Below are 131,145 nucleotides of genomic sequence, written 5' to 3' on the forward strand. Positions count from 1 at the left end.
CGCTGCATCCTCCCCCCCATTTCCCCGCACACTCCACACACACACACCCATGCTGCAGCACCTAGTGAGGCTGCCTCTGGGTCTGCTCCCCCCAGCTTGGGTATTTCTCTGTCCCTGGGGCTGGCGCCCTCCCGGAATATCCTAATTCCCCAAGCACATATGGCTCAGGGGCCCGTGAGAGGAAGGGGAGTCACCCCTGCACAGCCCTGGATCCAGAGATTGCGACAAGGGCGGGGGTGGCACCATTGGGATCCCACCTCTGGGATGCCAAAGTCCGTTGGGCTGACACCAGCTCAATTCCCCCTTTTCTGATTGTTTTCGCCTAGCCATGCTCTCCAATAGCTCCCCCTTGGCCCTCTCCACTGCCTTGGTCAATGGCATGACTCAGACGCAGAAAGTTAAGCCGGTGTTTACGTTTTTGCAGCATCTACCAGCATGCTGCACACTGTACAGTCCTGCGATCCTGAGCGCTGTTTTCAGGGCTCTGTGTATTCTGCAATGCTGGGGAATTGGCTGTGGCACGTACACTTTGCTGCAGACCTAGGCTCCAGAACCTGAGCTTGCTTTCTTTGTTTGACTTTCTCGCCTTTGGATTGCAGAGATTACCTTGAAAATGTGAACTGAGTTGTATAAACCAATGTGGCACCTGCCTGAGTCTGCAGAGAGCCTGAAACAACAGCCCTCAGGTGGGACCTGCTCCATTCATCTCCGTTGGAATCCCATGGACACCCAGTGGCGAATTAACACATGGGCCTATGGGGCCCCAACCAATTTGGGGGCCGCAGCAGGAGAGCTGAGACCTGTGTAGCAGCGTAGGCGGGGTGGGGTGGGGTAGGTGGAGGGTTGAGGCTTGGGCTCCCTGGGTGGCTCTTACCATGGCCTGGCTCCGGCTTCTGGCCTGGCCAGGGGGCGGAGCCTCAGGGGAAGATGAAGAGCAGGGGAAGGGGCCCCAAGGTGAGTGGTGGCTAAGGCCCACCTCATCCCCCCCACTGGGAAGAGGCTGGTGCCACCAGCAGGGGCTGTGCCTTAGGGCAGGGGAGCTGATCACCCCACCACAAAGTGCAGCCCCTGCTCTGTGCCTGCCCAAGGCTACCATGCTCATGTAAAAACGTGGGCAAGCATAGGCCTCTTGGCCTCCCAGGGCACGGCACCCCTGGGCCCCCGGGGTGGGAGGGCAAATGTTCTTTGTGCCCGAGGCCCCAGTAAACCTTAATCCGCTTCTGTGGACACCAGAATTTCTACAGCTGTAGAATCTGAGATTTTCCCAAGATTCTGCAGGAGTCAGCATTTCTGTTGTGGGATTTGAAGCACCCGTCATTTTGCTTTGTGCCTCCTTGCCTGCCTATTGCTCACCAGCTTCCCCGAGAACGGGAAACGGAGTGGATTTCAGAGCATGCCCAGTCCCATGGAGCCAGGCAGCAGGGATGAGGGAGCCAGAGCTGAGTCCAAGGTGCAGAGGGAGCCAGCAGGGTAGGCCGCCACGGAGAATAAAACAGTAACCAAGGTCCAGACCGCCAGGAAGGTGAACTGCTGAAGTTGGCTACCAGCTTCCCCCTTCCTGGAGAAGTCTTGAGCGTCCTCTTGGGAGCTGAGGCCTGGGGTGCAGGGCTCGGCTGCTCACAGCACAAAAACCCACCCTTCCACACAGTTGTTGTTGAAAATCTTCCACAAAGGGCTCATCTCCGAGTGGTTCCAGCTGGGCCACAGCTGTGTGTGTTTGTGCGGAGGAGGAAGGGAGGGATGGGAATTTCACGGTGCTGGAATAAATTAACTCTGCTGCAGAATAGAGAGGAGAGTGGAATTTAGGGGCTGCGGCCATGGAATTTGGTCTGCGTGTGCTGGAGAGTCCACAGGGCCGTAACTATGACACTGGTGTAGCTTACACAGCCTGCTGTGAATGCTTTCAAAAGGGCAATGTTGAACATGCACATTCCTTCTCCTCCACAGCACTCCTTTGCGAGGACTGATAGGTTGCAATGAAAAAAAGAAGTGCACCTGGATCATGAGAGATGCCCTGATCCTGAAACTGGATACATGCTGGTGGACCCTCCTCGACTCCCACACAAAGCCCCATTTAAGTCACTGGGGTTTGCTTGCCCAGATCCAGAGATTGTAAGGGCAGTTTAGAACGCCAACATTAAAGGCATTACATAGGCAAACCTGTTATTGGCCGCTGTCATTTTGGCAATGTTTCCAGTGCCGGGCCCCCTTCTCCCCCCTCCCCAACTCGACCATAAGAGGAAGGAATCTATAAACCTTGTTTATTTCTCTCCAAGCAGAGGAAAATAATAAATATTTTACTCCAGCTTAATATTGAGGGTGTGATCAGTGGAAAAACTTCCACTGGCTTGCATGGGACCAGGATCAACCCTCTGGTATTAAATGTTTTGCTGTTGCAGACTGCGGACCCCTGGGTCTGTGCAGGACTGCATTAATTGCGCTGGGTCTGTGAACAGCCCCATTTGCTACTGGTACTGTTCCAGCAGCATCAACTGGCCTTTAAGTCATTACTGTAGCTACCCTGTCACTGGAGGGACAAAGGCTGGTCAAACTTGGCACAAATGTTTTTAAAACAGCTTTTCAATCAACATCCAATAATTGACATTTAAAATTAAACTAACTTTTTAAGAAAAGTCCCGTGAAAAAAAGGATTTTTTTGTAACAAATAAACATTATCCGGGGGCTTCTGCAACCCCAATAATTCAGCACCACTGTGCCAATGGAGCAGAACCCGCAAGGGAAATTGACTAGAAACTCTAGTGCTCTAATAAATTTGTTAGTCTCTAAGGTGCCACAAGTACTCCTGTTCTTTTTGAGGATACAGACTAACACGGCTGCTACCCTGAAACCTGACTAGAAACTGCCTACCTTGCTTCTATCAGCTGAGAGAAAGGTGAAAAGCAAACAAAGACTAAACAGTAGAGAGCAAGTCACATTCTTAAAATTCTTTCCATTTTAATAATTTACTTTCAGGTGCTGTTTGTAATGGAAAACTGCTTTGCAGAATTATACCACAAAGGGATAAAGTCAGTGGTGACTTATGCCAGTGAATCAGTAACTGAGGTCTGTGGGTGGAAACTGCAACAGCGGGGTGAGGCAAACTGACCACTCCTCCGCCTACAGGAGTGGTGTAGAGGTGTCAGGGCAGCATTAAAAGTGAGTGTTGCCTGGTATCCCGCGAGTCCACTGAAACAGTCGTTCAATATACAAGTTCTCACTGCTGGAGTTTCTAATGGTGCAATGGATTGGAATTAAAGCCAGAGAAAACCTGAGGGAGAGCAGAGGCAGAAATACTATCTCCCTTCCAAAGAGTGACTCTTGCCTCTGGCCCAATTACCAGTGCAGCGAGAGATTGCACGTTTTGCAGTGCCAGCTTTGCTGAATTTGGCATGTTATTCTAAATCTGACACCCAAGCTTCCCACCCAAAAGGAATTTGTAATGATCTAACCTGCATTCATCTCAGCTTCTCAGTTAGTGAGGCTTCTTAGTGTTACAGGCCTCAAACACAGCATAAAAACAAAAAGCGCAGCCCTGAGAATGTGTCCTTTGTCTGGTTTTGTGTCAAGCCCAACTGTAATCTAGATCGATGTCTGCAGAATCCACCCTCCCCCAACAGTCAGTCATTTTTGCTTCAGCATAACCATTGTGCTTCCCCCAAGCATTGTTTCAAAACGTCCTCCCACTTGGGTACTGTTACATATGTTCATGTTGTGGCCCAAACTGGAATGCCAAAAAAATCAAAAATTAAGGCAGCTTCATCTTGCTGTTGGGAGAGAGAAGGACCACAAACATCCTGAGTTAAAGGTGAACATAGTAGCTCTAACTTTCCTTTTCCCTGCCTTGCTGGCTTGTACAATTGCAATGTCAAAATACAAAATCCTGCTTTTCAATATTTCCCCTTTCAAAAAATGATAGAGGTTGAACCTGCATGAAGAGGAGGATTCGGGAAGGGGATATGTCTAAGCACAAATGTCACCTGAATACACAGTAACGTGATTTGCTTTTAAAGAGTACTGGTTTCAACACCACGGCTAAATCGATGCAGTCTGTTATGCAAGCATATTACTCGGCTGCAAATTATAGACTGGGTTACAAAAAAAACCCAAACCTCCTGAAAATAGACGCATAGCGCAGGCGTGAGAGCCGGGCTTTGACATTTAATATCCTAGCTTTTTAAAACCCCTTTATTTCATAATATCAGACTGATTACACCATACTGCAAGCTCATTTCTGTGCGGCAGATGAATGATATTAGCTCTTCGCTGCGTTCAAGCAGCTTACCGTCATTCTATTTTATGTGCGTATAGTTCAGTGAGCGTCTACACGCTTTATTTTTTTTAATTCAGTGAAAAAACAAAATGCTCTTCAGACAGATCTTTTATTTTACTGTTCCTGGCAGCAGCTTTATAATGCTGGGTTATAACCCCCGGTGATTTATTGATGCAAGGAGGAAAAAGTAAAGGGGGGAAGATCCCCCACCAATAAATACATAAACCCGTGCCTCTAAATTCTCCCTGCCTGCTAACCCAGTGAATATAGTCTAATCTCCCTTGTATTGTTCGGTGGGCTGCTTTATCCCTGGCTAATCTATTAGGACACACAATGTAGCTAGGCTGGGCTCCAGACTGGAGTCCTTTGTGCATATGGCAATTTCACAGGGCCATCAGTGTCACTGCCCTTCAACATGACAGATGCCTCCTGCCCCAGCCATTTTAGAGCACACATCATTTATCTGTGCAGCCCCCAAAGGCAGAGGTGCTGGAACTGGGGGAGCTGCTGCACCCCCCGGCTTGAAGTGGTCTCCCTCATCTGCGGGGTTTACAGTTTGGTTCAAAGGCTCTCAGCCCCCACCCCATTGTCCCAGCCCCCCTGGACATTAACCAGGCAGGAGAAGCCAGGAATCTGCCCCTCCCCCACCTCTGTGTTTTCACAGGCGCGCCACAAGCGGGGAGGGGCGCCTGGAAAAGCAAGCGCAACAGCGCCCCCGCGCTCCCCTCTGTGGCAACTCCGCGGTACTGCAGCCCAACGGGAGGAGCCGCCGCTTCCCGGCTGCAGCTCTCCACAAAATGGCCGCTCGCCTCGCCCACATCGAGGCTTCCAGAGGCGACAAAATGGCGCCCGGCAGGGAGAGGGAAGAAAGGGAGAGACGGGGCAGGGGAAGGGACAGAGGACAAGAGGGCCCAGGGTGAGGTGTGGGGGGTATAAACCACACCAAATGCAGGGAGGGCAGTGCCACCAAGCTGTCTATCGCACTGACAAACGCACGTTGGCCTGGAATCAGGCTCAAATCTGCTGCCCCCCTCCTAAAATGCCCAGAAACCTCCATTCCTGTCTCAGGATTGTTGTGTGGGGCCCAGATATACTGTAGGTTCAATTGATCTAACCTTAGCTTCCCCCAGAGAGTGCTGCCTGGCCCCTCATTCCTTCAAAGCCACATTACCAGTGGGCTGATGCCAGACCCAGAATCAGTTGCTTTCCTGCCCCATCTGGAGAGCAGCTTTATTATTATTATTCTCTTTTCTGCAGAGGCTTCTTCTAATCTGCTCCCTTCTTCATTTCAAATCACATCCCGCAGATTGCCAATGGTGACTGACTTCAGTAACTGGAGAGGGTTTGGCCCACCAACGCGTCTGTTCCTACCTTTTGTTCATTTTCTGCAGAGGGCTTTTACTAGACTCCACTATCTGTCTCTTCAGTGGGAAAACACACCCTAGAAAATGCTATCATTAATATAAGAAACAGATTTGGGATCATATAATAAAGCCTGTATGGTTAGATAGTTATTTCTGCAGGGATTTCTACATACTATAGTCTGCCCTCTATTCATTAATTAAAACTATGTACCTAATATGATCAGATACAATTATCCTGTAAAAATACCCCATACACTAAAATACTTTATGGTTAAAGGCTGCAGCCCACTTACTGTATATGCTTATTTTTTAACATTACCTTGTTTTTGGCAAGATATTTTGCTACAGACTACAGTATAGCATAGCCCCTTCTTTGTTAAAAATACATACCTAAAATGCTTTTTATTCCTATAATTATAGTTTTAGGCCCATACAGATAGTATATTTCTCTATATTAATATTCTCTTTCTTCCTGGGACTGATTACACACTATAAGTAAAAAAGAACGCACCTAAAACACTAAGATTTAGTTATTCATATCAATATTGTAATTTTTGGCCCATATCTATGTTTGATTTTTGTATATGTATATATATATATATACGTTATTACCTTTGCATTCCTCCATTGGCTTTCTACTACAACATATCCTAAAAGCAGAAGAAAAAATGCCATCACCAAAAAAATAAAATAATACAAAAACCCATCTCATTTTAAGAATCCATGGTGGAAGTTTGTGCCTTATTTTTTAATGTGTTCCACAGAGCTGCAGATTTTCCTTGGGATATTTGGGGAGGACTTTTTAAATTACGAAACCAAAAAAAGCAACCAACAGAACAAAAAGAACAAAAATCATAACTGAAGCTGCAAATGCAGTCAAATATACTCCAACTCAGACAAAGCCCCCAACCATTCAGTGTAACGAAACCAGAGGACCAATGAGTTCAACAAACTTAAATGACAAGGATTTTCTGTAGGTCCAGCAGGAAGGATCAGTTCCTTTATTCCACCATTTAGAGCTCCAAACACCCCCATTTTTTGTGCTTTGTTTTTGTTTGGGAGTTTATTTTATAAGGAGGCTGAAAAACAACCCAGCCAGGCTGCAAAAGACACTGGTGAGACTTGTGCACATTATTCTGCATGGAGAGAGCTGCCTTAGGTCCTTGTGCATTTCTGTCCCTTTCACTATGTGCTCTAGTGCTTTGCTCCTCTGTGAGTGTAAAGGTTTCTCTCCTCTCCCCAGCTTGGCCGCTTATTCCAGAAGTTTCTAAAGCAGATGCAAAGCCCTACGACAGCTCCCTGGCTTGGAACAGGAGGGGGGAGGGTTAAAACACTGCAGCCCATAGCCCAGCCTTTGCCGCATAGTGGAGCAGGCGTGGTTGCTCCTGTAGCAATGAGAGGAGGAGGAGGTACATTTCTACGCATGCTCACAATGCCCCCCCCCGAAGCATTTGAACAGCTGATGACTATTCCTCCCCCCCTCCCCCAGGCTTTGCTAGTAGATCAAAGGCGCAGGCTATTTTCACGTTCTTTGCCCCACCCCCGCTCCAGCTTTCACCATAACTTGGGGGTGTTTGCAAATTGCAGGCTTTTTGACATTAAAAGCGGCGCTGGCTCCGGATGGAGATGGATGAGGCAGGCTTTGCAGCCGTGGGATCCCAGGCAGGCATACCGGCCCAGATGGTGCCCTGCTTTTCCTTGGGCTCAAGGGCCGAGAGCTGCTCGTTCTCAGTCACTGGGACGCGGGGGGGACTCCCCCAGTTGAGATTTGTGTTGAAGAGCTGTTTTTTTAAAGAGCATCTTGCTCTTGCAATGACAGCTTTTATTGTGTGTGGTTTACAAACCTCCCTTCTGCTGAGCTTTGGGTTTGCAGCACGTCTAAAATTGCCCCAGATTCAAACAAGCCCTTACAGTAGCTGTAACTGCTCCACTTTACTCATGCTTTACAGTTGTATGGTACCTTCCCTGGGAGGATCTCAAAGCACTTTACAAACAATCATGAATTAAGCTTCACAGTCCTCCCTGGGAAGTGGGTAAGTATTCTTATCTCTGCCCCCAATGGAACAGGGAAGTACTTTCCCGAATCAAATAGCAAGTCCATGGCACAGCTGTACTTCTGAGCTACAGCAAGATAGGGGCCATGGTATTTATTTGGCTAGAAGGGGAGTTTTCATGTTGGTGATGGGAGTTGGGGGATAGAACCTACATCGGTTTAATGGTGCTTGTGGGTACAAGGCATGTTACTGTATCTCTATATCCTGGAAAGTTATTTATCAGTTTGTTCCCTACAATGACCCTTCCTTCTCAAGCAAAGATGTTAAATTGTCTGCTTGTAGATGAAAATTCATGGATTTTTTTTTGTATTCCAATCATTACCCCTTTACTGTCTTGTTGGTGGCTTGCCACAATTTTGCATTCAACCATGCTGCAAGTACTAATGTGCCTCTATGCATCTACCAACTTCCCTTCCCTGCTAGACTGTACCCACCAAATGCATCCTTTCTAGTTTGGCTGCACAGCTCTGCACTTTGCTGTAAGTGATTTCCTCCCCTGCTCCCGTAGTATAACGAAGTGTCACAGTAGTGGCTGATAAAGTGAGATCCTTTGCCTTTTTTGCAGGCATATGGTGTTGTTTGTGTACCTTCCATTCCACAGCCTGTGATATTCCCTGCAAGTACTGTAAACACAAAGTGATCTAGAGGGTATTGAAGCTGGAATATGTCTTTGGTTAATGTGACTGTAATTAATTATCATCTAATTGTGTAAGTGTATATTTCACCAGGGCCACAGGAACCCACAGAAGGTTTCCTCTTCCTTACCAGTTACTGCTTAAGAAAACTACTGGCATGCAAGGTTGTTTGGGGTTTAGGAGGGAAGCACTCTCTTTTCATGGCCTTTTAAAGAGGAATAGGATGGAACTATCCAGTGAATTAGTAATTCCCATTTTCTTTTCCATAAAATTATTTTTCAGAGTGTATGGTTGTGTGTACACAGCAGAGTGTACAAGTGTGTAAATGTTTAGTTTTACTGTATATGCTATACCAAAAAAAGGTGTATTATCCTAGCACTTAGATGCCCTTTTCATGGACCAGGCCCTCATTGTGCCAGGTGCTGTATAAATACTGAACAAAAAGATGCTCCCTGCCTCCAAAGAATTTACAGTCTAAGTTGGCAGTAAGCCTTATTTATTTATCTATCTATCTATCTATCGTCTGCGCATCAAATGAATCTGATTCACATGGGAGGACCTATTTACCTGCTCAAAGCCATTGATGCCAATGGAGCTCCACCAGCACATCTCAGATGCAGGCCTGAGGTCTAACATTGTGCCAGTGGTGTTAATTTACTTAAGTTTAAGATGTTTCCTGCTCTAAAACCATGTTTTTAAAACAGTAATTTCCTAACATCAAAGATCTTGTGTTACCAAGGGTGGAAACTTACAAACTATAGCAACAGTATGCAGGCTCACTGTGCCTGCTGTAATTGGTTTACAATATTCGGCTAACAAATGACATTTTTTTTTGATAGCTTAAACAAGGGTCACATCCAACTTTAAAGGGGAAGCTGCTGAATTTTATTTTTCTAGATTGCAGTAGATTTGACCTAAAACCTGACTTCTTATAATTTACAAAAATAAAAAGAACTGTCTTCTGCATATTAAATATCTTATATATATTTTAAACTATCTGTATAAATATCCTTTGGTACTAGTCTGCATCCCCAGTAGCGGGGTGCACAAAAATAAATGTAATTTCCTTTTAAAATCTCCCACTGGTTTGTGCTCTTGTTTTGCCTTTGCAGCGGTTAATTTACAAATGCAGTTGTCAGCATTGTGCCACATGAAACAAATACGCAACCTTCAGGGATTACAAGTGTACGGTCCTCTAAACATAACAACATAGATGCCAGTTCAGCATCGTACTTGAGCACAAGGTTAACTTTAAATAGGTGAATAATCCTATTGACTTCAATGGGACTGCTCACAGACTTAAGTACCCTGTTGAATCAGGATTTTATATATATATATATAAAAAAAATCTAGCGATCGATCGATCGGTAAAAAGCACAGTATTGCTGCATCCAGAGTAAGAGAGTTTGCTTGTATAGTATACAAGTATACCTTCTACACAAGTATACCTAGACGAGCAAAGCCCTCCTAGTGTAGACATGGCCCATGACAGTACATAGAGCAGTACTTTGTAGCTTCCAGCTTCTGATCAAGTCTTGGCGCTGTATGTATTTTGTTAAAGGTAACTTGCAAAATATTTTAAAATTAGACTTACCGCCTCCTTCCCTTTTTGATGTCTAGAGAATGCCTAGCAGGATTTGTTTTTAAAGGTTTTATTTTCCTGCTTTTTTTTTAACCTTTTGAAATATTAGATGTCAACTTTTGCTTTCCATGATGGATGGATGGAGCTCTTGACGATTATTTGAAATAGGGAAAATATTAAATATTTGACAAAAGCTTCCTTTCTTAAAATAGTTAGTGTTTGTTTTTGTTTTGTAATAAAGCATTTAAGAGTTTTAAACAGTCATGCAAAGGCCTTGTCTTAATTGCTGGGGTGGGGAGGGTGAGTGGGTGTATTCTGTTTATAGGCTTTAATGGTCACACAACAATGTAGCCGCACTGGTACAAACCTCAGACAGGCAAAGCTACTCTTTGCACCGGTGAGGTTAACCCCTGTTTAAAACCAGAGTAAGATCTATAGCAGAGTTCTTCCACAGGGTAAATCAACTCACCTAGATACTTCCCTAGTTTTACAGCAGGCTACATATAAAGCACTAGCAAAGTCAGTACAAACTAAAATATCATACAATTATTTGTTTATACTGCTGTATATATTAGACACTGAAATGTAAATACAATATTTATATTCCAATTGATTTATAATTATGTGGTAAGAATGAGAAAGCAATTTTTCAGTAATAGTGTGCTGTGACTCTTTTTTTATTTGTATGTCTGATTTTATAAGTAAGTAGCTCTTAAGTGAGGTGGAATTTGGGCCTATGCCAGACAAATCAGACTCCCGAAAGGGGTACAGTAGTCTGGAAAGGTTGACAGAGACTGTTGTACAGGTACAAATAGAAGCTTGACCTGTCTATAGTAGGTGTTTGCACCAATGGCAGGCCATCAGTGATTGAAATGCCCAATGTAGGCACTTCCCACCCAGTTGCTGAACTTTTGCCATATTGACTCTGAATTCCAATGGGCGGAGGAGACTGCGGGAACTATGGGATAGCTATCCACAGTGCAACGTTCTGGAAATCGACACTAGCCCTGGTACATGGACACACACCGCCGAATTAATGTGCTTAGTGTGGCCGCATACATTCGACTTTATACAATTTGTTGCCAAAAAACGGTTTCTGTAAAATCGGAATAATCCCGTAGTGTAGACATATCCTTAGAGAGACAAGGTGGGTGAGGTAATGTCTTTCACCAACAGAAGTTGGTCCAGTAAAAGATAAGCTTTTGAGCTAAACAGAGCTCTTCGCATCTGGGAAAGATACTCTCGGTGTCATAGCTAAATATAAGGTGAAACAGATTGTTTAATATAGGTAGTTAACACACATTCTAAGGGACCATTCAAGGTGAAGTGGCCTGTTAACACCCCTGCAGTTATAGGACCAAAAAGGAGGGGGTGGGGGTTTAAACATTGTTGTAATAAACCATAAATCCAATGTCTTCATTAAGACCGTGATTTTTAGTGTCTAGCAAAGTTATGAATTTAAGTTCCCAGGCACATCTTTTGACGGTGTGGTGGTGGTTTTCGTTGAGGATAAGGCCTGAGAGGCCAGATATGGAGTGATTGTTTTGTGAAAAGTGTTTGCCCACGGATGCTAGGGTGTTTTTGTCTTTTATCATTTTTCTGTGTGAGTTTCTTTGAGACCATAGTGATTATCTGGTTTCACCCTCATAATGGTTGTTGAGGCATTTAGTGCATAGGATGAGGTACACATGTTGTGATAGGCCTGTGTAGGACTTGTGCATCTTGAAAGGTGTGTTGTGGGGGGTGTTGATCTGCAGGTTTTGCATCTGTTATGGCAGTGTCTGGTGCTGCTTTGAGTTGGTGGGTCTATGGGAAGCTTGCTTCTGATGATGAGCTTGGTAAGGCTGCAGGGGGAGTTGTTTGAAGGCCAGAAGAAGGAGTTAGTGGAAGATTTCTTTCAGGATGTGGTCCCGAATGAGTATGCTTGTAACTGTTTGTTTATAACCCCGATGGGTTCCAGTGTGGAATAGTAGGTGACAAGTAGGGATGTGAGGTCAGAGGGAATTTTTTTTTCCTGTATTAAAGCAGGTTCTCTTGGGGTATTTAAGTGGCCCATTCCACAATGTGATTTACTACTTTGGTGGGGTGTCCTTGTTTGATGAAGGAGGTTTTATGTATGTTGAGGTGTATATCTCGGACTTCATCCTTGGAGCATATTCTGTGCTCGGAGTGGCTGGCTGTAGATAATCGATTTCTTGGTGTGTTTGGGGTGATTTCCGTATCTGTGAAGGTAAGCACGGTGTTCTGTGGTTTTCTTATATATAATTGTCCATAGGGTTCCATTGTTGAAGCTGATTGTGGTATCCAGGAAGTTGATGCTGGTGTGGGAGTGATCTAGAGAGAATTTGATGGATGGAAGGTGGTTGTTGAAGTTGTGGTGGAAATCTGAGGGAGTTCAGGTTGTCTGTCCAGAGGATGCTGAAAATATGTATCTCAGGTATATTATTGGTTTTGTGGTGCATTTGTCCAGAAATTCTTCCGCAAGATAGCCCGGGAAGAGGATGGCCAACCAGGAGTCATCCTAGTGTTCATGGTTATTCCCATGGTTTGGACAAATGAAATGGATGAGTTCTGCGACATGTTTGGGGGTAGATATCGGAGTGTTGTCCGTTGTTTTGTAGCTATTTGAGGAAGGCAGTGCGATGCTGTCATTGTGAGGGATGTTGGTGTCCAGGGAGGTGACATCCATGGTGTTCAGGGGGAGATTAGTGCTGCAGAGTTTCTGAAGGAAGTTGATTGTATCCTGGAGGAAACTGGCCCTCTGTGTGGTGAGTGGTTTGAGGATGGTTTCTTGGAGTCCTGAGATTCTTTCACTGAGTGCCATGGCCAGATATGATGGGACTGTCTAGGTTCCCATGTTTGTGTATCTTGGGAAGCATAGAGAAGATTCCTGAGTTGGGTTTGTGGGGTATGAAGGTGTAGAGTTTCTCTTGGAGTTGTTTGGGGAAGGATTTGATGATGCTCTGAAATTCCTGTGAATTGTGGTGTGGGGTCTTTTGAGTAGGCAGTGTTAGAGAGTTGTCAGTTGTGACGACTGTGTCAACGAGGACGGTTGAGAACTATGATGGTACCCCCTTTGTCTGCTGGTTTGGATCACTATCTGGTAGTTGGATTTCAAGGACTGAGAGCTGTCCTCTCGGCAGTGTTTAAAAATCAGTCAAAAATGTAATCCGTGTGACCTTAAATGTGTTTACTAGATAGTAACTGTAACTACGCTAAAGTCTCTTGGTATTGATCATACTGTATCTGCCAGAGTAGAAGCAGCAGCATTCAAAGCATAAGCCCACGTGCCCAGATGCTTCCACCAACTGTGCTTCCAGATGCATGCATGGACTTCCATGAGCATGTTCTGTATCCTGAAGGCTGCAGAGTATTCACAATGTAAAAATAAAGCCCCATTGAGATCAGAAATTCACTCCTGTTGCCCTCTACTTTGAGGTTGTGTTCAAACACATTTAATTTTAATTTATCCATTTATCTAACGAGCAGTTACACCAATTTGTGTGTAATCTGTGTTTATTAAAATGTAGTACATTGAGTTTAATATAGAAATAGCATTAGAACAAAAGATCCGATTTCTGTAAAAGCAAAAGCAAGGATATTTGTAAAATAAAAAGGTTCCATTAAGGAAAGGAAAGCCGCATCAGAAGACTTAAAACTTTGATTCGGAGCTTTGGACAGTGTGTTTCATATCCTAGCCCATATCCTGCAAGTTGATCAGTGTGGGAAGGCAGCCAGCATCATTTTGCCCAATGGCACTCCACACTGGCGTTAAGGATGTGCGAGATTGGGCCCCACATGTGGCAGTTTTTCTGCTGTATTGGCTATGGGAAAATGGAATTAAAAATCCAGTGTAGAAATCTGCCTATCCTGTACAGTCCCCGTGGAATTATTTGTATCCTGTGGGATCTTGCTTTGATGATAATTATTTATTTTTGAGGTGCCTCTAGCATTTGTGAAAGGTCCTGTTTTTTGTTTGTTTGTTTGTTTTTTCAGCCTTGGAGATTGGCTAGGCTGATAGGGGACTTCAATGTGACTCACCTTTGCAACATGAGCAAGCACTGTGTAGTTCAATCTGCACAAACAGCTCTGTGGGTTATAGTGGGTCACAAATGGAATATGAGCCAACAGTGTGACACAGTTGTGTAAAAAAGGCTATCCTCCTTCTGGGGTGTATTAACGGGTTTGTCATATGTAAGACATGAGAGGTAATTGTGCTGTTCTACGTGTCAGTGGTGAGGCTTGTCCAGTTTTAGGAAACACACTTTAAGGAAATTATGGACAAATAGAAGAGAGTCCAGAGCAGAACAACAAACATTATTAAAGGTTTAGAAAATCTGACTGATGAGGAAAGGTTAAAGAAAGTAGATGTATTTAGTCTTGAGAAAAGACTTAGGGGGGACCTGATAAGCCTTCAAATATGTGAAGAGTTGTAAAGAGGATGGTGATCAATTGTTCTCCATGTCCAGTGAAGGTAGGACAAGAAGTGATCAGCTTAATTTGTAGCAAAGGAGATTTGGGTTAGACATTAGAAAGTTTTTCCTAATTATAAGGATAGTCGTGTACTGTAATAGATTGCTAAGGGATTTTGTAGAATCTTCATCACTGGCGGTTTTTAAGAGCAGGTTAGACAACCCCTGTCAGGGAGGGTCTAGGTATACTTGTTCCTGCCTCAGCACAGGGAGCTGGACTAGATGAGCTCTCAAAGTCCCATTCAGCCTTACATTTCTATGATTCTAATCTCTATGCTGCTCTGCTGACATCTCCAAAAGGGTGCCATTTGGGAAAGTCCAGTAGGAACTATGTTGAAATCTGATTTATTTCACATCTGCCATTAACATAGTTCAATGGTACTTTTTCCTGAAACACTTATTTCTTTGGCCGTGGTCTGAAAACTGTTAATTTTAATCATTCTTTTCAAAAGATGTTATCAAAATGATATTCAACAGCAGTTTTTTGCAGTCCTTTCATTGATACCGCATTCTTGGGTGTCAAATAATCACTTTACACTTTGCTGCTGGAGGCAAGCTGTATCTATTTTATTCAGTGTAGTGGTCTGAAAATCTGTTTAGAAGCACTTCTCTTGATAGGTTTGATGTAAACTGTGGAGTGCAATCAACAATAGTGTTTGCCAAAATTGACATATATTGACCCTCTTGTTGGTGGCCACCATTTTCATACCATCAGTGGTGATGATAAAGATAGGCCTTGGGGGCGGTGGAGTAACTTAGATGCAGCATCTCTAAACTTTGGTTCTGGAGTCAGATCCAAACTTGCAGGACAGAGCACTGACGGCTTTAAGATAGGATGAACCAACATAGTAGGTCCTAACCCCCCTCCTAAACTGGGATCTGGCTCTGAACTTCATGTTTATAGCACTATAAAAATATTAATGAATCTCCAATCTCAGCAGTATGAGATGCTAAATACTAAAAACTGTATTCATCCTCACTCATGAATTAAAAGAAAATCATCATTGCTTAAACACTAAATGTTTTATTTAAATGATAAAGTTCTTGCAATAATCCAGGCCATTATTAAAACCATATATATAATCTGGTTGCCAATCTGATATTCAACTCCCTTCTTGTCATTGTCACTAATGAATTTATATAGTCAACAGGCAGGAATACTATATGAAATAATGATTTATTAGCAAGATGGCAGACATAATCCGAAGACTCAAATTAAGAGAAGCTGTATTGAAGTTTTATAGCAAGTATTCCTGAGAATACTTCAGCCACCATAACAGATCATGACTGTGTAATAAGCACAGAAGCCTGTTACTTACAATCACTGGTAGAATATAATAATAATTACCTCACTGGATGTGACCAATGTTCCATCTAATCTGTTATACAGACTCTGACATTTGGCCAATGTCTGCTTCAGAGAAAGGCATAACATCTGCCCCCTGATGCGTCTAACTGTGCATTTACTTTATCCTGTGGAGGACTGAAATACAGAATGACTGATAATCCTGAAATGCCCTGAAATAACAGTACAAGAAGTGATCGTTTTAGTAAGCGTAACTGCAGTTGCTGTTCTTATTCACTGTCTAATCTGTTTTTGAAATGGACAAATTCCTTACCGCCATAACCTGTGTGGCTATAAATTCCACACGTTGGATAATATGTTGCATAAAAGTGTGAACTGCTTAACCATTGTCAGTATTACCTGTTAATTACATAGGGTGGCCTTTTATTTTTGAGTTGGGGAAAGCATAAATAATGGTGCCTAATCGACCTTCTCTCTTCTATTTGTTATTTCATATACTTCTAAGAATATTTTCTTACTCTCCTGATTTCCAAACTGTATAGTTCCAGACTTTTTAATAGGTCCTTGTATGGAAGCATCTCTTCCCCATGGCTCTAATTGTTTTCGTTCTTCTTTTTGACCTTTCTGCTTTCTGCATCTCTCTTCTTGAGATGAACTTGAACATAATGTTCAGGCTGAGAATGAAACATTGTCTTGTACGTCTCCCTTGTTAATATGCGGCCTGACATGTTATTCCCTTGTGACTGTTACAGTGCAATGAGCAGATGTTTTCACTGAGTTGTCCACAAGGCTCCTAGATCATTTTATTGAGAGGTTAAGTGTACTTCAGAACCCATTAGTGTGTACACGTCATTTAAATGGTTCCTTCCAATGTGCATTACCTTGCACTGAATTCCATGCATTTTGGAACAATGGAGACCAGGTCAATCTTGCTAGCATCAATTATGGTGCCAACTGTAATCCATTAAAGTTTGTGTGAGAGTTTGATTGCTGTCAGGCTATGCAGGCCAAATTAATCCCCGGAGCACTGTATTGAAGCCAGTAGTTACGCCAGCGGTGAATTTGTTGTCATGCTGGAACTTTTTCTGGAGTATGACTGACCTCTGCCTTAGATGCAGTCCTGAATCTCAGGACCAATCTGTTTTCCCCCTTCCCCTTTCTCCCCCCCCCCCTCCTCTCTCCAGCCTCCATTGAAGTCCTGCATACGTTACAACTGTTGTATAGCAGAGTTAGGGGATTCAGTTATAATGCCGTTGTCACAATATTATGTAGTCTTGGTGTAGGCAGGAACTGTTTCCCCACAATCAGGTTAAAGTGTTGGACAGTCCAAGACTTTACCCCAGGTACACATACATGGCTGCATACCATCCCTACTACTTGTAGTAATGATTAGGCCTTTAAATAACATGATTCATAGATTCTAGGACTGGAAGGGACCTTGAGAGGTCATCGAGTCCAGTCCCTTGCCCGCATGGCAGGACCAAATACTGTCTAGACCATCCCTGATAGACATTTATCTAACCTACCTACTCAATGACTTAAGCGATTTCCCTTTCCACCACTGACTGAATAGAGTTGGTTGACTTGCTTCTGTTTTTAGATGCTTCTAATCTGTAGACACCCCTCTTTGCCCATAACATGCGGGAATCCACACCGTTGAGAAATGTAGCTATGCTGATGTCAGTTTTCAGTGTAGACCAGCCGTTAGTGAAGCTCCTTTTACAGGCCACATCTACACTACAAAATTAAGTCAACCAGGGGTATGAAAAATCCACACCCCCATGTGATGTAGTTAAGCTGACCTAACCCCGGATGTAGACAGCGCTAGGTTGATGGAAGAATTCTTCCATCGACCTAGCTACCACCTGTCAGGGAGGTGGGTTAACTACAGTGATGAGAGAACCCTCCTGTTGCCATAGTGAGTGTTTACAGCGTTGCTGTAGTAGTTAAAGTGTAGGTGTAACCTTGGTCTTGCCCCTCAGAGCTCTTGTGTGAAGGTAAGGGAGAAGTAGGCAGCATCCTAGCTGAAAACTGAACTGGAAGTGTGAAAATCACAACTTGGGAAAACTGCATATGAATAATCAACTTTACTGTAAAACTTGGAATCTTTTACCATTTATCCTGGAATGGATGTTTATAGAGCTTTTTAAAGGTGTAAAATGCTATCTACAGTAAATGCTTATTTAGAACAATTACTCTCTGTATTTCTGCTTTACAAGTAGCTGGTCAAAATCTAAAACCCAATTCCATGGAAAAGAAACCGACGTGGTGAACATATCACTGAAGAGAGCTGGTAATAACTTTTGTTGCTTAGGTGCACATGGCTTGAGTGAATGTTTGTAAATGGGGGTACGAAGGGGGTCTGTCTTAACTCTCGGGTGTGGGGGGGAATCATTTCTCAGCTAGTAAAAGCCTTCAAGATATAAAGTTAAATGAAAAGATTGTGAGCACATTGGGGCAGGGACCCTCTTAATTTGTGCTCAGTACATCACTGAGTGCATAACTGGGTGCTCAATAGATATTAACAAGCATGGATTGAATATGAATACAGTGCAGTTGAGCTTTGCTCATCCCAGCAAATAAGAATATGGTTTCAATCAAGAGAAAAGCATTGTCAGCAAACAGGAGGCTTTGGCCAAAGGAAATACATTGAAATATTAGTCTTTTCTTTGTGGTATAAGCAGCTAACCAGGCTTATGTGGCTCCAAAAGAAATGCTGTCTCTAGATGTGTGTTCAGTTTACCCTGACCTCAAACTGGTTCACTTGGTGGGGTTTGAATGCAAGATAATAACTTGAGCATCTCTTCCAAACTCCTATGAAATAATTTGATTCTATGTGGAAAGGGGCAGTCGCGCTTGAACTAGCGGTGCTGCCGCCCCCCCCGGCTTGAAATAGAAATAACAAACACCAAATACATGGTTTCCATGGCTTCCAGCATCAGTACCCCCACTATAAAAATTGTTCCAGCACCCCTGGAAAGGGGAGATGGCTGGATCTTGCTGTTGATAAATCTGTATTGTTGCTCTTTGTTAAATGGATAACCTTCTCTGAGTGCGAAATTGCACCCAGTTTCCCTCACAGCTGTTAAAAAGCTGCCTTCCAAGGAGAGGCTGGGATGAGATGCTGGGGGGGGGGATAGTACAGTGGCCTTATAAGCATCGAGTGTTTAATATCTACTAGACTCCCTGGAACCATAGCTTCATATCCTGGCAGGGTTGATTCTGCTCTTCCTTCTTCTGTACCGGGACATTGAGTTACATGTTGCTAAATATGGCTCATTTAGATGAGACCTTTAAAAATAAGGTCCTGTCTAATCTGTGTAAACACTAAGGGCCTAATCCTGTAAACAGTTAGGCATGTGAGTAACCTTTACTCTTGCAAGTAGTTCCCAGGATTGGGTGCTTGCAGGATTCAGTACTAAAGATCCTGGGGCAGTTTGCGTAAGAGTCTGCTCTGGTATGTCCTTTGCTAACATTTCTTCTCCCTCCCACTTTTGTGAAAGGTGCTGATTGGTTGTCAACTTCCCCTCTAACCCCAGATGAGGTTGTATAGCGTGGTAGTGGCTGCATGTGATGGTGATAGAGACGACCAGAGCTATAGAATTGTAAAATAGTGTAACATGGAAATCACACTTATCTAATATAAAATGAACTTGTGCTTGCTTTCACATGGAATACTCAATGTAATTGAGGTAAATTTAAATTTGCTTATATGTATTGCATACATATTTTAGACAGAATGTAAGACACTTAGGGCTAGGAAGATTCTTATGGCCCTGATCCTGCAATAACATCTCCATGGGTGGATTCTGGCACCCATGCGGTTCCATTTGAAGTTGTTGTGGTGGGGTGCGCTGTGCAAGGGTCTACTATAAAGGTCCAATTGTGAATGGGATCTAAGACTATAAGAATTGTTCATTCCCTGGGGCATCTGGCATTGGCCACTGTTGGAAGACAGGATACTGGGCTAGGTGGACCTTTGGTCTGACCCAATATGGCCGTTGTAATTATCTACACCGCTAGTGAGGCACAATTTTAAAACGGCAATGTGATTGACAGTAATGTTGCACAGGATTACTAGTGTAAAGTGCATTTGGGGGTGGAAGTTGCTATGTAAATATTTTAAAATATGTGTAATTTGAAACCTCATGCTTTAGGGATTAAGCCGATCTCTGTTAGGTCTCATCCTGATCTAACACAAAGGACAGATTATCCCACATTTGCCTAGAGCGGGGATGTTTCATCTTCCTCTGAAGCATCTGGTACTGACCACTGTCAGACAGGACACTGGACTAGAGGAGTTTGGGTGTGATCCTGTCTAGTAATACCTGTGTTCCTAACTCTAATTTAAGATGTCATGTGGGATGAAAATCTGATTTATTTGTACTGTATTTATGGTATTCCTATGGTACATATCACGCTGGTATTGAAGCACTATATACTGCTATCACTTGTCTACTCTCTGGCCAGAGACTGGCTGCTGTGTTTTGTTGTGAATTTATTCCTAGCTGTATAAAAAAGGGCCCGACGCTGTGCTGTTACACCGGTGGAAATGCTGAATAACTCTATCCATTTCCGTGGAGTAACCCCGGCTTTACGCTGGCATTTCTGAGATTGGCATTTGCCCCAAGGGCTTTGTGGGTGCCAGCAAATTCAAGAGGCAAGGTGGGTGAGGTAACATCTTTTATTGCTCCGGCTTCTGCTGGGGAGAGGAGACGAGCTCTGGCCAGACACTGAGCTCTTCTCCAGGAACTTCAGACACTTATTTCCCTGACCCGAGCACGGTGGCAGGGAAGACCCAAGCAGAGTGGGATGTGATGCTGCAGGAGGGAAGGCACCAAGGGTTAAGCAGGCTCCCATCTGGGGCAAAGAGTGTCAGGGCCCCCAGCGCCACTCTCCTTGAACTCAATGGCACAAAGTGCTCCCCCATTGACTCCAATGGGGGCGGGGTGGGAAGGGACGCCTCACTCCCATCTCCCTCCCTCCATTTTTTTTTTTTTTTTTTTGCGCAGGCGCAGTGGCGTGAGGAAGCAAGCCGTGCGGAAAACGAGTCATTCTAGCGCAGCGCGTGCGCAGTGAGGCCGGGAGGCTGGCGGCCCAGGGCGTTGGGAGCGAGCGCTCCGCTCTCCCTTCCCTTCCCCCCCCTCCCCGGCCGGAGTGCGCCTGCGCCGGGCTTGGCGGCGGTGAGAGAGGGAGCGGGGAGAGCGGAGCCGCCACAGAGCGCGAGAGAGCGCGAGGGGGAGGGGGCGCCGCGCTGCCGCCGCCGCTGAGGGGAGCCAGGAGGGGAGCCGCCGCCCGGAGCAGGGGCCCCGAGGGATGGTGTCCGCCGCCGCCGCGAGGGGAGGCAGCTCCTGGCACTAGGGCACAGGCCGGGGCGCGGGGGGGCCGGCGCGGCGCAGCATGGTCCGGGAAACCAGGCACCTCTGGGTGGGCAACTTACCGGAGAACGTGCGCGAGGAGAAGATCATCGAGCACTTCAAGCGGTGAGTGACCGGGGGGGGGCTCATGGGGGGGCCCTAATTCAGGGGGGGGGGCAAGGGGGTTTCTCCGCCAGGCTCTGCGCGCGCTGCGCCCCCAGTGTATGAACTGGGGGGAATCTGCCTGTGGCTCCCCCCCTTCCTGGCCACGGGGCTGTTAAGGGAGGGGGCACGGTCTGTGCATGCCCCCCCCCAAAATAGCCCAAGCAGCTTGGAGAAAACAGGATCTTCTATGGCTTCCCCTCACCCAGCGTGGAGCCAGCGGTGAAGGGATGGGAAAATCTGTCTCAGGGTATCATAGCAACTCCTGCGGATACTCACCCCCATGGACTGTGTGTGGAAATCGCTCTGATCCCAGGCGGGAAGGCGGGGGTGGGGGTGGGGGGGTTTGTGGGTGTCCGAGGAGAACAAAAATATCTCTACGCGTCCCTGCACCGCGGTGAAGATCTTTGTGGTCTCCTGTAAGATAAAATCCTGGAGGTTTATAATGCGGAAGGAGCTTCCTGGAGAAATATTGGAGCCTCGCAGAGCAGGAGCAAAAACACCCCAAGGATGGAAAAGCCAGGTGAAAAGAGGGAATTCGCTATTTTCTACGTGGATTGGATATTTTGTGAGGTACAATGTATTGGAAACAGTTTTTAACCTCAGAGGCTGGTCATCTTCCTTCTTGGTGCCATGGTTTTAAAAATCCTTTCTCAGTGTTGAAATGAAGAGGGTTTTTGTTTTACATTTTTTTTTTCTTCATATCAACCCATTCCATTACTGAAGGTAGCTGGATGCCTTGCACTCAGGTGTGAGCAAGTGACTGTAACCACCGTGCATCTTTGGTTAGATGCTTTATAATGAAATTAACTAAGAGGTTTGTAAAGTGAATGGTGGGAACTTAAGTGCTTGGAAATACAAAGGTGAAACTGAAGATCACAGAAATGCTTGAAGAAGCCAACTCCCAGTGGATCCTTTCACTAAGAAACAGTGTTCTGGAATGTATAATACTGGAGCGTGGACTGGTTTTGTTTTAGAGAGACAAGGTGGGTGAGGTAATACCTTTTTACTGGACCAACTTCTGTTGGTGAAAGAGTCAAGCTTACACAGAGCTCTTCAGAGCTGGTATTGTTTTTTTACATTTATAAATTCTATATTCTCTCGCTATATATATTCTATAACCCCAATCACATAGGCCATAATGGAACAGTAGTTTGCATGCTTTTATATTTGTCCTCCCCTCTTCATATTTTTCTCTTAAAATATCAAAGTTTAAAAAAAAGGTTTGTGTTCATCTGTCTGGTCTTAGTGGTATTTAACCAAATATTTTGTTTTACCTGTTTTGAGGGATTACATTTAGTGGGTGGAAGATTAAACAGCGCTTTTCGGAAATGTGGTCATCATAAGGTTAACAAACTGCACTAGAACCTTGTTAAAAGAGTAATAAGGAAAAAAGAAATAAGTTCTAGATGTGCATTATAAATAGCCAGGATTGGGTCTAGTCTCACACTCCAAAAGGGTTCTTAAACTTCTTTTTAATCTTTCTTACTACTGCTTAGTGTAGGAATATTATAGAGTGTCCTTAATAGTGAGTCACCATGGGAAAAATAGACTTGGTTACTAACACATGAGGAGCTTGGACAGGGAAATGGAAGAAGGAGCAGGAGAGCTGCCCTATGGCTTTTTTAATGGAAGATGATTGATTATTTTCATTGTTGCTTGATCTAAGATATTAAATCTTCATCTTGGAAGCGTGCATGTCTGCATGTAAAGCAGGGTTTGTGAATAGTAAGCTCATTCATAACCACTTAAACTAGGCATAGTGTGTGTGTGCGCGTGCGCCTATTTGTAATCAGTCCCCCATTATTTTAAACTAGGAAGTGAATAAAGCAAGAGATTGTGATTTGAATCAGGAATTAGGCAGGGTTATTTAGTAAGAAGAGTTAGCTGGGCTTTCCGCACTTGCTACCCTTAAAATCCTTGTATATGAAATATTTCATTTATAGGAGAATGAGCAGATTTAATGCATATTGCTGGAGTGGATATATGTAAAATGATTTGTGTTTAGTATTTTGCTCTCAATCATCTTCCCTCTAAGGTGCCACAAGTACTCCTGTTCTTCTTTTTCCTGTAAGGGATGTCTGTCTTGTCATTGCACTGTTTTCAGTGGTTGGGAAATTCACATGCACAAATGTGCAAACACGTGCATTGCAGCATTTGCTGATCAGTGACATGCTGCTAGCCTTGTCCCTTGGCAGCTCTGTCTATCCGAGAGAGCATTTGCATGCTTTTTGGTGTGTCCCTTTTATAGTGCAGAGGCAGGGAAAGGGAAGGAGGAAACATTCAAAGAGATTTCTTTTCAAGTGGTGGATGGTGCAGCGGTCTGGCTTGTGTGAATGACTTTCTAAAATGGCGGCTAGGACTCAGTTTATGTGGGAAAGAGCAGAGCAGATCTCCTACTGCACAGAAGGAGGTGGGGAAACTGCAAAAGGAGGCAGCAGCAGGAGCTGCGTAGCAAGAGGTTTCGCTAGGCTCCCTGATCATAACTGCATTTAGTTGCAAGACTTACTTTTATTTTCCTTTGCACATCTTAGACTGTCAAGAAATGAGTAGAGTTCATGTTGTGTGTGTACGAAGATGTGATCTATAAAGGAATCCCTTCAGGTCTTTTTAGGCACCAACTAGATGGTTTGGTAGAGGTTCATTCCGGATATATTCATACTTGCATAGTGTTCAAATTTGGATTGTATGAAGAGTGTAAATTGTGTGATAGGCTGGGGCAGAAAATGAATCGGAAATGGTTTAAAACTAGATACGAGCATGTTAGTTACTCAGAGCAGGGAGGAAATTCAGCCATACAGATCTGTTAACATTGCATGAAACTAAAGGAAACAACCCTTCTCTGCCTCTGGAACCCTGATCATTAATTAGGTTGATAATATTAATCAGACGTTCATATTCCTATGATTAAGGCTTACACACAGAACATTTACTTTTCTCATCATGGTAGTGAGAGTCTGTATTAAGCATAATTTTAGTTATGTTGGTGATCAGGGAATATATAAACATTTGGGTTACTCTAGAGTATATACTCTAAAACTCTTAGATCCAAGCATGATTGAATTTAAATAGCAAAGATGAGGAGTACTCAAATGAAATTGAAAATTTGGCATTCTGGTATTTTTCCTTTTTTCACATGACATTTTTAAAGCAGGAAAAAGTTGCCATGGTACTGTTGCTTAGAGATGGATCAGGAAAATGGCAGGATCTGAATTGTTAATTGCTTTTTTTTGTTTTTACCTTTCTGAATTTTGATCAGTGGTTTTGGAAGGAAATGCACATCGCTTAGGCAAAACCTTTCATTTCTGCACAACTTGAGTTTTCTTTACAATTTAGATTTTTAGCTGGTTCTTAAAAACAAAAATCCCACTCCCAAACCGTGCATTTATATACGTGTACACACACTCCAAATCAGTAATAGGGGTGTGAAAATCTCAACATTTGGTCACTGATATAGGTATTAATATTTTTATTTAATACTTTACATTGTTTTGAGCTGTTCTTAGCTCTCTAAATTACTAAATATGTGTTGCTTAAAATGGTTAAGTACCTATCTGTTGAACGAAGTTTCGGTTAGCAGCGGGATCATCAAGGGTACTGTATGTGCACAATAGAGCAAGCCTTTCTTTGTATGTTGGTTAGTTGAGTGGGGGAAGGGACAAGTTACCCAATAATTGTATTGCAGTCTTGTTTTATTGTGGCAGGAGCTTAGCTCTGCTGGACATATACATATGAAAGGCAGCTGCCTGAGCTTGGATATGTAATGTATAAGGAAAGACTAGCTCTTTAGTTTGGAGCTCTTTTCAGATTTAGCTGATCTTGGCTAAATCAAGTTCCCACCCATCCCCCAGTCTGAGAACAGGAAAGAATATGCAAAGAAGCTGACCAAGCAGTATTACAAAGTTGTAGTTACAGAAGCAGAAAAGAGAATTTGTCAAAAATATATCATTACAATAAATGCTAGATACAGCCAAGGAATAGTCAATGTCAGTTATATATATAATTTCTGTGTACCAATATTTATACTAGTTTTTCCAGTTGTTACCTGTAAAATATATTGCTTTGTCCATATATAAGCATATGTGTAAATTAAATCTTTTGCAATTACACTCTCGTGCTAAATATTTATTTTCAATACTGTACTGTAACTGAAATGGCTGGTTTTAAGAAGAAAACTGTTACACCCTTTAAGACACAGTAAGTGTACTGAATGGGAGAGACTTTCATTTTTATTAATTGTAACTTCGGGAAATTTGCTCACTTTGGTTTGCAGTCTTTCTTCATATTTTGGGAGAGGTTTATCTAGGCATAAATAGAAGTGCTTTGTAGCAGCAGTTTCTTCCAATATTTTATCTATACTGCTCTTTTAAAATTCAGTTTTCTTTTGCATAAATTGAAGCGATATTCTTTGGTGGTAAATGCTTGCCTTAAATTGGAGGAGAATAGCGGAGTTGTCAAGAATTGTGACTGATGGTTGACTTCTGTGCACAGGGTGTCTTTAAAAATCATTTTTCAAAGCATATTTCTGTCTTGCTGTTTTGAAGAGGTTGCTGATAAATTACCATTTGCGAATTTAAAAATATTTGGGCCAGCTTATGTGTGCGCACACTGTATTTGTGTCGTTTTCATGTAGGCTTCAAAATATACAGTTACTGACTGATTACATTTTGTTTTCCATTGTATCTCAGATCTTTAAACTCTTGCAAGGCTTTAAACTAGCACAGGAAATCAGGGAAGCTTGTTCTTAAAATAGTATATTTCATGCTATGATCTCTGATGCTGGAATTCAGTCTTCATTAAAACAGAATATTTATGAGTGAAGGCGTTTCTTCATTGCAATAATTAAAATGAACCCAGATTATTATACTCTTGAATGGTAGAAAAAAATCATTCACCATTACTGAAACAGATGCCCAGCAGCTTGCAGAACAAGGAGACTAAATATAGTAACATTTGTCTATAGCACAAATGCCACTCTTCCATACTTTCCCCCTGTTTTTTCCCTTTGGATAACCAAAGACCTGTTGCTTTGCCTCAACTATTTGCATTTTAAATGGAAAAGACCAATGAGACTCTTTAAATCATTAGGAGTCGTGTAATTTTGATATGCAAACTTTTTTATTGTGTGGGAAATATTAGCCTGTGCAGTGGGAAGATGTTCTCCGAGCCAATATTGTGAGTTTAAAGAAACGCAAATACTATTTTAAATTTTAGTTCTTAAAGTTACAGCTTAAAAAAGGCCTAATGCAAATATTTTACATAACTGTTAATGTTGTTCTAAGCCCGTTTTAGAAACCTTGTGTTCTTTGGCTTCAGGTTGTCTTAACTTCACGTTGAGGGCAAGGTGGAAATAGAATCTATTATTTAACAATTTATATACTTTGAAATATGGTTACACTTTGAAGAGTCAGTCTGTAAAAGGGGCATTGTGGAGATTCCGTGTTTTTCATTTACTTCCATATCTCATTTTGCTCAGTTTACAAAAAAATAAATAAATTTTTTCTAACAGCAAATAGTGCAAACTCATTCTAGCGTTGTAACATAAAGTCAGGTTGTGTGCTTTATGGCTTATGAGTTGCCACTGATAAATAAAGATTATACAGCTGAAGTTGGTCAACACTTCTGTGAATGGTGTAAGGGGCGGAATAGAATCCAGTGTGGTCTCCCAATAGCTGTATTGGCTCTGTACTGCTAACCAGAGCAAACTTTGCTTTGTCAGAATGCCAAGCAGATACGATCTGGAATGTGTACAGGGATCAGAACTGTTGAGTAAGAAACTACCATTATTTTTAACACAGATGCTTTTCTGAATGTAGCATTGGCAGTCTTTGTCATTGATTTAAATGAGAACAGGATTGGGCCAATAATAATAGTAATAGTTTTCCTAGTAAAATTCTCCAACCATGAAACCAAAGTACTATGTTCCCAGGTCTGCAAAACAAGTTTTGTTACTTATAATTAGCAATGGTACTTTGGTACATCAGTTCAAATGTAAACATAAAGATGACCTCACTAAATCAACTATATAGTCAAAATAAAACTGAATATTCCTGTCCAGGCTTAATATTTGGGGAGAACTTTTTTTATAAAAAAGGGTCATAGTGAATTCTGATTATGTTCTCTTATTTTGAATGAAATAACATGGAATTTTGTGGCTTATTTTTAACTTCAAACAAGTAAAAGTGCTTTCGTATTTCATTAACAATCCCCACATCACTTGTGAGTGGTTTATGGCTATATTTCCTTGTTGAAAGCAGCCATTAAGCACAGTTTAAAATATGCTTCAGCACTTACTTTAAAGGTGGGCTTTCTTGGGGTGCAGGAAGGGAGGAATAAAGCTAAAGGTAGGATGTATTTTATTACGGTAGTGCCTAGAGTATCTGATCAATATCAGGGCCCACTTTTGCTGAGCACTGTACATAAGCATAGTAAGACAGTCCCAAATACAAAGAATTTAAAATATAGATAGAGAAGATGGAGAAAAAAGTGGGAGAGAGGAAATAGTATTCCCATTTTTCAAGTGAGGAGCTGAGAGATTAAATGACTTCCCAAGATCACTCAGGAAACCTCTGGCGTACAGGAATTGAACCCAGCTCTCATGAGTCTCAGTCCAGTGCCTTAAACCCCAAGACCTACTTTTTCTCAAATAGGTTTTTCCCATTGCTAAGGCTATGTCGCAGTATTTATGTGGCTCACAGGTATGAATAAAGAACCCCCCAAGCGACATAAGTCACACTGATGTAAGTGGTGGTGTGGATAGCGCTATGTCAGCAGGAGAGCTTCTCCCGCCAATATAGCTTCTGCCGCTCACATAGGTGATTTTATTATGCCGAGGAGAGAGTTGTCTCCCATCAGCATAACGCATCTTTGCCAGATGTGCTGCCGCGGTGTATGTGCCGTAAGTGTTGAATGAAGCCTCATTTGAATATATCCATGAGGCAGTGTTACTGGTGCCAGTGGAGTTTCTCCTGTTTCTTTATCATTTTGACTTAATCTCCTAAACTTCTCTTGCTGTGCATCTGTTCCTAACTAAGCTTGATCCCCTGAAGGCCATGAGCACTAATTTCTAAATATCCTTTTAGGTTTCTGTGATGGAGTTGCTAGGCATATTGTCAAGCGGTTCTGTCTGGAACCACCCACTTCTTCCCCAAGACTTAGTCATTTCAGGGATGTTCTTCAATAGCTTATGATCTGTGAATCTTTCAGCTGCTTCAGACTTTATTCCTCATATATAGGTGAGGGGTTGCAGCTTGTTGAGACCAAACTTTGGTTTGGGAAACTCCTGTATATTTCTGTTAGCAAGAAACTCATGAAAAACTGCAAAAAGAACACACATCTTGACTGAGCTTCCATTAAGCATTTTTATATCGTTAGCTGTATAAGAAAGATGAAGTGGTGTCACTGTACTACAATTTTCTGTAATCTGGTGAGCCTTTTTAATATCTTCAGTGAAGTATTTTCACAGATCCTTGTTACATTTGATTTGATTTAGAATAGCTTCTGTTATCACTGCAAGGGCTACTTCTAAGTAATGTCATATTTTAGTATTTCTGTGATTCCTTCCAGCTCCCTTTGATGTTGTTATAAAGTAATCCCATGTTTCCATAATGTTTCCCGTAACAGCTTTTCAGACAGATTGTGCTATTATTGATGCTTTATTGTGTAAGTTCTTGGTTTATTCAAAAACTAAGCACCATACACACCTCTTTTGGTGACATTTTTGAAGTAACTGTTTAGACCAGTGTTCTTCACTGCAAGACCATGAGCCAGTGGCAGCTCCCATGGACCATAAGTGTGGCTCCCTGTCGATCGCAATCTCCATCTCCGGTGACACAGTGGGGCTGCAGCTAAGGCAGGCTCCCTGGCCCCACGCCGCTCCCGGAAGTGGCCAGCAAGGCCCCGTGGCCGTGGGGGGTAAAGGGGCGAGCAGAGGTCTCCATTCACTGCTCCTGCCTGCAAACACCGCCCCTACAGCTTCCATCGGCTGGGAACGGGGAACTGTGGCCAATGGGAGTTGCGGGGGCGGCGACTGCAGAGAGAGGCAGCGCGCAGAGCCCTTGGCCTCTTCCAGGAGTGGCGTGGGGCTGGGGCTGCCCGAAGTAAGTGCTGCCCCCTTCAATAGGCAGGTTCTGAATAGCTCTTCCACCACCCAACCTTTAGCCTCCTGGAGCCAGGCCTCCATATCCCCTCCTGCACCCCAAACCCCTGCCCCAGCCCTGAGCCCCTTCCCACAGCCCATAACCCCTCCTACACCCCATACTCCCTCCTGGAGCCAAACACTCTGCCGTAGCCTGAAGTCCCCTCCTGCACCAAACTCCCTCCCAGAACTTGCATCCCTTACCCTCTCTGGCACCCCAAGCCTCCGCCCTGAGCCCCCTCCCAGAGCCAGCTCTCCATGTCCCCTCCTGCACTCCAAGCAGTATTACCAATAATGGTAATATTACCATATCAACCAACAAAGAACTCTGACTGCTCAACCGTCTGTGTCAGGTTGATGTGATTCTCACACTGAAGGTTTTTTTGCCAAAGTAGCCCCTGCTTCAAAAATAGTGAAGAGCACTGGTTTAGATCATATTAACTGCTAAATTTTGGTTCCGTTGGGATAATTGTTGGAATCTGATTCCATTTGGATCCTTTCTTAAATATTTATTATCATGCTGATTTGTGTTTATGGAGATGATTTCATAATAATTTTGAGTGTCTTGGGAGATGCACAGATATTAAATCCATTCCTCAGCTTAAGATAGTGGAATATTATTTACTTGAAAGTTTTAATGTTGCAGTGTAAACAGAATCCTGATGCCATGTCATTTTACATGCAATGTAAACTCATGTAAAGCTCTTTCACACTTACACCGACCTCCTTTTCAGGTCTGGGAAACTTACTCAGTGACACAGATACACGTGTCACAGTGTCCTACAAACTGGAACAGACTGTTTAGCATAAGTGGCATCCATCAAGGGTTGAGATGAGTAGATATCCATATAGCTGTAGCACCTTCATGTTTTGCCAGCAACCCAGGACTGGCTTAATTAAATCCACTTCCAAAGTAGAAATAATCAGTTTAAAAAGATTATTCCCTGGTGAATCCTTGAGGAAGTGGGGAAATGTCAGAACAAAGTTGTACAGATATTTGTCCCTTCTCCACTATCTTTCAGCACTGTAGTGAAGAGCAGATTGCTTGGTTCAAGGAGGAGGAGTTTGGAACTGAGACGTTCAGAAACTGCCTTGTGACGCTAGTGCTGTGTTGGTTGAGTTTTGTTTTGCTACCAAGTGCCCACTAGCAAAAGCTGTCTTATTGGTTATTTAGTGCATTCTTCATTGGAGGGAGATTAATTGTGAGCTTTCATGGTGTTCTCAGATGACAATAATTGAAGAAAAAGGAAAATATTTAAACAGTGAACTAAGGAATAAATTAGAAAATATAATTATTTAATCACTGTAATCTGATTTGTTTAGCCACCTCTTCAGCATGCCAATTTAAAACTCTTGGGAAACACGATGCTGAAGCTGGGAAATCAAATATTGTGCAACTGGTTAATGGCTTACATTCCCAAGATCTTTGTAGTGTACTGTTGGGCATTGTAAATGGGTAGCTTTAGACAAAGGTTACTATTTTGTAAACTGGACTAACAAATAGCTTGCCTGTCATCTTTAAAACCTAATGTTCATACTGCGATAATACTGGGACTACAAAAGTGTTTCACCTCCCTGTTTGTTTGAAGTATTCTCAATCTTCTGTGGGTGGTTATCAATAATATTGGGCTCCCCCAGTCTGACTAAAACTTCATTAATGCTGTTTTACAGTGATGTTTTAGGGTGGAGTGAGTGCTTTACTTAATGTGCTAATTGTGTCACAGCTTCAATATTTTGATGGTTTTTATTCAATCTACTGTACTCTCTAATTGCAGCACATGCTATATAAAAGAATGTAATGAAGGAATAAAGATGTAAACTTTTAAAGAGACCTGTCCATGTAACAAATCAAAACAATAGTGGTCCTTAAAAACACAACACAACATTAAAGCCTTACTCATAGACTTCAAGGTCAGAAAGGACCATCATGATCATCTAGCTAGTCTGACCTGCACATTGCAGGCCATAGAACCTCACCCACCCACTCCTGTAATAGACCATAATCTCTGTCTGAGTTACTGAAGTCCTCAAATCATGGTTTAAAGACCTCAAATAACAGAGAATCCACCATTTACTAATTTAAATCTGCAGGTGACCTCCAGGATTTCTGCCAATCTGACCTGGAGGAAAATTCCTTCCCGACCCCAAATATGGCAATCAGTTAGACCCTGAGCATGTGGGCAAGACCCAACAGCCAGACATCTGGGAAAGAATTCTGTAGTGTCCCATCACCGACTATTGTAGATATTTGCTTCTTTTTAAAGAATAAACTCCCATGTACCCAAGTATAAAGGACAACTGGAAACTAACCTGGTAACAGAATAAAATCATTAATATGAAGACAGTGTATATGAACTAATCTGAAACCTATTTCATAAAACAGAACTCTTGGAAATGCACTTTGTTGTGTAAAATTATATTGTAGGCTTCTGCTATCCTTTTCTCAGACTCCTACATTACCAAGGACCCAACTCTTCAATGTCAACCTAAAGGTATGTTGTGACCTGGCCCAAGCCGGGGAAGCTAATAATTCAACCAGTGGACCAAGGTTGGGGATGAATCCTGGTCATGTGCCACCTGAGGCACGGTGTGCATACACTGAGAAGAGTGGGGAATCATGAAATATTTAGTGTGCTTGAATTGGAAAAGTGTTTCTTTATTCTCTTAAAAACTAGCTACAAAAGCTCACCATATAAGCAATATAGACTTTCGTATGATCTAAGTGCCTTCATCAATTATATTAGCTTCTATTTAAAGATCTAAACTTTTGTGTTAAAGGCAAAGAAAACTATGCTTTTGTTCGCATTTTTTTTTTTTTAAAGGGAACAGTATAACGAAGAGAACTTTAAATCATTTCAAAGCCAGAAGATTAAATAGTGGCAGAGCTGTTTTGGCAGAATAATAATTGATCTCCAGCATCATCATCTACTACACCAAGTGGGTTTACTTCCCTATACCCATAGCTGGAGACAGTACCAAATTGGTTGTAGGGACCTCTTGTCCATGAGTTTGGGAGGATGATGGTAGGCATATAAAGAACATAATTGGAAGTCAGATCTGGATGCCAACCGGGTTTTTGTCATTTAGTATTATGGGTATCTAATAAGTTCTCCTTTCTGAAATGGATCCTCCTTTAGCTACTTCAAAAAGCACCGGTGATTTCAAATTTCATTTAGTATATGTTGGCTTTGGAGTGGTGTGAATTTGAGTGAGAGATCCATTCCCTCTAGATAGGTAAAAGTATATAGCTTCCAATCAAACATGAGATTGAGCTAATATTAATGTCTCCACCGCAGGGTGGATAAAAAGAATTTAGGAAAAATGACTGTATTTGAATCAACATAATATTTTAATTCAGATTTTTTTTATTTATGTGTTACTGTTTCTTTCTGTTCTATAGTTATAAATGACAAACATGGATGTTTTGTACTAGATTATAGTTTGTAGAATTTCAGATTTTACATAATATTTTCCTAAGACGTTTCAGATTTAAACTGCTCATCCATGCTACAAAGGACATGTAAAAGTCCTCATTAACTTCCTTACTGTGAGACCAGCACCAACTCAAACAAAATTGCCAATATAATACAGGCTAGTTGCCTATCAATCTACCTTCTGATTGAATATTCGTAAGTCAATATAGCCTGGTTAAAGTATTTCAGCTTTCCTCCTCCTCCACCTGGGTTTGCAGTTTGTAGTCAATGGGACTTGTGCTTTTAAGTCACAGGTTGTTTTGAAAATCCTACTTAAATAGGCTCATAATCACATATATAGATGGGATTTCCAAAACCACCTAGCACACAGTGGCTGTGAACTGAGAAAGAATTTAAGTTTCAGGGTGATAGGGGAAGTTTTCCTCTTTGAACTGAAAATAGTGAAATTTCAGGAATAGATGAACTTCCAGAATTCATGACTATGCCTGCAAGTCCTGTGATTCGTTGTAGCTCTTCCTACTTAAGAAATGGCACAGAGGCTACCAAACTATCTTGGTTACAAGGCAGTTGGTTGATAACTTTTCCTATAAAGACCACTTTACAAAGATAACAGGAATGGATAGTCTCTCAACACCAATGAGCAGTTGCTGGGAAGAAACTATTTTAATAGGTCCATGTGAAATCTTCCCTATAGCTAGGGCCCTACCAAATCCAGGGTCCATTTTGGTCAATTTCATGGCCATAGGATTTTAAAAATAGTCAATTTCATGTAAGAATTTCAGTTACTGCAAGCAGATGCACTAGATAACCCTTGAAATCCAACCTGGGTTCTGATTTTCTTCTCATAGGCAAATTACTGCTGAATGTTCGATCTGAGTTTGGTTGGGGCGTGCCAAAGGCTGCCATTTTGATAATCTATCTCTGAGAATTACAATGAAGATTCACTTGTTTGGGTTGGTATAAATGATGACTGAGAAGTTAACTTCCTACCTATTTGGGTTTCTCCAAGTTCTCTGATATCCGCGCAGACACCTCATCTGTTTTGAAATTTTATGCTGTAGTTTAGTTTAGTCTCCGAGTTCAGCAAAATTTTTAGCAAACATTACTAAAGTGGTGAACCACCAAGCACCAAGGTTAATAAAGCCTTAGCACAAAGCATACTTGAAATACTGTGCTGCGTGGGTGGGGAAAATGTTATTACAACTGTGTTCTTTCCTCGGTCTACTACTGAATGGATGTAAACCCACTTGGCTGGAGGTCTTGGAGAATCAAACTTACCAGATAGGGAATGCAGCAATGAAAACTTAATTATGATGCACTGCATCTTTAAATGTAATTCAGACAAATCCTAGCATACACTGCCAAAAGGAAAAATTAAGTTATGGAAGATTGTTTTTATTTAGAAGATGTTTTATGCACATTACTGATTTCAACTTCTGTAGAGTCCATCCCGAATTTACACAGAAATGAAACCATCACTGAATGTGATGGCTCTTTTTCTGGTACGCAGAATTGCAGTGCTACTCAGCTGCTTGACTTAGAAAGTAAGGAGTAATGTATCTCTTTGAGATTACAGGGCCAATTCAAGTTGATAATCTAATGGTAAAAATTAGAATAAAGCCAATAGACCTCTAATCCTAAGGGCTTGTCTACAATGGCAATTAACAGCGCTGCAGCTTTCTTGCCCAGGGGTGTGACCCCCCCCCCCCGCCCCCCCAGCGCAGCAAGTTGTAGTGCTGTAAAGCGCCAGTGTAAGCAGTGCCCCAGCGTTGGGAGCTACGCCCCTCGCTGAGGTGTGGTTTTTTGTTTGTTCGTTTTTGGTTTTTGTTTTAAGAGCACTGGGAGAGTGCGCCGCGATCACACAAGGCATGGTAAAGCGCTTTAGCATTGCCAGTGTAGACTGAAGCCCTAAGAGAAATTCCTTGGAATTGTCAGGCCTTGTCTGCATGCAGTTATACTGGTGTAACTTAGGATGTGAGTTATTTATTTATTTATTTTTCTTCTCTGACGTGTATATACTGCTAAAACCTCTTGTTTGGGTGCAGTTATACCGGTATTGTTTATTCCCTTTACTGTACGGGAATAGCTGTATGGTATATAGCACCTTTTATACAGATACGAGTGTCTTTAGTAGGGGATTGTACTGCTTTAACTATACTTGTGTAGTTAAAACAGTACAACTTTTGTGTGTAGACAAGCTCTTAGTTACCACACAGTCAAAACTTTGGTTTTACCCCCGCAGCATTAGTGTTCTGAATCTATTGTGAATTCAGTAAAAATTCTGAAACAATAGAATTGCAATTTTACAAGTAATGATCTATCACATTATCAAACTAGATATAACAAAGTGTAAGGGTACGTGCAAATGTGGGTGCTAAAAGAACTCCTTGTTTGTGTTACTTGTTAGCTTTAAAAGTTTTGATACAAACTTAAATTAATCCTGCCTTTTTTAAAAAAGGCACACATTAATGGAGTTTGCTTCAAAGCCTCTTCACTTCAAGTCATATTGCAGTATTTCCAAGAATGCTTTGTGTTCAGTCTTGATCAGCCTTTCCTCACATGTGAATCACTACTGCACTGGAAATGTTTAGTGGCTCAGAGTGGGGTTGTGTGCATGTGTATGCCTGAAGAGCCATGCTATATTTTCTGTGTGTGCTAAGAACAGTACACTGAAGCAATGGGGGCCAGAGCTGGGAGCGGGGCGGGGCAGGGTGGTGCTCCCTCCCTGCCTCCTTATGGGGGCTGGCCCGGGCTGTGTCCCCCTACTGGGTTGTGTCCCAAAGTTTGGGGACCACTGGACTAGATGATCACAGTGGTCCCTTCTGGCCTAAAAGTCTGAGTCTATGGAAAGTAGTTACTTTGCATCTGCAGTAACAACTCCATTTGCTCCTACTGTTTGTTCTAACACTCCTCTTTCTCCTCTTCCCTCTCCTGAGAGCCCTAGCTTAACAACTAACTTCCAAACTTTAATTTATTAATAGTGGCGAATGGCCTAATAGTAAAACTCTGCACGGAAAGATTAGAATAGCTTTTTAAAATTGGTAGGACAGCACCCCTTCAGTTCTTGGGGGATGGACATAAGTGAATGTCTGTTCACTCAATCATGTGGCTTGTCTTCACGTACAGCGCTACAGCAGTGCCATTGTAGCACTTTAGTGAAGATTTTATTCCACCTCTCTGTAAAGCAGTAGCTATGTTGATGGGAAAAGCTCTCTTGTCGAAATAGTTCTGTCTACACGGGGGGGGAGGGGAGAGGTTAGGTTGGTATAACTACGTCGCTCGGGTGTGGATTTTTCATGCCCCTGAGCGACATAGTTATACCGATATAGGTCTGTGGTGTAGACCAGGCTTCTGCTTTTTCTGATGTTACAGGTTTTTCAGGGACTCCCGCCTCTCTGTCTTAGTGGTTTTAGGGGTGGTAGCCTGAGGCTAATCATCATGGCTGTCTAGGGCAGGGGTCTCAAAACACGTGGCCTGCGAGCCGAGTTATTTCCTGCGGCCCGCCATAGGTGCTGACTCCACCAGCAGCCAAGCTCCCCTCCCCTGCCCAGCGCGCCGTGTGCCTGCTCCTCCGCCTACCTCCCAGCGCTTCCTGCTGCCAAACAGATGTTTGGCGGTGCTTAGGACTTTCCAGGAGGAAGGGGGGAGGAACAGGGACACGGCGCGCTCAGGGGTTGGGGCCGGGGTGGGGATTTGGGGAAGGGGTTGGAATAAGGGCAGGGAGGGGGCGGGGACTTTGGGGAAGTGTATGTGCTGGTTCTTCTGGGTTTGGAAGGGTGGTTTTCTTTCTCCTCTCTGGGGATGTGGCTAAGGCCATGAACCACAGGTAACTTATTTGGTAAAAATCCTACTTTCAACTTTTATAATGCTTTTTATCTGAAAGTCGCAAAGCACTTTACAAAGCTAAATAAGTAGTAGTATCTCCATTTTACAGATGGAGAAGTTGCAGTACATAGACATTACATGACTTTCCCAAGGTCATGTAGTGGAAGATTGAAATTAAACCACCTACTTGCTGCTCTTAACCACTCATTTAGAGTGCCTGTTCTAAAAATATACTAATTACTGATTAACACATTTATATCGTGGCTTTTTGGGGGAAGAGGAATCCTGAAACTTCACTATCACAAGATTATTACTTAAATATATTGAGCCAAGTTTTGCTTTTGGATGCATGTACAACTTTGATTAGCGTTTCACATGTGTATAATGGAGGGCAGTGAGTACAGAGGCCCATCCCTGTTTGCTCAATTGCATATTCTCGCTGCCTTGGATTCTTCCATCAAAGCAAATTGCCTTTATGTATGGCATAGCAAGATGTCCTGGCTCTTAAAGAACTATGTTCCTTTTCCCCACACCACCATGTAAATTAATAGATCAAACAGTGTCAAAACATTCTGTTCTACCCATACACTTGATCATTTTACTTCCCTTATGTATAATCATATTTCTAAAAGCTTTCCACCCCATCAAGAAGATGACTTTGTAACAGAAGTAAAACTAAAATTCTGTACTCACTGCCCTCCATTATACACATGTGAAACGCTAATCAAAGTTGTACATGCATCCAAAAGCAAAACTTGGCTCAATATATTTAAGTAAAACTAAAATCTTTCATGTGCTGACTTTGCAGTGTTCCTAATACATGTCCTGAAATGATACGTTAAATGAGAATTGCAAAGCAAAAATGAAAACAAAGTTCAGCAAAGATTTACTGTGTAGGGGGTCAGAAGTATTTAGCACGTCATTCTTGGATAACCCAGGTACAAAAAGTATCATTGACTGTCTGTGCTGTTTTGTTTTTTAAATCTTCCATCAGTGCACCTCTGCTGATGGTGTGCTAGTGTGGACAGGGCACAGGGTTTCCACTGACATGATGGTAAAAACACGTGTGCCCCGGCTCCTTAGCATGCCTACTGTTGATAGTCAAAATTGAAATTTCCCATAGAAAACAACCCCCAAACAACCAGCCATTGATAGCCATGGTGTCAATAAGGTTTCAGAATGTGTCATTCTGAGACAGTTCAAGCTGAAAATGAAAACAGAAGAAATGGATGACTTGCCCATCTGGCCTGATACAGGATTTTGCTAAATTCCTCCTCTGGCTCTACGCAACCATTATATGCCCCATGAGCACTTTGGGAAGAGTGCATGTGGCTAATTAGCTAGGCTAAGATAAAAGTGGGGAAGCTATATTAAAAATTGAATTGGTCACATAAATCACCTTAATGGTTTTCATAAACTGATTCCTTAACTGTTGCTACTGTTGAAGTTGAGGGCTCCCTGAAGCATCGTGCTTGCTGGGAGAAGAACAACTAGTGAGAACACCCTCAAGAACAGCTGTTTTTTGCTAAGGGCTGACAGTGTGGATTGATTTAAATCAGGGAAATTTAAATAATTTAAATCGCCACATTGAAAGCCTTGATTTAAATAATTGATTTTAATTAACTTTTCCATTTGTACTTAATTCCTAAAGAAAGATGCATTCTCATTGGGCGAGATAGCATTACAACTAAGAACCTTCACATTATATTTGGTACATCTTTTTACTACCTAGGAGAGTACACTATAAGTATATATTTAAGCAATTATATAGTTTAATGTTTTCAGCTTCTATCAGTTTTTCATTTTTAGTATGTTAGAAAATGGTGGTGAATATATTGCTTATTTACTAGATTAACTTTTTGCTCCTGATTTGTTTTAAGCTGCATTAGGATGGTAACTGGAATTTATATACTTTGTATGTTTAAAATAAATTTTATTTTTATTGAACAAAATAAGCCCTCAATATAGTACATGAGCTATTGTGCCAATTGATAGTTTGACCTCAAAAGTTGGATGTTTTCCCCCTGATTCTTTCTTTATATAGAAAAGTAGCCTTTAACTCAAAGCTTTTTTGATAGAGGCTCATGGACTTACGGATTTATTTTTTTGTTTAAATGTTTTAAGAGTTTATAAGTAGTTTAGGCCTTATATTTTGTATTAAATTCAGATTTCATTTTAAGCAAGTTTATTTGCAAAACAAGTTTATTATAACTTAACAAAATAAAAATCAATTTAAATAAAACAGTTTTTCTTTATTTAAATAATCATTAATATTTATCCACCCTGGCGGCTGGAAGCTCAATAAAAGCCTCTGTAAATAAATTTTGGAGAAGCAGAGCTGGAAGAATATTGCTATCCAGAAGCGGTGCTACTGGAAAACAGTAGGAGTGGGATAATTAAAGCACTTTTCTGAATCATTGCCTTCAGACTGTCTGTTCCCATAGTAAAATCAGGATGCTAGTGTTCCCATGATGTCAGTAGCTTTCATTCTTGCATGGTGTGCTGATGAAACTAATATAGAATTTCTCAAACTTTTTGCGTAGTGTGAACTGGATCTAAAGAGAACTCTCCCATTCATAATCATGCAGACCACCTCCCCTCTCACTCACAATTGCTTTAACATCCCTATGGCACCTACAGCTGCTTCCAGGGAAAAGTAATATTAGAAAAGCATTTGATGTATATATTTAGCTGTCTTTAATGTGATGTACCATCTTGGAAACATGGAAAGCCAGCACCATGAGACAAGTCTGCTCTACAGAACCAGTCAGCAAGTACTCCATAAATTATTGGTGGCCTCTGTTACCTTTACGTTAAACCTAGTGCTTTAATTTTACACCCCCAAGTTTCTCTTTACAAGGTGTTGGTCCAGAAATCAGCTCCACTTTGGACTTGGTGTTGAGAAAGATACAGTATTTGGATCAGTGGTATAAACTGGCCTTGCTGGTTGCTTGCCTCTTAACATCTATATTTATTTTACAGGAATGTCTTAACATCATTTCAATCCTGCAGTATTTTGTTAAATTTCAAAAGAAAATAAAAGCTTGTACGGTAGATCAAATCAAGGATATCAAAGGGTATCATTTGATAATTGTAGTAAGCAGAAATGGTTACATTAAAGATATTTTCAACATTTCCAAAGTAGTCAGATTAATCTTGAAGGGACAGCAGCATGAATGAGGTTAGCAGTCTGCTACAAGTAGTCATTAGATCAAGCTATTGTTGTTGTTTCTGCAGTGCCAAGAACCAATATAGAACCATATCCAAAGGTCATTGAATTCAATGGAAAGTCACCTATTGACTTCAGTGGACTTTGGATCAGGCCTGTAGTAATTAAAATTTGGATAGAGATGTTTATAGTAGATACTGCTCTTGGCTTCTTTTAAGTTCAGCTACTTGGCGGGTTCAGCAGCCCTATGTAAGTTTCTGTATTTGTAAATCAGCATTTGAGTTATAATTTAATAAATTAGAACAGTTTCGGAGGTTGTTTTGAGTGGCAGTGCAGTAATGATTAGCAGCTGAGTTCATCAGGTTACCTTTCTTTGAATGTTTATTTGAACTTGGCTTGAAATGTACTTTTTAGTGGATGTAGTGAATTCAGTTTTGTATCTCTGATAATGTAGACAGAATTGAATTGTTAAAATTGATATATTTGCAAGCTTGGGAACATAGTTCTGATTAACTTGTTGGTTTTTTCCCCCTTGTGAATGAAAATGCCATGGTAATATTTTTCACCACATGGCTCAATTTGAAGTAAAGCAGAAAACAAATTTTAGGCCTGATATTTAAAATGGAAAATTTTGGATTTCCATTTGTTCAAAACCAGATAAGCATATTTCATTACATTTCCAAAATATCTGATAGAGTGTACTGTAGCTATTCACCAGCTATTAAGATTGAAGGAGTTGCACAGCTAAAACCAACCACCTTAATTTGGGGTTCTCTGAAAATTGAAAGAAGTTGGCGTTTGTGTGGTGCAAAGAAATGTAAAATATCCTGTTGGTCTAATGAAAGTGCCAACTAAAGTTTTATGCAGGCTTTAACTGTAAAACTCAGCAGTCAGTCCTTTTGTATTTAATAACCCGCACTTTTTATTGATAACATCAGACCGTTTTCAGGTTGCTTAGGGGAAGATTAACAATTATGAATATGCCCTGAAGCATTAATTTGGAGACCAAGGGAAAGCTGATTCTAGCAGGAAAAGAACTCTTAACCTCTTCCTTCTCCTTTTACATAATTTCAGATGTCCCAATGTAAAAATGTAGAGGTATTTTGTTGGACTGTTTTTTCTACCAGGCTAATGGAAACTGCATAATGGTACTTATCTTTATATAGTGTTGTCTTTAGAGTTCTGCGCAGTACTTCGCGTATAGAGGCTTAATAGGGAAGGAGCTCTCTAGGAAGGGGTTCGACTCTTAAACCTAGAAGAACCAGTGGGACAGACTTATGGCTTATGTGGGCCAACACCTTGGGCAACCTCCAGTGGTCAGAGAAGCTTCAAGCAAAGTAACAAAGAGATAACGACTTATATTTTCCCATTTTTCTTTTGGTTTAACCTGGTTAAGTGTTGTAGTCCAGTGAATTCCCTCTGATCATTTAGACTCTTTGTACAATGAATTCTGGCGTACACAGTAGAATATCTCTGACAAAGACATCCTTTGCGAACAGACAAGGACACAAGTAAAAAAAGAATAACGGTATGTATCTTGTTCGTTTGACATGTATAGTACTTGATGTACTTCAATGCAAAACTCAACCTTAATTATTGGATCACAACTGGAAACTTCATAGCATAGTATGGTGGGTAATTTGGTAGAGTAATGAAGCCTTAATAATAGGAGATCTTACTACAGCATGTGTTAAATCCTTACTAAGAAGGAGAGAGCGTCTGCCATTTTTCAAGTGAACTATGGAGTTTGTAAATTAAGGCATCTATAGTTGAAGCTTTTGTTTTTCTGCCTGTTGTGAATTTTACACCAATAACCTGATTAGCCTGCAAAGGATGGGGGACCAAGGTTATATTTTTGTTTACTATTTGCCACCCAGGCTACTCTGTCTTAAAGGCAAACTTTTTAGTTTTGGCCCTGGGCAACACAAAACTAAACTTGATACATTTATTTTCATGCCATCTTTCCTCTCAAAGTATCCCTAAGTGTTACCCAGCCTATATGTATCTTATTACTACAGACGCTCCCCGACTTACGCAAGCGTTCCGTTCCAGAACTCAAATTTTGCATAAGTTGGAAATATATACCTGACCATTACGTGGGGTGGGGGTGGGGGATAACTATTTCCGTAAGTGTGGATTTGCGTAAATCGGGTTTGCGTAACCCGGAGGGCGTCTGTATATAAATTGCTTCCACACCATTGAAATGCAGCCACTTCTGGGGTGGAAAGGAAGTACACTCAATTTTTTAAATATTTTTATATTATCTTGCTTCTCCCTACCCTGAAAATCTTGTAAGGCCATTTTAAAAATTTATTTTTCCTTCCTTTTTTACCATTTTCAACTTTTCCACCTTTTTTTTTTTTAGTCACCTTGATTATTTTAGCGTTCTTGTTTTCTTCTGTTTGCTGCTTTTTGTATCTGTATTTTTAAAGTTTTCTTTCAGATTCAATATTTTCCGATATTGCTATCAGTGCCTCTTTCAAGCGTCTTTGTTTCAGATTTGCTTCAGTTCTTTTTCTGTATCTATTTATAAGCTCTCTTGTCTCTTTTCTTTCCTACCAATGCATTACCAAACATTTTGTCAGATTTCAAGGGGAGCACTGGACTTAGCAGAGTGGAATTCACAAGATTTGTATTTTTGATGCTGCTCTGGTCTCAGGGTGATAATAAATGGGTGCAGGGTATTGTAAGTTTCGTGCCACTTTTGGCATAATGTAACTGTTGATGCAGAAAATAATAAAATTACAAATGGAAAAATACTTGTACAGACACAAATCACATGTCACATCTACACCGACATTCTCTTTTCTCCACCTCGCCCCCTCCCCAATCTCAGAGCCCATATTGATTGGGCTAGCACTATGAGGCTAAAAATAGCAGTGTAGACCAGTGGCCCCCAACCTTTTCCATGGGGCGGGTGCTGGACGATTAGCCGCCGAGGACCGTGGCCGCCGGACAAGCAGCCACCGAAATGCCGCCATGAAGCGGCAACGTCAAGAGGCGTCGCTGCTGAAATGCCGCTGTGAAGCGACAACGTCGAGAGGCATTGCCGCTTTTCGGCGGCTGCTTTTCCGGTGGCCAGTAAGCAGGCACATATGGATGCCCCGGCGGGCGCCATGGTGCCCGCGGGGACCACACTGGGGACCCCTGGTGTAGATGTTCCCGCTGGGGTTGGAGCCCAGGCTTGGAAATTTGGTGAGTGGGAAGGTTCTCCAAATCCGGGCTCCAAGCCCAGCGGGAACATCTACACTGCTGTTTTTAGACCCTTAATGAGTCCAAATCAGTTGACCCCATGCTCTGAGACTTGCTACAGTATTATTATTTTTTACATTGTTACACGTACCCTAAATCCCTTCATGTTGTAGTCTCATGGCCTCTGTCTTCAGCAATGGGTGTTGAAAACTTACTGATTGTGTCGACAAGACAGTTTTTTATACCATTCATGTAATGGTGAGGAAGATGGTTTTGTCCCATCTACATTGTTAGACTTTTAAACCATAAACCATAGTTAAATCTTTTAAGCACTGCTTCCTTGGGATTTGTTCGTGACAGCTGTTGTCAGAAGTGATTCCTGAATCTGTACTACATTATAGACTAGGCTAGGGTGTGCAGTGATTCAACTGGAAATTCTGTTATTCCTCTGGCATATAAGAAGCATTACATTGACCAGCAGTAGTTCCTTATTGTCCTGTTCTGCTAGGCAAAAAAAGTCACAAAGGATTTAGGAGTAAACATAAAACTGATGTGTCCTGAATAGTGGAATACTCTAGAACTCAAGTGAATAGACGCTCTGGATTAAAAGAAGCTCTGCTAGGCTAGTTAAAAAAAAAACCCCATAGGGATGATTATATAAGCCTGTGTTACAATTTAGTATGTGTATATTTTACATTGCAGTGCCTTTAACCAGTAAAGTTTAGCTTAATATGAAAGAGAGAGCACAGATTTAGAATAGTCCCTGGCATCTAATTTTTGGACTAATTTAAAGTTATAAAATGAGTCAGGCAGATCTAGCCATCTGGATAATGATTATATCAGTTCACGTTATTTTATTATAAAAAATATCAGTGGGAAAAGAAGAATATGAATTGGCCAACAAAGCTTCAGACTGTGTGAGCACTCTAACAAGTCAGGATCTATGTCTTTCAATTATTTATATATATATATATATATATATATATATATATGAATATGAGGGAGAGTTTGGGCATTGCACGGTAGAACAGCTGCACTTCTCAGGAGGCTGAAGGTATTTGGCTTTTCGCTTTGTACCTTACCAACGAATTTCAGATGTGCAGGTGTCCTGCTGTAATAGCACCTTGTGATGTGTCACTGTCAATATCTAGTGTTGCAGAAAATGATGATTTATTTTTGTTTGCTGTTCTGTCTTACTACTGTCAATAGGGTTTGATTACGCTAACTGATAATGAGATTGAAGTAAAAATGTAAAGAGGCTTTTCTGCACCTGGGATTGAAATGACACAGTTTTACAGTGTTGAAAATATCGGTTTATGGGGCAGGTGGACTTGCTGGGAGCTCCTCTTGAGATGACACGAATTAAGAGGAGAAGGGGAGGCAATACATTTTATTTCTATAATATGTATAATTCAAGAAAAAATTTGAAACGTCAATAAAAAACGATTCTTTGCCTCCTGTTTCTTAAAGCCGAATTTGCCTGCAATAAAGGTAATAAAAAGATTTGAGATCCTAACTAATTTATATGAGCAAAACCAAATTAAAATACTTGTTTAAAAAGTCTTTTGCCCTCCAGTTCCTTTACAATAGCCCGCTGTTTAAAAAAATATTTACTTAAGGAATAGCTGAAACTGTTCAAAAGAGTGAATAGTTGTGATAAATATCTAATTTGTGGTGAAACGAAGTGGCTAATTGTTCCAGTCAAAAACGTCAGCCATGCAAAGGCACCCTTATGACCCAGCAATGGCTATAGCCTTTAGCTTGTTAATTTCCTCCGTACTGATTTGCTTAAAGAAAGTTGTTTAGGGAGAGATGACTTTGGCAAACTGCTGCCTTGTCTCTTCCATCTCCTCCCCCAGTCAGCAGGGCTTTGTCTCAGGGACACGTTGGTCCTAGGGAGGAGGAGAGAAGCTGGCTTTGGATTGGTGGAGGGAAGTGTTTCCCAGACTGTCCATTGTTTGCCTGTAAGTGAGGGAGAGATGCGGGGGGAGGGGAGAATGGGGTTGAGGGACTGAGAAACGTGCGCCGCACAACATCCATACCGAGAGCCCAGAGAGATTTCAGTTGCTTGCCTGCTCTACAATGAAAAAACAGTTTAAATCATTAATTCCTCTTCGGTGCCTGAAAAGCTGCATTAGTGTAAGTGTAGCTTAGTTGGACTGAACAATAATGATCTAGCAATTAAAAAAAATAAAAATAAAAAGACACCCCACTTTTGTTTACAGCCCGTTGTTGCAATCCTGCACTGACAGCGAGGGGGACTCAGTGACCGAATAGGTCTCTTCTATCTCTGTATTTTATAACTCTAGTTTGCTTCTCCAGACAGAGAAAGAGATGACCTCTGCATCCTTCTTTACAGAATAACCAGTAAACAATAATAGTGAAATGCTGCATTGTATAGCGAGATTCATAACTGCCTGACGACACATTGGTAGTTAATGATTAATCACCCTGAGGTAGACCTAGGAAGAGGCATTAGAAAGCCTTGCTTTCTTTAGGGTTGGTAGAGTTAGAGCACAGCAAACGGTCGTCTTTGTTTTCTGTTCTGACTGCCAGTGATTGTGAAACACGCTTCTGGGACAGGGCTGACGCATGGATATAAATACACGACCTGAAGGTTTCAGAGGAGCCCCTCTGCCAACGTTACCGAAGGTCGGGATGGCTTTTGTTGTCCTCTTGTCCCCTCTTCCCAGCCCTTCCGATTGTGGACAAAGGTTGCACCACTCAAAGTCCTTGTTTCCTCTGCTGCTGCTGCTCCTTGCAGTGTATCTCCCGCCATCTTGCATTAACTTGCGATCACAGAATTGAAATGTATCCTTAGTACCTCTTCTCCTCCCCCAACGCTCTAGAAAGGATCATTTTCTTGTAATGTATGGTTTTGCTGCAGTAACCTGTCTTGTGATGCAGCATTGCAGATCTCCCCTCCTCTCCCTTTAGGATCAAATAACATGGAGCAATGCAGTCCCCCTTCTATCAGCAACTGCAAAGACAGGAGCAGCTCGGAGAGCAGCCAATGGGTGGGGCTGGTTCGGATCACTAGACAGATTAATCCTCACGATGGGGCACTATAGGATGTGTGTAATCAAAGGGCACAGACCGCGTTGGGGCAAGGAAAATGCAAATCTTCCTGTGTCAACAGCTGGCTCTGGGCGCTTAGCACTCTCTCGTGCTCCCCTCCCCCCTTTCTTGCTTGTCCCCCGCCACCCTCAAGAAAGGCGATTATTATAGATCATCCCCATTGCACGTCAAGGCTATAGTGCAGCAAACTAAAGCCGCACATACATTTTAGCATCTAGATAGAGGAGAGATTAAAGTGAATCATCTCAATTAAAGTTGGATTATTTAGGACTATTGCTGCCGTAGGATACCAGAGTAATTTAAATTGCTCATGCATTTGCCTGCCTAAACAGCCCACGGGGAAAATCCATGGGTTTTTGTACAGTGAGGATATCTGTTCCTTTAACACGTAAGGAAAATGATTTCAGGCATTCAGCGAAGATTGGTTGTATTATCAGCCAGACTATTTAAAAGTATTGCACTAAATCTCCTGTACATTTGTAATCCAAAATACAAAAGATTGAACAAAGTATTTTTTGTTTGAAATAAATAAAATTATGATTCTGCATTTCACAGCACTCAAGGTAGTTTTTTACACAAGAATTAAAACCGTTTGTCAAGCAAATTGTCGCGTGAGCATGTCATTTTTAATATAAAACTTGCTAATAGATAAATTGGGGTTTAGGTATAAAAGACATAGTATTGCTCTTTGCTTGCTTTGGTGCATGGGGATCAAATTCTGTTGATGTACGGCATGTTCTGCACTTCTTGTTCTCCCATAACTTAAATAGAGGCATAGGTGAACATTTGGTAGATTACTGGATCTCAGTTTATGCTATGGTGATTACAAACAGCTCCTGGATATTTTTTAATCAGTTTTTATAAACTTGGAAGTGCCATAACTAGCAAAATGGGAAAATAAAAAGTTTGTCAGGCTAGTAAGTGGAAACCAGTATTTTAAGAGCACTTGTGTGAAATGTAACTGACAGATGGCGCAACTACATTGTTAGCTAGGCTATATATAATTGCACCCTCAAAGGTCATTAGGATATTTTTTTGTGAGGAGTTCATGATTCAGTTGTTGCTAAAAACAAAGTATGGAAAAACGCTGTCAAATTGGATTTGTAAATGTTGAGAAAATAAAAATGCAAATTGATACATTAGGTGCTACACACTGAATTCATAGAGACTCAAAGGAAAACAAAATTGAAACACTCAGTGCTCTCTCATCTTTTCCTTTTTTAGTCTTGTAGGGGACCAGTTTTTCTTTCTTTTTTTTTTTTTTTTTTTTTTTAATGTTCTGGTGGGAATCAGATGTATTTCAGTCACACTAGTAAATACCTAGATTACCATAAATGACCATGAGGACAGTTAATCTCACTTTACCCAAAGGGCCTCTGCTCACTTTTTTCCTTCCATCCTCTCCTCTTGACTTTTACACATCTTGTTTCTTTGTACGTTCTTATTATCCCCCTCACTATTTCTCTACCGTATTCCTTTTTCTTCTGGTCTCTGCAAATATTGTTTTAAATGCAAGTCCTAATACAACTATCCAGCCTACCACAGCCTCATCTGAGCTGATGGGGAAACTTTCAGAAGCCCCTCCTTCTGAAAGTAGCCTTTGAATATTCTGTAAATGCAGAAAAACTCAGAGTGAAAATTGTGGATTTTGAGAATTTATTCGAGTGCAATTTTTCTAGTGATCTTGGTATAACCTTCTGAGGGTTTTTGTAAAGTGCTTTTAAATTATTATAATCATATCGGTGATGCCCCCAGGGTGCAATCTGGACTGTGGAACAGCTGTCCCCTCAGTTCTCCAACCGAGGGTGCCTTTTACGCTGTGAGAGCAACCATTCCTGATCTGCTCAGACAATATCTAGCATGTAAATTACTCCCAGCTATGCTGTATGAGTGCTGTGGCCAGCCGCTCTTGAATTACACTGCAGAGCAACACCAGCAATTCCCAGTCCCAGACTTTTCCTCAGAAATGTGTGTCTTGTCCAGGAGAGGGCTGGGCAGTACAAGTGCATATAAAGTCTGTCATTTTATTAATAGAAAATGATATGCACAAATCCTGTTATCTCAAATGGAGTTTCCCAAGCACTTCAATCCAAGCACACTGGTTTAAAGAACACAAGTTTATTAACTACAGATAGATTTTAAGTGATTACAAGTAATGAGGCATAAGTCAGAATTTGTATAAAAAAATGACAAGCAAAACGCAGCTAATATCTAACTTAACAAGCTAAGTGAATTCAAAGCAAAGGTCTCTCACCACATGTTCTAGCAGTCTTACTGGCTGAAATCCTTTCAGTCAGGATCTCTCCCCCCCCCAATTCAATGCTGCCTCCTTTGTTCTTCAGATCTTGTTGATGTCATGTGGGTAGATAGAGAAGCAGAGACATAATTTGAGGTCTGACCCTCATTCTTATACTTTGATAATTTATTCTTATTCTTTTGAGAATCCTCTTCAGTGGGGGTTCCGGAGACAAAGATTGTGGGAATAGGCACTTCCAGCTGTTTGTTTGCCAAGGTGTAAATTTCTCGCTCTCACCTTTTTTTTCCTGCGAAGAATGGCCACTAAACCAGGTGGTGGTCCCTTTGATTTTGTTGACACCTAGCTGAGGCATCAGTTTGCCTTTTGTCTCTGAGGAACTGGTTTGTGGGTGCTTTTCTAAACTTGGACTATGTCTCAGTAATGTCATAAAGAAGAATTTTATAAGTTTGCATACAATGTTGCCACACACATTTTACCAGAACAATAATGATCAGCAAATTGAGTTTTCAAATGATACCTCACAAGGCATACTTTGTATAAAACTTATCATAGTCTTATAAAAGGGGTGAACATCAAGGTACAGGCTGTTCTACTTTCCCTTTAATTTAAGGCAAATGGCAGTACCTGTTGTTGTTTTAAAGTGCTAGACACTGTAACCTCTATTTTCACACACAGGCTGCGTCTACACTGCCACTTTCAGCACTAAAACTTTAGTCATTCAGGGGTGTGAAAAAACATCTGCCAAGCGACAAAAGTTTTAGCGCTGAAAAGCGCTAGTGTAGATGGCACTTTATCATAAATCTACCACTGCTCATTCGAGGCTGGCTTTTTTTTTTTTTTTTTTTTTTTTAAATCGCCGGGAGAGCTCTATCCCAGCGATAAAGTGTGACTACACTGCCCATGTCACAGCGTTGGCACAGCCGCGCTGTAATGGGGGCAGTGTAGACATACCCTAAGTTCTGTCTCCTCCATGCTGCTTTTCATTTACAGTGCTGCCCAAGGCTTTTATATTCAACAAGCAACCTGTTCACTTAATTTTAAAGATGCTTTTGTTAGCTACATGTATTATTTACTGGAGAGTGAACAGTATGTTTGGTACTGTATGAAACCGAGGAAGATAGAATCTACATCTAGATTTATTTCAGGTTTCAGAGTAGCAGCCGTGTTAGTCTGTATCCGTAAAAAGAACATCCGAAGAAGTGGGCTGTAGTCCACGAAAGCTTATGCTCTAATAAATTTGTTAGTCTCTAAGGTGCCACAAGTACTCCTGTTCTTTTCATCTAGATTTAGATAGCATTTGATTGGAAAGTCCACTCGTGGAGTAGCTTTTGCAATTTTATTTAAACTATTAATGAAAGTCGTGTATGTAACACAGTCAAACATAGCTCCTGAAATAATCTTCACCCATGATATGCTTGCTATTGATTGTGACCTCTTTTTCCTCCTGGAGCAAGTAGCTGAGAACAGCTTTGATAATTGCTTAAGGTTTAAGTGTGTCTAATTTTACCTTTTTATCACAAATTTTATAGCAACTTACTGTATCCTCATGAATCAGTAATACTAATTTTTGTAATAACCTTGTCTTTACAGTTTATAAATGTCTTACACTTTCTCCTGCATGTTCCAACCCAGTTTGTCAAGAGCTTCCAAATTCTGCATTTTACATTTTGGAAGTGTTTTATTTTTTGTAACTAATGAACGTGTGCAATAAAATGCCATTATCTGCTTTTTAGAAACTTCTTGACTGAGTGAATTGGCTGTTCAAAATTTTAATGTGGAATTTGGCATACATAGTGCCTCTAAACTGTTTCAAAAACATACTTAACAGAAGATACTCTTCATCTTCCTGTTTTTTAAAATTTTTGTTTGTATCAGTTTATACAAGTCCTTGTATGTTGCTTGTAGCTTTTTGCAAGGAGTTGAATTCATATCCATAATTCATTAAAGCCTTGCTCTTATTAATAAGCCATGGTTACAACTTATACTGTGTTGTAGTTACTTAACATCAGAACATATACTAAGCAGGGTTGTGTCACAGTTCTTAAAGCTTTCATGAATGTAACTAGTGTGTTACTGTTTCATAATAGGGAGTTTAAAGTTGAATTCTAGTAGCATAGTCCAGAGGTGCATTTGTAGGTCACACTTTAAAAGTGAACTAAGAAGCTATTGTAAATAAATACGTTTGAGATCAGAAATCCATATTGGAATTAACAACCTTGTTTTAACACTGAATTAATTAAATTTAGATCAGAGTAGTAAAATAGCTGTGTCAAGTTTTTTTTAGTGTTGCAGCTTTATTTGTAATTATTTTGACTGTTTTTAATTATGTCGAGATTGTCAAATCAGATTAAAAATTAGGAGTACCACTGTAACGTTAAATGCCTTTTTATTTCTTAGGATGTTGTTTGGGAATATAGTCTATTAAGATGGATCTCTTGGTAGCCTAACCAGAAATGCTTCTCAGATCAAAAAGGAAAGAAGCCTGAAAATAGTTACTGAAAGTACAAATGTTAATTTTCCTCTTAGACAGCTGCATAGAAAAAAACAAATTCTTATTTTGAAATTAGTTTACTATTTAGAAGACTCAGTTGTTTAAATATTGTTTTTTTTTACACTTCAGTATTTTTGAATATGATCTTTTGTATTAGCATTAATATATTTGCTTTGCTTTGTTTTTTTTTGCAGATATGGACGTGTTGAAAGTGTCAAAATTCTCCCCAAAAGGGGGTCAGAAGGTGGAGTGGCGGCCTTTGTGGATTTTGTGGACATCAAAAGTGCACAGAAGGCACATAACTCTGTCAACAAAATGGGAGATAGAGACCTACGGACGGATTATAATGAACCAGGAACCATTCCGAGTGCTGCTCGGGGATTGGATGATACAGTTTCCATAGCATCTCGTAGTAGAGAGGTTTCTGGGTTCAGAGGAGGTGGGGGGGGCCCCACTTATGGCCCCCCACCATCACTTCATGCACGGGAAGGACGTTATGAGCGGAGACTTGATGGGTAAGTTCCAAGGTTTCTCTAGGCAGGTATTTTGTATTTGATATGGTGAGAAACGCAAACTCCTATATAGGGCCCCCAGATGGATTTAAAATTTTGGGAATGATCTATGTTTCCTATTTTGGGTTGGAAACGGAAGTGATTCCTATCCCAGTGGCTGGTATCTTGTGGATCCATAGAGGATGTTTTCTGCAGCTGGTTGGATATCTACTCTTGAAATAAGGTGGTCTTAAGATCGAAGATTTCCTGTGGCCAGCATCGATATTGGAGTTATTCTTCTAGAAGTAATGATTCCATTTTTGGGATAAAATTAAGGCCTTATTCGGATGTATCACTGCTACCAGATGGAGCTATATTGCTGCAGCACAAGTTCGATGTGGAGTGTCTTGGGAATACTAGAAAATAAGATGATTTGAAAGCTTGATGCATAGTCCTCAGGTTTTACTATATACAGTTTATATATTAATTGGATTGTCAACAAAAATTTCTAGTAGACTTCAGTGATGCAGCATCTTGGATTCTACAAACAACGTTTAGGCATGGAAATACATATTGGATGAAGAAGATGGAAGGCCGCTTTTGATGTTTCCATTTTGGATCTACATCAGTTCCAGGTTATTGGGATTATTCTTCCTGATGGTATTGTCAAAAAAGACGGACATTTCTAAAATTTGGAAATTATAGTCATTCTAAAAGTACTGGAATAAGAACCACTGCCTTGAATTTATGGGATGGTATAAAGCCAAGATGTATATGATGGTGTACAGCCAAGGGGAGTGGATTACGATCTAGTATCTTAAAAAGCCATTTGCTACTGCACAGTTAAAGGTACTTTAGTTTTAAGGACATGGTGCTAATAATCAGTTTGTGGATACATCAATCAAAATTGACTAGGCTGGATGGTTACAAAGGTGGATAGAGGATACCGGCTGGCCAGCCATGATGCATTCCCTCATACATTGGGTGTACTTCTACCAGCTGCTTGATTCAGACTTAGGGCCGGAAATTAAAATAATGGATGCATTTCTAAGTGTCAACTGTCTCAAGAAAGAAGTCTGGGGGTTTCAGAGTTATGGTTTCAGTTTGGGACTACTTGCTTCCTGTGGATTTTTTTTATCTTGTCACTCAGATTTTTTTTTTCTTGTTGGTTCATCTAAAATATCATTTGACACCCTTACCCATTAAGAAGGTGGATTACCCCTATAAGAGGGGCCAAAATTGGGGAAGTTATGTTCACAATTCTCTCCCTAGATTTAATTGGGAATATAGGTCGTGTTTCCACACTTGGAAAAGGTTGGTATGCCCTGCCCTGTGTATATTAGCCCCTCTCCTAACCCAAGTCAACCCCTCTCTTTCCACTAACTCCAGTAGTTCTTTGTACTAATAGATAAATCAGAAAAGCACTGTAGCCATTAGATGTTCAGCTCTGCTAGCTCTTGTGTCTGTCTTCTGTGTCCTTTTAATGGATAAGGACTTTGTTCTTTTATGTCAGCTATAACAGTAACCTTCTAGCAGTATTGCTTTTTCTGTTACATCATTAAATTATCTTTCACTGGCTAACATTTGACAGGATGCTAAATGCAATCATTGATAAAATTGTTGATCTTTTTCCTTCAAAAGGGGGAAAGAAAGAGAAACTCTTACTTGTTAGGCCTTGAAATAGTTTTCTAATGCCATAGTTACAAGCAACAGATAAGGAAGTAGAAGAATATGTAATGAATTTTAAATAAGACAGAAGTTATTGGAATTTTATTTTACGTTTTGTTAGTGTGGTTAGCTTTTTTTAAAGAGAGTTGGGAAGAAAAAATGCAGTCTAGGCAAGCACTTACACTCTGCCTCACCTTAAGGTTGCATACTAGTAAGAAACAATGGATGGGTATACTGTAGAGAGTCTGGATCCAGGGCTTCTGTGGGGCATATTTGTAAATTACTGAGGTAACTTCTCAAGATATTCATCAAAGAAGATTCTAATCCAGCTACCAGTTTGAAAAAACTGAAATATTTCCATGATTTTTGATAGAAGACAAATCCTATGATGCGGCAGAAGAAGAGGAACTATGGAGTGAGTTTGGGTTATTAAGATCCAGGGAATTGATAATTAATTGGTTCTCCAGGAAGAATCTGAGAAGGTAGAGGGGAGAGGTTAAAATGTTCCTCATAAAATGGATAATTAGATTTTGAAGTTAACCTAGACACTGTGGCATATTTATAATTGTGAAAATATGTTCTCTATCATTCTTAATCTGTCATATTGTAGACCTGTCTTGAAGACATACCATCCTGGTACCTGACTAGATTAGAATACTAAGCTATTTGAAATATTTTGTTAACTTCATCTTTCAATTTTTGCTATATCCTTATTTCAGATAGCACGCTAAAATTCTTAGAACATAGAACTGTCCTCCAATGTTGTATAAAATGTTTTTTAATATTGAAACACAGAATGGGCCTTAGCTACTTTAAACCAATGTGTTTCAGTGACATGGGGAGGATATATAAATCCTTTGACTGCAATAACAAATTGAAAATCTTAACAATTAAACATACCCAGCAAAGCTAATTTATATCTCTTCATGTGGGGTTTTAATCCTTTTTGGGACCTCCATCCTCTTTGATAGTTATCCTTGAGATTTAGCAATTTATTTTTCTGATATTAGCAATCAAAATATTTGTTTAGGAGGAGCAACGTACCCAGGACTCTAGGTGTAGAATTCTGATAATATCAAAACTCCTTGTAATGAGGATGGAAATGTTTTAAAGAAGATAACCTAATTTGTTGGGTTTCTCTGTGGGAGATAACTAAGATCCTATCTGAATCATGGAATGATCTTCAAATAATTGTGGCTGATTTGTGGACAAAACATGGACAGTTGTGGAAAAGTAATAATGGGCCTTTATTAACAGCAATAATTTGGAAAAGCCACATTAGAGCTATTTGTTTAAGAAAAATTTGTTGAAACGATATAAACTCTCAACTATTATGTTATACCTGTGAATTTTTTGATAACCAGACAATTTGCTACAACTACAGGGCCGTAATGAGGACGGGGCAAGCCGCTGGGGGTTGGGGGAAAGGGGCAGAGAGCGGAAAAATGAGGCAAGAAACTGGTAAGGGCAGAGCCCTGCAGCGGGCATGGTAATGCCCCCCCTTACTTCTGTGCTGCTCTAGCCCCTGCTGTTTTTTCCCCCCATCATTTTTCTGCCCAGTCTCTTCCCTCCCCACCCCCCCCTTTTTTTTTTTTTTTTTGGCACCCTGGGTGGCTGCCCTGCTCACCCCACCCTGGTTAAAAGCCCTGCCCAAAACGCTCCAAGATCATTTAATGTACTAAGGGGGGGGGGGGAAGTGTGTGGTGCAAACCTTAACATGTATGCAAAATTAGGGACTGCAGAGTATGCAAATTTAAAATAAAATGGCGGTGGAAGCCTAATATTGCTGAATCTGCCACGTCAACAATATCACACATGAAGTAGGACCTTAGATATAACCCCTTTTGAAAGCAGCTTCTTACTTCTGGGTCATGCTTTGCATTGAGGCTTTCATGGCTATAGCCTAATTTGTAATGATATTTCTGCAGAAACATCATAATAAGATGGAAAATAAAAGTTAAAATTCATTAACACATTTTTAAAAACTAGATGATAGATGCAGGAAAACAATGTTTTTTCTTAAAAGTATAAAGACTTACTTAAAAATAAAATTCAAATTCCCCATGAAAATGTGAAAAAAATTGATATATTCTGCTTTAAAGGATACTGGTCATGAAAGCCCAATTTATGATTAAAGCAAAATGATTGCTCAGCTCTACTGTGTATAAATACAACTTTGGAGTCAAGTAAAATGCTTAAGTGTGTCAGTGTTTGCTTAATAGGTTATTGCTGTTTAGTGGAGAACCAGCTGCAAAAATAAAGTCAGTGCTGAAGTAAATGTTTGCATGACTTGCTTTTTGTTTTGCTTACCCTTGTCTGATTGATTAAATATTTTTCCCCCTTATAAATGCAGGGCTTCAGATAACAGGGAGCGTGCTTATGAACATAGTGCCTATGGACACCATGAACGGGGGACGGGAGGATTTGATCGGACAAGACATTACGATCAGGATTACTATAGAGACCCTCGAGAGCGGACATTACAACATGGGCTCTATTATACTTCACGGAGTCGAAGTCCAAACCGTTTTGATGCTCATGACCCCCGTTATGAACCTAGGGCCCGGGAGCAGTTTACATTGCCCAGTGTGGTACACAGGGATATCTACAGGGATGATATTACACGGGAGGTACGAGGCAGAAGGCCAGAACGGAATTACCAGCACAGCAGGAGTCGGTCACCACATTCGTCCCAGTCTAGGACCCAGTCTCCCCAGAGGCTGGCTAGCCAAGCATCTAGACCCACAAGGTCCCCTAGTGGCAGCGGCTCTAGGAGTAGATCGTCAAGTAGTGATTCAATCAGCAGCAGCAGTAGTACCAGCAGCGACAGGTAGGTTAACAGCTTTTGGTTATCATGGATGCATTGTTAAATGAAACCAAACAGTGATCAGCTCGGTGTGAAGAAAATTGCTACAGTATAGTAATCCTTTTCTCTGGACAGCATCTGTAGTAAGCAAACATGAGGAATAGAAATCTCAGCTATCAAAATGTGGCACTAATCCCCAGTAATATCTGGGGAGACCCACTACAAATTATTCTGAATTTTGTGCATGCATGTAGAAATGAACCGGCATGAAATATAAGGACAATGCATCGCAAAACAGACTTCTTATTAGACGAGAGTGTAGTAGTTACTGATTCTTCAAATACTAGTGAATTTTCTGTAGTATACTGTGTACAAATAATTAAGTCCTACTAATGAGATGTCACTACAACCCTTTGCTACTACTGCTTTGAAAAGTTTTAGCAATTTCTTTACAAGAAAACCTTACACTTCTAGAAGAGTGTGCTTGTCAAAAAAATCTTTAATATTCAATTCCTAGGGACTTCATGTAGTCAGCTGCATGATGATTGCTTCAATATTTCTGCTATTTCAGAATTGCAGTATAAAGTGTATGTGGTCAAAATTATAGTAATAACAAACCTATCAAGGAGCTGAATTTATTTGGACAAACTGAAATATCCTGTTGACCTCACTCTCATTCACCTTCTTGAATTGTGATTAACACTGTAAATGGATTTAGAGACTTAACAGCCTAATAGAAAAGTAGGGCTGGAAAGGACCCTGAGAGGTCATCTAGTCAGTCTATCCTTCTGTGCTGAAGCAGGACCAAATGTACCTAGACAATCCCTGACTGATGTTTGTCTAGCCCGTTCTTAAAATCCCTCAGCGACAGGGATTCCACAACGATGGTAATGCAAAATGTAACTGAACTGTTCGGTAAAGAGCTCAGTTGCTGAGTAAGTAGGGCAGGTTTTTAGGGCTGGAAATATTTCTCTTGCTGACCAATTACTTTCCAAAAGAAAAATACTGAAAACTTATTTTTAAGAAATTCGTTATGACCATAATATTAATTTGGATAGTCTGATGATCTCTTAGTGAACAAAATTTTACAACTGGTAACTCACTAATCAAAATAATTACTCTCATCAAACAACTGTTTGAACTCATTCCAGAAGATAGAATGATTTTGAAGGGAACCTGCAAAGGGAAAGAAAACAGAGTTTCTGCTCCTTTTGGCTTCTTTACGATGTATGAAAAGGCCCCAAGAGGTTTCTTTCCTTCTGTTCTTCTAATTATTTATTTTTAAGGAGTTTTTTTTCCCCTGTTTTTTGATTTAGAAATTCAGATCTTATCTAGGCTGGCGGACTGTGATGAGTGGAGAATTAGTGAAATGGTGATATCACAAGAGCAATTAAGAGAAAGACAAGCCAACCATAAAACAGCCTCACTTAATATCTTGTCTCCTATTTTTCAGTGACAAATTAGCATTTTAAATAAAGGAAACATTTTGCTAAAGATTTAACACCTTCAGACATGTTAGAATTTGAAATAAACATCACTGAGACCTCAGAGAAGATCAAATGTGACATGCCTGATATCTCTTAGTCTTAAAATATAAGCAAGAAAAATACCTGTACTTTTGGGTGGGCTTTATCCATCATAAAAAAAAAAAAAAAAAAAAAAAAAAAAAGAAACAGCAGAAGCCCAGCTCACCTACATATTTACTGGATACAAGTGTTGTGAGACATTAAAATCTCCAACCTGGGGTGAAGAACTCAGAAATTGACAACACTAAGTATTGCCCCAATGGAACAAAGTGACATTTTTAATAAGAAACTATCAATATCAGTTATGTTTTGGTAGTTAATTTTCCCTGTAACTTTTATCTTAATGTTGCAAGATTAGATGTGTCTCTGGAAAAGAGAAATTTTGATGGATTTGATTTTATTAACCAGAGAAGTGAATTCAGACTCAATGAAGTAAGTACTAGTAAGTTTTACGGATAGTGCCTTTCATCCTGAAGGAACACACAATGCTTTTACACATTTTACAAACTATGGAATATAAAATAATAAACATTATATCATTTACATCATAAAACATGTACATTACATCATAACATTAATTTCAAGAATAACTACTTTTTAAAAAGAAAAAGCACCTTTTTATTCAATAAGACCTTGTTACTTTTTTATTCCTGTTAACAATGCAGAGCTATGGAGAATGAAATGCATCCTGTTACGGTTTGTATAATCTATAGAATGGTTTACCAAGTTCCAAATGCATTTCCCATTGTTTTCAATGGGATGTAGGCAGGGGTGAAAGTAACTTACAGGACTTAATGGTACTGCCGGAGTCCTGAGGGGGCATGACCTCATCTGGAAGAGGCGTGGCCTCAACTGGAAGAGACGGGGCCTCTCAAGATTTAAAGGCCCTGGGGCACCGGCTGTGGCTGGGAGCCCCAGGGCCTTTAAATCAACCCCGGGCAAATTAAAGCGCCCGGGGCTTCGGCCGCCGCGGAGCTCCGGACCCTTTAAATCCCCGCCGCGGAAGCCGGTGCGGTCCGGCACGGCGTACTGGCTCTTGCCGGTATGCCGTACGGTATCGTACCGGCTTACTTTCACCTCTGGATGTAGAAATGTAAATAAAGGTAGAATTTCTCCTGCAATAAACATAGATGCCATTGGTTGACTCAGAAATTAAATGAGCTCTGAAACTGTAGTAGGGTGTCTCAGTGCTTTTGGAATACTTGAGATCCTTTTATGGCTCGGTCATTAGTGAAAGATTTTAAAAATATTTTGGAATTTACGGAAACACTATGAATTCTGTGGTTGATTGGCCATAAGTAGTGAAAATCACCAATGGTGCCCAAGATAATTCTCTCCCTCAAGCCTCTTTTTCATGTCTGTCTCACTTTCTCCATTGTCAGTTGTGAAGTAAACTGTATTTTTGTACAGCAGTAGGTCACTTCTAGACCCAAATGTAAGTATTTAGGGTCAAATTTTGGGAACTACTGAATGCTTAGCACTTTAAAAAATCTGGGTGATAGGCAGTTTTCTGTAAGCTACCATGGAAAAATGAGCAGAAAAATAACAATCAAAATAATTATGATGTCTTTTAGTTTCATTCTTTGAAAGACATAAACCATAGCAAGGGTCATATATAAGATTAGAAGATTTTCCCTAATTGGACAATGTTGTGAGGAAAGATGCTCTGCATATTCTAGAAATGTAAACAAACCTTTGTCTTACATAGATTTGGAGTGTGTTGAATTCCACTTCAGTTAAGCTTCGTTTTATGTATATATTTTAAGAGGTCTTTTGTTATCGTTGGATGCTTTCTTTGGGGTTTCGTGATGAGAACCTGCAAATGAGTAAATTAGAACATAAGACCAAAAAGGACATTATTCTCTCTCAGAATATCAGAAAGGAAAGCTGACTCGTGTGAAGATCTCTGAATGATTCAGAGGTTTTTGTTTTTTTGAAAAAAAAAAGTAGTAATTTTGTAAAATCAATTGAGTTAGCACATTTCTTGTAGTTGCATGTGTTTTGTCATTAATTTTAAAATCTTCATTCAGCAACATATTGAAGCACATGGCATTGAGGACAGAAGTGTTTTAGATCTCCTATGATCCTTCAATTCAGTAAGGGAGCTTTCAAGGCAGACACTAAAAAAGTAAGAAATCATTCTGAATTTTGTGTGCGCACACACAAAGTAACTAGAGTTCCTTCCCATTCTTTTTTACAAGAATGTTTGTTCGGTGTTTAAGTTCAAGGTAGGTTTTTTTGTTTGTTTGTTTTGTTTTACTAGCTAGTTACATAATTAGCTGTGATTCACACCATAAGGTGCAAGCTCCTGTCCAAATATTATAGCACCAGACTCAGCATATATGCAAAGTAGTTTATGTTCATTCTCAAAAAGCATTTGTAGAATTCTTATTTGTAGCACTGAATGAAATGTACAGCAAGAAATTCTACTTAGTGTCTGAAAGTGAATTTGAGTATTATGCCATTTATAAGGTGTTCCCAAAGTTGTAATAACAGGTAATTTATAGATTAATTAGAGGTCATTTAATACTGATCAATTGAAGTAAATTTTTTTAAAGTTCCTTTTCCTACAGCAACAGAAACTGTAGAAAATAAAAGCATTAGTGTTACTTATGATTCTTGAACACAAATATACAAAAAAAATCACAAGAACTAGTGCATTTTAATCACAGGAAGAATAAGTGCAACAAAAAGTTAAACCTTTCCTGGGAGCATGGAGTCTAGAATACATTGTTTTGTTCGTTTGGTGAAAGTAGAAATTAGCAAATTTAGTTTCATTACATAATACCAACTTTTCCCTATCATTGTCCCCTCCTCCTTCTCTTCTGCTTAGTTTGTCTGCCAGCTAGTGATGAATTATTGTTTTTAAAATGGGATTTAGGATTTTTGACCGGGTTAGGAGATGTCTCTGCATGGGACAGTTGAAAAATTATTTGGGATTTAGGCGAACTGCAAATGTAGATACTTGGATACTTTGGGGCTGGTCATGGTGATCAATGGGGGGAGGGATAGCTCAGTGGTTTGAGCATTGGCCTGATAAACCCAGGGTTGTAAGTTCAATCTTTTGAGGGGGCCATTTGGGGATTTAATGAGGGATTGGTCCTGCTTTGAGCAGGGGGTTGGACTAGATGACCTTCTGAGGTCCCTTCCAACCCTGAGATTCTATGATTCTATGAGTAAAAGAATTCCGTACAGATAAGTCATATGGAATGAAGAACTTTACTGGAATGAAGAGTTCACCTGAATGGTACTTTGTATCTCTTTTTATAAATACGTGAAAAGTAGGTTATGACTCTTTACATTAATTTAGTGAATATTCCTATAGTGGTGGAGAGAGACTAGGGCAGAGAATTTTTTTTTTTAAATTGCTTCCATTTTGAGTATTTATAGCAAAGGCAATAATTATCCGCAGGTTGAAAACTTCTGATCTTCACCTTTTTGTTCAGATAAAGCCATATGCTACTTTGATGTTATCTTAGACTTAGGAAATGTGAGTTATGAAAAAAAAAATTAAGTATAAGAAATCCAACTCTCTAGTGTCCTCAGTTTTGTAGCAGTCAACAGTCTCATTTTGTTCTTTCTTGTGCTTTTTGTTCATGTTTCTGTCTGTGCTACATCTAATCTAACTATAACCAGATCATCCTCTTAAAAAATGTCACCCTTGGGACTATATCAAGTTTCTCAAAATTGACTACAGGCAGATATTTTTCTGATGGCTTTAAAGAGGAAAAAGGTGTCTTGCTCTTGAGAGACAGAAATACAGAGAGCAAGACATCTCTTCCTTCTTTTAAAGACATATGAAAATTTCCTGCCTGTAGTCTGTGTAAGTCTATATGTGTATCTATGTATTTTCTGTGTGTATGTGTACACATAATAGTTTGATATATATGATTTACACAAAAACAACGAGGAGTACTTGTGGCACCTTAGAGACTAACAAATTTATTTATTTACACAGATGGTCAGTAATGCTGATGATGACATATGCAAAATACATTACGTGACCATTATATGATCTCCTCCTAGCTGGTAAACTAATTCTGAGGCTACACTATCACTTATGTCCTCAAAATTTACGTCGCTCAAGGGTGTGAAAAAACCATCCCCCTGAGTGACATAAATTTCATCCGCATAAGTGATAGTGTGCAAAGCTCTTCCTCCGGCATAGCTGCCGCCACTCGTTGGGGATGGTTTAATTATGCCGATGGGAGAGAGTTCTCCCGTCGGCATAGAGTGGCTATATGAAACATCTTACAGTGGGGCAACTGCATTGGTACAGCTGTGCCTCTGTAAGCTCTCTAGTGTAGACATAGACTAAATGTTGAGGTTTTAGGCTTATTCTCTGGGATAGAAACCAGGATAAGCCTATTAGCCATCATCGTGTGAGAGTGATAACTGTTTCTCTCTCTCCGTCAGAAATGCATTAATTTGAACACTAAAACTATTGGCTGTTTATAGAGAAGAGGAGAGAAAACATGCATATTGTATTAGTTCATCTGGATCCCTTTAGAGTAATCAATTAAAAATAACATTGCATAATAAGTTTTACTGTTTTCTGAAAGTCTGCTTCTTTTAGTTGCCTAATACTTTCCAGAGGTGGCATAATGTATTGTGTTTATACCCTACTGTGAACTAGTCAGCAAAATGGTGTAGCTACTTCGGGGCTTTTTGGTCAAAAATACAGCAGTATTAATCACTTGCATTACAAAGAGTGTATTATAGATGTTCAAGTGCTGAGTAAACAGCATTTTGGATTTGTTATCCTGGGGATTGCTGGCGTTTATTCTTATATAGTGCAGCCTTTATTTAGCTCTGTTAGGTGATATGTTCTACACCAATTACCCATATTTGTGACACATCTTCATGTGTGATTTAAAAAAAAACCCATTTTAATTGTTTCTCTGGGTTTAAACCTCCCAAAGGTATATTTGCAATCAAAACGGGGGCCGAATGACTCTTCGGACTCTTTGATAGAGTTCATATGAAGCTTTGCTAGAATTGCTTGAACTGGTTACTTCAGTGCATGTGGGAGGAAGAGGGGTTTAAAAAAAGGTATGTGTGTTGGGAATGACCCACTCTCTTAATATGCACTTTAGGGAGCTGTTCAGATTTAATGTGATTTTTCTGGGAATAAAATGAGAAGTCAGAGAGCAGTTTTCAGAGTACATAAGCAAAGAGGATTGTACGCTGAGAGAGTTTGCTCCATCTGAATAGTGGGGATTGGGGAAGCAAGGAACTGCTTGTTTGTGTCTCCAGAACCAGTCTGGACTGGAATCATCCAGTTTGATTTGGCTGAATGCCACCTCCCAGAGGCTGTATGTGAGCTGTGCTTTCTACAGAGCAGGAGGGGGAAGTGCCGGGAGAGAACCAGCAGGGTTCCAGCCATGTGACAGGCAGGAGTCTTGTGGTTTGCATTGTGGGGGAAGGGATGTGCTTACAAATGCTAAGTGAAATGGTAGCCAATTAACCCGGATATGTTACTGGGAAGGTGGCATTTTAGATACAGCAGTGGTGAACGTGGGATACAAAAATAAGCAGAAGTTTACTTCAGAAGCCTCCCACTCGACCTTCTTTTTGAATGAAAAAGTTAAACTTGTAAACCCCCTTCACACTGAAATCTTCCTTCTGCCATATGTTGTATGCGCATTGCAGTGTGTTGAATGTGTAATTAGAACATCAGAAATTAATTATAGCTGCCCCAGTAGGGCCTTTGTAGTTGTGTCTGAGTAATTTTTTTTTAAATCAATTCCCTTATTTTTGTTAGGGTTTAAATGTTGCTGTTAAATTGTGCTTTGGACTAAAATTTTTCTATACACATATTTGGCTTGGAAGCAATTCATTTAAAAATTACTTTTTTAAAAATAAACTGAATATCGTTCAGTTTTTTACAAAACCCTATTTAAAAATCTTGAGGGTCTGATGTAACGCAAAAGCAAGGAACCTCAGAACTAAAGATGAAATTTTGCATTAAACATATCCTTGTTATGCCTAGGTATTTTAGCATCCTATGAGGATTGTAATGACTATACAATTCAAATAAAGAATCATCATTGTACTGTGAAATGTTAATATTTGCAGGTAAAGCTGTGTAATAAATTTAACTATGATAACAATACTGAAATATTTACATTTGCATCAGACTTTTAACTATAATGGATTATTTTATTTTTGTTTGAAATGTCTCTTGGTTATCTAGCATTCTCTGTGTTAAATAAACAAAGTATTTCTTTCACATCTGACCAAAAGCAGACTCTTGACAAGAGAAGAACTTCCCGAATTTATAGACATGCAAGTTTATAAACATAGCACAATATGAAACCACAAAAAAGGGACAACTTCAAAGCACTTTGCCCTATTGCTTTATGGTAACCCCCAGTAGTAGTGGAAAGCTGCCAACACACAGTTGCAAAGGAGTACAAGTGATCTTATATAATCTAGCACTGGCTTCTCTCTTTTTTGAAAAACATGTTAGGACTTTTCTGTATTGATAAAAGCCTAGATCACTTTAAGTTATTCATATCGTCAGGTTAAGTCATCCTTACTACGGTCTTTTTTTGTATTTAAATTTACGTTAGCGTACATAATCTCTTAATATTCTCTGCTTGGATTAGTTATGATTTCAGAAGGTGGTGGACATTTTCTATAGTTTAAAAACTAGGTTGTTACAAACTCTGTTTGGGTGTGTTACGCTAAGTGTTAGCTCTGTTTTTATTATCTTTATCTGTCACTTTCTAAATCTGTAACTGTAGAAGTTTATCTTGTTCAGGCCATCAGTCTTTACACTGGATTTCCCTTCTGTTCCTGTACTTGGGAACGGAGACCAGAACTTTACAGCTCCTGTTGGGACTTAAGGCTCCTTTTCAAAAAACATTCCCAGAATTCTTTGCCTCCAAAGGGTTGCATACAGGCAAAGCTAGACCTCTCTTTGTGCAGAGCCTTTTCTTACTAAATTTTAAGTTTGGAGTTTAACAAGTGCATTGTTTAGGGGGTCCTAAGTTTATATGTGTACCTTATTAAAATTATATAGATATTTGAATGGGCTTTGGCCTAATCTGTACTCACTGAGGGCATCCTTGTGTTGGGGATAGACCTATTTATTCGGCTCTGAGGACTGTCAGGAATTTAGACTTCTTTGGGACATGGTTCTTGCTCAGCAAATTTGAGGCTTGGACCAGTGTTCCTGATAGTTAAGCCCCCAGCTATATCATCTAGGCCCTTCACATGAGATTCCTTCATCTTCATTGGTCTCCCTCCTTTCTCTAAGAGGAAGCACCACAGAGGTTAGTGCCTCAGGAAGACACTTAGTTCATCAGTAAGACACCACTTCTTGCTCACCTGCAGGCAGCAGCTGTTCTAAAGAAGTGGGAATTGGTATCTGACATGGAGTTCAGCAGTCTGCAAATTCTGGCTGTCTTATAGGGAGTAGGCAATTCCTCTTTCTGTAGTTTTATCCTTTATAGCTGCCACCTTTACAATAATTCTGCTACAACGGCAAAAGCAATTGAGCTCTGTCTGTGCTACAGCTTCCACCACTGCCTTCTTTGGAGCTGCACATGTAGTGAGTTACAGGTCCCATGTTTATCGGTTCAAGCCATGGAATGGAAATTTCCTCCTATGAATCATGAAGCTCCTGGAATTGAATTTTCTACATATGGTATGTTGAGCGCATGGGAGTACAGGGGGGTTTGTTGTTTTTTTTACTGCAGTCTTCTGGCTTCAAGTTTCTGTCCAAGAAGCCTTGCACAAAGGATCTAGACAAGGCCAAGAAAAAGGAGATCATTAACTGTGGTCTAACTTGCATGATGAAGAGCTTCTGCTATGCTCTAGAAGTGAGGTCATCACTCTCTGGGACCAGTACTCAAAGGCAGGAGGAGATCTGGTTCTTCTAATTCTTTTTCTAAAGAACAAGAGAGAAGAAATCCAAATCTAGGTGGGGGTCGGGGGCAAAATTAAGTAAAAGAAAAGCTTCTGTTTCCTTCTCTTTCAGGAGGGATAATCTCATCAGGAGAAGGAAGTAGTGCAGGGTAGGCTGTGAAATTTTTGAAAGAGTTGGCAGCATAGTAGTTCACACTTGATATTCACATGGAAGAATTAAAAAGAAAAGAGGAAAGGCCTACTTTAAAAACTTCCTGGAAAATACTAGCCATTACAATTAAAGGGAAAATTCTAATTCCATGTCCATCTTGCCTTAAATGATGTAACTAAAACAGAGATGGAACATCCCTGTAAATCTTGGATTAAAAATGCAAATTTAGAGTCTGTGTTGTCCACAAAAAGAAAACAATTTTTTTTATTTCCCTGAAGAAATAGATGCAGTAGTGGACATTCCTAGTCAGGCACTGTAATACCTTCCATAGGAGAACTTCTTCCTTAAAGAACTAGGGAACAGGAAGGTAGAATTCTCTGTGAACCATGGCTGTGAGGCTGTAGCACTCATCTTAAAAACAACATGCTATACTCAAGCTACTCTGGCTTGGACATGAACTGATGGCAATCAATCTGCAATGGAAAAAAGCTGAAAACCATCTCCCAAAAGATCTTACAGGCTTTGTCCTTCATATTGGATGTTTCATTGGATCAGATTTGCAGCTTACTTCCAAGTCACCATGCTATAGAAGACATATCTGAGTTAGCTCGTGGAATGCAAATTCTCAAGTGATGAAGGTACTAATGATTGCATCAAAGTATTTAGTTGGAAGCTTTTTAGTGAGCCACTAGATATCCCTCTACAGAACATCAGATGAAATATGTCAGACCAACCTATTTGAGTAGGCAGCCATTTCAGAACTAACAGTACTCTCAATTTCTGCAGAATCCAGCCATGGTAGAGGAAAAGAAAACCGATTTGAAAGAGATCAGTTCTTTGGGACCTACAGAAATAAATCTGCCTCCACTCAGAAAAACTCTGTGTAACTGTGTACTGATGCAACCATTCTGAATGAAGGTTGCAATGTAAACATCAGCAGAAAATCACAGCCTTGTCCCCTAGGGCAGATTCTTAATATCTCAGATATCAAGAAAATAACCAAAGCAACTATGTTCAAAAGAAGCAGCATCTCACTTTTTCCAATAAGATTCCACTGCCAGATATTGATTATATGCTATATTTTTGTAGTGCACCCTCAAAAAGGGATCAGAATGATTGGAGCTCAGATCTTTAAACAACCAACAAGGTCAAGTTACACATGGAAACTCTGTTTTAGCCATTTCCCTCACAGATTTCTTAACCTCCGTAGATGTGAAAGAAATGAATGTGGATATCCACAGAAAATTCTTCAAATACAAAGTTCTTATCTTTGGCAACCATTAGAGAAGAGGATTCAGATCCCTTCTACATGCTTGTCTGATCCCACTTGGAGAAGATAGCTAAAGCAAATACCAACCAGCCCAGTTGTGTTCCTTCCTACTTGCAGATTCTTGAACATCACCTCAAAGAATCCCCTTATTACTATATTGTCTTATTATTAGAACACCTTTCGAGTCTTCTAACCTAGTAATGGAGAAAATCTTTATCTCCAAGGAGAGACCACTCATAATTATATCAACTGTTTGGCTGATTCAGTAGTCGCCAATAGATATCTAATGTGACTCTTCAGGAAGTTTTGTTTTCTGTATTGATGTGGCTCCAGTTCCACATGAAACTGCTTCAAATGTCTCTTGCCTCTTCATCCTTAGATAATCTGCAACATCAGCAACAAAGGTGGTGGTTATACAGGTCATAATCTCATCCTACAAATGGTGGCTACTCCCCCACAAGTTTATCTGCAGGCTCTCTCCTGGAAGTAGAGAGAATTATAACAACTATGGACATAGAATCATAGCATTTGACGGGACTGCAAGGGTAATCTAGTCTAACTCCCTGTCAAGATGCAAGATTTGTTGTCTAAACCAACAGACATGAATCTATTCAAATGGGAGACCACCTACCTAAGAAAGCCAAAACCAATTCCTCGTGGACATCAAAAAGCACAAGCTGGTAAGAGCTCCGGTCAGATCATCTGGCATTTACAATGCTCAGGAAGAGACAAATCAGGCATATACTGGTATGACAGAAAATACAATGGCAACATGTGAGTATGATATGGGGGGGGGGGGAGCGGACAAAAATCATTTCTGTTTCACAAGGAAGTAGAGTAGCCCATAAAAGTGTTTTTCCTCATAAAAACGAGAGAGATACAAGTGGAGAGTTGGCTGGTTACTCTGCCCCAGAAATGAGCAAGTGAAATTGAGCTTCCGTTCTACACTACAGCTGTATGGGGACCAAGTACTAAACTCTTTCGTGCACAGAGCAAACCCAGTGACATGTATTCCTCTGCAGGAGAAGGAATCCATTGGCTTTGATAACATGAGAATCAGTCCAGACATGACCCAAAGAGCATCTGTCTGTTTTTCCACCTATTCCATTCCTCCTGAAGATAATAGTAGTAAACAAAAATCAGAGATTAGATGCCATGGTAAATCTAGCATTTGTATTACCATAGCATCATATTGATCTTGGAGAGTGTTTTTAAACTAATCCAGATGAAAGAAAGTTCACCTCTGCCAGTTCACAAGGACCTTCTCAGACAGGGACTCTTGCGTATCCACATTCAGCTGAACTGAAATTGACTGCATGGAAATTGATGGAAGCTTCTGTTGAAGAAGGGCTCTTTGACCATTGGAGGCCCTTCTAGCAACCAGAAGGGAAGCGTACCACTCTGTTGTATGTTGGAATCTGGACGAAGTTTCAACATTGATACTGGGAACCTGCAGAGGAGAAAAGGGGGAGTTTTACCCTCCTTTTGCATCTTTATGATTTAAAAAGAGGGTGTGAAAGTATTTTTAAACATTTTTTTTAATATTGGAAATACCAGGTCTTGCTTTAACCTTTTTTTCCCTTTCTGACTCTATAGATGTCAAAACCACATTAATTTTCCAGTTATCACAAGAGTCTGAGATCTGAGTAATTGAGAAGGGATTTTTAGCCACACCTTTTAAAGCTCTGGGTTTCTTGTTAGTTGGCACTTTTAATGCTTCTGTTATTTAGGAGTAAAGCTCTCTTTGTGACCGATTCCTGCAAGGAATCCTGGAGCAAAAATAGGGGAGACCGGATTTACTATTCCTGATATAGCTAAGGTAAACCAAGCTAAGGTGGTTGTTTGCAGTGGTGGTGTAGCTGTGTTGGTCCCAGGGTACGTGCGAGACAAAGTGGGTGAAGTAATAACTTTTACTGGACAAACTTCTGCTGATGAAAGAGGCAAGTTTTCAAGTTCTACAGAGCTCTTCTTGAGGTCGTCTTCACTTTCAAAGTCAGGGAATTTATCACTTATTTCCTCAGGCACTTCTTTAAAACGTGTAAATAACAGCATGTTGGATTCTTTTTTTTTTGGAGGGGGAAATCACCTGGGATATACTCTGATGGTGGTAACTAATTAGAAGTATTTAAAGATAGCTTCAGAAGGCTCTAGAGTTGTTTTTTATATGTTCTGGTTTCCCTTAATTTGTACATATCAAAAAGATTACATGAAAAAGAAGGCTGACGTAAAATGATTATTTTTTATTTGTCTTGTAAAATATTTCCTACTGCAATATATTGTCGGTGTTTTAAAGTCTATTCTACATAAGCTGTAAATGCTGTACCAGTTCACAGCCTGAGCAGGTGTGCTTTGGATTTGGGAATTCCTTGGAAGTTGGGGAAGAAATCTCCTTCTATCCCATAGCCCACAGTGTGTCAGGTTAGCTTCTTCATGGCTCCTACTTCATATTCATGGCTTGAGTAGCTTTTTAACTCCATGCCATATGGTTTGAAGGAAAAGCCAGTGAATCAGTGTAGCTGTGGATACACAAGCCCCACCTCTATAAATTCTCCTATGTACGCTCTGAATTATGACCCCCACCTCCCACCCCCATTTGGTAAAATGGAACTGTTCTAGTTTTGCCGTGGCAAGGGATCCTTGGGTCTGTGGATCAGAATTTACCACTTAGTTTACAGACTTTTGTCTGTAAACTAAGCCCCCTCCCCACTGTAAAAATACAGTGTACTATTGGTAAGTTAGACATAGGGTTACATCAATATGCTGAGTTAAGTTAAATAACAGCGTTTTGGAAAGGGATCCCTTTATTTCTCTATTTGAGAAAAGACTTGGGGTTTTTGAACATTTGCTGTTGCCAATATTGTGTTTTATTACTTAATCAAATGAGAGGCAAAACTTACAGATTTTTTCCACTTTATATGGGTTTTGAAATTTGACAGAGTTAAGCTCTTTACCTGATTTACCTGAAGCCTTAAGCACTTTAAAGAATGTTTTATTTGTGTGACTTACATAAATATAAATGCTTCTATCCACTTTAAATTTTACCTGAAGATATACGTTATTATTTGTGCTTGCTCCTTTCAAAAATATCTCTGAACTTGCTGCTGATTTAAAAAAAAAAAAAAAAAAAGTAAAAATCAAATGACTTCCAGGAAAGTTGTTTCTTTGTAGTTCCATCAGTTCTTTGCTGGCTTAAATTGAAAATTAATCTTTAACGTACTGCCTGTCAAATGCCTTGTCTTTTATATTGTATGTAGATTAGGGCCAAAGAACTGAACATTATGGACTTGATTCTCTGTTGTCCTGCATCTTGGACAGGCCTCCTCATAAGTGCAAAGCGGATGTAAAAGGCTATCCAATCAGAATGGTAGTGATTTACACTTGCTTTGCATTAGTTTAAATGACTGCACAAGGTGAAAGGCAATGGAGAATCAGAACCCATGTTTCTGGGGTCAGAAATATCCCTTACGTATGTATTAATTCTTATTGTGATTATGAAAGTTACTTTGTCCATTTTTCTTTTCCATTTCAATGTTTTGACAAAGACTACCATTTTTAGAAATGCTAAACTTACACAAAGCGATATCTGCCATAAATGGAATTTCTATATTAAGCCCTTTGCATGTTCCAGATTTTACTTAGGAGGCATTTGTTTATCAGCTGTTTATCTTGGCATTGGTTTTAAATGCAACTCCCATCTGAAGAACAATTGTGTTTGTTTATGCCAGAGAGGATAGATGATTTCAAAATCACATGAAACCCTAGCAAACTAGAAATTCAACAAGTGATATTTTGTTTTGTAGTTAGCACAGCATTGTGAAGATCGAGATAAATATTAATTCTGCGGTGTTTAGGCCTGATTCACCACTGCGTTATTGCAGTTTTACATTGAAATGAAGCTAAACCAACATAAGACTGAAATATTTTAGTGGTGAATCACATCCTGTATTTTTAAGAGACTAAAGGATGTTTTTAAAATGATACAGTAATAAAGTTCACTTTTTGATCTCTTCAGTTTTTTTAGTGTACATATGAAAAATATTTTCTCCCTGAAGTATAATCAGCAGTGCTTCTAGACAGAGATATAATTTTTGACATAGTCAATATAGTTTAACCAAAATGTTTTTAGAACTGTTTTTTAAGAAATATTGGCTCTCCAGGGAACTGACTTGAACAGAGGGGGAAAAAATTCCCCCAAATTCCACTTACTCCTTGATTCAGCAGACAATAAAATACTTAAAAGCAGAAATTTTTTATAAAGTCTTTCTTTGAAAAAATGCAACAGTCCCCTAAATTGTACATAATTCCTCTTGTAACACAAATCTTTTTGCAATAAATTAATCTATCTTTTAGTGAAAGTGCTCCAGAGTTGTATTTTTAATTATCTCAGAACTTTGCTTTCTTTACTTTTTAAAGGGATTGTGGTCTAATGATTAGACACATGAGTGAGAGACGGTAGATGATTTCTCTTCCTGCTTTCACTGACTCACTGAGTGACCTTAGGCAAGGCATTTAGCCTCTTTCTGTCTCAGTTTTTCCATTGAAAAAATAAGGATTATAACAAATATACGCCTCTCACGGCTGTTGAACTTGAATCATTTTGAAGATTTAATCCATTTTTAGGTGGAAATTGTGAAGTATTAATTTAGGTTGTGCACAGATGGTTAGTAAAAATTGTTTATTTGCTATTTTATGGCCATTTCAACCCAAGGGGTTGGAAGCAATTTATTCTAAATGGAATAGAGCTGCCCTCTAGTGAATTATGCTATCTCTTTGCAAGCATTTTTCTTAATATTTCCCATCATTGTATTATCACCAATGTGAGCAACTGAGAGTGGGCGCGCTAGTGGAGATCAGTCCACCAGCATTTTAAACACAGAATGAAATCCTAGTCCCATAGATGTCAATGAGAGTTTTGCCATTGACTTCAGTAGGGCCAAGCTACCACCCTCTGTCATGTAAACATGCTCAGAGCAGGTTTAAACATTGTGGTTAAGATGCTAGCAGCCTGTCTGCCCTAGTGCTCCACTGTGTGGTTGTAAGCACCAACAGAGATACACCTGTGTGGAAATATTTGTAGGGTAATGGTGAGTGGGGTTTTTTTAAGCTAGTATAGGTAATGCCATAGTGTGTATCTGTCACTGGTGGTTATTCAGAAATAGGGGCTGTTACTCTTAATTTACTCAGATTAGAAACAACTATTACATAATACTTTTTATGTAAGTGAAAATCCAGGTCATGATCACTAGAAATTACATAGACCATATCTATTTATCACATGTTCTCCATTATTGTGATATCCAAGTACCTCGGACCTTTGAAAATTATACTTACAGGATGGTTTTCACGAGTGCTCAGCCCTCGTCTAATTCTGCTTCCGCTGAAGTTAGTGGTGAAAGAGGAGGATTGTTGGTTGCCCTCACCCCTCCGCCCCTTTCTTTGCCCCGTGTGTTGGTGGGAGTTTACTTTAATTGTGGGAAAGTTCTGTCAAGAAGTGGCGTTTATGCTTTGTTTGGAAAGTGGTGAGCTTCAACATTACTTTGTTTCCCTAGCATTGAGTTCTGTGGTTGTGGCCAGTTGAGAGAGCTCTTTTTCCTGATTTAATGAGTTTTATTTTTGAGCTTTGTTAGTTCCATTGTTCTGAAGTAACATACATGTTTTAAAAGGCCATGATTACAGCAGTGATTTCTCAGGTAACTTGAGCCACTTGAAGATTAATACAAACCTCCCCCCCCCCACCCACAAAAAACAAACAAAAAAAAACCCCTACTCCATATCAACATAGCTATGCTGACAAAACTCAGTGTAGATACAGCTATGCTGACAGAAGAGCATAGCTAATGTTGCTCAGGGAGGTGGTGTTCCTACACTGGTAGAAAAACTCCTTATGTTGCTGTAGGCTGCATCTACAATAGGAGACTATGCTGACATATGCTTTGTAGTGCAGACATAGTCTGCTGCATTTTCAACCAACTGGAAATTTTAGGTAGATGCCTTTATGGGTGGGATATTTTGGAAGTGGCAAATTCTTTGAAGTGATTTCCTCTCTCCCATCAGCATCACTTTAATCTGTCCCATGATTGGCTTCAGCCCACTGTTTTTCATTAATTTTGATATTTCCTAACCATACCACTATAATTAGTAAAGAGGATATTCATATTGTCCTGGAATGAAACTAAAAGATAACATTGTAAAATCCTAGTCATCTGGGTTTAAAAATACGAGTGCGCCCTGGGCCTTCTGATCAGGGACTGTGAAGGAAGGGACAACTAATTTAAAAAATGAAATAAATAAATTGGGTGATTCAGTAGTACCAAGAAATTACAAAAATCAACATGCCGGTTTCTTCTGGTGTTTTAAACAAGTTTGTGTTTGTTTAGTTAGATTTCGAATTATGAAGCACTCCAACATGAGATTATAGGATTCCTTTCCAGTTATGTGAAGACAGGAAAAGTTGAGGGATAGAGGGTATCCCAGTTTTCTTCTTCGAGTACTTGCACATGCCCCGCGTACAGTCGCTGGAAATTTGTTCCTCGGTGTTACCCTGTTCGGTCGGCTTTAGTGCCGCGTGCTCATGGCGCACCATAAGGGGACCAGCCGACCCCGCACCCTCTCACTTCCTTCTTACCGCCTGTGATGGTCAACTCCGGCATATTAGAAAGTCGCTGCGTATGCCTCTGAGTGCCTGGCCCCGTGGACATTGGCCCATACAAATGCAGTGGTCTTTTTTGGAACCCCTGGGGTTTTCCTCCGGTGCCTGACCCTCCTTCTAGCCATTCCTACTCTGGTGTCTGAGAGAAGGGCTCATCTGTTGCACTAAGTGGGGGCCCAACCTGGACTCTGATACCGAACCCAGTACCGATCCTCAGGACCTGGAGCTGTGGGTTCTAGTCAGTGCAGAAGGAGAGAAGGGCCATGTGCCGATTCAGGCTGCCACCGCCACCTCCTCCCTAGAAGAGGCAGTGTTTGAGGATGGGCAGTTCAATGCCCCAGAATGACTTCAAGGCTCACCAGGAGCTATTGAAGAGAGTGGCCTCAAACCTATGGCTGGAAGTGGAGGTGGTTAGAGCCCTACCACAGTTTGGTTGACATCTTGGCCGTAGTAGCCCCGTCAAAGTTGCCTCTACCTCTCAATGAGGCCATCATGGATCCAATCAAAATGCGATGGCAAACACCATCCTTTCTGCCCCCACTTTGAAGAGGGCAGAGAAGAAGTACTTTGTTCCCGTGAAGGGGTATGAATACTTATACTCCGACCCCCCTCCTGAGTCCCTATTGGTCTTGTAGGCCAATGAAAGAGACAGGCAGGGGCTGCAAGAGGCGATCCCCAAGGCAAAAGACTCAAAGAAGCTGCATTTTTTTGGTAGAAAGGTGTATTCTACTGGCGGCTTACAGTTCTGCATCTCCAGCCAGCAGGCATTGCTAGTGAGGTACAATTTCAGTGTCTGGGACTCCATATCAGAGTTCACAGACTTGCTCCCCCAAGAATCCAGGCAGGAGTTCTCTGCTCTGGTGAAAGACAGGAAGGCTATAGCCAGGGCTTCCCTTCAAGCTGCCATGGATGCAGCGGATATGTCAGCCAAAACCATGACATCGGTGATAGCCATGCGAAGGTGCTCTTGGCTCCAGTCCTCGGGCCTACCGGCTGGAGGTTCAACAGTCCCTTTAGGACTTTCCATTCGAGAGAGCTTTGCTCTCTTCAGAGCAAACGGACCCAAGGCTCCATGGTTTGAAGGATTCCAGAGCTACTCTCAAATCCCTGGGTGTGTCTGCCCCAGTTCTTTCAATGAAGCCTGTCAGGCCTGAACAACTGGCCTGCTACTCAGCTCTGCCACCCTGTCAGGATCTGCTCAAAAAGCAAAGCCGAGGTTATAGGTGCAGACAACTGCCCCCGTCTGCCTCAGCCTTGCTGCCTGGCCCTCCTGATACTCAGAAGGCTCCAAACAGAACTTTGAATGGGGGCGCCCAAAGGCATTATACCAGTTCCTATACCAGATCCTGTTCACCTGTTTTTGGATCACCTGTCCCGCTTCAGCTTGGCGTGATCCCTTATCACCAAAGACTGTTGGGTGCTGAGTTCAGTGGAGGAAGGTTATATGCTTCAGTTTATTTCCACCGCTCCCTCCAACCCCCCCATCCCTGTTCCTCTTCAGGGACCCTTCTCATGAGCAATGTTTATCCCAGGAGGTGCTAGTCCTCCTTGGGATAGGAGCCATGGAGGAGGTGCCTCAGAACCTGAGGGGGAAAGGGTTTTACTCCTATTATTTCCTAATCCCAAAGGCCAAAGGGGGTCTACAACCTATCCTAGACCTGCATTGCCTCAACAATTCTCTCAAAAAGCTGAAGTTCCGCATGGTCTCCATGGCCTCCATCATTCCCTCCCTGGATCCAGGGGACTTGATTTGAAAGATGCCAATTTCCACATCTCCATTTTTTGAGGCCACAGAAGGTTTCTCGTGTTTGTTGTGAACCAGACCTACTACCAGTTTACTGTCCTCCCGTTCGGCTTGTCAGCAGTCCCATGGGTCTTCGTGAAATGCATGGTGGGGCCTTCCTGAGATGACAAGGGGTGCAAGTGTATCCTTACCTCGATGACTGACTGGTTCCAGGCCCAGGGGAAAGCCAGCATCCGTCTCGTTCAAGTAAACTTTTGAGCTCTTGTCCTGCTGATAAACGAGCGGAAGTCAACACTCATCCCAGTACAGAGGATAGAGTTTATTGGAGTGGTGCTTGATTCTACCCAGGTCAGGTCTTCCTCCCAGTGGGCTTGTTTGGACACCACTTCCAAAGAATGGTACCACTGATATCACAGGTCAAGGCCCACTTGGTCATGACAGCCCATTTCTGCCTAAGACTATTGGGTCATATGGCTGCGGACACACATGTGGTGCAGCTTGTGGGACTGTGCCTTAGACCCCTTCAGGCTTGGCTGGCCTTGGTGTATTACTGAACCATCATCATTTAGACTCGGTGCTCACAGTTCTCACTCCAGTCCTTGCCTCCGTCGAATGGTGGAGGGATCCCCAGTCGGTAGGCTTTGGCATTCCCTTTGTCAGACCCCAACCCTTGGTATCCCTAATCTCAGATGCATCTGAGCTAGATTGGGGGGCTCACCTGGGGCACCTCAGGACACAAGGAGGGGCTCTCCTTGCATATAAACATCAGAGAGCTCAGAGCAGTCCACCTAGCATGCCACATTTTTACCCCACATCGCTAGCAAGCTTGTATGAGTCCTTACGGACAACACGGCAGCCATGTTTTACATCAGCAGGAGGGAGGGGCCCGCTCTTCCCCTGTGTCAAGAGGCCATTCACTTGTTCGAGTTCTGCAAGAAGCACTCAATCCACCTCGAAGCTTCTCCCCTTCTGGGAGCCCAGACAAGCTGGCAGATCACCTCAGCAGGTCTTTCTCCTCTCACAATGAGTGGTCCCTTTGCTACAATATAGTAAGGACCATTTCCCTGCAGTGGGGGATTCCCCTCATAGACCTGTTTGTGACCACGCAGTACAGGAAATGTCATCAGTTTTGCTCCCTGTGCGGCTGCAGCCCAGGCTTGCTCACAGATGCCTTCCTATTCCCTTGGACAAAGCACCTGTTCTACGCATTGCCTCCCCCCCACCGCCCCATTCCTCTCATGTACAAAATCTTACTAAAGGTCAAGCGGGACAGGGTGAGGGTTATTCTTATAGCCCCCAACACTGGTTCTGCACATTACTAGACCTGTCAGGAGCAACCCCAAGGTTGCCCACCCCACTCCCAACCTGATCTTGCAAGATCATGGCTGAATGCTCCACCCAAACCTCAGTGCTCCCCTACCCCCCCCCCCCCCCCCCCCCCCGGCCGTGTGGAAGCTCCATGGTTAAATCCTGTGGAACTGGCCTGTTCAGAGCAAGTCCACCAGGTTTTGCTAGGCAGCAGGAAACAATCTACTGGAGCTACTTTGCCAAGTGGAAGCATTTCACCATTGGATCATGCCATCGACCCCTCTCACCCACCTCTCCAGACTGTGCTGGAGTATCTGCTTCATCTGAAACATTAAGGCCTAGCTATTTCATCTGTTAAAGTACATCTAGGAGCCATCTCAGCTTTCCATCCTCCTGTAGATGGTCGGTCAGTTTTTTTCACACGAAATGTCTATTTGCCTCCTTATGAGCTTAGAAAGGCTACACTGGCAGATCCGGGAACCCATTCCCCTGTGGGACTTAAACCTGGTCCTGACAAGGCTCCCGGGCATTCCCTTTGACCCACTGGCATCAGTCATACCTGTCATACTTTTCCTGGAAGCTTGTCTTTCTGATAGCAGTTACCTTGGCCAGGAGGGTCTCAGAGATCACGGCCCTTACTTCAGAACCCCCATACATGGTGTTTTTAAGGACAAGATAAACACCCTATGTTCTTCCTGAACATGGTTTCATTGTAATCAGGCTATTTTCCTGCTAGTTTTCTTCCCGAAACTGCACAAGAATAGGGAGGGAGCAGTGTCTCCACACGCTGGATGTTAGGCATGTCTTAACTTTCTATATAGAAAGGACCAAGCTGTTCCATAAATCCGTGCAGCTCTTTGTGGCAGTAGCAGATAGGATGAAAGGCCTACGCATTTCGCCTCAGAGAATTTCATTGTGGATCACTTCCTGCAGTCACACATGCTATGAGCAGGCAGGTGTCCCCACCACCTGCTGTCCTGACTGCCTATTCTACGAGAGCACAAGCTTCCTCAGCAGTGACCTGGTTGTCGGTGCATACTTTTTCTTCCTACCATGTCATCACCCAGCAAGCTAGGGATGAGGCTGGGTTTGGTAGGACAGTGTTGCAATCCGCATCTTCGTGAATTCTGAACCTACCTTTTAGGATGCTGCTTGGGAGTCACCTAATGTGGAATGGACTTCTGCAAGCATTTAAAGAAGAAAAGACGGTTACTAACCTTTCTGTAACTGTTGTTTTTCAAGATGTGTTGCACATGTCCATTTTCTATGACCCACCCGTCTTCCCCTCTGTTGGAGTTAGTCGGCAAGAAGGTACCGAGAGGGTGCGAGGACAGCTGGTCCCCTTATGCCGCGCTATAAGCGCGCGGCACCAGAAGGTACTAGAGCCGGCCCAATGGGTAGCACTGAGGGAAAAATTTATTGTGACTGTGCGCAGAGCATGTGTGCACCTAACATGGAATGGATGTGTGCAACACATCTCAAAGAACAAGAATTACAAAAAGGTTAATAACCGTCTTTTATGTGATTGCAGCATTTTTATAGATTTTTTTTTTCCCCCTTGAGTAGCGCATGATTTTTTTTTGTATGCACCAGTGTTGCATGATTATTCCCTGCTCATGCACAGTCTGATTTTTGTCAATATTTTCAGATTTCGCACAGCTGTGCTTTATTACTTTATTCTATAGATATACAAGTGTGACATTTACAGACCAAAATTCCTTGGGCGGCAAGTTTTCAGAGACCTGAGAATGTCACATTTGCATCCCAATATGCTTTTGAATACAAACGTTAAAGTACCGTAAGGCCAAGATTGTGGACATAGTGAAATATGTGGAAAGAGGATTAGATGTAGCACCCCATCTATTTCAAATCCTGGGTCCTCCAGACATTTGTACATGCCGAATCTACTTATGTACTCATTAACACTTTGTTTGAACCCTGATCTTCCATTTCATAAACAATCTATGTTTTGCATTAGTGTGCTGAACCTATCTCAACTATTACCCTCTAATCTGAAAATAGAGTAAGAAACTCTAACATTTTGGTCTCAAAATTAGGAGAATCTTTAGTAGGTTGACTCAGTTTCTGTTGTCATTCAGTTTAGGTTAAATGACTTCTTACCTTAACAAGTAAAAAGCCATTCTTTGTCACAGACTTGAGGGACAGGTTATTCTTAGACATGTGCCAGTGTTGCCTTACAGGGCATTTAGTATATACAGAGCCACCCCCAGCTGATCCTCTTTCTTATTTAGGTCAGTGTTATTAGAACAAAGTGAATCATCTCTGAAGAAGAAACATGTTAAACCTCCACAACACACCTCTTGAGATTACAGGAGCTACTTTTTTCAACACTTGAAATCTAGTTGTAATAATTTCTCTCTGGTTATAGTGAAACAGAAGCATGGGTTACTAGGGACTGATGGTGACTGAGTTTTGCCTTGTTGCAAGTCCTGTACTTAATCATCTTACAGTTTATTGGAGAGAGACTTAAATAGAACAATAGATCTGAGTTCAATTAGGTTTCAAGGGGTGTCTCCTACTAGACTTGTACAGGAGATACACAAATATCTGTATCAGAGGGGTAGCCGTGTTAGTCTGAATCTGTAAAAAGCAACAGAGGGTCCTGTGGCACCTTTAAGACTAAAAGAAGTATTGGGAGCATAAGCTTTCGTGGGTAAGAACCTCACTTCTTCAGATGCAAGTAATGGAAATTTCCAGAGGTAGGTATAAATCAGTATGGAGATAACGAGGTTAGTTCAATCAGGGAGGGTGAGGTGCTCTGCTAGCAGTTGAGGTGTGAACACCAAGGGAGGAGAAACTGCTTCTGTAGTTGGATAGCCATTCACAGTCTTTGTTTAATCCTGATCCGATGGTGTCAAATTTGTAAATGAACTGAAGCTCAGCAGTTTCTCTTTGGAGTCTGGTCCTGAAGTTTTTTTGCTGTAAGATGGCTACCTTTACATCTGCTATTGTGTGGCCAGGGAGGTTGAAGTGTTCTCCTACAGGTTTTTGTATATTGCCATTCCTGATATCTGACTTGTGTCCATTTATCCTCTTGCGTAGTGACTGTCCAGTTTGGCCAATGTACATAGCAGAGGGGCATTGCTGGCACATGATGGCATATATAACATTGGTGGACGTGCAGGTGAATGAGCCGGTGATGTTGTAGCTGATCTGGTTAGGTCCTGTGATGGTGTTGCTGGTGTAGATATGTGAGCAGAGTTGTCATCAAGGTTTGTTGCATGGGTTGGTTCCTGAGTTAGAGTTGTTATGGTGCGGTGTGTGGTTGCTGGTGAGAATATGCTTAAGGTTGGTGGGTTGTCTGTGGGCGAGGACCGACTTGCCTCCCAAGGTCTGTGAAAGTGAGGGATCATTGTCCAGGATGGGTTGTAGATCACTGATGATGCGTTGGAGAGGTTGGAGAGGTTTAAGCTGAGGACTGTAGGTGATGGCCAGTGGAGTTCTGTTGGTTTCTTTTTTGGGCCTGTCTTGTAGCAGGAGGTTTCTGGGTACAAATCTGGCTCTGTTGATTTGTTTCTTTATTTCCAAGCGCTGAGGTACAACCGCATCTACTCCAACCCCTCAGACCAAGACCAACACTACAAGATCTTCACCAAGCATTCTCAAAACTACGATACCCACACAAGGAAATAAAGAAACAAATCAACAGAGCCAGACGTGTACCCAGAAACCTCCTGCTACAAGACAGGTCCAAAAAAGAAACCAACAGATTGATTGAACTAACCTCGTTATCTCCATACTGATTTATACCTGCCTCTGGAGATTTCCATTACTTGCATCTGAAGAAGTGAGGTTCTTACCCACGAAAGCTTATGCTCCAATACTTCCGTTAGTCTTAAAGGTGCCACAGGACCCTCTGTTGCTTTTTACAAATATCTGTTGTTATAATCAACAGAGGCATTTGAACTAGAGAGGCCCTCAGCTTTGGAACTTATTCCCTATTTTGGTCTGAAATAACCTGAACTTGTTGATCTTGCAGGCATGTGCAGAAAGGCGTATCTCTTTATTCTGGCACTGAGGAAGGAGGAGCTTGACAAGCTATTGTTTGTGGGGACGATTAAATGTCATTTTAATTTGTGTATTGTAGTGTAAACTGTGCATTTCTAGAGTACTAGACCTCTTGTATGCAGTAAAAGAAATCTGAATAACTTATCTGTCTGCCTATTTCAATACATAATTTTTCATCCAGAAAAGTTCCCAGAGTGCTTTACAAAATGTGTAAAGGATGACTTACTCTATTTCTGGCATGGAATATGACAAATCTCTGAGCCAGCAGTACTAAACAATTGGGAACATTTTTTCCTTTGCAGTTAGCAGTATCCTTTCTCCCCCACCCCTTCAGCAGTAACCATTTATTTTTATAAGCAATAAATTAAACTTTTCAGAACTGTATGTCAAGTTGCAAGAAAATACTGCCAGAAAATCTACCATGTTAGGTCCATGAGACCAAGTGAGAATTCTTCAAAAGCATGTTGTGTATCAGGGGAATTTAAAAGGGATAAACTTCCTCATGGTGGAAATCAGTGGCATATGAGTAAATGGTTAGCAGATATTTTTTGCATACAAATAATCTACCATGACTTAACACTGGTCATGTGGTAAGAAGGAAAACATTGTTTTCATGTTTGAGTTACTTGTGATTTCCTGACTAGAATTGGAAATCTTCTGCTGACACCAAGCACAGTGAATAACCTATTTAGTAAGCTGGGCTTCATGCTGATAAGAGTTGTCCTGTCTTACTCTCCTTAATAGATCTTTGAAGGAGATAGTCTTCTCCTATAAATTATCCTGACTGCTGATTGACTTCTAGCTGATCTAGGCAGAGCTGCTGATTTCAGTTTGGAGAAAAATTAATATCTGAGTACTGCTAAAAGAATTAAGGATCAGTTACCAATTATGCTTATAAACTCTTTCTAAAGGGAGTTATAAGCAAGTCATTTTAATATTTATTGTGTTGCAATTTGGCATAAATTTCCCCCTGAAAAAAATCACAGGATTTCAGATGGGTTTCTTACCCACTCTGACTACGAGGGACTCTGTTTTAAAACCTGAAGTTTGTTGGTATGTTGCCTTCAGCGCACATTAATGCTTCTTTGTAATTTATTTTACATGAATGGCTGCAGTGTTTCCTCATTGCTGTAACTGTAATAACAGCAGCCACCACAGTTATGGCTGACTCAGAGTTCTGAAATCAATTCGCAGAAATGACAATTGTCCCACATTTTAAAATTGCAAAAGGGTATGGCAGGTTGTGAGATCCCTTGATTCAGCACAGCCTGCCATTGACAAGAAACAGCAGGTATCCTTGTTACATTGACTGGTTTGGAGTCTCTCTTTTATCTCCTTTTTGCTGGGGAACAAAGAGAATAACTTTCTTTGTGTTCATTTTTTTCAAGTGCATTCATTTTTCATACATAAGTGTAAATTATAGTATAATTTTATAATTTGTTGCCAGAACTGAAAAAATACAATTACTTGAGAAGATGGTATTTTCATGGAAAGGTGGGTATAAACCTTTTCTCTCAAGTCATTGAAAGAACAGAGAGAGACCTGAATATATGTTATGATACTGTAATGTGACTTGGGATTTCCCCCTCACAATTTTAAACCAGAAAAAAAAGGCTTTAGATGTTCTAGCTACTTAAACCAGTGATGTGAGTAAGTTTTGGCCTCCAATTCTGTAATCTGATCCCCACAGCTAGAACATTACCCAGTGACAGAATCCCATAAAGCCTGTGGGGTCCTGAATGGGTGCAGGAGTCTGCCCACCATGAATAAGATTGCAGGATCGGGCTCTTTTTTTTAAGATTTTTTTTTTCTTAATTTAATAGAAAATAAGGACACAGATAACTTTATCTTGCTTATTATTAGGTATGTTTTCAGTGTTATTTAGTTATGAGCACCAGCCAGTTTTGTAAGGCAAATTATTATTTTAAAGACTTTTACACTAGAACCAGCTTCATTTCCTTTACTGTAATTTACTTTTTTATTTGAAGTGAAGTCATAAATCTGCGTTTGACAACAATGTGATGCCATGAAAAGAAATGGGATGTCACACAAATTCACCGTTATAAATAACCGGCCATAGACTGGGCTGTGAGGTATTAAAAACCCTCCTTGTTTAAACACCATTTCCTCCTCTTCCCCCCCCCCCCCCACCCCATTTCAGAAGATTGGCTATTTTTTGGTAGCATTATGTGTCAGTAAGTTTACATGGATGCTGAAGAGTAGATTTTCTTATTGTGAGGAAAGGCTGTGAGCCAGAGCACATTTTATTTTACTTATGAAAAAATTAAACATGTACATTCTGATTTTTGCAATATAGCCGGAGGGGGAAAATAAAATTATAGGTTTTGAAACCATTTTCTCTCTCTTTTTGGCTTGACACAAGTCATTGATTAACTGTGGAAAAATTTGTCAACGAGCATGATGGGAAGGATTGTTTAAGGTCGTCTGTTTTCGTCTTGTATTACATTTCCTAGCTTCTGAAATAGTTGTTTTTCTAATTGCTTTAAATATAAAACTGTGAATTACTGTGGTTAAACAAGTTTTGTTGGAAGAAGTCTTAGTAAAATTCCTCTATTTCTAAGCTGACAATGAGAAGGTATTTTACATACTGTTTGCTAGAAAACGAACAGCCAAATTCTAATCTCAGTTGCGTAGGGTACATCTCTATATAGCTAGCACATTTCAGTTTTGAAGGATGGTTTAAAAGGATATTTGTTTTTCCTTTTTGAGGTTATATGTATTATTTGCTATCAAATGCCTTATTTTAATTTTGTTTTCCATGTCTCTCCTGGAATACAGCTGTAATTAAGCATTCCATCATACCCCAATTCGCAGAGGTTGAAAATTCAGGCATGCAAATGTTTTCCATGCTTACCTCTGTGTTTCTTCATCTGGAAACATTCATTCTCATTTTCTTTCTCTCTCTCTTTTTAAAAAAAAACAAAAATACACATTGTCTGCATACTGGATCTTTTCTAGTATTTTTTCCTCTTTAAAAACTAAGGAAATGATTATAAAACTTCCATTTCTGGCATGTCTCAGGATTATACATGGGTGGGTTATCTTTTTCAATATATTTTTAAGAACCAATGGTCTAATGTGCAGAGGAAGATGCATACTCAGCCCCCATCAAAATCAATAAAAGTTTGTGGGCATGATCACCGTCTCTGAAAAATTCTTCTCTATTGTCCAGATGTTTGCATTAGTTCTTCTGCTAAGGCTGCTCTGGGATCCTTAGTGCTGAGGTTCTTTCTCGTAATGGAACACTTTGTTTAAATACAGAGCATTCTGATTTTAGTAATCTATCCAAAAATGCTGTATGTGGCTAATCCAGGCAAAAAAGGAATAATAAAGTATGAGTTAAGTGCTACCACTGTGGATAATACTTTGTACTCTGATTCCTAAAAAAATACAAGTATCTCTCATATATCACTCAGGTAAAATTTTAGTAGAGTTAAGTGTAAAATGCAAAATATTGTGCTGTTTAACCGTAGAGAAGATTTAATTAAGTGTAATACAGAGCTTTAACAGCTTAGGAGTTGTGAAGGAAGATTGAAAATATATAAAATCTATTTCAGCATTCTCACTTCTAAAAAGGAACAATATGATATTAAGTGCTGCCACATCTTTCAAAGAAGTTCTCCACATTTTTTTTTGCCAATTTGTTTCTTAATCATTGATATTACCAGCATTCCCCTTTAGACTAATAGAAACCTCTTGGCATGGTGCAAATTATGTATCCCCTCTCCCCAAGGTACTGCACAAAAGGATTTCATTTTGATGGAAGAGCTTGAGGTAAAATGTTGTCATGAATTAGAAATTGACTGGAAAACAGAGAAGGAATAAAAGATCACAGGGCAAAAGATTACCAGTGGGTTGCCTCATGGTTTATTTTTAGGAGGGAAGTTTTTAATATATTAATGGTCTGAAAAAAAGGGAGTGAAATGGTGAGGTGGCAAAAATTGCATTTAGTCAAGACTAGTATAGACAGTGAGAAACTTCTGAGGGAAATAACAAAGCTAGGTGAATGGGCAACTCAGGGATATAAAATTCAGAGGGTTGATAAGTGCAAAGTAATGTGCACTGGAAGAAATAATTTTAACTAGTCCTGTGCATTGCTTGGGAAAAAGACCTGGGCATCATTGTGGATACCTCGATGAAATCCTTCGATCGATGGGACACTTGGGGATCAGGGCTTGTCTCATATGGGACACCTGCCCTGGGGATGAGCATGGGGCACAGCTCCCATCACAGGGAATGGAAGTGGCTGCAAGTAGGCATTCACGCACTCTTGGTAGTTTATTATTCCCTCTGTCTTGCTGTGGAGCCAGGGGAGAGTAGGAGGAGCAAGGACTGTGAAGATGTTTGGCTGGCTGCTAGACATGGGAGGTTGGCAGGGGTGGGGAGCTGTTCTGTAAAGGGAAAACCAGGAAGAAATTAATTTACAAGGGGTGTACTTCTGGTAAGTGGTTTTTGGTTTTTGGTTTTGTTTTGTTCTTATGTCTTGTCTTTTAAATTGTAATTAAGCACTTTGGGGCAGAGACTCTCTTCTGTGTTTTGTATGGTGCCTAGCAAGATGGGAGCCCAGCCCTAATTGGAGCTTTAGTGGTGTAGAGAAGGTAAATGACCTGCTCTTATTGATCATTTTTCACAATATAAAAACAAAGGAATAGTAAGTGAAATTGAAAAGCAACAAATTTAAAACTGATTAAAGTACTTCTGTACATAATACATTAACTTGAAGATATTATTTTGACTTAGTGAAAAGCAAAATTCAGAAAAAGGAGTTAGGTGTTAGAAAATGAGAACATAGAATTTTTCCCCCCCAGGGCTATAAACCCTCATGCTTTAGTTTAGAGCAGGGGTGGGCAAACTTTTTGCCACATCTGGGTGGGGAAATTGCATGCAGGGCCATGAATGTAGGGCTGGGGCAGGGGATTGGGGTGTGGGAGGGGGTGCAGTGTGCAGGAAGGGGCTCAGGGCAAGGGGTTGGGGCAGAGGAGGGGTGCAGAGTGCACGAGGGGGCTCGGGGCAGGGGGTGTGAAGTGCAAGAGGGGGGCTCAAGGCAGGGGGTTGGGGTGTGGGAGGAGTTCGGGGTGCAGGCTCCTCCCTAGCGCTGCTTACCTGGAGTGGCTCTGGGGTGGCAACGGCACGCAGTGGGCCAGGACAGGCAGAATCTTCTTTTAAAGATGTGGCTGCCACATTGGGGGGAAACTATGAAGCCAATTTTCAGATTGACAGAAGCACCTGGCAATGCCATAACATTTCCTTTTATGTGTGAGAATGCTGAAAGGGATTTTAAGGCCTCAGCAGACCTGTATGTTTTTTCAGTCTTCCCACACAACTCCTAAACTGATGAAACTTTGTATTACACTTACATTCCATCATAATGGAGAAGATTTAATTAACAGGATCTATTTGACATTTTACCCATATTCTGTTTCCTTGACTGTCTTCTCCCTGTCTCCTCTGAGGATTTTGTACGAGAATATTTGAAGATGATTCTGAGTTCCTTTGTATAAGCAGGGGTGTGCTCGGGAAACTAGGTTTTCTGCATCAGAGAGGAAAAAGGAAACACTTTAAAGAATCCACTCCAAGTAGTTTTCTTCATTAGCACAGTTTGGTATTGATAATTGCTATTTTAAAATGTAACATAATTTATATATGGGAAATGAACGGTCTTCACGCTTTTGACTGCTGCTGTGAGATGGTGTGTGATATGAATAGTACCTTAGTATTCAGTAGTGTGCACTTATGGCCTTTGATGGTGAGCATGTATAACTGTTCAGTAGTAAAAAGAAAAAATAAACTGATTTATGTTTTTAATTTTAAAAACATCCATCAGCCTCCACTCATTGTCTATTTCTCTTTTCACACTGAGTTGCTGTTTTTTACCCCTTTCACAGCAGTGACTCCAGCAGCAGCTCAAGTGACGAGTCTCCAGCACGATCAGTTCAGTCTACAGCAGTTCCAGCACCCACATCCCAGCTGCTTCCATCTCTGGAGAAAGATGAGCCCCGTAAAAGTTTTGGGATCAAGGTTCAAAATCTTCCAGTGCGCTCAACAGGTAAAATCCATATGTGAAAGAGTGTCTCTTCAGAGTTGTCGGTAGGGAGAAGAAAAGAGGGATGGGAGCAGGCTGATTAGAAGAATTGTCTTTATCATGCATACCTGATATTAAATAAATGCAATATTTTATTAACCTCTGTAATAATATTTGCCAGTATCATTTAATATTGCATGGGAAAATATAAGTGCGGTTTAATGAGCCATGCTTTAGGAAACTTAGTTTCAAGGTTATTGCTATAATAATGTTATAATAAAATTGTCAGATAATATGTGAAAAGCCTTTAGTTTTGAACAAAGGTACATTCAGCAGACTTCAGTATTATTCCATTGAAGATCGAGATTCAGAGGGGTGAGATGTTGTATAGTTTTTCATTCTGTTTTGAGTGCCTCTGGCCAGTCAGTGGAATGGCCCTTATGTGGCCTTTGAATATCAGAATTCCATCTGCTCCTTGCATCATTGAAAATGAAAACACGTATAGTGCTGCGGTGGCACAGCTGTACCGATACCACTGCAGTGCATCTGGTGAAGATGCTCTATGCTGATGGGAGAGAGCTCTGAATAAACCACCCCTGTGAGCAGCATAAAGTATGCCAACATAGTGCTGTGCTTGGGGGGTGGAATATTCATGCCTATGAGGCAACATATGTTTTGCTAACATAAGCGGTGGCAAGGTTCCCTCTAATTTTTTACAACCATGTGCGGTATGAATTTTATGTGCACCAATATGGAGGTGATGTGACACATCATTCATATTGGTGTACATAACAAAATTCATGTGGTGAGGGTGGGTGGAGCTGAGCGGTTTGGAGTATGGGAAGGGGGCTCAGGGTTCAGGAGTGCGGGGGGGATGAGGGGTCTGGCTGGGGGTGTGGGTTCTGAGGTGGGGTTGGGGATGAGGGATTCAAGGTGCGGGAGGGGGCAGAGCGTTGGGGGTGTGGGCTCTGGGGTGGGGCCGGGGATGAGGGTTTGGGGAGCAGGCTGCCCCGGGGCTGTGGTAGGGAGAGAGGACTCCCCTCAGCCCTCTCTCGCCGCAGCAGCTCTGGCTCGCGGAAGAGGTGCCTCTCCCCGATCGTGGCAGGTCCGTGCCGGGGCTGTGCGGAGAGGCGCCACTCCCTGCCGCAGCTCTGAGCCCTTGCGCGGGGCTTAATAGGCCGCTGTGCAATTTAGAGGGAACTTAGGGCAGTAGTGTAGACATAGCCTAACATAAAAACGAGGAGTCCGGTGGCACCCTAAAGACTAACAGATTTATTTGGGCATGATGCATCTGAAGAAGTGAGGAGTTTTTTACCCACAAAAGCTTATGCCCAAATAAATCTGTCAGCCTTTAAGGTACCACTGGACTCCTCGTTGTTTTTGTGGATAGAGACTAATACGGCTACCCCTCTGATACATAGCCTAACATACTACAGGCAGAGCTGGTAGCATAGAGAGAAGTTTGCCCAACACTTCCCATTATAGGACCTTGGGCTGCTCTTGTGTCAGGGATGTGTCCTTTGCTGTCTTTGTAGAAAAACTGCCCAAATTTGACCAAGTTATAAGCCTTTGGGGGGGAAAAAAAAATTCTCAGCGTGTGTATGCTGAATAAACGTTAGAGTTTGTCAGCTAAATTCTCTGAAGATTCTGTCTGTATTGAATATGCACCAGCCCAAGGCCTCACTCGCTGAGCAGGACTTGCCCTGCAATTGCTGTTGTCTTCTGCTCTGAGCCACTGTGATGCCGGGTACTGGAATTGAGAGCAGATAGGCTCTCTGTTCTCAGTGCTCCTGCTGTTGGCCCCCAGGCAATATGGAGGAGGAAGAAAACTGACTAAAATGCAAAGGGGTGGGATAGAGGGAATACACGGGGCAAGGAGTCTGGAGGAGGAAGGTTTGGACCATCTTAATTTGGCCTCCTACGTATGCATTCATTCAGCATTTAATAACAAGACATCACACTTTTTTCACCATAGGACCCCTGCCTTATTCAGTGCACAAGATGAAAGGTGCTCTAGGAATGAATATGGGGTTGCCTAGTTAATGAGGCTGTTAATCTTGAGGATCCCACCTCATGTTGCAGCGTTTGGAAGGTGTATAGTGAATGAGGCAGAGGGCTAGGGGAAGAGAGGAGACGGTCTCATGGTTAGGGCAGTTGAAGGTTAACCTAGAGAACCGGATTCTATCCGTGTTTCTGTCAGAGTTCCTCTGTGTTGCTGGACGAGTCACTTAAGCATATTTTTCATGGGTGGCCACTAATTGTGTGTTCCTCATTTTATGGTTGCCCAACTTGAAACTCTGTGGCTGCGTCCACTCATAGCTGCAACTGACGTCACTGGGAGCTGTACTTTTAAGATATAAAGTGCTAAATTCTCTGAAAAATCAGGCTATATAAGCATCTCAAATTGGTCACTGGAAATTAGTGGTGAGCTCTGACAATTGTATATAGTTCCTCATATGTAAAAGGATAATAATACCATCTTACCTCACAGGCTTGTTGTGAAAATACATTCATTATTGTTTGTCAAGCACTCAGCTGCTATAATGATGAGCACCATAGAAAAGCCAATGAGGAAATAAATAATTCTGTATTCAGAGTGGGGTTGGAATAGTGTACATTCAATAAGGCATGTGATCACGTAATGAGCAGCTATTCAATATTTCACTTCATCCTCTCTGCTCAATGTGTGATCACAATCCATCGTGTGCCTGAATAAGGGAGGGATTCTGTGGAAAAAGTAGTATTTGATTACAAACTATATCTTAATGCATACGCACAAGGAAGCTGAATTAAAGTGGCACAGACAGCCTTAATTCTGGCATTTTCTGACTTTTGAGTGCTTGAGTTTGCAATTTTAATGTTCTTTGAATGTATTTGTTTGAGTAATATATATCCTAAGGAAGAGAGTTGTAAATCAAGGAATTCTGAGTAAAGGCTGCTAAAATGCCCTTTGTTTAGCATCTTCTCTCTCTCCCTCTCAAATGCATAGGCAGCTTGTGAAATCCCAGATGAGTTGTTTTTGCCAACACTGGATGAGCCCACATGCCTTAATTGTCTTTCCAAGAAGATTAGCACAAGTGATGCAAACAGTGGTATTCATAGATATATATTCAACCCAGTTTTGCAGGATTGCTGTTAGTAATATCTCCTCATATTGAGAACAGCAAGGATGTTAATGAAATAAACAATGATCTTTTACATGTCTCCGTACCCATTGTCTTAGGGCGGATGCCATTAATAGTAGTTGTATCCTCTTCAGGTAGCCCCAGTGATGTGGAAATCTACATGGGTGGGGCCTCAATTCTAAAGAGAAACATGAGGGCCAATTGGAGGCTCCTAAATATGAAAAATTAGCATACAATCATTTTATTATTTATATATATATATATATATATATATATATATATATATATATATATAAAATTTTAATTTCAGTGAAACTTGAAGGTCAAATAAAAACAAAGTGAAGTCACAATTTGGATAGAATATCAAAACTTGTTTGGCTTCGATAACATTGTAGCATTATAATGTTGGCAAATAATATTTGTATTTTACTTGTTTGTGTGTGGGTTTAGATACAAGCCTTAAGGATGGACTTTTCCATGAGTTCAAGAAATATGGAAAGGTGACGTCAGTGCAGATTCATGGGGCCTCCGAGGAGCGATATGGACTGGTGTTCTTCCGACAGCAGGAGGATCAGGAAAAAGCATTGAATGCATCAAAAGGAAAATTATTCTTTGGAATGCAGATTGAAGTGACGGCCTGGATAGGACCAGGTAAGGGAAAATATGTTGACTTCTTAACTTTCCTCTAGGGGTATAGTCATTATAAGAGTAGTGCATATAGAGTAACTGTTGTAAGATGGTAGCAAATGGAGTAAAAGAAACACTGCAACTACTCTGCCTTGCTGCAAAGCTATAATTTAAATTACCTGGTAAAAATGACAGAATAAATCACAGTGCAGGAAAAGTGAATGCCACTGGTCTACTCTGGGTACATCAGACAGGAAGAAAATTCTACAGCTGCAAACCCTCAGTGAAGGAAGCCTTCCATCCTTGCTAGGTAGTTACTTGTAGTGGCCAGTAGATTGTGTTCTGCTACTCCTTATTTCCACAGTGAAATATAGGCCAACACACAGTTTAGTTAGCATAATCCATGCTTCTTAAGGCATATCTTACATGTTTAACTTCCTATGAAGTATAAACACAGAATAACTTGTCTGGTTTCAAACTTGGTAAAAGGGCATTACTTTTTTAGAGTAATTTATCTCAAGATACATCATTTTCTTTCTATGTTCTAATTAATTAATTGGTGTGTGGCATTCAGGTATCCTTTCCATAAAAATATCATTAGCCTCCCTTTCCCCAACTGTGTAACTCTTCGTTTTACTAAGTAGGCGTTACAGTATGGTTACTGCATGGTTAGAAGGTGATGGGTACAGTACAAAATGGAATTTGGATAGTAGTACTTGAAGTTGGCTGTCTCCCAGCCAAAACAATTCAGGTGTGTTTGAATCCTCACAGATTTCTTTTCTGCCTTAAATTGCAAGTGTTGCTGTGAAAGGAGGACAGACTCCTTAAGGCCCTGAGGAATATAAAGTAAATGACACAACTTATGAAAGCCATAACTTTGGGTACACAAGTTTATGCTTTCATTTATTTGCCTTTAGCAAGTACAGTGGAATCTACTGTACTTAATTAATTGTTAAAGAAATAGATCCATCAAAACGTTTTTCCATGTACCTGATCAACACATACATGAATACAGTGAAGCCTGTTGAATTAAATCCTGGTAGTAGAAGACAATTTTGTTAAAAGAATAAACTTCTAGAGCAGCAAAGGTAGAATGCCATAACTTTTTAACTTACGGGCATCAAAACTTATGGCCCGTTTTCTCAGCATTAGTATAGTAGCATGACTTACAGATTTCAAACTCCTGGCATTAATGGAGTGCACAGATAGCTAAGAGGACACAACTGTATTTTTGTCAGAGGCAGTGATGCAACTTCAAACAATTTATAGTATTCCAAAAATAGGTTTTCCAAGAAACTGAGAACACCTCAGTATATTAAAATATGCTTTTCATCTCTACGGTGTCTAGAAACAGAAAGCGAGAATGAGTTTCGCCCTTTGGATGAAAGGATAGATGAATTTCACCCGAAAGCAACAAGAACACTTTTCATTGGTAACCTTGAAAAAACAACCACTTATCATGATCTTCGCAACATCTTTCAGCGCTTTGGAGGGATAGTGGTATGTGAATTCTCTTTGGTATAAGTTACTTCTGACCATTGCCTCAGTACAAAATGCACATCAGATTATTGAATGATTTAAGAAGCAGTAAAATGTAATATTAATCACTTTTTAAACATGTGAAATGTAGTTCATTCAATCATTTGATTGACATAAGTTATTTTTCTTGCCAGAATGTACTCCAGAGGCATTGTTTCGAGTTTGATGTGGTTTTAGCACACTTGTATTGCAGAGGAAATAACCTTGGGATGAAAACGGCCCTTGTGTGCAGTTACAAGAAGTATGTTAGGTGCAGTTACAAGAAACGGTTAAGGATATTCTGCAGGATAGGAGTGCGGCAGAAAAGTTATTAATGGTCGTCATGGATGTAAATATGCTCAATTCTATTTTCATGTCAGTATTACTGTTATGAAGTTAGTTTTTGTTGATTTTCTTTTTTAAACAAAGGGTTTAACTGCGGCTTGTGAAATCAGTCATAAGCTCCGACCGTCTGTTCTGTAACAATGGGGCAGAGTGAGACAATGACTAGAATGGTTAGTGATGACATGAGGGAGTTTGGCTTTTCACTGAACAAGCTTATCTGAGTGAGACAGTCACAGGAACGTTAATTCCCTTCTTTCTCCCACATTGCCATTACTCTACAGAGAGTGCACAGTGTTAAGATTTAAGAGAGATTTTCCTGATGAATCAAATATCCATCTACAGTACAGACAATAATATATAGTCCGCAGTATCAGACTTTCTGTATTGATAGCATACTTTGTTTACAACATTATTTTAGTAACTCTGGCTGTTGATGTACATTCAGTATTGTTTTCAGTCTGTCTAGAAATATTTCAGTTATTGGCATTTGAGGTATTAGTCTTTCAGATTTGGAGGAGTATATTTCATACTTATGCAAAATGCCATACTTTTTCTATCTGATATGCACAAATATGACTTACATTTTATTGTGAGGTTGCATGGCAGCTCTGTGGATTGCAACACCTTTATAAACTCTGAAGACTGATTTATCAATCTGCACACTGTTTGTAGCTCAGACCCTTTTCTGATGCAGAATTTCATGTTATACCATCTGAGCTGCCCCGAGGAAACAAAGATTAGTATTGGTAGTCAATAATAGTAGTGTGAAACATAAAACCATGATAAATTTGCAGATGAGACAAAAATTGGGGGAGTGCTAAATAATGAAGAGGACAGGTTACTGATAATATGCAATCTAGATTGCATGTAAAATGACAGTATGTGTTTTAATATAGCTAAATGTGTACATATAGAAACAAAGAACGTAGGCCATACTGACAGGATGGAGATGCTGTCCTGGGAAGTAGTGATTGAAAAAGATGTGACGGTCATGGTAGACAATCAGCTGAACATGAGTTCTCAGTGCAATGTTGTAGCCAAAAGGGCTAATGCAATCCTTGGTTTTGGAAACAGGATTATCAGGTGAGAGTAGAGAGGTTATTTTACCTCTGTATATGGCACAGGTGCGACCACTGCTGGAATACTATGTCCAGTTCTCTTGTCCACAGTTCAAGAAGGATGTTGATAAATTGGGGAGTTCAGAGAAGAGCCACAAAAACGATTAAAGGATTAGAAAATCTGCCTTATAGTGATAGGTTCAATGAGCTCAATCTATTTAACTTACCGAAGAGAAGTTTTTAAATCAAGAGGGGATGTTTTCCTAAAAGATCTGCTCTAGGAATTATTTTGGGGAAGTCCCATAGCCTGTGTTATACAGGAGGTCAGACTAGATGATCACTTCTGGCCTTGGAGTCTGTGAATTTATTGATGTCTTGTAAAGTGGTTTTATGTGAAATAGTGCCATATTATCAACGTTACTAGCAGGCCAGAATTCTAGTAACAATGCAGCCTTGCAAAAATGTCCTGAAAACGTAGCAGCCTAGGCACAAAGTAGACTTGCTTTTTACCCTTTTCAGTGCATAAGGAATAAACATGAAATTTTATTCTTCTGTCAAAATAAATTGCTTGCCAAAGGTGAGTGGACAAATATTATTTGCCAGGGCTACAGTAGTGGTTGGAAATGTAGTCCTTTATTAGTATTCCACTTTAATCATTAGGCTGCATCTGTAGAACTCCCATTCTTGAGTAAATCTCTTCCAGTTTACTTAGTTTCCTAAGGGCTTCAGGATGAGTGTCATGTTAAACTATGGCCTGGTCCCTAAATGTATTAACTATGAAATGAGTTTATCTTGAGCATTTGAACATTTATACTCAAATTAGTGTGCTAGCATTGGCACATGGCTCACAAAGGAAGCTTGTGCTGTTTAAAAAAATCAGATCAAATCTCTACTTTCTATTTTCAGCGTGGAATGAATCATCATGTGATGGGTTTGTTCTGAGACTGAGTATGTATGCCAGTATAGTAAGCCTGAATGTTGACCAAATGTCAGTTCTGAACCTGCTATTATTTAAGTTGATTAAAACCAGGTTTTGTTACACACAAATTGTTTTCCTCTGATTGCATCAGTTTTTGAACATGCCTGAGGTCTCTTGGGTAATGTGTCAGCAGTGGGATGTAGTTCATCTTTTTTTTGCCTTCATCTAATCGGTGCCAACTTGGTTTAAGAGAATAGTTCAGCATTGTCGTCTATTTATAGGAACAGGGTGGATGGATTGAGTTTATTTGGAAAAATAAAGCCTGTTTGGCTCTTCCCTCACAAACCAACTATTGGTTTGAGGCAGGTTGTTTCCCTTTAGGCCTTCCCAGGTGAAAATGAAGTTGTATTTCTGTGTGTGTTATGGGTCTGAGTACCTCCGTTTGACACAGTATTAACAAACAAAAGCTGCTATTCTGTGAGCAGATCACATTAACCGTCTTGGGTGTTCAGCAACATCCCTTTCTAGCTTTAACTTTTCATTGTGAAGAGCTTTCGTTGCATCAAGAAGGGTTTGGTTATACCACTGGAACGAGAAGCAGTAAAGCAATCACCTCGCTATCTGCTAATGTTTAAATCCTCTCTGTGACTAAAATGTTAATTAAGTGATGCTAGCTGTGGCACATGGCTTTTTTAGGGGAAAAAATCCATTTAGATCTAGTTTATACAGCTGAATCTGTTTACTTGCTGGCATATTGCTGAGCGTTGACTGCTTTTTTTTCAGGATATTGACATTAAGAAAGTGAATGGAGTTCCTCAGTATGCATTCCTGCAGTACTGTGATATTGCAAGTGTATGTAAAGCAATTAAGAAGATGGATGGGGAATACCTTGGAAATAACCGTCTCAAGGTAAAGAAATCCTCCTATAAACGCATTATCCTTCTGGTTAATTTTGTTTTCAGAGTTCTATAATTCTGTGTCAGCTTAGACTGTGGAAGTGAAGTTTTTCTTGTACTACTTTTGCCTTTCTTGCTGCTACTTTGTAGGTCAGATTAGATAGTGATACATTTTCAACCACCACCACGACAGACATTATTTGGTAACTTTATTGGCAACTGCAGCAGAGAGGCCAAGGATTGAATGGACATGGAGGCTGATTTATCTTCTCATTTTTAAAGGTAGTCCCTCCAGGTCAGTGTTTGGTGGGGCAGGGTAGGAAGATTGCCCTGCTCCTGCCAGTGCTGCACCGGTTCTGGGGAAAAGAAGATTATTTCAGTCCCCAGAGTTGTCAATCTGACACCTTTCAGAAGCACTAAATTTGCACAAAACCCAAATATATTAAATGAACGTTGTATTTATTTAAGCATGCAGAATTATTTTTATGATTTTGAGTTGCTTGCACCTGCGTGAGATGGTAATTTAAAAAAAACTATACAAATTAATAGTTTTCGTCAGATAATTCTAAATTAGGCATGCTCTGTTAAATTAGTTTAATAATTGTGAATTGTACTGATGGAAGTTTTGCCCTTTTGTGTTCAGCTGGGTTTTGGAAAGAGCATGCCTACAAACTGCGTGTGGTTAGATGGTCTTTCTACAAACGTAACGGATCAGTATTTAACTCGACATTTCTGCCGATACGGGCCTGTGGTAAAGGTAGGTGGGAGGCTTTGGTGTGTGGTTTGACGTTTACTGTCTTCCTCTCTTTACATCCTGTCCTTTCAACCCTGACTTCCAGGGTTTTATAGCTCAGACATAGAATTTGTCTCTGGGTTGAAATTTGGCCTACAAGGTGCCGTAGCTTTTCAGCCTGTTGGTCCAAAACATAGACCAGTTGCTTTTGGTATTTTGATGATGATATTTTGAATGAGCCGAGATAACAAACTTTAGAACTAGTCTGCTGCTCCTGTGCAGTGCAGTCTTTCCCACTACAAAGTTTCTTTAGAATTCTGATGTTGTTTCATGTTGGAACAATGCAGTCTAATTATGTGATTATATTTATGCGTGCTAATTACATAATTAGACAAAATTATGTTTTTTGCAAATAGAAATGACTCTGAAAAAAACCTACAGGAAATTCACACATGAAAAGGTACATAAAAATGTCATAGTTGCGCAACATAGTGGGGCACTTGAACTATGAACTATCCGGTCCCATTGCATGTAGGTATTTGAGATTTAGGCCATGACTTTGCAAGCATCTGAGCACATGCTTAACTTTAAGCATGTGAGTTGTCCAATTGACTTCAGTGGGACTATTCATGTGCTTAAAGTTAAACTTGTGTAAATGTTTGCAGGATTGGGGCCTTACCTCCTTAAGATTTCTGTGGGTACATGTTGCAGCTTTGACATTCTTTTAATGTAGCTTTTGTTGTTTGAATGTGTATGTGTTGCGAAGACAAACAATTGTTTCTAAATTGTGCACATATAGCAATTGAAGAATAGTACTACAGTTTGTAACAATACAGTTTGTTTTCATTTTGTGATTAAATGTTCCTCTTACCTTTTTTCCCCCCTATAATTTATTGGAAATTTTTCAAAAATATTTAAGTAGACCATGACACAGCAATACTCAGTCACCAAAGGAACTAATACAAGTAAAATACAGAAAAACAAAATAAAGGCATAATATACCTCAAGCCACAATATCCACAATTCAAAGCAGTCCCTTGTCCTTGTACTGTCTCTTCATTACAATATGTCTCATCAAAAAAGCCTGAAAATTATTTTCCTTGATTAAAAATTATTTTCTTACCGGTGTCCTCATGATTTAGGATTTTGTTGGGACTGACATTAAGTCCTGTGGATGAGGCTCTTATTTGGTTTTTGTTTTGTTTTTTTGTTTTTTACAGGTGGTGTTTGACCGCTTAAAAGGCATGGCCCTGGTTCTCTACAATGAAATTGAATATGCACAAGCAGCTGTAAAAGAGACCAAGGGGAGGAAAATCGGTGGGAATAAAATTAAGGTGTGCAGAATGACCTCTAAAAAAGAAAAAAAAAATTGTATTCAGGTCTTACCCCTTAAAATGCTGGCATTTTGCAAACTGCCAGCCAAAGGAATATGTAGTGGGACATATATGTCCCAAATCTCAAAGGGTTAAACTAACCTTTTACACTCGGCTTAAGCTGTTAGGACATTTTGAACTGTTACTCAGAAAGCTTTCTCCAGTATTCTGTCATTTTTTTCCACTGAACTTGCATCTCTAAGCTTCTGGGTGTTGGTGTCCATATTATTATTATTCTGTTGCTAGTGACTGAGAAGCAATACTACAAAGGCACCAAGCTAATCCAGGAGTTTGGGGTGTTAGCCCAATCTCTGAATTATCTTTCTCCTCCTCTTCCTCCTCTCCTAAAGAGTGGGTAATCACTTCAAGCATGATCTCTCACCTGGTTTATTCATCTAGAAATTTGATGTTTGTGGTGGTTAGAAGTTTTGAATACATTATATAGTTTTCTAAGTGTGGTGGTTGAATATAATAAGTAGCCTTTATATGGAATAAAAGATATGGTCATTAAAGATTTTGTATCTTGTGTTTGTAGGTCTTACTCCTTAGTGATTTTGAAACAAAAAATACTCATGTGTTTGTGCTCTGTTACTCTGGTTATACCAGTTTTCTTCTAAACTGATTATTTAAAATTCCTTTTTAATGTAAAAACTGTTGCATTGTGTCAAATGCATTTTGAAAAACCCATTCTAAATCGTAATTTTTATTCCCCCCCCCCCCCCCCCCAAAATAAATTGTGCCCTTATTTTCTCAGTGTTGTAGCAAGCAGTTGGGAAACAGCAAGTCATGATTAGAGCAGGGAGCTGGGAGTCAGGATTCCTGGATTCTGTTCCCATCCTTGCCGATGCCTTTCTATATAACCTTGGGCAAGTCATTTAGACTCCCATCTCTAAAGGGGATTAATAATGTTGATCCAACTTTCGTAAAGTGCTTTGATATCCTGGGATGAAAGGCACTATACGACTGCAAAGTGGTGCTGGTGGTATTACTATTTAATAATTTTGCTTTTGTTCCTTGAAACAAAATTATTTCAGTTGACTTTTCTTCACTAGCTGAAAGAAAATATCCTGACCAGAATTTATTTGTGTAGCTCCATAAAAACACATTGTGCTTTGCAGCACACTTATAATAAGGGAAAGGGCTTTCATCTCAGCAGGAGTAATTCCAGTCCTGAGGACTGTTTATTTTATTTTTTTTAACTGTATCGCACCCTTCTGCTTCCATCTTCAAGAACTGCAGGAGACATTGAAAACCTGTCAAAATGGTATATTTCTTTTACTGAACATGTATTACCCTTTATTTTTCAGGTGGATTTTGCAAACCGAGAGAGTCAATTGGCGTTTTATCATTCCATGGAGAAAACGGGTCAAGATATCAGAGACTTCTATGAAATGCTAGCAGAAAGAAGGCATGTATCGAATACATTGATTCCATTCTCTTGCTTTTCAAATAGGATTTTAAATGTACAGTAGTTAAAATTCCAGGACATAACGCCCAAATAGTAATTAAAGTAATCCTTAAAATAAAGGATTCTCTCCCAAGCCTACTCCCTCCCCCTAGAGCGCACACACTCTTTATCCTGTTGACTCTCCCTCCTTTTTAAGATGTACGTTTAATTGAAAAGTCACTGTTAGAGTTTGAACTTGGTGCAGAAAGCTTTCTGTGGTCATCATCGACACAGATGATACATTGAAGCAGACAGGTGCGCTCATGGAATGTGCTGCAGTTTTTTGTATATATTTTAGTATCTTAGTTTTAATGTTTAGCTTTTTAAACTTTTTTTTCACAGATGTGAATTATCAGCCTTAAGCTACACAAATTGGCAGATAAAAGCCAAGCAATGGATTATGGCTCTGAACTCCATCGCATACTAAAATTCTTATATGGAGTACAAAAAAATTAAGGTGTATGTGAAAAATTTGACTGAAACTTTTGGTTAGTTTGTATATATGCTCAGCTACCCAGCTCACTTGCTGCTTCATCTGTTAATAGCTAGGGAATGGAAAGAGTGCTTTATGTAATTCCTCTCCCCACCCTCAAAATAGTATATAAATTAACAAGCAACACGTGCTATTACAACAGTCAGATATTTTTCTAATCTATTGAGCTGAAAGTGAAGTTTTACACTCAGACCCACCACTTCCCTAGTAGTATGATTTCTAGTATTGCTAAAATAGTAAAAGCTCTGAGCAGGACTTCCATTTCTCTTGCTATTTGTCATGAAAAATATCTTCTATCTAGATATTTTTCTATAGCATCTGTCATCATGGTGTGTAGGGGATTGTACATGGGGTTGCAGAAGGGTCACTCATTTCTCTAGACTCTGGTTTAATGCAGCCTAAAACAGTTCCCCTCATTTTTTTGGATGGTTGAAAAACCTACCAATCTTTTCATTACCAATGATTGTGGTAAAGGATGGGCAAGTAAATATGAATCGGTAAATTTTTATGACTGTTTTAAAAACTGGCTTATTTAAGATTCTGAATTGCTTGTAAATGAATCCAGCATGGTATCGCTTGCACTAATGAGCTACACATTCTCTCAAAACGTGCTGCTCTTGTTTTAGAGCAAAGTAGATCAAAATAACATGTGTAATGTTGCCAGCTTTTAAAAAGTGAAGATGAGTTTGGAAATTGGAAATGATCATTTGCATAATGGAAATGAATTGGTGTGTTCCCAAATCATTGCCAAGAATTGTGTTCTGCCAGCAGGCAGACAGTGACAATTTCCTCTGGCTGAACTACACTGAATTAGAAAAAGAGAACTGCGTTCATCAGATGTCTTTTAGTACACACGTCATTTAAGCTGATCTTTGCTGTGAAATATTTCTGACTAGAACACGGTTTTCTAGAACAAGATGAAACTTAGACATCTGTTTTTCTTTCTTTCTTTAAAAAATCAGCTGTCATTATCAAAACCAATGTCTGATTTGAATGTTCACATAATCTTTACTTGGGAGCAATGAACCAGGGAGCATAGAGGTCTGTTGGTGTGAGCTTAGGGTGAGCATGTTACTCATGAATAATAAAGCCACAACTTAAATTATGCAGGACACCATTTTGTGTAACAACTATGTACCACATTATTATATAATCTGCATGTTACACACCATTTTACAGAAAATCTTTTTTAAAATGCTATAGATAATTTCTAAACCTTTTATTGGGACTGTATCCTTCTAGCTGTAAAGCCAGGTTTTCTTACTATTATGAGTGTACCGGGCTCGAGGAGAGAGAAAAATAATGAATACATTTTATCAAATTCTACAAATACCTTCGATAACTTTTCTACATAAAAATGTTACAGTTTTAAGGCCCCACATATCAGAACTTTCTAAGACTAGAAGCAAGTGATATGTGCCCCTTTGGAAAAACTGGGAATCTTCTTTCGAATAGTACAAAGCACCTGTTTTAAGGTCTTCAGGGTCATGAAATATTTGACCCTAAACCTGTTAATGATTCAGAATTTTTGCATATTGCACATTCTGGGTCTTGTGCAAGTGTAAGTTCTTTGGGAACATCTTTGTCAGGTTGACTTTTTTAAATGACAGCTGCTCAAACTGCCTGAGCTATTGTAGTTGTTAGAAATTATCCCAAAGGAGACGGGTTAGGGGCAGAGTGCAAGTGAGGCAATCTAAGGCATATGATAAATACAGTTTATCATATGGCTCAGCAATTTATCATTTATAAAGCATTTTGCCAGTTGGACAGACCCACTTGGGTGACAGTCTGCAGTGCAAAGGGTAGCCATTTTTTTCAGATTAACTTTTTGATTTTTAAAGAGACAGGTTTTGGTCCTATATGAATTTGGCCTAAACTTCCAATGGTGGACTCGATCTCATTAGCATGACTCCACCTGTCCCCATTAGCTGTCTCCTGACAGTTGCAATCCATAATATTCCATAATCTTTTGTAGAATGAAAGTATGTGTTCCTTTTAGGGGGGAACGGGTAGTTTTATTTTTTGTACACTTACAAGGTAGAAACATTCCACTTTTAGCACTATGTGCAAATGTGTGAAAGAGAGAGGGTGTAAAACATACTTTTAAATGGTTGGGGAATCAGAGTACTGCATGCACGTCTAATGTAACGAAGATACAAAAAAACCCCTATCTGCCGTGAAACTTGTCTTATTGATTTTTGGAGTTTACAAATGTTGACATAGTTCCCTCTTACTGGTTACAACTTACTAGTTGAGAGATGGAAACCTTAACTTTTGATCTGATGTATGTTTTCAGAGCTAATTACTGCTCTCTCATTAGTAGCAGCTTTTGAAAGTGGGAGGTCTTTATATATACAATGAAGCTTTTGCTCTGTAGGGTGCACTTTCATCAAATTGGTTTATACACCTCTACCCCGATATAACATGAATTTGGATATAACGCGGTAAAGCAGTGCTCCGGAGGGGGCGGGGCTGCGCACTCCAGTGGATCAAAGCAGGTTCGATATAACGCGGTTTCAGCTACAACGTGGTAAGATTTTTTTTGGCTCCTGAAGACAGCGTTGTATCAGGGTAGAGGTGTATTTGTTCCCTGAATAAGGATGTAAATACTAATTGGAGTAGGGGAGGTGGGGGAAACCACGATAATAGGATTGATTCAAAGAGGTTCATCCAAGCTACCTGATGAACAAAATAACTGATTTACTATGTATCTGAGACTAACACATTGATTCATCCACTATGCACTTATTCATTGTTATTAAATCGATCGGTACAGCTATGATTATCTGCCATGATCTATAACTAAATAAAGAAACTATCATAAAATAATTTTTCATGTAGAAAAGTTTCATAATTCAACACTTTGGTTAACAGGGAAAACTAACCACTGTATTGTTCTTGTTTTTGGCAGAGATGAAAGAAGAGGATCTTATGAATATGCCCCTGATCGTACTTACTATGAGACTGTTAGAACTCCAGGGACGTATCCTGAAGATCCTAGGAGAGAATATCCTGCACGAAGCAGAGAATTTTATGCAGAATGGGATCCTTATCAAGGAGACTACTATGACCCGCGATACTATGACGATCCACGTGAATACAGGGATTACAGAGGAGATCCTTATGAACAAGATATAAGGGAATACAGTTATAGACAACGAGAGAGAGAGAGGGAAAGAGAGCGTTTTGAATCGGATCGGGACAGAGATCATGAAAGGAGGCCAATTGAACGCAGTCAAAGTCCAACTCACTCCAGACGTCCACCGAGTCCTGGAGCATCTCCCTCACAATCAGAAAGGCTTCAGAGTGATTCTGAAAGGAGGATCTACAGCAGGTCTTCAGATCGTAGTGGGAGCTGCAGCTCACTTTCTCCTCCAAGATATGACAAACTTGACAAGACGCGTGTAGAGCGTTATGCAAAAAATGAGAAAAATGATAAAGAACGTGCTTTTGACCAAGAGCGAATAGACAAAGATAAACGTTTGGTGAGGAAAGAGAAGCCAGAAAAACTAGAAAAGGATAAAACTGATAAGCAAAAACGAAAAGCAAAAATTCATTCACCGAGCTCTCAATCTTCTGAAACGGACCAAGAAAATGAGCGAGAACCCAGCCCTGAAAAATTAAAGGGCAATAGTAAACAGAGTAAAGAGAGAGCTGACAAAGAAGGGACAGCCAAAAACCGCCTGGAACTAATGCCATGTGTGGTGCTGACTCGAGTAAAAGAAAAGGAAGGGAAAGTTATTGATCAGCCTGCTTTGGAGAAACTGCGAGCAAAGCTTGAGAATGACACTATTAAATCTCCACTTCTTGAACAAAAAGTCCAGACATCTCAAGTTGAGCAAACAAAATCTGACCAGTCTAAACTGGAACCTGTTAGAACTAAGGTGCCAAAAGAAAAGGTACTTGCCAGTCACGTAGAAGTAGTTGATAAAGAGGGAAAATTGAAGTCCAAGAAACACTTGAAGACAGAGCAGACTACAGAAGGGGCAAACGCAATAGAGCTTGACAAGTTAGAGGCTCGTAAAAGACGTTTTGCTGATGCAAACTTGAAATCTGACAGGCAAAAACTGGAAGTTAAAAGAAGCAACCAAGACGAGGAAGATGCTGCACGCATGGTCTTGAAAAAGCAGCTTGATGTGACAACTTCATCTAGAGAAGTTACAGCGTTCCGGGAGGGAGAATTGGAAAGAAAGCCCTTGAGGAAAGAGATGCTTAAAAGGGAATCTAAGAAAATTAAACTGGAAAGACTTATTACTGTTACCAGCCCCAAAGACACACAGGAGCCGGCTAATGTCTCCGTGGGGCTTGGCTTGCGTCCCAGTTTAGAACTGCAGCCTCGGCTAGGAGAGCCTGTTGATGAACCAGTGGAAACTCAAGAAATCCTTTCTAAAAACCTTAATCCAATAAAACCACAGCACAAACAAATGCAGCTGTTAGATGATCAAGGAACAGAGAGAGAGGACATGAAGAAAAATTTCTGTGGTCTTCCCGAAGAGATTCCTGACCATAAATTTGGCCAGGAGAAACCTCAATCAGCTGATACAGAAGAGAAAATTGGTATTGACATTGATTACACACAAAGTTATAGAAAACAAATGGAGCAAAGTCGCAGATTAAAACAGCAGATGGAAATGGAGATAGCAAAGTCTGAGAAGTTTGGCAGTCCAAAAAAAGAAGTAGACGAATATGAAAGGCGTAGCCTGGTTCATGAGGTGGGCAAACCCCCACAAGATGTCACAGATGACTCTCCACCAAGTAAAAAGAAAAAGGCTGACCATTTTGATTTTGAAATTAGCACTAAAAGAGAGAGGAACTATAGAAGCTCTCGCCAGGTGAGCGAAGATTCTGAAAGGACTGCCTGTTCACCTAGTATCCGACACTTTCCTTTTCATGAGGATGATGACACACTAGATTCCCCAAGGCTAATGCCGTTAAAAGAAACCAAAGAATCACCGAAAATAGAAGAAAAGGGTCTTTCATATTCCAATATGACTGTGAGGGAGGAGTCCCTAAAATTTAATCCCTACGATTCCAGCAGAAGGGAGCAGATGGCAGAAATGGCCAAAATAAAGCTATCGGTACTTAGTTCTGAAGATGAATCAAATCGATGGGAATCTCAAGTGAAACAAGAGCCTGGCAGAGTTGATATTAGCTTCCCAAGTAGTGTAGTTAAAAGAGACAGCATACGAAAGCGGTCTGTACGGGACTTGGAACCAGGGGAGGTACCTTCAGATTCTGATGACGACAATGAAAATAAACCCCATTCTCCTAAAGCCTCCTCATTATTAGAGAGTTCCAGGTTATCTTTTTTATTAAGGGACAGAGAAAGAGAGGAAAGGCTGTCAACTTCTTTAGAAAGAAACAAATTTTACTCCTTTGCATTGGATAAGACAATCACACCAGACACAAAAGCCTTGCTTGAAAGAGCTAAATCTCTCTCTTCATCTAGAGAAGAAAACTGGTCTTTTCTGGATTGGGATTCAAGATTTGCTAGTTTTAGAAACAATAAAGACAAAGAGAAAGTTGACTCTGCTCCGAGACCTATTCCATCTTGGTATATGAAAAAGAAAAAAATCAGGACCGATTCAGAAGGAAAACTAGATGATAAGAAAGAGGATCATAAAGAGGAGGAGCAAGAGAGACAGGAATTGTTTGCTTCTCGATTTTTACATAGCTCAATCTTTGAACAAGATTCTAAACGTCTACAGCATTTAGAAAGAAAAGATGATGACCTGGACTTCATTTCTGGTCGAATATATGGGAGACAGACTTCTTCTGATGGGAGTAACAGTGCCTCTGAGTTGGTGCAAGAACCAGTTGTTCTTTTTCACAGTAGATTTATTGAGCTAACCCGAATGCAGCAAAAAGAAAAGGAGAAAGATCAAAAACCAAAAGAAGTGGAAAAGCAGGAAGACAAAGAAAATCGGCCTAAGACACCAGAAACTGTTCCTGATAATAAAGAACCAGAACATAAATCTTCATCATTAGTTGGGCCTTCTTCAGTCACAGTTGTACCTCAAGAATCCGCACCAGTCATATCTGAGAAGGTAGCAAATGAAAAAATAGTTGTGGATATAACTTCTGCAAGAGAAGAAAGGCCATCTGAACTTGCTTCTACAACAGAAGAACCAAAACCTCTTCCTGAACTTGTTGCTCCTGTCAAAGTAGAACCACCTGAGCAGCTTGAACCTCCCCCAGTAATAGAAGTCAATAAAGATGTCATTCCTGCAACTGTAGCTTCTGAGGAAGACTCAGTATCTACAGAGCATCCTTCATACTTGGATACAAAGCCGCCTACACCGGGAGCTTCATTTTCACAAACCGACATCAACGTAGATCCAGAACCTGACAACACACCGTTGATTCCACCACCTCCCAAATTGGTTCAAAAGTCTGATGACTCTAGCAAACCGAAAGAGGAAAGTGCCCTACCTGCTGCTAACGCCGATCCTAATGCAAGTCAGAAAGCAGAGGTAGTGGCTGAGATTCTGCCTCCTGTTTCTGACAATGACATGGAAGTCGAACCCCCGGTTGTTGTAAAAGATAAAAAATCATACAAAAGTAAACGTTCCAAGACTCCTGTCCAGTCAGCCACAGCAAATATCACAGAGAAACCTGTCACAAGGAAGAGTGAAAGGATTGACCGTGAAAAACTTAAAAGATCAAGCTCTCCTCGTGGGGAAGCACAGAAACTTTTAGAATTGAAAGTAGAAGCAGAAAAAGTTTCAAGAAATGCTGCTAAATCTCCTAGTGCTGCAACAGAGCCAGAAAACATAGAGCCAAGTTTGCCAGTAGGTCGAACTAGACGCAGAAATGTAAGATCCGTTTATGCTACCACAGGAGACAATGAAGGCCCATCTCCAATGAAGGATCCAGCAGAGGTAACTAGGTCTACCAGGAAAAGAGGAGAAAAGGAACCTCAGGAGACTGTGACAACTGTTCCTACCACACCAAGAAGAGGAAGGCCTCCAAAATCACGCCGTAAGCCTGAGGAAGAAATCTCTCCTATTAAGACAGAACCGGTACAGCAAGAGGCAGAAGAGACTGAGACTAAAGAAACAGTGGAAACCCCTAAACCTGCAGAGGGATGGAGATCTCCTAGATCCCAAAAACTAACACATGGTCATTCATTAGCTGCAAGCAGTCAGCAGGGGAAAAAAGGGAAAAATGAACCGAAGGCAGAGATCGCTGTAGAATCTGAAGAGGCCACTGAAACAGCTGGTCAAGAACAAAATATTAGTGAGAACAGCAATAAATTAAAGACTACAGACAAAGAAGCAGCAGCAAGCGAACAGAAACGTGACAGAAAAGAACTTGATGTGGACAAAAATCTTCCAGAAACCCCGACCGTTGAGATGGTAGAGAAAAAAAATGCCCCAGAAAAAGCTACTAAATCCAAACGAGGAAGATCTAGAAATGCCAAGACTGTTGTAGATAAAGCATCCTTGTGTCTGAAAAATGTGGAAATACGTCTCAATGTTGATGAAGTCAAAGGTGCCCTGCGACCAAGTGAAGAGGAAGCAGAGCCTGTGGCAATATCACCAGCAAAAATCAAAAGCCCACAAAAAGAGGACAATTTGTCACCCCATTTTGTAAAGAATGAGCCAGAAGATCCGTTCCAGGAAACGGAAAAAGAAATTATGCATGAACCAAACCAATCCCCGGAAGCTGCCCAGTTAGCAAAGCAGATTGAACTTGAGCAGGCTGTGGAGAACATTGCAAAGCTCACTGAAACACCATCAGTTGCGGCTTACAAAGAACAGGCAGCTGACGTGTCTGAAGTTCGTCAGGAGGAGGAGGGAGACAAACCTGCACATCAGGCGAGTGAAACAGAACTGGCAGCAGCTATCGGATCCATCATCAATGATATTTCTGGAGAAACAGAAAGCTTTCCTGCTCCTCCACCTTATCCTGCTGCTGAATCAGAATCTGAGATACCTGCAGAACCAGCCGTGCTACCATCCCCTAGGGAAGAAATGGAGCCTGAAACTGATCTGGCAGTTAACAATATCTTGGAAACAGAAGCTGCCGGTGGACCCTCCGTGCAACAAGTAACTGGCACTACCCCATCAACAGTAGAGGCAGAAAATAAGGAGGCTGAAGTGAGCTTCAGTGAATCTTCAAATTCTGCACAGGAAGCTGACACTTTACAAGAAACTGAAGTTTCTCGGAAGGAAAAAGGCCGTCAAAAGACTACCCGGCAAAGACGTAAACGGAGCATGAGCAAGAAAGGGGAGACTGCCGAAGTTAGTGCTTTTGAACCTGAAAGGGTACAAAGGAAGTCTCCTAATGCCAATGAAGTTAAGGCAAAACCAGAAGAAACCCTGAAAGATGAAAAGCAAAATAAAAATTCTGTTCAGGTTTCTACTGAATTGAATATTACTGATGCAAGCAAAGCTGCAACCACTGAGAGAACTTCTCATGAAGCTGTTTCTGAGAGCAACGTCCCTCCTAAAGCTCCTGCTCCTCTGGACCTACCTTCCCAGCCCGTTCCTGTGGATGATGTGAGCCAAACTGGATTCAAGCTACGGCCAGCTATTGAAAATGCACCTGTTACTCCACCAAGTGCTTCAAATATGACCGTTCCTGCAGCTCCTTCTGCAACTGCAGCAAAATTACCCGCCCCTGCACCAGTTGGGATAGCCCCCCTCCATTCCAGCACCACCAACGTGACAGAATGGATTGTAAGGCACGACGACACCCGTGCTCGTTCCACCCCACCACCAGCTCTTCCCCCTGATACTAAAGCGTCTGATATTGATACAAACTCCAGTACTCTAAGGAAGATACTTATGGAGCCCAAATATGTTTCAGCAACTAGCCTTGCTACTACGCATGTCACAACTTCTGTTGCTGAGCCAGTTAGTGCACCTCGTTTGGAGGAGGCACCTCCTCATCCTCCAGTAGAGGCCATAAAACCAGTGTCGGAGGAAAAACCAGCAGTTCCTATCACTAATTCTTTGGATCCCCCAGTAGCAGAGGCACCAGTTTTCAGTGAGAAAGAAAAAATAAGTACAGTTATTGCCCCCAAAGCTACTTCCGTTATAAGCAGAATGCCCCATAGCGTTGATCTAGAGGAAACTCCAAGGATAACATTGATGAAGCAAGTCCCCCAAACCCAGACCTGTTTAGTTAATGCCCCTTCACCAAAATACAAGCAGAGACCTAGCACAAATGATAACAGCAGGTTTCATCCAGGATCTATGTCTGTTATTGAAGATAGGCCAGTGGAAACTGGATCCAGCCCAGGTCTGCGAGTAAACACTTCAGAGGGTGTTGTACTTTTGAGTTACTCAGGACAGAAAACAGAGGGCCCTCAACGAATCAGTGCAAAGATCAGTCAGATTCCCCCAGCAAGTGCTGTTGATATAGAGTTTCAGCAGTCTGTGTCCAAGTCACAAATTAAACAAGAACCTATTACTCCATCGCAGCCAGCACCGAAAGGCTCTCAAACTCCCACAGGATATGGGAATGTGTCCACCCATTCTTTGGTACTAGGAACCCAACCTTACAATACATCACCTGTGATCTCCTCCGTTAAACAAGAACGCACTACCTTGGAGAAATCTGAATCAGGCCACCTTTCTGTCCAGACTCCTGCTTCTCAGTCAGGGCCTGTTAAAGTCCTCTCCCAGACTGTAAACACTCCACCTGTACTAGTTCACAACCAGATGGTACTCTCTCAAAGTGTAGCTTCCGCCAACAAAAAACTTCCGGATCTGACTGCTCTGAAAGTGGAGACTAAGGCTCTTCAGCCATCAAACTTGAGCCCTGGGGTCAGTCCTCATCACCCTTCCCTGTCTGGTAAAATGCATGCAGAAGCAAACCATGTCAGCTCAGGACCCAACACCCCAACAGATCGGGCTATTTCTCATTTGGGGGTTACAAAACAGGAGCCGCATTCCCCACGTACAAGTGGGCATTCTCCCTCTCCGTTTCCAAGGGCTTGTCATCCTGGCAGTACCTCCTCTCCAGCTTTATCTAGTAACACCTCTGTCATGCTGGCGCCAGGAATTCCTGTGCCTCAATACATATCCAGTATGCACCCTGAGCAATCTGTTATAATGCCCCCTCATAGTGTCACACAGACTGTATCCCTGGGCCATCTGTCACAAGGTGAAGTGAGAATGAACACCCCTCCTTTGCCTGGTATTCCCTATGGCATCCGCCCAGAAGCGCTCCACTCTCCCAGAGCAGCTCTACAATCCCAGATCGAAATTAGACCGCAGAGATCCAGCACACCTCAGCCAGCTCCAATAAGAGACATAGTCATGCCTCCGTTATCCTCTCAGCATCCCCCAGAAGATGAGATGCATTACCATCATACTGTGTGTAGAGGGTCCGCCCCTGTACAGTCCGACGTGTTAGTAATGCAGACAGATTATCGCATGCATGCTACGGGTATAAGACTCGACCAGTACAATGTGCCTCGAGATGTGAGGATGATGATGCACCCACACTTGGCAGCAGTGGGCGACCACCACCCCGAAACGAGACAATCCAGAACACCAGAAGGGTCTGTGAAAACTCCCCCAGTCAGCAAGACTCCACAACCTGGAAAAGAGGCGTCCAAGTCTTCTGAAGTCAAAATGGCGCACTCTCCCCACAGTGAGCCCCGGCTCCTCAGCGTCCCTCCCAGCAGCCAGCTTCCTGGACTGCCTTTGACACAACCTGTGGTTGTACCTCATGGAGTACAGATCATGCATCCTGCAGGGAGTTCCTTTCATGATTATAGATCTGTGTATGGCGACATGAGAAATTACCATACAGCAGCCCAGCTTGGTCATCCTCAGTTCCCTGGAGCATCGCCAATTGGTCTGCCTTCCCGGAGTATGACCCCATCTCAGGTGAGGAAAATTATGATTTTCTCTGTTTGTTTTCCTTTACCTGAGTTTAAAACATACTATGATAAATATAGTCCTAATGCAGTTGCAGCTTACTGTACTGGGAGTTACAACTGGGATGAGTTTGGCTCGTTCCTCATGCACTCTGCCCTCTCCATTTAAGGTTGTGTTTTATAGTACTACAATGCTAAAAATCAGTTGTTTTTGTTTGAGAAATATGGGATAAACACCTTTTTGAAGCTACTGGTAAGGAATTTAGGGGGGAGAATCCCCTAATTTATTTTCTTTTTATCACAACAGGGCTCCGTTCCAGGAGTGCATGAAATCTATTTATAAATTCCTAGATGTAGTGATATAAGAGAGGAACAATTCCCGACATAGGCAAGCTGGCATGTTGTTTGAGTTCATTTCACTTGTAGCTATTTTCCGCTCCAGTAATTACTGTATTACAGACAAATAGCATGGGAGTGAGTGAGATATCGATACCCAGTTGGGTGGATGGTGTAGTTAAGGGTGGTCCTGCAGTGTGAGGTGCTGAACTGGGACTCGGGGGACGGGGGGCGCGGAGGGGGGGGGGAGGTCTGGATTCAATTTCCATCTGTGTTTGATAGTCTCTGTGCTTCTGCTCCTTAATCTATAAAATACTGGTGATAACTCCCATTACTGTGGTGAGAATAAATTTATTAACAGGTGTGAGGAAGTCAGATACTACAGTGATAGGGACCATACTGAGATCCAAATAGATGTCTAGAAAGATTTAAGCAGGAGAAATCATTTGACTGTTTCTCAACAGTCTAATTGTTAAGAGAGAGTTTTGTGCCATTTGTGCATTCTCCAAAGTTTTCCCTTTCTCTTCCATCATTGCTTTGTAGGGTCTGCCAGAAGGTGAACACTCACATCCCAGTCAGCCGGTGCGCAGCAAAACTCCTCAGATTTCCCAGGACTCCAAGGGGTCACAGGCAGCAGGACCTGAACAAACCCACCACACCACTGTAAATAGGCATGCAGCACAGATAGACCCTCATGTACATCTTCAGAGGGCACAGGCAGATACGGGCCAGACTTCCTATCCTTCCCCTGTTGCCATTTCAATGAAACAGGAGCTTCCATCACCACACCAGCCTCAGACAGTTCAGAAGCAATCTTTGTTTATCCCTACAACTTCAGGCCCTGGGGCCCCACCGGGGCTGTCGTTGTCCCGCTCCGAACCTCAGTCTGCTCTCATACAAGATCCATCTCCTCACTCTGTTTCTCAGAGACCTGTGGATATGGTTCAGCTCCTAACAGTAAGTATCTTTCACTTTCTCCTTGAGCTGCTGTCTGCTGCTTGTTTCATTATGTCTGAACCAGGACTAGAGCAAAGGGAAAAATAAGCAGTAGTATTCTGCCAAGCTCCTCCCACGTGTGACACCAAAATGTAGTGTGCCACTCACATTAGGTAGTGCAGCTCTTCATAATGTGACCATCCCTCGACTTTCTTGGGTGTTTTTATCACTAGTGAAATAGTTAACAATGTTGGCATTTACGTGAATATTCCTAGACTCCAGTGATAAGAGTTACCACCTCATTGAGATAAATGAGAAGAGTCTGCGCGTCTGAGTTCGTTTGACTGTCTACAGACAGGCAGGCATCGCTGCCTTCTTTCCATTCTGTTCACATTTGGAATATTATCTTTGCAAACCATGAAGGCTAGAGATTATTTATTTTAAAAAATATTAGATTCTGGAGCATGGGGAGGAGAGAGAGGTGGGTAGAGGAAGGATGGTGATGTGGTTAGATTGCCAGCCTAGGAATCAGGAGATCCAGGTTCAAGTCCCTGCTCAGCCACAGACTTCCTGTCTGACCATGGGCAAGTCACTTAGTCTCTCTGTGCCTCAGTTCCTAAGTATAACATGAGGATAATAGCAGTGTCCTGCTGCACAGGGCATCTATGAGGATAAATGTATTAAAGTTTTTGGGGTCTCAGATACTAAGGTAATGGGGACCTTGGATAGACAGGCAGGAGGCCACTATCATAGAATATCAGGGTTGGAAGGGACCTCGGGAGGTATCTAGTCCAACCCCCTGCTCGAAGCAGGACCAATTCCCAACTAAATTATCCCAGCCAGGGCTTTGTCAAGCCTGACCTTAAAAACTCCTAAGGAAGGACATTCCACCACCTCCCTAGGTAACCCATTCCAGTGCTTAACCACCCTCATAGTGAAAAAGTTTTTCCTAATATCCAACCTAACCCTCCCCCACTGTAACCTTGAGACTATTACTCCTTGTTCTGTCATCTGGTATCACTGAGAACAGTCTAGATCCATCCTCTTTGAAGAACCCCCTTTCAGGTAGTTGAAAGCAGCTATCAAATCCCTCCTCATTCTTCGCTTCTGCAGACTAAACAATCCCAGTTCCCTCAGCCTCTCCTCATAAATCACGTGCTCCAGCCCCCTAATCATTTTTGTTGCCCTCCGCTGGACTCTTTCCAATTTTCCCACATCCTTCTTGTAGTGTGGGGCCCAAAACTGGACATAGTACTCCAGATGAGGCCTCACCAATGTTGAATAGAGGGGAATGATCACGCCCCTCGATCTGCTGGCAGTGCCCCTACTTATACAGCCCAAAATGCTGTTAGCCTTCTTGGCAACAAGGGCACACTATTGACTCATATCCAGCTTCTCGTCCACTGTAACCCCTAGGTTCTTTTCTGCAGAACTGCTGCCTAGCCATTTGGTCCCTGGTTTGTAGCAGTGCATGGGATTCTTCTGTCCTAAATGCAGGACTCTGCACTTGTCCTTGTTGAACCTCATCAGGTTTCTTTTGGCCCAATCCTCTAATTTGTCTAGGTCCCTCTGTATGCTATCCCTACCTTCCAGCGTATCTACCACTCCTCCCAGTTTAGTGTCATCTGCAAACTTGCTGAGAGTGCAGTCCACGCCATCCTCCAGATCATTAATGAAGATATTGAACAAAACCGGCCCCAGGACCGATCCTTGGGGCACTCCGCTTGATACCGGCTGCCAACTAGACATGGAGCCATTGATCACTATGAAGAAATAAGTGTTGCATTGATAATTTGGCAGGATGTGGCCCAAATCAGTCCTTGCTGGGAACCAACTATGAGAAGGCATTAAATGTACTGCATTCTTAAAACACTATACTTGCTTTCAGCAGCAATTATGACACCGTCAGAAGCATATGAGCAGCACAGATGTGATTTCCCTCACAATTAAGCTAACTTTTGAATACAAGTAGAAGCACGTTCCTGTCAATGTTTCATTATATCTTTATTTTACTCCTTCATTTGTTTGTATTAAGATTTCTTCATCCTTTATTTTCAGAAATACCCAATCGTGTGGCAGGGCCTTTTGGCTCTAAAGAATGACACAGCTGCAGTTCAGCTCCACTTTGTCTCTGGTAACAACGTCCTGGCGCACCGGTCCCTGCCAGCACCTGAAGGAGGACCTCCACTACGAATTGCTCAGCGCATGCGGCTGGAGGCTTCGCAGTTGGAGGGTGTGGCACGCAGAATGATGGTATGGGGTAATATATTGCTTTGGGGTCTGCAGTAAGTGATGGGGTTTCTGAAATATTGCTGGGGCAAGTATGTCTCCTTTGACATAAGGATTAAATGCAAACGTTAATAGGTGTCTAGTCTTCACTTAGCTCAGGTGAGGGAGCGGTGTGGATTTGGGATCATACAGCTCTTATGTTATTCTGCTCTCTACGGAAAGGTAGAATGGCAATAGCAGACTTGTCAGACATTACCCTTAAAAGAAAATTGAACTAACCTGTCTCTTGCCAATGTAACAGACTTTTACTAGCTCAGAAGTGTCTAAGCAACATGGGAAGTGGAAGTTGTTAGGTTTGTACATTGGAAGCTGAGACATTTCCATAGTCTCTTCGCCTACTTTTTAAATTGGCTGAGAAGTCTCCAGTGGCCTTTCGCAACACCCACAGCCGATTAATTCCTGAGGAGTTCAAAGAGAGGATTTTCCAGTAAAGGTTTAAAGATAATGAATGTGTGTCAGGAACAGGCATGTCCCTAGCAAACGCTTGACTGTTAATTGTCCTCTTTTCTTCCCAGGTGGAGAGTGATTACTGCCTATTACTGGCCTTGCCTTGTGGACGAGACCAGGAAGATGTAGTGAATCAGACTGAGTCACTTAAGGCTGCATTCATCAGCTACCTGCAGGCTAAACAAGCTGCAGGAATCATCAATGTTCCCAACCCCGGCTCTAATCAGGTATTTGCGTGGAAATAGTGACATTTTGCAGTTAAAAACTAAATTAAAATGACACCATTATATAGTTATGGGATATAAACCAAAAAAAATCCTTTTGTGTTTAGTGTCAAGGTGCATGCTTGTGTCTTCAAAAGAATTAGCATGTGAAATGCTAGCCTTTTATTTCTTTGGTGAAAATATAATAAAGTCAATCATTTAATTTTTAATGGTGAACTGCTAAGACAAACGAGAAAAGTTTGTTTTGCCCTTTGATGCTGCTTTGATTTATAAATTTCTGTCTTTTTAAAAACAAAACCGATCTTTGCTCTTTTTGAACAGGACACCTGAAATATATTTTTCATTACATCAATCAAAAAGTTGGTCTTGTATAACTACAAAACGCTTGTTCCAGACATATTGCTGCACTGAGTTAGATTTGCTCTGTGTTTAACAAGAACAAACAGTCTATTGGAATGAGTGTTCAGTTTGATGAACGAGGTGGAAGAGGAAAGTCAGATAAATATAGACACTATCAAAGCTGCTCCTTTGTTCAAAATGAACATTAACGACACTTGCTTAGTGTTTCATGATAACCCCATTCAGACATTGTTACTGGGAAAAAATCCTCCCCTCCGAGACATGCTACTGTGTCAGAAGCTGGCCGTAGCATGTGAGCGTGCGCTTTCAAAAAATGCCCTTTTGTGTGACTATTCTGCAACCCTAGAAAATGTTGCCACCGGGGTCCCAGTTTTTGATCACTTTACATGAAGCTCTGTAACCTTAAGCTGCAGCTTCTCTCATCTTTTCCCCTATCCCCCACCAACTGAGGTCAGGTTTACACTGAAAAGTTAGGTCGACCTAGTTGTGTCACTTCAGGGATGTGAAACATCGAAACCTCTGAGTGATGTAATTAAGCTGACCTTACCCTTGGTGTACCAGCGCTAGGTCGCTGAAAGAATGTGTCCATTGATCTAACTTTTTCTTGGGGAGGTGGATTAACGACAGTGATGGGATAACCTCTCCCATCAGAGTAGTGAGTGTCTACACTGAAGTGTTCCAGCAGTGCAGCTAGTGAAGACAGCCTAAGACTGATGGGCGATATTGATTCCTAGAATGCCTGAAGCTCAGTTTTAGGGATGAAGAGCTGCAGTCAGGTAACATGACTGTGTGATATCCCTACCTAGGTCCTTTAAAGATCCAGCAAAGAGAGGGGAGTAAGGACTGCATTTAAGGTGGCTCTTTAAAAAATGAATACAAGATTTAGGAGGCATTTGTGATGATCTTTCTATTTCACACTATTTGTGATTCACAGTTCACCTTCCAAATTTGGCATTGTTCGGTAGGATTTCCACATTGTGGCACCAAACAAGTTGTCTGGGTGCTTGTCTAATCAGTTCATAGAAAAACAAATAAATACAGCGGTTCCTAGCTGTTTTTTCACCCTTGTCTTTATTTTTTCATTCTTTCCCAGCCTGCCTATGTTCTGCAGATATTCCCACCCTGTGAATTCTCTGAAAGCCACCTGTCCCGTCTAGCTCCAGACCTCCTAGCCAGCATCTCCAACATCTCTCCTCACCTTATGATTGTCATCGCATCGGTATGAGCTGTTTATTGGTTACTGACTTTTCCAAGGCCCTGCAGCAAAAAAGAGAGAGAAAAATTAATGACATAAGAAAATGCTGCCAGACTACCAGCCTCCTGCCCTAACCGGCCTCGATCAAACTGTTGCTGGGTAGTGGTTCTGCTACCTTGTATGTTTACATATTGCTTTAGGTTATGGACAACTGATGCACTCAACAGGCGGACTGGTATTGGGTTTCTGTGCCTCCTTTTGGGGAAAATAAAGGATGGCTATATTTTTTATCAAAAAAGAAAAGAAAAAAAAAAAAAAAAAAGAACCTGAACTGCCTTTGCACTAAATTAGTGACTTGGACCTTTGCACAGTTGAAGACATGCTGTGACGTTATGGATGTCTTGACACACATTAACATGCGTTGTGGACTAAACGCAGGACCTGGGAACTTCTGCTGAAATCTGTGGGTCAAGGATCATTTCACACATTATCTTTTTTTTTTTTTTTTTTTTTTTTCCTGGATGTGACCCTTCCTCTCCTCCACTTCCCTCTGCTGCAGTCATCTTCTCTTCATCTGGGATGTACAGTTTACACTGAAAAAAATAAAACAAAGGGAGAGCTATTTTCCTTCCTGGTGGGATATGCAGAACTGAGTGGGCGTGTGTGTATATATAAATATATATATATAATATATATAAATATATATAATACTGACTTTAAAAAAATCAAATCCCCACAACATACATTTTTTTTTAATCTGTGCCAAAAATGTGTTTTCAGAGAAAATCTTATTTTCATACTCAGACTTTGTATTGTCACTCATTTGTAAGTGCGCTTCATTTAAACATTACCTTCCCTTGTCCCTCGTCTCACAATATGTGGAAGTGTTATACACTTGTACAAAGACTTGTTACCCTCCTCCTCGCCTACCCTAACACTTATTAATTTATGGAACTGTTTTCTCAGCGCAGTTTTGTTTTGTGTGTCCATTGGATTACAAACTTTATTAAAAAATACAAAACATGTTGAGCCTGGATGTGATCCATCAGTTGCTCCGGAGGGGGAGGGAGAACACAAGGAGATTGAGTTTGGGCCGGCCAGCATTACTAATAAGCCACATCCCCTACAGTGGATATTGGCAGTTTCCCGTGTGTTTGTACATAGGAGCTTTTTAACATTTTTCTTTTTTGTTGGTGAGTTTATCTTGTTTAAAAAAACAATTTTATCAAAGATCAAATCGAACTTTAGCCTTTGTTTTTTGTGGTGTAAATATTTGTAAAACTCCAAAGTATTGGTTCTTTTCTGGGTAATGTCGAAGGCACTTCTAATTTTGATACACAGAATAAACTACAAAACCTTCAACAGCACAAATGAGCACGTTCTAAGAAAAGCCTTGGTTTATTGTTTTAAGCAACTGTATCTTGTGTATCACTGAAGTGATACGTTTGAAGACTTGTGTCGGGGGTTGTAGCTAGGAAGTCCTTAGTGGTTTAAACAGCTGATGCTGAAGGTTCCGATCCTGCCATCAGATCCAACTGCACTGGGTTGGTGAGGGCTGCGTCCAACTGCAGGATCAGGGCCTAAGTGGAAAGTGGCTGCTGGGGCAACTGATTTCAGTGATGAGAATTATATGCGGCTTCCTATTTGTGAAACTGTTTGAAACCAGCTGTAAGAAACTGCCCATGTGGATTCTCTCCGATGTGACGAACCTCCACTGAACTGGTCTTGTTAAAGGAAAATTCCAGCATGATACAAGACATTTTAATCACGACATCTTATTAAAAAGAAAGCACTGAAAGAAAAACTGTTGAATTGTATTTAACCACCAAGCAGGGAAGGTGCCACCTTGACAATCTAAAGCAACTGTTTTAAAAATATATTTGTTAACTTTTGCAAGCTGCATTCAAGTCTTTAAAGCCAGCTGTTAAATTAACCCAGACCATGTTTTAAATGGTTAAACAACTGTTAATGTTAACTCAAACTAAAAAAAAAAATAGAACTTCCGTCTTCAATACTTTTCTAATGGGGACGTTGCTTCTCTGATTCCTACTTAGCATCAGTAGGCCCTACCTGGGAAGTCTCTTCACGACAGCAGTCCCAGTGGGAGAGAGACAGCAACTCCACGGAATGGAAATACAGAAAAGTGACAGACTTGTGCAAGCAGTTTTGCAAATGTCTTTCAATCACTCTGTAATTCTCGAAGAGCTCATCATTCAGTGCTGGGGTCTTCCTTTAAACTTCGTGCTGGTGGAGAACTAATGCATGATGGATATAACATTGCAGTTCTACTGTCAGTTTAAAAAGGAAAAATCTGTGGAGAGCATTGCAGGCAGTGCCGTGAAAAGGGTCACTCTACGTGGTTAGCAGCCCACAGATGCGAACTGGACTGCAATTGCCTGCTCCAGTTTTGTCTGCTTAAAAAACGATAAAGGAAGCTTACTTCTCCTTTGAGTTAAGCATGGATTTATGTGCCAAATCTCCCAATAACCAGGTGGCGAGGAGTGTTCAGCACAGGAATACATTTTAACTGAGCTTTTTAAAATTTGATTTTTCCTGTATCTGAAATCCTGCTTGGTGCTTCCTGGCTCATGGAGGAGCGAGGAAGGATGGCCCAGTGGTTATGATGATAGTCTGGGATTCTGGAGACCTTGTGTCAATTCCCTGCTCTGCTGCAGGTTTCTTGGGTGACCGTGAGCAAGACAACTAATCTCTCTCTGCCTCAGTTTCTCACCTAGAACATGAGGTTTTTAAAATCTGCACGGGCCTCAGACTTGTTAACTGATGGACTATTGCTGTGCATGCAGCTAGCGAGGCAGAAGCAGGCCTGCAAGTCACTGATCGAAGAGGGATGGCCAGCTACCAAGGAGCCTGCTGGCTTTTTGTTCTGCCCTAACCGCTGCAGAAAGTTTTATTGGACCTTACTAGCAAAAGCAGTATAAAGAGAAGAAAGAGGTTTGGGCTGTATTTTGCCTTCTCTACCTTCCCCATGCTGAGGATTTAAGGGTCCAGTTCCTCTCTGCTGCTGAAATCTCATTGGTGGCCCTGCTCTCCCTCACAGAGTGCAGCATGGAGGAGAAGGCAAAGGCACTTGTGGAGTGCCTGGATGGGATCTCTGCCTGCTCTGTGATCAGGAGCCCTGCACATCTCAGCTGGGCCAGGGACCTTGCTGGAGTCCTGAAGCAGGCTTCAGTTCCTTCTTCCAAAACACAGGCGGGGAGGAAGACTCCCCTTCTGAGGAATGGGACAACATGCGCACACACACAGTGTGCACGAGTGTGGCTGCAACTGTAGCCCACGCAGCCCCTCCTGTCCTTCTCTCTCTCCTCCTCAGAAGCAGAAAAGCCTGAAGAAGACTCAGAAGGATACTCAAGGGCCAGACAGCACTGAACCCCCTGCGGACTTCCCCAGCAGCATGCTACTAGTTTGTGCATGGGATACCTCAGCCCCTGTATTCCCAGCCCACTGCCATGGGGCTTCTCCAGTTCAGTTCCAGCATATAGACTCATAGACTAAGATCAGAAAGGATCATCATGATCATCTAAGTCTGACCTCCTGCACATCGCAGGCCACAGAACCTCACCCACCCACTCCTGCAACAGACCCATAACCTCTGGCTGAGTTACTGACGTCCTCAAATCATGTTTTAAAGACTTCAAGTGGCAGAGAACCCACCATTTACACTAGTTTTAAAGCTGCAAGTGACCCGTGCTCCATGCTGCAGAGGAAGGCAAGAAAAACCCCAGGATCTCTGTCGATCTGACTCAGGGAAAAATTCCTTCCTGACCCCAAATATGGCGACCCGTTAGACCCTGAGCATGTGGACAAACCCACCAGCCAGACACCTGGGAAAGAATTCTCTGTAGTAACTCAGAGCTATCCCCATCTAGCCTCCCGTCACCGGCCGTTGGGGATATTTGCTACTAGCAGTTGCAGATGGGTTACATGCCATTTGCAGGTAAACTCATCTCCTCCAAAAACTTACCAAGCTCCGTCTTGAAGCCAGTTAGGTTTTGTGCCCCCACTGCTCCCCTTGGAAGGCTGTTCCAGAACTTCATTCCTCTGGAGCTCGATCTCTCTGGGAAGTTTTCACCTGAGCAGAGGAGTCGGAGTGTTGAATCCTAGGATATCCCATCAGGACCCAGACCTGACAGCAATTTTTCTCCAGGGATAGTCCCTTTGTGCACACTTGGTCAAAGCCTTCCTCTCAGGAAGTGCAGGCAAGGGTTTCAATGCTGGACAGCAGAAGGGTCAGGACCAGGATATCTGGTTGTTCCCCCACAGTTAAGAGATCCCCTGAGCTCTCCCAGCAAGAGATCTTGTGAGACTCTGACAGCAAGCATCCATGGGGCAAAGTAAAGAGAAGGAATAGGGGAAGGAGGGACAGGTACCAGTTCCTATGGTCATTGGGCTCTTGTTTTTTCCCCATGTCCTCATTGGAAAAGCAAAGATTCCTAGAAAGGCTGTAGTACTCAGGAAGGCTAAACCCAGGTACAGCAGTCCTTCATCTCCATCTGTGTGTGTCTTCTGATGCTGATATTTCAGGGAGGGGCACGAAGCACAAATCCAGACCCTGCAAGCCCAGGAGTGTCTCTGTGTCTCCCTAGGAGGAGGGGCAACTTTCAGATTCAAAACAGGAATTGGAGGGAAAACTCCAGTTGGAATTCTTTGAATCCATGCTTCAGAGGGGAGTATCCAGTTCACAGTCCCCTCCTGAGGACCCTCTTGGTCCGAGAAGAAGTGCCAGCTGAGAAGAGCCGTGAGACCACTCAGTATTATCCCTCCAGATAACGTGAAACTTGCAATTCCTCTAGACTCAGGCATGGTGGATGTGATCAAGGAGAGACTGGGAGTCCCCGGGAAAGCCGAAGAGCCAGGTGGCTAAGACGTGTCACCAGGTACACTAGTCCTGATCAGATTTTTGTTTTCCTTCCTAAAGTCAGTGCAACATCGATGTCCCTGGTTAAGGACACGACGATACCAAAGGGCCACATAGACAGGAGATGGGGCACAACACTCAGGAGAAACGTTAAGGCTTCCTCCACATCCCTGAGAGCTCTTGCTGCAGACACATGCTTGGCCTAAGCCGTATTGGTCTGTACGGACAGTCTGTCTGAATCTATCCTTCAAATACAGGAAATGCCTCTGTTTGGGGGCTTTACTCAGGAATATCTCCCTTTATTTCTGACTCTTCTTGGGATGCTTTTCAGGAATCCGCAAGAGCCAGGGGCTCCAATGCGCCGTTACCGGTTGGCATAGATGGCTTTGAAACTGGAGGCAGATGCCCAGGCTAAAGGGAGTGTAGCGTCATCAAAGCATTCGGGGATCTAATGAATAAAGCGGTGACTGATTCCTCAGACAAAGCAAAGACGACCCTGCCAAGCCCTGCAGGAGGCTAGCAGATGAGACAATCCCAGCTACTCCTGCTGAAAGTGCTCTAGAACCCGAGGTGTCAGAGGCAGGGGTGACGTATCCACAAGCTGATCTGGTCCTCCCAAACAACACGACTCACCGCCAAAGCAGACAGACGGGCCAGTGTGTAGGGGTCCTCTCCAACCATTTGTACATTGTCGGCTCAGATTGTCCAGCAAGGGTGTGCACTGGATCTGTTCAGTTCTGCTTCCAGATTTCTCCTTTCTCTCACCCTCCCAAGGACCCCCAGGAGCATGGGGAAATAGTCAGCTATCTTTCACCTCCTGCAGATTGATGTGATAGAACCCATCCCAGCCCCAGAAAGGGGACAAAGTTTGTACTCTGTTTGCTTCCCAGTCAAGAAGCAATCCAAGGGCATTGCTCAACTGAAAGCATCTCCTTAGGTAGAAGAGGTCCCAGAATGCTTCAAAAAGAACAGGAGTACTTGTGGCACCTTAGAGACTAACAAATTTATTAGAGCATGCTTCAGTTGCTAACCTAATAAATACCAGAAATCTCATTTGCAAGCCAAGTTATATTGGATGTCACACACTGCTTTCCTGATGTGATCCGAAACATCCTGAGAGAATTACAGCAGCATTTCATAATGGGAAACCCAAATTCCTTTTGAAGTAGCACAATCAGCTTGAAATTTAGTTAATAGTTCTTGGTGAAAAGTATCTTCAGTGTGATCTGCCCCTGAGTCCCCCATGCCAACTGTGGTTTTGCAATCACACTTCCCTTAGTTCTCAAAAATGGTTTTCACCCCTTGTCGCTGTCTGAAAGACCTACACAAGCAGGGGCCGATACCTAAACAGGAGAAGCAGTCAGTGACCTTATACAAAGTGCTGTCACATGCACAAAGCAAACAGGAGGAAAGACAAGTATGTGGGTTTTTTTTTTCCCCTCCAGTTTCTTGGGTGCTGTTTGTAAGAGTAGTAGTCTGTGTGTAACAATAGCAGGTAAACACGTTCAGACAAGTATTCACTTTCTAGTGCCCCCTTTCACTCTCGCAGCACCACTGTGGCAGCGCTAGTGCACTTACGCAATACTCTTATCAGTAGCTTGCTCATTCCCCCAAGACTGGGAGGCCCAGGGGGCAGGACTGCATCTCACAAATGGCGCGCACACTTCAAAAATTGGATAATCTGTTGCAATTTTTGTAGCACCTGTGAAGCACTGACAGTGTTAACACAGTGCAAGGCACAAAATACAGACCCCTCCTGCCCTGAAGAGCTTACCATCCAATGTACTTTGTGGGTATGTACAGGAGAAATGTACCTTGTTCGGTTACTTCGATAATACTAAGCTCTGGTCCTATCGGAGTAGCCCCATTGGGTTCAGTCATAGGCGTGGGGCCTTAGTTTGGTTTTAATTATTAGACTTTATCATGTACTAATGAATGTGCTGTAATAATAATCTAAAGATAATGGAATCTGGAGACCTCACTAAAGAAGCTACTATCAAACCTTTGCTGAGAAATGGGGCAGATACTGTCCTTTATTTATTGTTTCATAGCATTCAAGCCAGGAAGGACCATTAGGTTGTCCCGTCTCACCTGTACATTATCGGCTATTACATTGTATCCGATACCTGTATAAAGCCCAAGGACTGTATTTAGGCTGAAGATTTTCAATCTGCAGGAGAGCTAACTGTGTGGCACAGGCAGAGAACAGGGGAGGCCCAGGTGCCCCCAATGCCCAAGGCAGGAATGGGGGGAGAAGAGCAGATGTTTAAATGACCTCTGTGCTATGGGTAGGCAACGTGTCTTTTGCCAGTCCACAGTCCCATTGGGAACCAGCATAAAAAGACACGTTCTTTAAACCTAGCCTGGGAACAGAGTGATCCCTGGAGTGGGAAATCAATGTGCTGGGCTGGCCTGGTAGAGAGCATCACAAAGGCAGCATGTGACTAGAGTCTGATGGATGGTAATGCAGCATTGCAGTTGGCATGCACATGACATCGCTTGCATTCATTGGAGGCAGGATTAAAATACCCCCACGTGAGTACCTGCTTTCTCTCCTGTCCTATCCCAAACTCTGTGTTAAATTCCTCCATCTTCTCTCCTTAAACCCAATCCTCCCCTTCCCTCCCTGCATTCTTCCGAGCCAGCCTACTTCCTGCCTGCACCCTGGTACTTCCCTTGGCCCACTGCTGTCATGCCCTTCTGCTTGAAACTGACCCTCCTTCCCCCTCACCTGCTGCAGGTTCCTAGCTCAGGCTTTTGGTGGGAAGCTGGCAGCTGGGAAGTGAGTTGCGTTGCATGATCCACTTTAGACCGAGCCCTTAGATGAGGCTGGGAAACTGGCTACTTCTGCTTGGGAGCTAAACCGCTCCCAAAGGGCGGGCGGGCTGGCTGATCTTCGGGGCAGAAGCGGCTAGAAGTGCTTTGTGACTCTGCCCCTCCAGGCGTCTCTGCGTCCTTGGGTTTGACGGTGTTGCTGATGTGTGAACCCTGCCCTCTTCCATGCACAGGTGCTTCTGGGATTCACCAGCCCTTTTAAAGCCATAATTGGGTTTAACGAGAAGGAAGCAAGTGGAGTATCTGTTGTGCAGAGGGGAGAGGGGCTGTGGGAATTGCCACGCTCCCTGGCTGGTCTGACCTGCTCTCTTCTCTAGCCAAACTCAACGTTATGGACTGTGGGCCATACAGCCGATGGCAGGCAGTGAAGTTCAGCAGCCAAAGGCCAAGACTGGGTGTCCTGAGATCTTGTTCCAGTCTTGATTCTGCTGCTGGCTTTGGGTGGGCTCGGCTAACTCTCACAAGGCCTGTGGTGGGAGAAAACTGGCCCCCTTAATCTTTCTCTGCCTCGGTTTCCCTCTCCTGTAAGATGGGGGAGAAAAATATTTGCCAAGCTTTGAAGAGCTGAGCATCCCTAAGAGACTGGACTGTCCTGTCTTGTCCTGTCGCCTTCCCTGAGTTGCCTTTGAGAGTATTTATTAAGGCAGGTTATTCCAGAACCGTGGCTGGCTGCACCCAACCCGCTGGACATGGCTGCCTTTAGGAGTGGTTTGGCTTGGGTGTACAGTCCCGCAGTAACAGTAGGTGTTCACCCTGTTGGTTGTGTTACTGCCACCCCTGAAAGAATGCACTGGGGGTGAGTAAGAGCCAGCGAACTGAGGAGGTCTTAAAGGCGCATGTTATAGTTGGAGAGGGGAAGGTTGGGCTTTCTTGCACTCCTCTGTAGCAGATCTAGTGTGGGCCTTCTCGATCGCTGTGCGCATGATCATGTGTCTCAGACTGAGCCTGGAAAGGTTACGCCACTGAACGTCTCCTGCGATGGAGGGGCTCTGCTGGGAGTGCCGGTGACTGAGGCCCGGCTGGAGTTTTGCTCGTAGTCATGTGGCTTTAGAAATATTAACGTGATCTTTGTGCCCCGTGGGCTAGGAAATTAATTTTATAAATAGCCTGGTTTTAGAAGAATTGCTCCCTCTCCTGAGGCTCTAGTGGGTGTAAGATCAGTAGGCTGCAGTGCAGTGGTGAGCCAGGCTGTTGGTGAGAGAGACACCTCCAGCTGGGAAAGCTCATCTCTCTCTCCATCAGAAGTGGGTCCAATAAAAGATTTTACTCCGCCCACCTCGTCTCTCTCATCTCCTGGGAGGGACGGCTCCACAACTCTGCCAATGACAAGAGTGTTTAAAGGCTGTTCAGTTGTTTTTAAATCTCTCTGCGGTTCCAAAGACTCGATTTGCTCAAAGCCTGTTTGGGACTTTCCCCTGGGCCTGGGCCTGATCAAAGAGGAAGTTAAAGGTGTTTTGTTTGTTGAAACCCAGCAGCCAAGCAGGGTTGGGATTCAGTTTCTCCTTTGAAAAAGGAGAAAGCTGAGACTTTGACCCTGAGTGCACAGGCAGCCGGAGACTTGGCTCCCTGCACAGAGAGGCTCAGTGATCTGTGATTTAACTCTCACCCAAGGGAAAAAAGAACCTGATTCAAGATAATCCCTATAAAGGAATTTGGAGAAATTGCAATGTGGTGCTCTGGTTCAGCTGGGAGTCACCGGGGGGGGGTTGGGGGGGGTTGATGATGGAGGAAGCTGAAGCTAAGGTGAAGTTTACATTCGCATCAGGATCCGAATTCCTTTGTATCCCCTGTGAAGATTGAATTTATCCTCTAATTTAGATACAGAAACACTTCAAGGGGCAACTGAATTTTCTATGTATTTTTTTTAATGTAAAATCTTCACTTTGCTTTTTAAAAAACGGCTCCTCTTTGAAATGTTGGCTGGTGTCCCAGCTCGTTGGGTTCGAGAATGGCCGGCCAGAGCCAGCCACGCACAGGGCTGTCCTAGGCCGGAGCTTGGCCTAGGCATCACTTAAACCCTCTGGCATAGGCCTCATACTGGCCCCCTTCAGCCATGCTGTGGATTATGAGTGTGATCCAGCAATGCAAGGCTCTGCTCCTACCCTGTTCTGATCCTCTGGTGAACTAGCTTTAGCTCCTGACCTGGTTTCACACCATGAGCCGCTCCCAGAATGTGTCCTCTTACATTTGCTGTCCTGGGCCGCGCACCATTCCACGCGCATTCTTAGAAGGAGGGGGTGTGGTAAGCACGCCCTGCTCAAGCGATAGCAGTGGCTATACAGTGCTTTGAGATCCTTGTTTAAAATGTACCAGGTTGAGGCTAGGCCAGCCAAGGTCACCTCTATCCCCAGCGTGGGATTCCCCTGATATTGCTCTGGTGAATGGTGTCAGCTCCTAGATGGGCCTTGGAGACCCTGTCTCTCAAACAGGGCCATTGGCTTTTCCCTGCTTTCAGGGACAGCACGGCTGTGATCAGGCCTCCAAAATCCCTTAACAACCACTGTCAGAGACGAAGCAGCCCTGTGTCCTTGAGCTCACCCTGGGCTTTGCTGCTAATCAGTCTCTTCCTTCTTCCAGCTGCTTGATCTTGTCAGTGAAAGCCCTGGGAGGAATCTCCTCTGGCCTTGGGGCCGCTGCCCTTTGAAAAGGGGAAGGAGGCGCTTGTGAAAATCCAGGACATGGTGTGATTTCAGTGATTCTTACGGCTATGGAAGTAGCAGTGAAGAGCTGTAATTGTGGGCCAGGACCCCCTTGTGCTTGGCTCTGCACTGCCACAGCGGAGAGAGGCCCAGGAGCTGCAGACATCTGCGGAAGCAGGGCAAATTTCACCTGAAGAGACAGAGAAGGCCCCTTAGATTACATAACCCCCCCCCCACACCGCTAACCCCACCTGTCGCCAGTCAGACTGTAACTCCCTGCCCAACCCAGCAGTAGCGCCCTGGGTAGCGATCCTGAGGCTGGTTTGGGTCAGTTTCACCCTGGAATTATGGAAATTTGTATTTCAGTTCTTGTAGGGTCATCAACCTTCTGTCTAGCTTCAAAGGGGCCAGTTGGCCCGAGAGCTCCCAAAAATCCATGGAGTAGTGACCTGCCCGGCTTGGTTCAGAGGTAACCCCCCCCCCCCCTCCCCAGCTCTATTTCAATACCTAGGAATAGCAGCGCGTCCCTCAGACAAGAGGATGGGCCACTCCAGGAGCTCCTCGGTTCGGCCTTGAGGATATTGGTTTAGAGCGATCATTCCGAAACCCGTGCTCTGTGTGGCTGCTTGTTGGAGTGATTGGACCGTTATTTCCCCCAGCCCTGCGTGCATGTGAGCATGCAGAGGGAGAGCGAGAGCCACCAGTCAATACCCTGAACAGCAAAATCCCTAGTTGCCTTGGAACTGTTCTGTAAAAAAGCACGGCTAAGCTACTTAGCCTGCAAAATGTATAACCCCCAACTACCTGCAGGTTCTGCTGGGAGCGGGGGGGGGGAGGGGCACGCCTCTGAGCTAAAGCGATTTGTTCATAGTGCTGAGACATGCTCGGTCTAGAAAGCTGCCTCCCCCCCAGATAGACAGACGATCAAAGGCTTAATTCCCACAGTTGCTTGATACTTTTTCCTCGCTGCCCTTGAACTACCCGCCCTAACCGGCTTGCCTGTGTCGGCTTTTTAAAATAGCTGGAATGAGGCGGGATTTTACTCCCCCTCTTAATGCGCCGGGGCTGAATTAAAGCTGCTTCCTTGATAGCTCCCAGTCCCTGCAACGCAGCCCCCCTCCTACCCAGCCAGGGCCGTGCCCGCTGTGTGCTCGGGGCAGTTAGTGTGACCTGACGCTGAGGGAGGTGGGAGCTAGTTGTGAAAAGATGGGGGGGGGGGGGGGAGACACGTCTTTGCCACATTAAAAAAAAAATCCTCACTCCAATTTCTGCTGGAATGAAGAGGGTGGAGGGAAGGCTGTGGGAGTTAACGCCCTAGAGCAGCGAAGGGCTGGGGGCTCAGGTACCACCTGTCCAGTTTTTCACCCAGACAGGCCCCGTTTTGGCTTGCGTGTCCAGGGGCCATTTGCCAACCCCTGAGGTCTGCGTTTTTTTGATGGTGGCAAAGGGGGTAACCTGCAGCGGCAGGAAGGAGTCGGCACAGCAGCACCTGCCTCTGGGGCCAGGCTACCCGTGTGGCTCGTGGCAACAGGTGCCAGGCACAGGGGTTGGCACCACCCTGTTGCACGACGGACAGTGAGAAGGGGGCCTCGGCCGTGCTGGTGAAGACCCGGCGAGCCGTGGGCGAAGAGGTGTGGCCTCGGGGGTCCAGTTACCAGCCACGAGAAAGGGGGCACCCGACTGGCTCAAGGAACTCAGTTCATGCTGGAGTTGGGTTGGAGTAGCAGGAGCAGCTTAACCAAGCGCTGTATCGCTAGGAAGCCCCAGGTGTCTGACATGGCGAGAGAGAGACTGGAGGGCGTGTGGGCTGCTCCTCTGGGCTTCCAGCCGCTGGCCCCACCCCACTGCTATCTGTGCCCGGGGCTCTGAGCAAGGGCTGGAGCCACTTCCCACGGCTCTGGGGACAGGGCAGCGTGGGGTGCGCCTCCCTTTGGCCAGCAAAGGGCCCAAGCACAAATACCAGGGGCTTAACCAAGGCTGCCCCGTGGCAGGCTGAGCCTGGCCCCTGCTGGTGCCCTCTTCTGGCAATGCTGCATCGGTGCCCCTGTGGGGCCAGGGCACTTCCCCCAGGGCACATGCTGGGCCAGCTGTGCGAGAAGGGCCCTGAGAGGCAGGCCCTAGGCCCTACTCTGCCCCTGACTTGGGTGACCCTGGGGGAGTTGCTGCAGCTGTTACATGGGGCCAAAATTACTGTGGCACTAGCAGGGGCCATGCACCTAGGCCCTGGACGGGGTCACTGCCCCCTAGCGCTGGGGTAGCTTCCCCAGCTGAGCGACTGTGAATGTGCTGTAACAGACTTGAGCTCCCCCACCAAAAGCTTTGGCCCATTGCGGCATCAGGAGCACTGAGCACTTAGCCACTGGCTCCCTGCAAGGGGCTGTGCCCAGGCAGTGAGACGCTGCACCCAGAGAGGTCCAGGGTCACAGCTTGGTTTAGGGGCCCTGCTGTAAATAGCCCCCAGTGCAGCACTGACACGGGGGGGCTGGACAAGTCAGCCCTGCAAGGTAACGCTCCTGAACTCTGCAACGACTCTTCCGCATCGACTCCTGGCACTTGGGGGCGTCCAGGGGCGAAGGCCCCATTCCTGCGCAGCATGGACGAGGGGTGCCAGGCATCTGGGTTTCGACCGGAACGCCTGGTCGAAAAGGGACCCTGGCGTTAAAAGTCCGGTCAGCGGTGCAGCGGGGGCCTGGGGCTAAGGCAGGCTCCGCACAGCTCCCAGGAAGCAGCCACCAGGTCCCTGCAGCCCCTAGGTGCATGGATGGCCGTGGGCAGCGCACACAGGCAGCCTCATACCAGTAAGCCAACCCCTTGCCCCTCACTGCTTGGCTCGGCCTGGGCAGCCCTAGGCCTACCTGTGTCTTGCCGTAGCCCTGCAGCGGAGGGAGGCTGAATGGTGCAGTCAGGATCCTCGTCCGCACCCGCCATGCTCTGCTCTGGGCAGCTTGTGTGTTCCTGGGCAAGTCACTTCCCTTCTCCAGGCCGCCTCTGCCCCTGGCGGGAGGTTCAATGTATTAACCATGGAGAGGCGCTTGGTTCAGAGCCAATAGCACGGATGGAGCCCCCTGGAGCCCCAGCTGAGCCAGGTCCCACAGGGTCCTATCCCACAGGCCCAGTTTGCCTTGACACCGTCCCTCCAGCGCCTTATTGGCAGGTTGCACCCTAGTACCTACACCACCCCCCACCCCGGTCTAACCTCTGCTTGACCTTTGCAGCAGCTGTTACCTCTGCCGCCAAGTGGTGGAACCGTGCTCCCTCCCCAGGTCATGGCAGACGAGGCCCCAGCCAGTCCTACAGGCTGCTGGCCAGCTCTCTGGGGCTAGAGCCTCCTGTACAGCTCGGTGCAAGTAACCACAGGCGTGCCCCGAGGGCTGCTCTCGTCACTGCACGCCATCCCCGTGGGCGCCTGGACCGCAGCCTTTGCTCCAGTAACAGACCGAGTTTGCTCCCTCCTGGATTTGTTCCTGCGATTTAGCCCCTCTCCGAGGTTGGACCCAGCAGTGGGATTGCATGTGCTACACTGCAGCCTACAGGACAGACAGGGAACTGCAGGCACTGACTGCCTGGATTTGCTTGCAGAGAAGAGCTGGTAGGTTGGTGTCTGGCACCTTGGCCACAGGCCGGTCAGTTGTTTGGGGCAAACTGCTCCCTGCCAGCACCGGTCTCGGGGGGAGGTGACAGGCCAGCCGGGCAAGGCTGAAATGCTGAGAGCTGCCAACCCCCCCGTGATACTGAGCCTCCTACCCTAGCTGACCGGTTCAGTGGGGTCAAGCTAGGTTGGGGATGGGAAACTACTACGGATCCCGGGTCACACTTTGCCCTCGGTGGCTGTGCTCACTGGGCTCCTGTAGGTGCCAGACGATGGCCCCCGTGGTGCTGTGCCCGAGAGCAGGGTGCTAACGAGTCACCGCAGCAGCTCCCAGGAGCCCGTTCTGCACTGCACAAACTCACGAGCCAGTCCCTGTGCCCGAGTCGGGGCCCCTGGGGAGGAGCGGTGCACTGGGAACGTACCTCTCCCTCTAGCTGCCAGGGCCAGCCGTGGAGTTTGTGCAGAAACCTTCCCTTAGAGCAGCTCAACGCTCCCAGCCAGACACAGACACTTGCTGTGTGGTGTTAAAGCTGGGGCGGGCAGAAGCGGATTGGGCAGAGGCCCTTGGGGAGCAGGTAGGTATCAAGGACGAGTGTGGCCGGTGGGCACGGAGTAAGGGGAGCTGGTTTCCTACTGGGGGAAGGTGCTGGCTCTATGGGCCTGCACCGTGGAATCCCACAGCCCAGGCGAAGGCAGCGAATGCTGCCAGTGCCCACGTCGGGGAAGCAAAGGGCAACTGGAGAGGAGGCCAAGCTGCAGGGCCCAATCTCGCCTGGGCCCCCTGTGCTCCCAGGTTTCAGAACCGGCAATATCCAGGGTGGACACAGCCCAGAACAAGGGCTGGGGACCAGGCCAGGGGAGACCGCACAGGCCTCCCTCCAGCTGGGGAGTGAGATCCCACTGCAGTCGCTCCCAAACACTTGTCCTATAACAATGTCCTTCCCCTTCCTGGGCTCTCAGACAGGTTGCTCGTCCCACTGGACCTCGCCTGAGCCGCTGAGTGCTTGAACAAGTGTCACTGGCCAGAGCGAACGCAACGGCGCAGGAAGGGGACCAGCTGAACAGCTGATTCCCCCTCTCCACTGTTTCTCTCTCTTAGCTCAGCCCCCCATTTAACTGCCTTGTGATCAGCCCTCCCTGCGCTGCCCGAGTGCCCGTCCACAGGGCTAGACACACACGGGTACAAATCACCGAGGGAGAAGGTGGAATCCAGTCACTGGAGGTTTTTCAGAACAGGAAAGCAAACCCGTCAGGGATGGGCTAGATCAGCGGTTCTCAACCTGTGGCCTGCAGGTGGCCCAGTCAGCACACAGCTGTGGCCCATGTGACATCCTCAGGGCCATACCGATAGTATAGATAGTGTGGCTGCGGCCCACATAACACACTGAGGGTTGTATACGTGGCCCACAACAGTAAAGCGGTCGAGAACCACTGCTTATAAAAATAAATGAATCAATGGAGATATCCCATCTCCTAGAACTGGAAGGGACCTTGAAAGGTCATCCAGTCCAGCCCCCTGCCTTCACTAGCAGGACCAAGTACTGATTTTGCCCCAGATCCCTAAGTGGCCCCCTCAAGGATTGAACTCACAACCCTGGGTTTAGCAGGCCAATGCTCAAACCACTGAGCTATCCCTCCCCCTCTAGGTGATACTTGGCCCGTGTCAGCGCAGGGGCTCGACTAAGTGGCCTAGCGAGGTCCCC

At 42.2% G+C, this 131,145-nt stretch overlaps 1 protein-coding gene across 6 annotated transcripts; it reads left to right on the forward strand.

Annotated features, from left to right (window-relative positions):
- Nucleotides 1–20,936: 20,936 nt before the first annotated feature.
- On the forward strand, nt 20,937–116,526 carry SPEN (spen family transcriptional repressor). Of its 6 annotated transcripts, none has more exons than XM_054009154.1 (15): nt 20,937–21,166; nt 50,980–51,300; nt 55,298–55,774; nt 86,209–86,369; nt 89,921–90,121; nt 91,446–91,597; nt 94,721–94,846; nt 95,477–95,590; nt 96,787–96,900; nt 98,247–98,347; nt 101,791–109,726; nt 110,596–111,009; nt 113,047–113,241; nt 113,793–113,951; nt 115,402–116,526. In XM_054009154.1, the coding sequence occupies exons 1-15, from the start codon at nt 21,084–21,086 to the stop codon at nt 115,531–115,533; spliced, it is 10,686 nt and encodes a 3,561-aa protein (XP_053865129.1). In that variant the 5' UTR covers nt 20,937–21,083; the 3' UTR covers nt 115,534–116,526. The 6 variants fall into 6 exon arrangements, with proteins under 6 accessions (XP_053865129.1, XP_053865131.1, XP_053865130.1 ...); XM_054009158.1 differs by lacking the exon at nt 20,937–21,166 and adding an exon at nt 22,063–22,188; XM_054009156.1 differs by lacking the exon at nt 96,787–96,900.
- The last annotated feature ends 14,619 nt before the right edge of the window (nt 116,527–131,145 follow it).

The sequence above is a fragment of the Malaclemys terrapin genome, chromosome 19 (genome assembly GCF_027887155.1).
Source record: "Malaclemys terrapin pileata isolate rMalTer1 chromosome 19, rMalTer1.hap1, whole genome shotgun sequence".
In the NCBI taxonomy this organism is placed as follows: domain Eukaryota; kingdom Metazoa; phylum Chordata; order Testudines; family Emydidae; genus Malaclemys; species Malaclemys terrapin.

Excerpts from the sequence above, each read along its gene's own strand:
- SPEN (XM_054009154.1), top strand. The coding sequence starts at position 21,084 with ATGGTCCGGGAAACCAGGCACCTCTGGGTGGGCAACTTACCGGAGAAC. Across the intron at positions 51,301-55,297 it reads TATGAGCGGAGACTTGATGG|GGCTTCAGATAACAGGGAGC; the intron begins GTAAGTTCCAAG and ends TTATAAATGCAG. Across the intron at positions 111,010-113,046 it reads ATATGGTTCAGCTCCTAACA|AAATACCCAATCGTGTGGCA; the intron begins GTAAGTATCTTT and ends CTTTATTTTCAG.